Below are 121,896 nucleotides of genomic sequence, written 5' to 3' on the forward strand. Positions count from 1 at the left end.
CATCCCCCAAGCCTCCTCGATCACTGCCCCCCCCCCAGTTTAAAAAAACAAACAGAAAAAACCCCGGCACTTACCTGCAGTCTGGCTGCTGTCTGGGGCCCCACCCTCACAGTGCAGGGCAGGGTGACAGCCCCAGTGGCCCCGGCCCAGGCCCTGCTGCCCCCCCACTGTCCTGTGCTGCCCGGGGCGGGGCTCTGTGAGGAGGCCCTGGAGCCCCCCACCCGTTTCTAAGGCAAGCAGAGGCTTTTTTTTTTCCATTTTTTCTGGTTTTTTTTCTGGTTTGTTTTTTTTTTAATGATGGTGCCTGGGTTTATGGGGGTAGCCTTGGGGGCCTGGGGGTGCAAGTTGGGGGGTGAGGCTGGGTGGGGAAGCCATTGGAGGTCGGGGGGGTGGGGCTGGATGGGGCACCCATTGGGGGGGCTGCAGCAGCTGGCGGAGGATGGGGCCAGGTGGAACATCAATCGTGGGGCTGGTGAGGCATGCGGGCCTTGCAGGGTGGGGTGATAGCCACTGCAGGGGCCATTTGTCCCCTGTTGGGGGGCCAAATCCCCTGTTGGGGGCCGAACCCATTGTGTGGGGGCTGAATCGCCTATTGCGGGGCCATAACCTCTGTGTGAGGGCCATCGCCACTATGGGAGGGCAGTAAAATATGTAATCATGAATTCATGAAACATGTATTTAGAGTTCACTTTATTATTATGATAAGAGACTTGCTTTAACACTGTAAGATATATCAATAAAACATTGTCCAACTGATCACTGTCTCTGTCTTGCTCTCTCTCTCTCTTTATAGTGGTCTTTTGTTTTACTTGTGGAGGAACTTGTGGAGGAACGTCGTTTACTTAGACTTCAGGAAGGACTTCGATACGGTATCCCACACCATACTAGTGAACAAGTTAAGAGGCTGTGACTGGGTGACTACATGGTCCGGTGGCTGGCGAACTGGCTAGAGGGTCGTACCCAGAGAGTCGTAGTGGATGGGTTGGTATCAACCCGGAAGGGTGTGGGCAGTGGGGTCCCGCAGGGCTCGGTCCTTGGACCGATACTCTTAATATCTTCATCAGCGACTTGGACAAGGGAGTGAAGTGTACTCTGTCCAAGTTTGCGGATGACACAAAACTGTGGGGAGAAGTGGACACACTGCAGGGCAGGGAACAGCTACAAGCAGACCTGGACAGGTTGTACATAAGGGCAGAAAAAAACAGAATGCAGTTCAACAAGGAGAAATGCAAAGTGCTGTGCCTAGGGAGGAAAAATGTCCAGCATACCTACTGCCTAGGAAATGACCTGCTGGGTGGAACGGAAGTGGAAAGTGGACTCCAAGATGAACATGAGTTGTCAGTGTGATGAAGTCATCAGGAAAGCTAATGGCACTTTATCGTGCATCAGCAGATGCATGATGAACAGATCCAAGGAGGTGATACTTCCCCTCTATCGGGCGCTGGTCAGACCGCAGTTGGAATACTGCGTTCAATTTTGGGCGCCGCACTTCAAGAGGGATGTGGATAACCTGGAGAGGGTCCAGAGAAGGGCCACACATATGATTAAGGGCTTGAGGCCAAGCCCTATGAGGAGAGACTAGGGCACCTGGACCTCTTCAGCTTCCTCAAGAGAAGGTTGAGAGGAGACCTTGTGGCTGCCTATAAGTTCATCATGGGGGCACAGAAAGGAATTGGGGAGGCTTTATTCGCCAAGGCGCCCCTGGGGGTTACAAGAAATAATGGCCATAAGCTAGCAGAGAGCAGCTTTAGACTAGACATTAGAGAGAACTTTTTCACAGTTCGAGTGGCCAAAGTCTGAAATGGGCTCCCAAGGGAGGTGGTGCTCTCCCCTACCCTGGGGATCTTCAAGAGGAGGTTAGGTAGGCATCTAGCTGGGGTCATCTAAACCCAGCACTCTTTCCTGCCTAGGCAGGGGGTCGGACTCGATGATCTATTGAGGTCCCTTCCAACGCTAACATCTATGAATCTATGAACATAGATTTGGGGGTATTCTACAGAGTGACCTTGGGATTTTTTTTTATCAGGGATTTTTCAGTTTTCCAATAGGGAACACCAGAATTCCTGCTAGGGAGGCCAGTGGCAGGACCCTGCTTGCTCAGAGCTGGCACCTTGGACCCAGCTGGCTGTGGCTGATCTCCTGGCCAAATGGAGCTAGGAGGACATGCTTTGACAGTTCAAAATAGGCCACCACACCCAGAACATCTTCTGGGGGATGGCCAGGCAGGGGCCACATGGCAGTAGTGCCGCACAGAGGCCAACACTGCAACCATAGCCCACTGGCCCTGGGGGGGGGGGGGGGGGGGGGCAGCTGCCTCTACTGGCTGTGCAGTCCCCATCCGGGTCTGGCAGATGCACAGCAGATCACAGCCAGGCAGCAGCCCCCACTGCCAGACTGCTGCAGTGAGTAGAGGGTGCAGGGAACTCTCAGGGCTGCTTTAGCAGTCCAACTGGCGCAAGGGGTAGTGTCCCCAGGTACCAATTGGCTGGGCCCCAGAAGCTCCTGAGAGCTAGTAGCCATGAGCTACTTCCCAAGGCAGCTTTTTATACTGCTGGGGCCAGCACAGCTGCTGGCCCTGGGCTCTAGCTCTCCCTGGATGCAGATCTGGGAGGAGCCAGGCAGGGTTATTTTGCCCCAAGTGCCACAATTTGCTCCACACCAAAGTGCATGTCCAAGCACACGCGCTGAAGCAAAAAGCCCTGACTCAAATTTGCACTGCTTCTATTTGAGCTGCTGCAAGCGGGAGTGCGTGCATGTGTGGATATGCCCAAGATATATTAAATACTGTACCACTTGTTCTGTAACACCAGCAGGTTAGGCTAGCTCTAACTAAACTTCTTTGGATTTCTAACATTCAATACTATCTCTGTCCCTGGAAGCTGCAAGGCAAGTGAAAGGTTAACGTTTATAAATGAGCAATTTCTGAATCACTGTGCTGTTAAACCATGCGAACTGCAGCTTATGCTTATGCTAACTGACAAACAGACTGAATACAAACAGCAAAAGACATTCCAGCTTAAGAGAAATGAGAAAGCATGACAAGGAGTAAGAATACACAGTTATGGCACAAGTACATCTTTATGGTTCATCATATTTTATCATCATACCCAAGGTTAAAGCTGCTTACAAGTAAATGTAGGAGAAGCCCCAGAAAAGGAACTGACCCTTTATTCCTGATTAAGGTACTAATTGAATGAAGTTCAATTTGCTTTTTGCCTGTAATGAATACAGTAATGAATATAGGATCCAGCTTCATGAAGGCATGCTGGCCTGTCTTGGAAATGGTCTATTTTTTCTGATCAACAGAATGTAACAGTCAGTGCAGTTTATCTGCACAGGGGATGTCACTGGGGAAAGAGTTACATCTATTATGTCCAAAAACCTGTGGTAAAACAACCCACCCCAGGAATCAGACAGTCCAGTATGTTTTTCTAAGGCCACAAAATAATATTGCAAATTTCTGGCATGACCTGTAAAAACTCGAAAAGGAGAAAGAAATGTGCATAAAGCAACTGCTCATGGCACCAAGATTATCTAGCAGGTTTCAGTCTTTTTTTCATAGGTTTAAAAGCATTTCTAATGAAGGTAGGCTTTTAATACATTACCTGCTAGGTGGTGTACTAACTCCTGTTTGTTGAGGCAGAAGCTCAATTACCTGTGAGGCTTCATAGAAGCCTTTGGTACTATAGGAAAAACAGCATGCATTAACTTCTTGCTGTGGAAATAATATACATTTCCCCAGCTGGAAGTTCCACATATGTATATTTCCATTTGTATTCATATCTATCTATCTTGGTTCTCACATATTCCCTGGACCACCAGTGCACCAATGCTACAATGCTTCAGCACTTTCCAAGAATTACTGACAGTTGAAATAGGTGGGGTTGTTGATTATGTTCTTCAGTCCTGGTTGGACAACACATTTACCTGATCTGTGCACTCCATTTATGTAATTGATTTAAAAAAAAACCCTCTCATTATACTTTGTTTAATTTGATTGGCTTGCATAGAGGGTGTAGGGAAGAATGCCAAGCTGGTGAAAATGTCTGTCATTTTATCCACTGGCTGATGCTGTGTTTTTATCACTTTAAAATTTGAAAGACTCAACTTTGTGTTATATTTGAACGCTTTCTTATACCACTCCAAAGGGACTTCTTATACTACTCCAAGTGGATCAAAAGCCCAAGGCAACAATGCTGCTTTGAATTAGTAGCATAACAGGATCCATAGACTACTTATTAAATGAATTCTATTTACAAGCATAGAAGTGTTTCCTTTTGCTAGCCCTGCAGCCTCAGGCTAGTCTCTAAGACTCAGCTGGTTTGGATCTAGTGAACAAATCATCATTGGGAATAAAGGTTCTGTGGGTCAGATTAGGCATTTCCTAGCAGTTGTGCCCTCCATTGTCTGCAGTGACACTATGGCGTTTCCACTGTCTTCAGTGAGTTTGCACAGATGTAATGGATTAGAACTAAATGAGTTGTCAAAGATGACAAGAAACAAATAAATAAAGTTCACTCTCTGTACAATTTTGGCTTCCTAGAGCTGGAAAAGTTTAAAAACAAACAAACAAACCACTAAACTGTATACGTTTTACAGTACAGAGCTAGGACTCTTAATAGGTACAGGAAGCATATCTATTAAGTGAGATAATACTATTTTTATACAGTCACTACTGTAATAAACCCTCATTTTAAAGCATACTTAGGGCAAGAAACAATGTTCTGTTAAATATATTATACATCTGCTCTCAATTGTTTTTCTAAATGATACCCACTAAGTGTAGTAGCAAACCATTTTTTTCTGTCATCAGTATTAGAGCCTTACCTCTATTAAGGCATATTCAACTAAGCCTCATACATCAGCCGAATTATCAGCTAAATTATGATTACAGAATCTTAATGGATGATGGTGATCAAAGGAAAAAGAAGAGCATAGCTTGTTTTCTCCATAGCAGATTGATCACGAAGTGCTGGCAGTTAGAAAAACCTTGTTTTGATTCGTAAACTGAGAAAAGTTAATATAAAAGTCACCGAGGAAAAATAATTATGGAGTGCAAAGATGTCTTTTTATTTTATAGTTATATATCCCAAATATAAGTCACTCTCAGGAATCTGAATTCATAATTGGAATATTGTATCTAAAATTATAAAGTAGTTACATGAAAAAAGAAAATAAACTTTGTCTTTACTTACACTACTTCTGCAGAAATATGGCTGAGAGGACAGATGAAAGACAAACAACTTCATGAGGATCCTTTCCTAAATATATCTTAAACAATTTCAAAGGCAAAGATTCCATCATGGTAGAATCTAAGCAGGGAGCAGGGAACTTCTGAAAAGGGAAAAACCTGCCTATAGACCACTGAAAGAAAATTAAGTAATGAACAGATATAATCTGAGATAAAAAATTAGCTTATGTTCAATAATATCCCAGCTTGTACATGAATAGCAGTAATAATTAGAACAAACATAGCTACATGTGAATGTATTAATGCTGCTTTTTTATTTTGTAATTCAGGTTTATTAATTAGTACTTCTAGATTTGCCATGTTTTAAAACTTAAAACATGTTTTCAAGAAACAAAAAGTCAGTGCTGAGCCTACTGGTTCATTGAGCTAACACAGTTAAAGCCCAGAAATTGCTGCAGTCAGCAGCAGGTCTGTGTAAAGCTTTGGTTACCAATTCAATTTGGAGGAGATTCAGTCCAATTCAGCGACCAAATCTCCGAATCTGAATCAAATCAGGAGACCCATTAAAAGGTCCAAATTGAATCGAAAGTCTCCATATCGATTCGGAGAGATTTGGAAGGCATGCAGCAAGGCCTCATACCTGCATGAGGGGCTACCATCCCTGCTGTTTTCATCCCGCTGTACCTTAACACACACAAGTGATATGAGTTTTGCTTTCAACAGTTTGAGGGGCACTTTCACAGAAACCTCTGCACCTATCTCCTTGAAACCTTGCAGGCTTCGTGCCCTGAGAAGATGTTACCATCCCTGCTGTTTTCATCCAAATCTACAAAAAATGGCAAAGTTATAGGTATTTCAGTGATTCCTCATTATAGCCTATGGCCAAATCTCTGAATCAGCGCCAAATCTCCAAATCCAAAATGGTTGAATCAAATCGGGACAGCGATTCAAATCACTGGCCAAATCTGAATCTAAATCTGAAGTGAATACTTGCTGCTTTGCACAGGCCTAGTCAACAGCACTTGGCTAGCATCATGTCCAGCCACCTTTGACTCTCGGCTCCAGTGACTAGGTATCCATTTATAACTGGGTTAACCAGGATGGCCTACAAAGTCTAGATCAAAGCTTTAATTTATACCTCTGAATATTTAGTACGAGGCCCTTCATCTCTGTCGCAACACGCCTTACATACAAGACTATAACAAATCCTGAAGTTCTAGTCAGCCAACACTCTCTAAGATAAATGTGAATTGGATTTTGCTTTAATTTGGACTGTTGGGACCTAATACCTGAACTGAATCTGCTTTGAATTCAAATCACTCTGAAATGCTTGGAGGAAGCATGGGGAGGGGGGTAGGAGAAATACATATAGAGGCAGTCACGTTCATATCACGTCTGCTATGATGCGAAAAAGAATAGTTCAAAACATGACTAATCATTCAGTGTTAAGTGTGAAGACTTTGGCCAATGGAACTAGGTGAATATCTAGTCCTTTGCTTTAAGGTAGCATGCATCAGAATACATGACAATAAGCAACATTAATTGGTCATTTTCTCAGTCAGTGAGTAGAATTAATCCAGCCAGAGCTAAGTGTAAATTTTGCAAAATGAAAACTTCATTTGGTACTGCTGTATCTTAATATTCCACCTGAACGCTGAAAAAACTCAGTTATTTCAGAGAGCTTTATGAAAATCCCCTCAAAGGATTAACAGAAAGCACCTTTATTCAAGATTTTTATGCAACTTCAAGCACCTAAGCCTCTCTGAGGACTGTGAAGTAGACACTTTCCACAATTTTTTTTTAATCAAAAATGTTTAAACAGAAAATTGTAGTCCACTTTAAAACAAAACGGCTACATCTGTTCCCTGGTGAAGTTCCTATGGCATTGCCTGGGTATTCTTAACCCCTGGCTGTTCCCAGCTGGGTGCATATCCCAATCATTGAACCAACAAAGAAGAGATGAAAAGGTGACATCTCTAGGTTCTTGTACTAAGCTCTCTTTGGCTGCAAAAATTAAGATGACCTCTTGTATCCATGCTGGCCATTTAGCTTCTTTACAGAATGTGTTAGCAGAGGGATCACAGTCTTCTGGCTAAGTACTAAATTACATTTTCCTCAGGGCTGCTTCATGATTTATACCCAGAGAAATCGGTTAGCTAACCTTGGCCCTTTGGTGCCCAGTAAGCATGAAAAGCCAACAGATGAGGAGTCAGGTTCATTAAATAAGCAAAATGTTGCTGTTAATCTTCAAGACTGCCAGAGTGGAAATGACATAAATACCTCAAGTGAATGTAATTTGAAAAATGTTTTATTTAACAATACAAATTGTGACAGAGTCAGATAGAATATTTCCTGTTTCACTCTGGTCCTACTTTAATCTCTTTGTTGCCAAAACATACGGTGACTAAATTTCAACACACTGGAATTCATTTAGCATTTATTGAACTAGACACACTTATTCTATAATATCTCCTTAGCTAAAAAACCCCAAAGTTGACATTATCCTTGCCATTTAAGTATTGCTTAAGTGTTAGGGGTATGACAAGCAGGATTAACATGTACTACTTTTTATTCCTCATAATAAATAATATATATATTGAATATGCTTTTTACAACTGTTAAATAATGTGTTTACCTTTGCAAAGACTCTTCCTTTGAAGGCGGTTTAATTCCAGATGCTTAGGTATTAATTTTCTCACCTGGAAGGACAACAACACATTGGTAATAGGAATTACAGAGGTTTTACTAAATGCATATGACCTCCCAAAAGTGATTTTACTTCTGTCCAGAAGAATGACCTGTAATTGAATTTTAAGTTACATGATTTAATGGGTGGACATTAACACTAAGTCACTGAAGAATCCTTCTAGAATTGCATTTTATATTTCTATCAGTTCCAAAGTTCATCATGACTAAATTATGATTAACCTTATTACTGCCACTAAAAATGGAAATATTCCTTTTTCATCAAATTTAATCTATTGAGCTACCTTCAACATATTTTTATATATATATTTTTGCAAGGAATGAGGACAGATTTTCTGAGCCCATCAACTCCCTACATCATCATTTATAAGCCTGATCCATGAGATTTCAGAGATAAAATTTTAAGTTTAGAAATTATTACTGTAATAAGACTTTGCTCACTGAAGGCCTCATCCTGAGATTTTTTTACCAGGAACCTTAATGGAAAGTGTAAGCACTCATCCATACTCAGGATCATATGCTGGAGAAGGGGAGGGGAAAATTAAATAAAAGAAATATAGTGGATTAGTATATAGATAAAGGTAACTATATAAAAGGTATCTTCATTATAAATCCACCACTGGTCCTTTCACACCATATTTTGGCAGCAAGGAGGCTGTAGACGAATAGGGGCATGGCCTAGGCTAATCGACCTAAATGTTTTTTTTTTTACTTTCTCCCTTACCACCTCTGCTAAGGCAGTGAAATAGCACCTACTACAAACAACTTTCTGGATTTCAGTGTTATGTTCACAGACGTGCAAAAATGTTGTAAGTCCCAGTAGTGTAAACATGTCATCTATTGTAGACCTGCCACACATTTCCCATATGATTTTGGACAAAGGCATCTACATTTCTAACTACCTTTTTAAATCTAAGCCTTAGTTTCTCTCCACATTTTCTTACCTGTAAATAAAGATAATAGCACTTCCCGCAGCTCAGTGTACAGGTTGTGAGGATATAGTGTGTTAAAGACTAGGAGGACAGATCAACCCCCCAAAACCCCCAAAAACATCAGATTGGACACCTCACAGTGGATGAAATCCTAACCTTGACTGCTACATTGACTGCTTCAGGGAAAGAATGAACAATGAAATAATCAACAACACCATAACAACCTCTCTCTACCAGAGAAAAAGGCCATAGAATCTGTAAGATCTAATCACAAAATGGTAATAAAACCAGCAGATAAAGGAGGAGCCATAGTCATCCTAAACCATGAAGACTACATAAAGGAAGCCAACAGACAACTCTCTGACATCACCTACTACAAAAACTACAAGAAGATCCTACTCCCCTTTTCACCAAGAAACTCAACAATACCATCAAATCGTTTCCATCAGGACTACAAGAAAAAACTAGAGACCTTGATTTCCCCCCCCCCCCCCCCACCCCCGACTACCTAATCTGGGGACTTTTTACATGCTCCCTAAAATCCACAAAAAAGGGAACCCTGGCAAACCTATCATATCCAACCATGGGACCCTAACTGAGGAAATATCAGGTTTCATTGAATCAATCCTAAAACTGCTCGTCACCCACAGAGCAAGTTTTGTCCAAGATACTACAGACTTTCTATAGAAACTTAAAAACATAGACCACCTTCCCAGCAACACCCTCCTAGCCACCATGGACGTTACCAGCCTATATACCAACATCCCACACCAGGATGGCATTCAAACCTGCCTCATATATCTACAGGAACAAGATTACAACTCAGAATACAGACCCAAAGATATTACTGACCTTATACACTTCATCCTCACACACAACAATTTCACCTTTAATAACCAACACTTCCTCCAGACAATGGAAACAGCTATGGGCACTAAAATAGTCCCACAGTATGCCAACCTTTTTATGAGCCACCTAGAAGAAGACTTCCTCAAGAATTGCACCATCAAACCCCACAAATCACACACCGCTGGTTATGATATATCACCCCTCCCTCAAACCCGTATGGAAAATCCTCAAACAATTGCAACCCATACTAGAAAGAGACCCTATTCTTAAAGAGATCTTCCCAGAAACACCCATCCTAGCCCTCAAACAAGGACCGAGCCTCGCTAACCTCATCACCAAAGCAAACTTCCTCAGACCCAGAACACACCAAAAGGATCCAGGCTGTGCCATGACAAGAAATGCAAAACCTGCCAACACATCTCCACCACCCTCACTATTACTACACCCCACAACAGAGCCATCAGCATTCCTGGACCTTACATCTGCACCTCCAGAAATGTAATATATCTCATCCAATGCACCAAATGCCCTGATGGAAAATATGTAGGAGAGACCAAACAACAACTGCGCACCAGAATGAACGCACACCGGAAATCTATCAAAGACAGGAATACCCAATTACCTGTGGGGGCACACTTCTCACAAGAAAACCACTCTCTCTCCAATCTCTCAGTCCTGATCCTCAAAGGAAACTTACACAACACTTCCAGGACACGAGCCTATGAACTCCACTTCATCAACCTCCTGGATACAAAAAATCATGGACTAGATATAGACATTGGATTTATGACACATTATAACCTGCCTGACATCTGACTCCCCAGGTACTTCTCCACTATTCATCCCCCTTCTCTCCCCCCCACCCAGCCTCTCTCTCACCCATTGACTCCTCAGCTACATCTCCACTGACTGTCTGTCCTGCATGCATACCAGCCCAGCCTCTGGCTTCTTTACTTTTCATTCCATCCAGGAAGAGCACACACCAACTGCTGAAACTTCCTTAGCCTGATGAAGGGTTTTTGAACCCGAAAGCTTGCTTAAAAATTGTTTTCCAACTATTTAAGTTGGTCTTATAAAAGATATCAGTTTCACCCAAAGAACCTTGTCTGCCTTTGTCCTTAGACCAACATGGCTACAACCTGCACCCCTTAAAGACTAGGAAGCAAACAGAAACAACTGTACCAGGGGCAGTATTAATGTCACTGCTAAATACCAAATTCAGCTCCTTTCAAAGTATGTAAGTCTAACCTCATGTGGTCACTCATTGCAAAACAAAAGCCTACTGATCATTTCGGCCTCAGCTCCACTTACACCTCACATGAGCAGCCAGACAGGGATGCTTGTCTGTGAATTGCAGAAGGTCTCTCTGTGCTATAGAGAGCCAGCAAAAAGAAGACAGGGGATGTAGAAGCCATAGATTTCCACCTATACCGAGACTGTGATGCCTCAATTTTAAATAACTGGCACAGAGGCACAGCAACTTTGCACCTGAAGCCTAGGTTATTGTGGATATGCCTTTCATATTCATCACCACATTGTACTAGAACTGCAGAGTTTAAGCTGGTCTATGGGCTAGCAGAATCAATTCTGTCTGACTGCCATGATTAGTTTAATCAATTATTGCCTGGATTCTGCTGTCAGCTCCACTGGTGTGAATCCTGAATATTCACATTAAAGATTACAAGATTAGACCCAATAAGGAAAAGCTCTCACCTTAAGTTAATGGTAATTCTGTCTGAAGAATCAGCCCTGTTTCTACAAAGGAAGGCACTACAGAGTGAGTTAGGCACACTTTTCAGGCATGTGTACATTTGAGTTCCTTGCTTAACTAAGTATATCACTTCCTGTGTGGAAAAATGAGTTGTAAAATACTGGAACTAATAATAGACTGCAAAATACTCTAAAATGACACCAAAAATTCTGAAATGCTTAAATAATGGCAAACAATCAAAATACAGTTTTGAATAAAAGGGATGTTTTAATTTCATTTAAAACTTTAATTTAGTCTCACTGGGCGCGTGTACACATGCCCCTGATTGTGTAGTTGGTACTGTACAGTCCCAGCTGTGAAACTGTTATTGTGCAGTCCCAGCAGCTCATGGGTTGTTTCCGACCCTACTGCACAGTAGTAGTAGCATCACAGTTAGTACTTGCCAACGCTACATCGTCAGAGTGAAGAGCTACGTCACCATAGTGTCTTGCGTAGACATGCCCAGTGAGCATTAACAGATTAAAGCACTGGGCATTTCCTTTGCAATATAAAACAATAATAAAATCAATGCAAAACTTGGTTAATAAAACCTACCAATTAATTAACCATACTTAACAACAATGATCACCATTCAGGCTGACCCAAACCCCAACTGTAAGGTCAAAGCAGGACGTGAGCCAGCAAGCCATAATGTCAAGGGCTGTAAGAGTGTCAAAGACAGTTAAGTGTAGGACATGTATGCACTATTCCCCTCTTACCCTGTCCTTTGAGACATTCAGCACTTGATTGTAGGTTTGTCTTGTTATTAAAAAAGCACATTCAAGTCATCTTTAGCAAATTTGCTTTCATACACATTAAGCTCATCAATACTGCAATGGTGGTATGTTCCAGGAATCTGCCACCAAGAATACCTAATCCACCCAAATCTGCTAACATGCTCCTGACTTGAAGTTGAGGCTGTTGTCCTGCTCCCATTTTCAGGCCTAGCACAAGCTCATTGGCTAGATAAACTGGGCTAGGTAAATCTGGAGTAGCCTCACTGGTAAAAGTTTGTCTATGGGGTGCACCAATAGACTTAGATTCATGCTTAGTCCCATACTCCCTGGAATATGTTGCTCTCACAGCACGGAGAAGGCACTAGGGGGAAAAGGGAAATAGATGGCGTAGTCCTTGTCAGTGACTAACCTCATCTTGCAAAAATGAATCAGATATAATCATCTTTTCATTTTTTTGAGTGATAAAATGGACTTAACAGTTTGATGTGACACAACAAAGCCATCTTTTTCCACCCCAATGTATATTCCAATATATGGATTGTTCTAAATTAAAGTAATTTTCTGAGACACTGGCATGTATACTGGATATATTCTGTAGAGGTTAGGTTCCCCATATTTGCTATTCTTTTATGTGAATTTTATCAATATAAGGTCAAGACAAAAATATTAAATGAAAGCTACAGGTGTGGATTATGGAAATTGTCAAAAAAAACATATTATTTATTCAAGAGATTTTTGCACACACTGTTTTGAAAATGCATGTAATAGCTAATTAGATTTTGCACTGAATTATCTTTTCTGAAGTATTTTCAAGGGGAAGACATAAAAATATATATGAAGTTTTGAAGTAATATTTTTTTAAAAGCTAGTGAATAATAAAAACTGGGGATGAAATACTATCTCACTGAAGTTGATAGGGTTTGAGGGAGAGGAGGGAAGGGGACCAGGATGTAAATGTAAATTTTTCTGTGAAATAAAAAACATTGATCTAGGTAGGCAGTAGCATCATGATCTCAATTAACAGTTTCACAGAAAGCAAAATTCATCCTTGAGCAAAAGCCTGGCTTGAATTCTATGAATGACTTAAATCTCATTTACAACATATTTTCAGACTGTTTTCACAGTTTAAGACTTCTGCCGGTCTTTTGCATAGATAAGATTTTGACACAGAGATTACAAGATGCTTTTATCAATAGGAAAGAACGACAGCATGAAGACACATGCACCAGATTGAAAGATCTCCCAAAGCTCACTGGGAAGGGAATTATTACACTTGTTTAACCTGAAATCCAGAGGCAGCAAAGTTTTGGGTTTTCCTCTTTTTTCTTTTCACTTATGAAATATATACGATAACCTCTTTCACTGTAGATTTTATAGATTTCATAGACATTAGGGCTGGAAGGGACCTCGGAAGATCATCGAGTCCAGCCCCCTGCCCAAAGGGCAGGAAGTCAGCTGGGGTCATAGTTATCCCAGCAAGATAAGCATCCAGTTTGCTCTTGAAGGTGTTCAATGTAGGCGCTTGAACCACCTCCGGTGGCAGGCTGTTCCAGACCTTGGGGGCTCGGACAGTAAAGAAATTCTTCCTTATGTGCAGCCTGAAACGGTCTTGTAGTAGTTTATGATCATTCGACCTAGTCATCATCCTTTGGGGCGCTCTGGTGAACAAACGTTCCCCCAGATACTGGTGATCACCCCTGATAAACTTGTAGGTGGCCATCAGATCACCCCTGAGCCTGCGCTTTTCCAGGCTAAAGAGCCCCAGGGCTCTCAGCCTGTCATCGTAGGGTCTGCTTCCCTGACCTCTGATCATGTGCGTGGCTCTTCTCTGGACTCTCTCAAGCTTCTCCACATCCTTTTTGAATTGTGGAGCCCAAAACTGGACGCAGTACTCCAGCTGCGGCCTCACTAAGGCCGAGTACAAGGGAAGAATGACGTCCCGGGATTTGCTTGAGAAGCATCTATGGATGCAAGCCAGCGTTTTGGTCGCTTTACTAGCCGCAGCATCACATTGCAGGTTCATGTTCATCTTGTGGTCAATGATGACCCCCAAGTCTCTTTCTTCCGTAGTGCTAGCCAGCGTAGCACTGCCAAGCCTATAAGGATGCTACGGGTTTTTCTTCCCAAGGTGGAGAACCTTGCATTTATCAGCGTTGAACACCATCAGATTCTCGTCCACTCACTTGCTGAGCCTGTCCAGGTCAGCCTGGATCACCCGCCTGTCTTCTGGTGTGGATGCTTTGCCTCAAAGTTTGGTGTTCGGCGAACTTGGCCAGCCCGCTTCTGACTCCAGTGTCCACATCATTAATGAAGATGTTGAACAATATGGGTCCAAGGACAGAGCCTTGGGGGACCCCATTGGTCACAGGACACCATGATGAGTGACTTCCATCAATTACTACCCTCTGGGTCTGACCACGGAGCCAATTTTCCAGCCAGTGGAATGTGGTGGACCCAAGGCGACAATAGGCCAGTTTCTCCAAGAGGTGATCATGGGAAACCAGATTGAAGGCATTTTTGAAGTCAAGATATATGACATCAATCTCTTCTCCCTTGTCCAGTTGATAGGTCACCTGGTCGTAGAAGGAAATGAGATTGGTCAAGAAAGACCTACCCGCGACAAACCCGTGCTGGCTATCCCTTAAGATGTTGGCATCGGCCAGTCCATTAAGGATGGCCTCCTTAATAAACTTTTCTAAGATCTTCCCTGGGATAGAAGTCAGGCTGATGGGCCTATAGTTAGCCAGATCCACTTTCCTCCCTTTCTTGAAGATAGGCACCACATTGGCCCTCTTCCAGTCTTCAGGCACTACACCAGAGCGCCAAGAGTTTTCAAAGATCCAAACTGTAAAGACAGATCTTGAAGTCAAGTTACAGCAGGCATAGGGCAGGGGTGGTGGTAGAGAAACAGAGGATATAAACAGACATCACCTTTGTGCCACCATAAAAAAATTTATGGCAGCATGAAGACCAAACAACCAGATGTCCATGCCCCTTGTTGCACCACAAATACGTAAAATGTGCAGCTCTGACATAGGTGGTATGAATTTGTGCTGCTGTTTTGCCTCAAATGTCTGTTTACATTATGGTGGGAGACAGTAGGCAACTCAGAGCTGTCCATACTCTTCGCTGCCCTCAGTTAGAGCTCCCAGGGCTTCAAGGGCTTGATCCTGCACCCCCTGGAAATTCCCATTCCCATTTCTGGGGTGTACATGATCAGGCCTTGAGGTCCCGGGAATGTCTGTTGGGGTCTCACATTTGCAGAAGAGCTCCTAGGCACATGTTTGCTCCCAGGCAAACAGGGAAAATAGGTTTCAACATTTACACAGAATTGCACCCAGGGAATTTGTTTTAGGGCACACCTCTATAAATGGGGGGGGACTCTAAGGTTTGTCTCCTGCCCCAGGGATTGGCCCCAAGATTCTCCCATTTGAGGAAGTGCACTCCAAGTGTTGTCCACAGCATCAGGGCCCAGCTGCTCCCCAGAGGGTAGGGCCCAAACCATACAGGATAGTGGGTGATGTGTTTCACCCAATAAAGTGGTTTAGCTCTGCTAAGGCACATGCCGGTACAGCTGATCCGCTTCGTTTGGCTATGCCTGTTCATACCCAGAGAAATGGAAGAGTGATAGTCTCCAGCACCATCCAGAAATGCTTCAGTGCATTTGGTGATGCAATAAATGAAGAATAAATGTAAAAAGTAGCAGTACAAATTATTAGGCAGCACTGTCCACAATGAGGACTAAGAATCAAGCTAAAAAGGCTCCATCTGTAATAACTATGCCAAAGCTATGCCTATGAATGCTTCTCGGAGTACTCCTGCTAAGCAACATGTAATGCCAACTGAATTAATGTGGAGCATTTAAACATATGAGAAAAGCAACAAAAAGCCTGATGATGGAAGACTGCTGTTCTATACACTGTCTCACTATAAACTCCCAAAAAAACCTCTCTTGTACCCCTAGATAAAGTACTGTATTTACTTGAATCTAAGATACCCCTGAATTTAAGATGATCCCCCCCATTAGATTCTATACATGGAAAATTGATAAATTTGTTATAGTTTCCATGTTATAATTTCCTTTTAGAGGGTCGCCTTTAATTCATCCCTCCCATCACTGCAGGGGGGCAGTCAGTGGGCAGGCAGGTAGTGTGGAGAGGTCAAGGAGCTTCTCCCCTGCTTGTGCCTGCGCCCATAGATTCATAGATTCATAGATGTTAGGGTCAGAAGGGACCTCAATAGATCATCGAGTCCGAACCCCTGCATAGGCAGGAAAGAGTGCTGGGTCTAGATGACCCCAGTTAGATGCATATCCAACCTCCTCTTGAAGACCCCCAGGGTAGGGGAGAGCACCACCTCCCTTGGGAGCCCGTTCCCGACCTTGGCCACTCGAACTGTGAAGAAGTTCTTCCTAATGTCCAATCTAAATCTGCTCTCTGCTAGCTTGTGGCCATTATTTCTTGTAACCCCCGGGGGTGCCTTGGTGAATAAAACCTCACCAATTCCTTTCTGTGCCCCCGTGATGAACTTATAGGCAGCCACAAGGTCGCCTCTCAACCTTCTCTTGCAGAGGCTGAAAAGGTCCAGGTTCTCTAGTCTCTCCTTGTAGGGCTTGCTCTGCAAGCCCTTAACCATACGAGTGGCCCTTCTCTGGACCCTCTCCAGGTTATTCGCATCCCTCTTGAAGTGTGGTGCCCAGAATTGCACGCAGTACTCCAACTGCGGTCTGACCAGAGCCCGATAGAGGGGAAGTATCACCTCCTTGGATCTATTCGTCATGCATCTGCTGATGCACAATAAAGTGCCATTGGCTTTTCTGATGGCTTCGTCACACTGCTGACTCATGTTCATCTTGGAGTCCACTAGGACTCCAAGATCCCTTTCCACTTCTGTGCCACCCAGCAGGTCATTTCCTAGGCTGTAGGTGTGCTGGACATTTTTCCTCCCTAGGTGCAGCACTTTGCATTTCTCCTTGTTGAACTGCATTCTGTTGTTTTCTGCCCACTTGTCCAACCTATACAGGTCTGCTTGAAGCTGTTCCCTGCCCTCCGGTGTGTCCACTTCTCCCCATAGCTTTGTGTCATCCGCAAACTTGGACAGAGTACACTTCACTCCATTGTCCAAGTCGCTGATGAATACATTAAAGAGTATCGGTCCAAGGACAGAGCCCTGCGGGACCCCACTGCCCACACCCTTCCAGGTCAAAACTGACCCATCCACCGCGACTCTCTGGGTGCGACCCTCTAGCCAATTTGCCACCCACCGGACTGTGTAGTCATCCAAGTCACACCCTCTTAACTTGTTCACCAGTATGGCGTGGGATACCATATCAAAGGCCTTCCTGAAGTCTAAGTATACGACATCCATCCCTCCTCCTGTGTCCAGGCATTTCATAACCTGGTCATAAAAAGAGACTAGATTAGTCAGGCACGATCTCCCTGCTATGAACCCGTGCTGGTTTCCCCTCAGCATAATTTGTCCTGCCAGGCTCTCGCAAAAGTGAGCCTTGATAATTTTTTCAAAGATTTTGCCAAGGATGGAGATGAGACTGACTGGCCTATAGTTGCCTGGGTCCTCCTATCTCCCTTCTTGAAAATGGGGACCACATTGGCCCTTTTCCAGTCCTCCGGGACCTGGCCCGCGCGCCACGAGTGTTCAAATATTCCCACCAGTGGCTGTGCAATGATGTCGGCCAGTGCCTACAGCACCCTCAGATGGAGCTCATTCGGGCCTCCTGACTTAAAGGCATCCAGTTCTTCCAAGTGACTCTGCACCATCTCAGGGTCTACACATGGTAGTCTGGCGCCTTGCTGCTGCCTCTCTACAACCCCAGTGAGAGCCTTGTCCTGCCCCTCTCTTAGGAACACTGAGGCAAAGAACTCATTGAGTTCAGCCTTGTCCCCCCTGTCTGTCACCAATTGTTTCTGCCCATTTAGCAGGGGTCCTATTCCTTCCTGGGCCTTCCTTTTACTCCCTATATATCTAAAAAACAATTTCTTGTTGTCCTTTACTTGGGATGCCATCCTCAGCTCCATGGTAGCTTTAGCCCGTCTAACTGCCTCCCTACAAGCGCGAGCAGAGGAGGTATGTTCGTCTTTGGTGATCTCTCCCCGTTTCCACTTTTTATGTGCTCCCCTTTTGGCCCTTAGGCTGCCCTGGATTTCTCTGGTCAGCCAGGGAAGCCTCCTGGCCCCTTTCCCTCTTTTTCCTCACATCGGGATTGTCTCGCTTTGTGCCCGAAGGACCGTTTCCTTAAGGCACAGCCACCCTTCTTGGGCTCCCATCACTTCAAAACTCCTACTCTGCAGTGCGTCCTTGACTAATCGCCTGAGTTCATTGAAATCAACTTTCCTAAAGTCTAGCACTTTCACCCTACTAGTTACCTTACCCACTCGACGTTTTATAAAGAATTCTATTATTAGGTGATCACTGTCCCCAAGATGGCTACCAATCTGTAGGTCCCCTACCATGTCATCCCCCATTTCTAATACCAGATCCAGTAAGGCATTCCCCCTAGTGGGACCGTGTACCTTCTGTGTCAGGTGGAGGTCCTGTATACAGGTTAGAAACCTGCGTGAATGGTGGGACTTTGCCGTCTGCGTCTCCCAGCAGATGTCTGGGTAGTTTAGGTCCCCCATGACTACCGCCTCTTTAGCTTTTATGGTCTCCGAGAGCTGCCTCAGGAGCCCCAAATCTATTTCTTCCCCTTAGCGTGGGGGTCTGTAGCAGACCCCTACCACCAAATCCCTTTCTCCTTGCCCCCCATGTAGCCTAACCCACAATCCTTCTACTTCCTCATCCTTTGATTCCGTCTTGATGAGGGTTGATGTATATTGCTCATTAACATAGAGCACAACCCCTCCCCCTTTCTTCCCCACTCTGTCCCTTCTGTACAGTTTATAACCCTCAATATGTACCGCCCAGTTGTGGGACAAATCCCAACAGGTTTCCGTTAGCCCTACTATGTCATAGGTGTTTTCTGCAAGCAGGAGCGTAGTTCATCCTGCTTGTTCCCCATGCTCCTAGCATTAGTATATAGGCACTTGACCCCTGCGACTGGTGCCTTTGCTGCCCCCGCGCTCCGAATCCCAAGGGGCCCCTTATTTCTTACCTTCTCGTTGCTTACCTGTGCTGTAGTGCTGGCCGCCCCATGGCTTGCAGGTTCCCAATGTTCTCCTTCTTCAGGCTGGGCTGTCCTTGTGGGTGCCACATGGTTTGGTGGTCCACAGTTTCCCCCGCCCTCATCTTCCCCTCCCCCCGACAAGCCTAATTTAAAGCCCGCCGGAGGAGATGTCGCCTCTGCCCCCCACAGCCTCTGGTCTATCTTTTCCCCCAGCCTCTGCTCCCTGCCTTCACCAGCCTCTGCACCCTGTCCCACCTCAGCCTCTGTTCCCCCTTCCTCCCCTATGCTTGCTCCATGCCAGCAGGCTTTGTCCCCATTCTAGCCTCGAGCACTGAGCACAGCCCCATCACACCCCTGTATCATAGAATCACAGAAAATTTGGGTTGAAAGGGACTTCAGAAGGTAATCTATTCCAAGCCTCTGCTCAAAGCAGGATCATCCCTAACTAGATCATCCCAGCCAAGGCTTTGTCTAGCCAGGTCTTAAAAATGTCCATGGATAAAGATTCCACCACCTCCCTGGGTAACCTGCTCTCGTGTTTTACTACCCTCCCAATGAGAAAATTCTTCCTAATATCTAACCTAAACTTCCCTTGCTGCAACTTGAGACCATTGCTCCTTGTTCTGTCATCTGCCACCACCAAGAACAGTCTATCTCCATCCTCTTTTGAATCCTGCTCCAGGTAGTTGAAGGCTGCTATTAAATCCTCTCAGTCTTCTTTTCTTTAGACAAAATGAGTCCAATTCCCTTACCACTCCTCATAAGTCATGTCCCCCAGCCCCTCACCATTTTTGTTGCCCTCCACTGGAATCTCTCCAATTTGTCCACACACTTTCTTAGTGGGGGAGGGCGGGGGGGTGGGGGCAAAACTGAACACAGTACTCCTAATGTAGCCTCACCAGCGCTAAATAGAGGGGAATAATCACTTCCCTTGACCTGCTGACAACATTCCTACCAATGCAGACGAGTATGCCATTAACCTTCTGGGCAACAAGGGCACACTGTTGGCTCATATTCAGCTTCTTGTCCACTATAACCCCCAGGTCCTATTCTGCAGAGCTGCTGCCCAGCTAGTCAGCCCTCAGCCTATATTGGTACATGAGATTGCTCCTTCCTAAGTGCAGGATTTTGTATCTGTCCTTGTTGAACCTCATGAGATTCCTTTTGGGCCAATCCTCCAATTTGTCTAGATCACTGTGAATCCTAGCCCTACCTTCCAGCATATCTCCTACTCCTCCAGCTTGGTGTCATCTGCAAACTAGCTGAGGGTGCACTCTATGTCATCTTCCAATTCACTGATGAAGATACTGAACAAAACCGGGCCCAGGACCGATCCCTGGGGTACTCCACTTGATACCGGCTGCCAACTAGACATCGGGCCATTGATCACTAAGTCATCAGTGAACTTAGCTGATCCACTTCTGACACCAGAGTCCAGATCATTTATAAATATGTTAAAAAGTACAGGTCTGAGAACAGAGCCTTGGGGGGACACCACTGGTCACTATGGGCCATGTTGATTCGGTTCCGTCAACTACCACTGTCTGGGTTCCACCTCAGAGCCAGTTCCCCAGCCATCAGATTTTAGTGTTGTTGAGGCCACAGTTCCCCGATTTTGCAACAAGGACATCATGGGACACCAGGTCAAAGGCTTTTTTAAAGTCCAAATATATGATATCAACTTCTTCTCCTTTGCCCAAGTGATGTGTCGCCTGGTCATAGAAGGAACTGAGATTGATCAGGCAATACCTACCCACAACAAAGCCATGTGGCTATCCCTCAGAATGCTGCCTTCTGTTGTTAATGGTTGCTTTGATGATTTTTCCCAAGATCTTTCCAGGGATTGAGGTCAAACTGTTTGGCCTGTAGTTTCCCGGATCTTCCTTCTTCCCTTTCTTGAAGATAGGCACCACATTGGGCCTCTGCTGATCTTCAGGTACCTTGCCCAAGTGCCATAAGTTCTCGAATCTCCTTGCCAGTGGCTGTGCTATGATATCAGCCAGTTCCTTTAGCACTCTTGGGTGCAATCTATCCAGACCACCTGATTTGTGGGTGTCCAGCCTCTTGAGGTGTTCCCTCACAAGATCTATGCCAATAGTTGCCATATATTCACCCTTACCCTCGTGATCTTGCATCTTGTCAGGCAGGGTGGTCCCTTTGGGCTAGTGAAAGACTGATGCAAAGTAATCATTAAGCAGATTGGCTTTTTCCTGGGTGCCAGTTATCAGCTGCCCCATTTGGTTTAGCAGGGGTCCAATGTTACCCTTGTTTTTTTTCCAACTTCCCACATATCTAAAGAAGGACTTTTTATTGTCCTTGATTTGTGTAGTCAGTTGGAGTTCAGTTATAGCATTGGCTTTCCTAGTTCACTCCCTATAGGTGTGGGCTAGAGCCCCCCTGCTCGCACACCTGTGCAAACTCCTGTGCTATCTTGCACTCTGGGCCAGAGTGCCCCTGTTTCCTTGGGGATCTGCTCCATGATTTTTTCAGGGATTGAGGTAGAGCTGTCCGTATTTCCCTCAAGCCTCCTTTTTCCCTTTCTTAAATATTGGCATTATGTTTGCCCTTTTCCAATCATCCAGGACCTCTCCTGATCATCATGTGTTTTCAAAGATGAAGGCCAGCGGCTCTGCAATTACATCAGCTAACTCCCTCAGCACCCTCGGGTGCATCCCATCTAGCCCCACAGACTTGTATATCTCTAACTTTTCTGAATAGTCCCTAACCTGTCCTTTCACCACTGTTGGCTGATTACCTCCTCCCCAAACTGTGCTGCCAGGAGCAGTAGTCTGGGAGCTGACCTCGCCTGTGAAGACTGAGGTGAAAAAGGCATCAAGTACTTCAGCCTTTTCCATATCATCTGTCACTAGGTTGCCTCCCGCATTCAGTAAGGGACCCACTCTTTCCCTGATCTTCCTTTTGTTACTGAAATACTTGTAGAAACCCTTCTTGTTCCCCTTCACATCCCTTGCTAACTGAAACTCCAAATGTGCCTTGGCCTGCTTGACTTCATCCCTGCATGCCTGACCAAAGCTTTTATAGTCCTCCCTAGAGGTTTGTCCAAGTTTCCACTTCTTATAAGTTTCCTTTTTGTGATTTAGTTTACTGAAGATTTCCCTGCTAAGCTATGCTGGTCTTGTGCCTCACTTGCTAGTCTTCCTGCACATCGGGATGGTTTGTTCGTGAACTCTCAGTAAAGCTTCTTTAAAGTACAGCCAGCTATCTTGGACTCCTCTCCCCCTCAGCCTGGCTTACCAGGGCATGAACAACTAGTGCCTCCCACAACTGGGGGGGGCACCATGGTGATGAGTGGCAAGTGGGAACTGCCTGCAGCCACCAGCAGTGGTGTTGGCGGCAGGGAGGGAGGGTGAGGTGGCGAGCAGTGAGTGGGGACTGCCCGCAGCCACCGCTAGCAGCGTTGGTGGGGTGGGGGTGGCGAGCGGGGACCACCCGAAAATGCTGCTGGCCATTTCAGTGGTGGGGGGGGGGTGTGAGCAGCCACCACCCGCAGAAGCCGGCAGCAGCTTCAGCATCAGCCAATCTCAGGGGGGCACATGTCCCCCTGTGCTCTCCCTACATGCTACCTATGTCCCAGGGGATCCTGCCCATAAGTTTCCTGAATGAGTTGAAGTCTTCTTTTTTGAAGTCCAGAGTCCTTACTCCGCTGCTCTCCATCCTTCCTTTCCTTAGGATCCTGAACTCAATCATCTTGTGGTCACTGCTGCCCAAGTTGCCATATACGTACATTCCCCACCAATTTATCCCTGTTTGTGAGCAGCACGTCAAGAAGAGCAGAGCCCCTAGTTGACCGCTTTAGCACTTGCACAAGGAAGTTGTCCCCAACACTTTCCAAAAACTTCCTGGATTGGCTGCGTACTGCTGTATTGCCCTCCCAGCAGATGTCAGGGTGATTGAAGTCCCCCATGAGAACCAGGACCTGTGATCAGGAAATTTCTGCTAGCTGTTTGAAGAAATCCTCATCCATCACTTCCTCCTGGTCTGCTGGTCTCTAGCAGACCCCCACCACGACCTCCCTCTTGTTGCTTTCTCTTCTGACCCTAATCCAGAGACTCTCAACAAGCCTATCTCCAGTTTCATACTGGAGCTCTGAGCAATCATACAGCTCTTTTACATACAGCACAACTCCTGCTCTTCTCCCCTGCCTGTCCTTCCTAAACATTTTATACCCATCCAGTATCAGTCATGCGGGTTGTGTGCCACTGCTATGGGGCTGGGCTTGGGCCATGCTCAGTGCCCCAGGCTGCAGTGTGGACACAGCCTGCCAGTGTGGAGCAAAGGTAAGTGGGGGCAGGGTAAGAGGGGCAGGAGGGGAGCAGAGGTTGCATGGGGTGGAGATGGTGAAGAAGAGGCTACAGCAGGGAGATGGTGGGGTGCAGAGACAGCAGGACAGATGGGACAGGCAGTAGCTGTGGCTATAGCCCCAACACTAGGTAGGGGCTGAAGCCTGAGTCACAGCATCCCTCCTCCCACTCCCCATGACCTCAATTTTAAGATTAGGGGCTTTCTTCTTCATATTAAATGTGGGAAAACTTGCCTTAAAATTGAGTTAATATAGTAATACTTTGACTACAATGCTCTCCATTAACTTGGACTTTTATTTCTTTCCCCTTAGCATAATTCTACACAATTACAACTAAATCTCCCTTTACCTGATGTTTTAAGACATTCAATTTTCTTATAGCACATGAAGTCCATTAGAATTTAAAACAGAACAAGAAACCTTGCTTCTTTTAAAAGTACATGTTAAATCCCTGACACACTCTTGACTCAAAATAACTACTGGATGAGGTGCTAGCTGTGCTCTCATTTTTGAGGAGTCAGTTCACTTACTCTAAATGCACAACAGGATAACTGAGAACCTAGCTGCCTGAAACACTTTTTAAGAGCCACTTTGAACTGAAAATTAGCCAACCTACATTGCATTGCTAGAGAATAAAAATTAAACCTTTTTGTTTTTACTGTGGCACCAGACAGAGACCATTTCTTTCTCCATAAGTTACCAGACTGATCATCTCAAGGATTTCCACTAAAACATCATTAATTCACACATTTCTTTGCTGGTACTGAGCAGCAGCTGGTTGATTTAGCCAATGTCAGCATGACTTACGAAGAAGCTGTGTTCCCTTGGTACTGAAGTGAGCAATGGACCCACACAAAGGTGGGGGTGGGAAGAGGACAGAAGTTTATGAATCCAGAATAACACTGACATCTATAAATCTGAAAGAGTCCTTGCTATGTGTATCTTCAGAGGAGGTTAGAAGACATTACTGCCTTCTAACAGCATGAATTCCTGAATTTCCTTCCACATGGGAATACTTCAAGGTGACACACTGATTTTTCTACCCCACGTTGCTCACATCTCCCATGAGTTTTTTCTATAGGAGGAGTAATTTGACACAAAGAACAAGAGCCCTAGATGAAATACCCTCAGCCTTTCTCAGACTACAAAGCTCTGCTTAATGGCTTAATATTCTTTCATTCATAGATTCATAGATTGTTAGGAGCTGGAAGGGATCTTGCAGATCATCGGGTCCAGCCCCCCCTGCTCTAGGCAGGAAGACAACTGGGGTTAGGTGACTCCAGCGAGGTGACTGTCTAGTCTCCTTTTGAAAACCTCCAGGGTAGATGACTGCACCACCTCTGAAGGGAGTTTATTCCACAGTCCAGACACCCTGACTATGAAGGAGTTTTTCCTGGTATTAAGCCTGAAGCAGCCTTCCAGGAGTTTGTATCCATTGGTCCTGGTCTTCCCTGGGGGTGCCCTAGTGAACAGTTGTTCACTGAGCTCCTGATGCACTCCTCTGACACAGTGGTAAGCCGCTATCAAGTCCCCTCTCAACCTTCTCTTCTTTAAGCTAAAGAGGCCCAGGTCCCTCAGCCTTTCCTCATATGGCTTGCCTTACAAGTCCCTGATCATACAGGTGGCTCTTTTCTGGACCCTCTCAAGCTTTTCCACGTCCTTGTTGAAGTATGGCACCCAGAACTGGACACAGTACTCCAACTGCAGTCTCACCAGTGCTGAGTACAGCGGGAGTATCACTTCCTTAGTTTTACATGAGATGCATCGGTTGATGCATGCCAGCATGGTATTTGCCCTGCTGACCACTGCCTCACACTAATGGCTCATATTCATGAGATGGTCAATCCTTAGCCTTAGGTCCCTTTCAGCTGTGGTGCAAGTCAAACTGTCACAACCGAACTTGTATGTATGTTGAGGGATGTTTTCCTCCAAATGGAGCACCTTACACCTGGAAGTGTTAAGCTTCACCTGGTTCCAGTCTGCCCAACTCTTGAGCCTGTCCAGGTCCACCTGTATCTGTAACCTGTCTTCTGACATGATCACACTGCCCCATAACTTGGTGTCATCCACGAATTTGGCAAGAGAACTTTACACTCCCCCATCCAAATCATTGATAAAAATGTTGAAAAACACCAGTCCAAGCACAGACCCCTGAGGGACACCACTAGCCACTTCATGCCAGGATAACACAGATTCTTGTTCTGTGCACAGGACATTGTCTGCACATATGTCTATAGGGTAAAAATATATATGATTTTCAATACCTCACACTGTTAACATTTGCGGTGAAGATTTGAATACTTAAAACTTACTTAAAATTTAGCTGTGAAACTGTCATATTCAGGTTGTATAATCCAGTTTATCCAATGCACTACAAACGAATTAAACAGCAACCACCTCAAGATGGATATTTCCTTTCAATTGTGATGTTCACTCAGTAAGCTGATGAATCAGCCACAGTACAGAGGTTTTGTTTAGTAAAAATTAAATCTGGGATGTCATTACTGTCATACTGAGCTCCTTTGATTGTTGTAGCATAATCATGTTTGAACAAACTTTTGGATTAAAAAAAAAGAAATATAACATGAAATAAGAAAAGGACTAATTATTAAAGAAGTCTAATGTAGGGAAGGCTGTTAAAATTCTTTGTGACATATACTACAAAAGTCAGAATTTAATAGAACCAATTTTTAAAAGTCAGATCTTCAATTTTAGAAAGTTGAAAATCCAGGCAATAATCTGGAAATTCCTTTCCTGTCTTTCTAGGTAGCTGGGGTAATTCATATTAACCTTTTATCTATAGGTTAACATTTATTCTTTAACTGGTCTGCAGGCTGTGTATTGCTACCTAATTGGTGACTTGCACATGTAAGGATTCACCTTAAATATCAGTTCTCCTTTATTGGGGTTAGGTATTCACACAGCTCCCATTAGCAACAAAACACTAGATAGACCACATCCACACATGGCATGGACATTTGGTTCCCTGGGGACAACTAGCAGTAGTGCACCTTGCACCATCATTAGTTGTCCCTGGGGAATGTCTATACCACATGTGCTCTGATGCACAGCAAGTTACCCCATGTGGGGTAGAGGAGGCTGAAGCCAGCACTGGGCTGGTCCCAGCAGCTTTACCTGGGGTCCGGGGGGTCTCCTGGGGCTGCAGCAGCAGCGATTCTGCCACGCAGAGACTGGCCAGCAGCCACAGTGCAGCTCCAGGCATCCCGGCTCCACTTTTTAGTGGCACATGCTGCCCATACATGAGTTGCTTCGCTTTCTTTCATTGCGGTTATTTTGACCCCTGGATATTCTACGCTGTGCAGTATGTACCACTGCAGATGTGTTTGTGCACCACATACTGCACAGTTGTGCTTGTCTGGATGCAGCCACAGAGTGTTTACACCCTTGTGAGTTAAGAGGTACTATTATCTTCATTTTACAAAGTAGGACCAGGGACACACAAGCTCAGATCCTCAAAGGTATTCAGTGCCTAACTTGGTTTTCTGAATACCTTGGAAGAGCTGGGCTAGGAACACATAAGAGCACAAATCAAACTGCAAACTCTGAAAGAGGAATATAACCTGGTTGAAACATCTCAGTGTTGGAAGTTCAATCTATTGAAAAGTGATGTTGGGCAGTAAAACAGTACAAACTATTTCCTCATCAGTTTTGTATTGGAGTTGGTATTATTCTCAGAGTAGTGATGTTAATGAGGCTCTGAAAATGACTTTTCTTGTACAGATAAACATTTGAAGTGCAAAACTTTTTAGTATAATTTTAAATGTAAATTCAAATTCCTTTAGTAATTAGGAAGCTAAAGAAACAAGCACAGATATTCACTTTAGCAGTTTAAGCCTATAAAATGGAAAAAAGTAAAGAACTAGTCACCTGTAAACAAAAAGAACAATTAAATTTCACACACAGTTTTAAACGAAGAAAATTATCATTTACATTTAAAAACAATTAATTTTTTTATATCTTTTAAAAAGATTTCTTTCTGTCTTGCTGGACAGGGATTGATTTTTAATTAATTAATTCAGTTCGACTATCGGGCTTAAAACTATAACTATGTTATCTCTCAGTTCCTTATTTAATCAGTGTTCAGAAAACTAAGAATATTTACCTTTCAGAATCTTGCCTTGTCTCTAGATCCTCAGTTGTTTTGTTGTCCTTCATGCAGTTTCCTTTGAACACATTGATTTTGGAGTATTTTCACACACTGTCCTAAATTCTACATTTTCAAACCCAAGACCTTTTTGTTTTAATGGTCCGGGTTACTTTTTTATATTGTGTTCCTAAGTTTTGTCCAGTAGCTGCAAGATGTCCAATTTGAGGAATCACTGTGAATATTATTAATAATATAATTTCATTAACATATCATTTTTGACCTCTTCCAGTTAAAGCAGTCAGTTATGGCATTTATAACACCAGCACCCCGCTAAGCACTTCTCCCCAGTTTGATTCAGTGCTATTATTTTTTTATGGTCCATCAACCAGTGTTTAATCTACATGACAGCACGTGTTAGGGTGCCTGAACTAATGATCACTGCAGTCAATGGGAGTCCACCTCAGTGTGCTTTGGAACAAGCCCCAGATGTCTTATTCTGTACATGTTTGGCTGCCTCCCCATTTTTCCATTTCCAAATGTTTTTACTTAAATTATTGCAATTAAAAATATCTTGCGTGTTTATTTCTATATAAAGACAAGCACATGTATCCTGATTTACTGGGCAGCACAAAAACATTACAGAAAAGTACAAACAACAGTGTCTTTGGAAATCAAAACACTTCTATTTTCCCTTTTGCCCAAGGCATAACTATTCTTATTTAGGCAGGAAATTTGTTCTTTTTTATTCCAACCACTGTATAAAAGTGCAGTTAAGCCAAATGCTTGTAAGATTTACAGGGGGGGGGGGGAAATCACTCCTGCTTTCTTTTCTTTCCTCATTATTTTGTTTTAAACCAGCATAATCATAAATACGGTTAGTAGCTAATTCACTGGTATTGATTAGACATGATCCATAAATGTGGTTACTGGAATAAACATGTAACTATTTTTTCATGTCACATTCTAGCATCTTTGCATAAAGTACTTCAGTAGTCAATAAAGAAGGGACTGAAACTTAAGTCTCCTGGATGACACTAACCAAGAGGTTATAGAAATGCAAATATTTTATCCAAAGTTGAACAGTTTCAAAAAGAAAGACCACCTGAGAATATCTTGTACCTGAGTAGGATACTGTCTGAGGCACTGTACTGGTTGGTGACACCAAGATTATGAGTGCACAGGAATGCGTGTCTAGCAGCAAAAAGGGGGATTTGCTCAGAAAGAGGGGATTAGCTGGTGGAAATTTAGATGCCTCTGTGCGGGCCGGGCCCCGAGCCCGCCCTCGTTGCCATGCACGGCAGTGATTCCAATCCCATTCTGGCCGCCATGGGCAAGCCGGGGGCGAAACGGGGTCGTACCGGACCCGTCTCCGGTGCACGCGGGCTGTGGCTGTCAGCCCGGACATGCGGGGTGGGAGAAACCGCGGGATGGTTTTGTGCACGCAAGTTAGAATTAGTTACGGAGGCGTAACGGTTGATTGAAAAGATTGTTTACTTACACCCAAAGATGATATCGGTGTAGGCTGGATAAGTTTCCAGGCACAGCTCCCGCTTGAACCCTTGTTGGAGGACTCTGACAAAACGATTGCTCCCACGGAGTTTGCTAGGCTCCGCGGGTCCGGTTAAGTTGTGTTCGAAAAGTTTGCCAGGAGTTATTCAGGCTCCGCGGGTCTGATACGTTTTCCCCGGGGTTTGCTAGGCTCCGCGGGGTCCGAAATTATAGGAAAGGGATACGTCTAGGATTGCGCTCGGCAACGGGGAGAGGCGAGAAGCGAAAGCTCCGTAGGATCGGTTCTATTGCCTCTCTCTGCCTGCTTAGGGGAGGAACGTCGGGTCTGCGAGGGTCCGCAGCGCTTGGAGATCTTCACACAAAACATCTCTCTCTCCTCCCTTCTCCAGCTTGGGCAGAAACTACCCAAGCCTTATGTACGGCTAGCAAGCCAATCGCTAACCGCCACGTGTGCCTAAATTAAGAGTCAGCCAATAACATGGCATGGACCCTAATACAAATGGCAGGAACTTCTTTACAGCGTGTATCACTACAATGCAAAAGAGATGCACACTCCAAAGAAGCTGTAATTTGGCGGGAAATCTCCCATTGCACCAGAGCTCTCTCTAGCAGCAGAGAGCTCTACCGTGCAAAGAAAGCGACAAAAATGGCGGGAAATAATTTAGCAGTGCCGAAGCACACACACAAACAAAAAATCACAACTTTGGGTTGTGACAGCCTCCAGAGTTGGACAAAAGCTAAGCAGACGTTAGGATATCCAAATGCTGAATATTGGCACCTAATATAACATTAGTTACATAAGGTTTTTTGTGGATCTAAGCTCTGTTAAGGCATTCACTTTTGAAAGTTCTACCTTATATGTCTATTTTAGTACCTATCATATAGACTCATTTGGACATAAGCCTCCTGAACACATCATATATTCTTACATGCACCTAACTTATGAGATTCAGTGTTAGGGTTGCCAAACCAAGAAATATCTTTTTACCGAAGGTCTGCAAACTTTTTACTGAGAAAACACAACCAAACATGTTTGTACAGACAGATGCTTTACATTATGCAACTATAACCCTTCTGCCAGGCCCTGATGGAGTAACAAGGGCTGGTTTCCAATTTAGGAGTTTAACACCAACTTCCTAAATCTGGGTCAAGCCACCATCAAGAAAAAAGCTTACCAGACTGCAGCGTCCTGTCACCACTCCAGGGATCCCACCACTCACTCCCATATCCTGGTGCCCCAGACCAAATCCCACACTGTGTTGTCCCCACCCCAGTCCATCCCCCACAGTCTTACCGTCATTGGTCCCACTCCCCCCATCCTGGTACAGACCTTCACCTATCATCTCTCATCTCCTTTAGCCCTGCAGTCTAGCCTCCTCTAGCCTGTCTAGCCTCTGGTTGCACTGTCCCTCTCTGTCTCACCTAGTGCCTCAGACTGCCTGGGATGCGTGTCCTGCCTGCCTTCTGAGTGAGCAGGCTTTACAGGAGGTGATGGAATGCAGCAGCAGCAAGTGGCTGGGGGAGTGGAGTGGTCCCTGACACAACAGCTCCCTGCAGGACCCCAAGCTGCACTCCCTCTCAGGCACAAGATGGCACTGCTGTGCTCTATCAACACTTGCATCCAGTCTCAACCAATCTCGCTCAGTTTTTTTACGGATAGCAATTTTTTTTTACAGACTTTATAAATGAACAAGTTTAGCTGTGTTTTTTAAGGACTGTCTGTAAATTAATGGACAGTTGGCAATCCTGTATCAGTGTTTCTGCTATTAACAAGGTGTATCAGCCTACTTCAGTTTGTTTATCAAGTCTATTTAGTTTGAAATGTGATTTTTTTCTCTAACTCCTTCAGTATAGTAAGCAATATTTGTGAAGTCGTTAATGAATGAGATTTTCCTTCTTGAAATTGTTCAACAAAAACACTCACCATAATCCAGGCTACTACACAGGTTTGAGATAACTTCTTGAGCTCAACTGTCCAGATTTTCAACTGGCAATAAGTCAGTATAGCTCCAGTGAAACTAACAGAAACATTGATATGAGGAGCCATACTGGTATAACTTATATCAGAACTTATGCCATAGTTCTTCTTTCAGATGACAAAAACAGGGTCCATATCTTTATCTTTGTGCACTTTGGTGTTTTTGTTGATTCGGGAGCTCTTGGCCTTCAGAGACATTACCAAGGATCACTATGTGTAAGTGGCTTTCATTCATCCCCTTAGCAAAGTTTACCAGGAAGGATAATTTACTAAGATCATTGTAGCAGGGTGGAGTTCCACTCTTAATATGTCATAGGAGTCATCCTGTCTCATTTTCCCCTCATCTTTGACACTTCTCCCAACCCTCAGCATAGTTCAATTACTGAGATGAGACTGAGCCTTCCTGACAGTCACATAAAAGTCTATGCCTTACAGATTCATCAAAGTAGCACATCAACATTGATCTTCTGCCACAGATAAAGACTTTTTCCTAAAGATCTGTTCTGCTGCAGACAATAGTCCTCAACCCTTTTCTTGATCTCCATTACCAGTATTCTTGGGCTACAGTGAGTTTCTTCTTCCTTTCTTTGACAGCACCTAGTCAGTATAGCACTTTGAGAATATAGCACAGAAAGAATACATATCCATCCTCTACTTTTTGGCCCTAAAAATCCTAAACAATTGGGTCCTCTACCCAGAACTCTAACCCACTTTCTTTTCTTTCCAAGGCCTCTTCCTATACAGCATCCCGTATCTCTGGAGATACCTTTGCCTGGAGTCTTTCAAACTCCAATCCTTGGCTCAAACTTCTTCCTTAGAGCAGTGCCTACATGGCTCTCCTTCCTGGGGCTGTGGTTTACTCTTAACAAGCTTCCTCAGCCTACCATGCCTCAGACTTTAGAAATCTTATAAGCTTCTCTTAAATGACCCAGGAGCTGCCTTTTATAAGGTACAGAAGAAAGCTCCCTGATTCACACCTGGTCATCATTCCTAATTTAATCTTCTCATTTTTGCTAAAATGTATATCCTTAAAGAGGTTGTACCTTGGAACAGGGCTGTCTGGTATGGTTCTTGCTGCCTTTAAAGGGAATAGACTGTCCTGTTATAGTCCTCATGAGAGAAGTTAAAAAGGTAGCCAGAGACAGCCACAGATGTGACTGTACTAGGCAGCTACTCAACCATCTATTCCTCCTTCCACAGTATCCATCTTTCATGTCATCACAAGTTAGGCTACTCAAAAGCTGTATTAGTGGACTGGGATGACACTTAGTCAGCAATGTAGGGGATGCAATGTGACCTTTGTACAACCACCCTCTGAGCTCCACTGAATATTCTCTGGATGCAGCAGAGTATCCGTAAGGACTACTCATCATATCTTGTACACACAAGATAGGTCTTATTTGAATTAATATCAGACACTAAGGAAACTTAACTTACCTTGGCATTCACTGCCTACTTCATCATCAGGACTATAGCACAGCCATGTCACCATTACTCTCTGTTTTATATTGCATTTTTTTAACGGGACTGAAAAATATTCAAGTATTCAGTAAAAGATTTTTATTTTTATTTTATTTTATTTTAATAGGACAGTTCCCTTTTCCCCATTATTTTTTAAAGTATTGATATGATAGGGTACTATTCTATGCCCTACATAGTTTTTTTTCTTTTTTTTTAAATAAAGAGCTGGAGGAAACCAGGAGGCTGAGTTTGGACAGATGTTCATTTTCTGCAGGGAGAAACTGTTCTCTCAGGAGAAACCACAAGTGTACAGAAGTTCATAATTTTTCTCGCCAAGTATAAGTGGCCACTTGGGGAGAAAAATAATTCGGGAACAACCTGAGTGAATACAGGCAGCAAGTGTACTTTGCTGCTTCTCCCTCCCTCTCCCACAGGGGGATGGAGAGCATGTGTCACTCCCAGCCAAGCAGGGAACAGAACATGTCCCCTGGGCACATCCAGACAAGCGTGCATGTGTAGTATGCCATAATACACACCCATGTGCGGCACTGCACACATTGTGTATGCAGCTTACCCCCATGCTGCTAATTAGCAGCGTGGGGGGTGGGTTTGACACAGGAAGATCCCAGCATCAAAAAAACCACACTAGAAAAAAGTGGGGCAGTGCAAATGGCAGCAGTGTGCGCCATCTAAAACCAGAGCCTGGCCAGGTGAAGCCACACCCTGGCTGCTAGCCAGGCTCCCTGCTGCCAGATCACTCCCAGTGGAGCCCTGGGAGGCCCCCAGGTAAGGTTGCTGAGGCCAGCCCAGGTGCTGGCCCCAGTCTCCTCTACCCCACCCAGGACAACTTGCCAAGTGCCAAAATGCGTGTGCACGGGCATTCCCCAAGGACAAGTAGCAGTGGCACAAGTATATGCTGCTGCTATTTGTTCCCAGGGAAATTCACATGCACGCTCATTTAGATGCACCCCCTGCAAGCTTTGGTGCCAGGGGGAATATAAGCATACTCAGCCCAGCGTTAGCTGGGATCCAACACAGTAGGGGGGCGGGTAGAAGGCTGGAGAACTGTGCACAGCACAACCTTCCCCTCTTCCCCTCCCTCCCCCCCCACACACACACATTTCCCAACCCTGATTATTCCTGCCTACATTCACTTTTAAAAAGGCCTGCAAAGCTCTCTGGGCTGTGTGCTCTAGTGATTTCTGGTAGCCCAGCCTCCACACTACAGGCTCTTTGCTTCTCTGTGGCTGCATCTACATGAGACATTGACTGTGCAGTAGCCAACTAATACTGTGCAGGAGCACGTCACAGCACCAACAGTGGTAATATGTTACTGGGCAGTATTTTTAGGCTGCTGCACAGTAGCATCACTTAAAAGACGTTCGCTGGTGCTACTGCACAGTAACTCCGGTTACTGCACATTTATTTAGTACTTGCTACTACAAGTACTAAATAAATGTGCATTAACCACTGTGCAGAAGCATCTCGTGTAGATACACCTGATCTGAACTTCTGTACAGGTCAGTTTTTCTCTCAGGAAAACAAACCTGAATGAGTTGTTTTGGACAATTTGAATGTGTGTACACAACCCAGGTTTCTGCCTGGTAAAGTGACAATGGAAATATATTCATTGGAAAATTAATTTCCTGTCATAGCTATGCAACAAGAAATAATTCAAGATCATTTCAAGTGCATTTATATAATTTCAGACTGGCACAGTGCCTCTTCTTTATAACAAATCCATATCTTTCCTGAATCTTTTACACACAAGATTTCTCAGATCTAGGTCTTTTAAATAGTCACTTACCACTATAGTATGTAAGCTAATAGACAACTGCAGAATTTTCTGTACAAGCATTTCATTCTGGGATTTTTCTCTCAAGCTCTGAAATGGTAGATCCATATATCCTCATTTTTAGAAAGCCTGGATAATAAGTGACTTTTGCAACCTGTCCATTATATCATCACATCTGGACTTTGATACAGTGAGATTGGAAGTGGAATCCAAAGCCTAAGATTCCTCACTCAGAATGCTTAGCTGCCATTATTGTTGCAAAGAGGGAACTGTTCAAATTATTTCAGCTGCTATAGATGGTGAATAATCTTGCAAAGATGGTAGGAAAGAGAGTCTCTAAGGTAAGTATCAAAACATACTTTAATGTTTTTAAGTTAAAGATAATACACGAAACTTCAGCCAGAACCCGCTGATAACCAATGCAGATTATAAAGCACCAGTATAATGTTCTCCCAGCTCGAATTACTGCTCAAGAAATAGCCTGTCTTGTCCTGTACTTCAGTTTCAAAATTGTTTAAAACTATAGCCCTGGAAACTGAAAATTGTAGATCTAAGGGCAAAAAATAGACTCAATTTTTCCCTCGAACAAGGATTTAACAATTGCTCCTGTAAAAAATTACTTAACACTTTTCTGTCTAAGACTGGGACTAATGGCTAACTCCAACAATTGGCTCAGTTAACTTAGACTTTCTCCCTGAATTCACAATGCAGCAGAGGAATGGATGTCACTTCTAAATGTCACTATTAGCACTGTTGGTGCTGTGATGCACTCCTTCACAGTTTTATTCGGCTACTCTAGAAGTGACATCCATTCCTCTGCTGCATTGTGAATTCAGGGAGAAGGTCTGACTCAACTGGGCTGATTGTTGGAGTTATCCATTAGTCCCAGTCTTAGATAGAGACGTGTTAAGTAATTTCTTACAGGAGCAACTGTTAGATCCTTGCACAAGGAAAATTTGAGGCAATAGTTTTAAACAATTCTGAAACTGAAGTACAGGACAAGACAAACTATTCCTTAAGAAGTAATTTAAGTTGGGAGAACATTATATTGGTTATTTATAATCTGCATTGGTTATTAATGGATTCTGGCTGAAGTTTCAAGTATTGCCTTTAACTTATAAAAATTAAAATGTATTTTGATACTTACCTTAGAGATTCTCTTTCCTACCATCTTTGTGACACTATCCACCACTCTGTAGCAGCTGAAATCATTTGAACAGTTCCCTATTTGCAACAGCAATGGCAGCTAAGCATTCTGAGTGAAGCATCCTAGGCTTTGGACTTCACTTCCAATCTCACTGTATCAAAGTCCGGATGTGATGCCATTTTGGACAAGTTGCAAAACTCACTTATTAACCAGGCTTTAAAAAAATGAGGATAGTGAGGAATGAATGGGAGATTATAACTGAAGCTATGATAGATACCTTGTGAGTGGGTAAGAAGTGTTTCTGGGGCTAGGGACAGACATTCAAAAAGCCTGAGCCTAAACTGATTCAATCTTTGCTGGTTAGTCTAACCTGGCTAGGCTAAACCAGTTTGTAACTGTAAAAACATCTCCTCTGGACTGAAAAAAATGCAGGCACATTCATTTCACGCTCAGGGGGCACTAGAGTAGCCCTCCTTTTCCTTCTACAGTGCTGAGCTGAGGGGGTCATGGCCAGGCCCCAGCAGAATGCTCTGATTAGGGAGGGGTTCCCTCCCTTCTGACCAGCCCAGCAGGGAATTGATAACACAGTGTTTATCACCCCTAACTCAGTGTTTATTATCCCATTAAGAAAACAACAGAGGGACATTACCAGCTACCTGTTTATTCTGCCTTTGTCCCATCTGCCACACCACAGACTGTAGCCAGCATTTGGTCTACTAGCTAACACTAAGAGGTGTCTGTGCAAGGCAGAGGGGAGGGGACGATTCCTGCTTAGCAGGGAGTGGTGAGGAAGGGACCAGGGGGAAGTCAGGCAGATGCCCGCAGTCTCTGCCAGAGCTGCAGCCAGGGAGCAAAGGGGAGGGGCAAGCCCTGTTGTCGAGCACAGAGCCACATCCAGACCAGAGAGCATGCCAGGATGCTGGGGGAGTCTGATTTAACTTAAACCACCAAGGAACTTGGGGGACACATTGCATAAACTAGTTTGGCCCAAATCAGTTAAGTCTGATAGTACATTCAACCAGATTTATCTCAAGCCAGTTTCAACCATTTTCAAACTGGTTTATGTGCACTGAACATCTGTTCTGTTATAGGTTTAAATGAGTTTCTGATCACTTACACCAGTTTAATGTCTGTCTCTAGCCTGGGAGTTCTTTCTTTTTTAAGCAGTATTTTTGTTGCTACATTTGGTCAAGTGATGTTGTTTTTACATGCTGCTCCTAAAGCTGTAGATGGGGAATTTGAAATCTAAATTAAATATCCTGCTGCCAATTTTAACCCGCACTTTAATAAAAGTATATTTCTTTGCCCTTTAGTTAACCCATGCTAAATTAAGTCATCAAATTTAACAGTATAGGAAAGGAAGAGACAATTCATTATAAAAAATGAACCCCAATATCTTCTCATTAGAATAAGCAATTCAAATTATATTGTGGATATTGCATGACACAGTGTAAAACCTTCTAGCTATTATATATGATGTAGACATGTTAACCATTCTCCCATAAATAATGTCAGACAAACTAAATGTGCAGTTTGTCACTGTCACAGAGCACTCAAGGGCTCTGTGCCTGAAGAGGGGAAAAACTGCCAGGGAAGAGTCCTAGCAGTGACTCAGGAGTGCAGCTGGGGGTTACCAGGGCAACCAGGGAAGGTCAGCTGACCAGAGGGGGCAGGGCTTGGCCCTTATAAAGCCCAGGGCTGAAGCCAGGCTGGCAGTTCCCTGCCAGCAGCCAGAGGGGCAGGAGCTCCTGGAGTTAGGATGCGAGCACTGCAGGAACTGCTCTAGCTGAGTGAAGGATGGTAGCTCTGGAGGCTTGAGCAATGATGCTAAGTTATAGCCAGGCAGCTTACAGTTATGTTGTAGCCTAGGGGCTTGTGGTTTTGTTTTGTCATTGTATTAGACCGGTGGTTTGGGTGAGGCTATGAGAGGTTGGAGGAGGCCTCATAGGAGACCCACAGTAGCGTGGGGATCCAGGCACCAGTAAGGGCACAGTTTACGGGGTGCGTAGACCCCAGCCCCAGAGAGGGGCGTTTGACGAGCCCAAGTGTGGGCGCAGCGAGCCCCACAAAGGGGGCCATCTTATTGAGAGGCCCAAATTGGGCGCAGCAAGCCCCAGAAAGGGGGCAGCACTAAGAAGAAGCCCAAGTGTGGGCACAGAGAGCCTCAGACAGGGGGCAGCATTTTAAGATGCCCAAGTCGGGCACGGCGAGCCCCAAGAGGGGGGTCGCAGGACTGAGAAGCCCAAGTTGGGCATGGCAAACCCCAGGAAGGGTGCCATCTTAGTGAGAAGCTCAAGTGTGGGAGTGGAGAGCCCCAGATAGGGGGCAGTATTATTGCGAGGCCCAAGTTTGGGCGCTGGGAGCCCCAGATAGGGGGCCGCATTGTAGGGAGGCCCAAGTTGAGCCTCAGAAAGCCCCAGGAGGGGGCAGCAAAGGATAGCGACAACGGTGATTACATCTACGAGGCTTGGGCTGCGGTATTGGGAAGGAAAGGAGCCACAGACAGCACCCCCTAGTAGCAAGGCAGGACAAGGGCAGCCTCCTGCTAATTAATTAATCAAATTAATTAATTAATTAAGATCAAGACGTGGCAGGCAAGACAAGGCAGGTGGTTGCCCAGAGATGGGTATAGGGGCCACATTGAGGGCGGCCCAGCGAGACGACCTGTCACAGTCACCCATTTTGAATTCAAGGTGACCATCACTCTCTCCTTCAAATATATTTGCTATTGTATAAGTGAAATGATAGGGAAATATTATGTTACAGGCCTGAAATTCACCAGGTTAAATGTGAAGGATGTATTTAAGATAGCATTATGTCTGGAATTTAGGCCCAGATTATACAACAGACTTTGGATCATGGGGCTATGTTGGTCAGGGGTGTAAAAAGGAGCCATCTCTGACTGACATAAGTGGTCCAAACAGAAGCCCTTATGCCAGGAGAGCTGTGTCCACACTAAGAAGGCTTTGCAAATATAATATTTCTATCAAAAACAGTGTTGCAAGTGCTTGTTTGGAATATTCTAGTATCACTAACAAGGGACAAATTAGAATAATATTTGAACAGAGAACAATTTAATGAAGGAAAATTGACATGGATTTACAATGAGGAACTCATGTGTAACTAATCAGATTAATGTATTTAAAGAAGAGACAATGAGAACTGGCATGGAAGAAACAACAGACAAAATCCACACAGATTTCAATACAACTTTTTATAGTGTAGCTAACTGAAGGTTATTGTATAAGATTTATATTTGACACTGAAAACAAAATTAAATTTGATAAAGTCAATTTAGCAAGTAAAATCATAGAACAGGGATTGGGGCTAGCAACAGAAGTTACACACAAACCGGTTTAAGTGATAAGAAACTGATTTAAACCTGTAACAGAACAGAAGTTCAATGAACTTAAACCACTTTCAAAATGGGTGAAACTGGCTTAAAATAAGCCTGGATGGATGCAGTATCAGACTTAACTGATTTAAGTCAAACCAGCTTATGGAACTTTTGTCCCAGATCCTCTCTCAGCTCAAGTTAATTCACAGTCCCCCAGCATCCCAGGATGCTTTGCAGCCCTGGACTATGCTGTCTGCTCCAGCAAGCAGGGTCTGCCCTGTCCATCTGCTCCTTAACCAGAGCACTATCACTCCTCTGAGTGGCTGAGGGGTTGCTGGGGGGAACCCACCCTTTGGCCAGGCACCAGACCCCCAGCCAGGTGCTGCTGGTAGGGGAAAAGAGGGAGGAGGGAACCAGCCCCACCAGCCCAGGGAAGGGAGGGAGAACCTGCAGTGTGGGCATGACTCTGCCCCCCCAGAGCCAGGAGCTGGGAGCTACACTCCCTTCTCAGTCCCCTGGCTAGCTGAAGGGGGGCAGAAAGCTTGCACCAGGGCTTGGCTCCACCCCCAGAGTTGGGAGCCAGCATCTATGCCCCCTTCTCAGCCTCTAGGCCTCTTGGGGGGGAGGGGGAGGGGACAAGAGGAAGCCTGCACCAGACCTTTCCTCCACCACCAGAATCAGAAGCTAGGAGCCATACCCCATCTTCAGCCTCCTGCGGACTGGAAGAAGCCTCCCAGCCAGCTCCTCCAGGGCTTGGCTTCTCCAGGGGCTGAGGCGGTCATAGTTCTTGGGGGTGGAGCCAAGCCCTCTCCGTGGGCTTCTCCATTCCCCTCCCTTCAGCGTGCCCAGAGGCTGAGAAGGGGCATAGCTCTCGATTCTGGAGGCACAGCCAAGCCCTGGTGCAGGCTTCTCCCTCCCCTGTCCTCAGCCAACCCAAAGGCTGAGAAGGATGCATGGCTCCTGGCTGCAGGGGGGGCAAGCCAAGGCCCCCCTTCTACACCCCTCTCCCATCAACCAGGCAGGAGGCTGAGAAGGGGGCATAGCTAGGGGAGCTCTGCTCCCAGGCAGCCCTGTTCCCAGCTATGGGGTGTGGAGCCAAGCCTCATTGCAGGCTTTCCCCCATCCAGCCTGGAGGCTGAGTGGGCATGTCTCCTGGCTCCATGGTTTAGAGGCGGAGCCAAGCCCTGCTGGGGGCTTCCTTCCCTCTCCTCAACTGGCTGAAGGCTGGGAAGGGGGCATGGCTTAAGGAATCAGAGGCCTCCCCACTCTGCAGTGGCCAGCAGGCTGAGAAGCATGCTCTAGTGCCCCCCGTCTATTGTTATTGGCCACTGCAGGGGTCTGGCTGCCTTTCCTGTCTGAAAAGTGAACATCAGTTCACTTGCTTATTGGTTCAATCTATGCAGTTTAGAGAAACCTGCAAAGATTGAACTGATTCTGTAGCAAAACCCCGTTTTTCTTTCTGTTTTTTGTTTTGATTATTTTTAATTGCATTCCCTCCCCTTTCCCCAACCATTTCTGACTTTTTCTCTCCCTCTCTATTCCCTATAAATAAGTATAAGTGAGCTCAGACTTAGGATAAGCTTTAAACATTTTTATTTAGCAAGTTTTTTGTTTTGAATATCCACCATTTTATATTGTATTATTATTATCTTTGTATTGATTTTTACTGTTGTACATTGTATTATTATCATTTTTGTATCAACTTTTATTGTTTCATATGGATCTTGTATGGTTTAAGTGAACCAAAGTCATGTCAAGTTTCCATTTTATATGTCAAGCCCCCATCTTCTGTCTTCTGCCTGGGCAACCCATGTTGCAACTGTATGAGTCATGTACCCCATCCCATGTAAATTGGTTCCCTGATGAATGAGTGTGATTGGGAATGACTGAAATACAATGGTAGCAGGCCCCTACTAAATGGCCTGTAATGACTGGGCCATCACCTCACATTGATTCACCCAGGAACCACGGAACTCACCCAGGAACAGAGACAAGACCAGCATTTGAAAGACAAAGGACCCTGCAAAACCAGTAACTCTCACCATTACAGACACCTGAAACTGCACATCCTTGCATGGAGCACACATGCTCAGTATGCCAGGGGCTGACCCTTGCCTAGGCATGCCTCCTGTCACTAGGGTCACACAAGGTCTGCCCCTATAAAAAAGGGGCAGTGAAGACAGACCCAGTGGGAACACCATTTCTATCTGGACCAGCATCATGCCACATCACCTATCCCCACCCAGAGGCCCTGCTGGCGACCCCCCCCTCTGGACAACACCTACTGGACAAGGACCTCTTCCAGTCTGGATAGGTAAATATTACCTGCACACCTCCTCCTACAATTTGGACTCTCTGTCTCTCCTCCTGGACTTCAGTGGACTTCAGCCCCTGCACCAAGCCTCTTTAACCCCTGCTGCCTCTGTGTGTGGGTGTGGGTGCAAGGGAACCAATTTGGCATTGTGTCACCATCTCCCTGTTCAATAAAACCACTGTCATTTGCAACCCTGAGTTGGCTCATGTTCTACTGAATCCCAGGCCCTTCCCTATCTTAAATTCCAGCCTCATTCTCTCTCTCTCTCTCTCTCAGCTCCAGTTCCCACCGTCTCTGCTAGTTTCCCCAATGTCCTCCCAATTCCATCTCCCCTTTTCTGCCACCTCTCAGCCTCTCCTTGCTTTCCTGCTGTCCCTGATCGTTTTCCTGTCATTTTCTACAGTCCGTCTCTCTGTTTTCAGGCTTCCCCCGCACCTTCTGCCCTGCAACTTCTCTAGCTGCTCCGGAGCCATCCTCTGGCTCCCCACACCCAGAGCCCCTCTTTAACATGCACATTTTCCCTTAGTCCCATTTTCCCTGTCCCCATCTACCTTTTCAGCTCCCCCATAACTCTGGCTTCAGTCCCAGACTCTGTGCCAGCATGCTTCCCTGTTCTGCAGGCTTTGGGCATTGTGAACATAGAACTCACCTGTGTTTATGTGTAGGTGGGTGGTATGTGTGTAAATTAGTGAATACACATATATTTATATATATATATACATATATAGATATCATTGTGTGTGTGTGGTATATGAATTAATAATCTACGTATGTGTATTGAATGTGCAGGTGTTGGTAACTGGTAACTTATTCTGTCTAAATGTGGTGAATGTAGCATGTATGGGCTTAAACTGGTGATAAGTGTGCATAAACCTAAACTAGTTATTTGGAACGTGTGTGTATCTGAGTTGCTAGTGTCGGGGGGGTGTATATATATGGCATTGTGTGCATGATATACGAATTAGTGATCTGTGTCTACTTTTGGGGTGTATAGTATATGTGCTTGAATTGGTAATAGGTATGCATGTGCCTAAGCTGGTTTGAATGTGTATGTGCCTGAGCTGGTAGTATGTGTGTGTATGCACCTAATTGATTTGTGTTTTTGTATATGTGCAATTGTGTTACATCCTCCTGTCTAATAGCGCAATATTGAGATCCTGAGGGTTGGTCTGACCCCACAGGGCAACAATTCAGCCTTGGGCTTTCTGATTGCTTATACTGATCAGAAAGAAAAATCAGTATGTTCTAGGCATCTTGGTCATTCTGTATGGCAGTATTGCATGTGGAGGTATCTATTGCAGAAGACATAGGCATAATAAAGTACAAGAGGTTGAAATTGAGAAAGATGTCTGTAATGAAGAGAGATGAGATATAAGGGACCTGCCAAAAAAGGTAATGCAGTCTGAGGAATGTTTTATTCAATTTAATATATATATAAAAAAAAAAGGAAAGAAAAGTACAGTATTAGGCATAAAAGTGGCAAAGAGTTTGCTTTACATAGCTGTAACCTGGGACACAACCCCGAGTAATACTGCATCTTTTTCAGGAGAGTAAATACATGCATGTCAGCCAGCAGAGCCGGCCTTATGGAAAATGGTGCCCTGGGCGAACTTGCATTTTGGCACACTCTCTCTCTGGCCCACCCCCCCATATCAGAAATAAAGCTGTAATCTCAAAATGTTTTTATAATTTACTAAAAAAATTCAAAAGAAGAAATGGCATAAAATTCAATTTTATTCACAAATAAATGATGCCATAAAAATAATATTATAACTGTGATGAATAAACTAAACATTAAATTAAACACGAAACTAATAAATAACAACAACCAATAAAAAAACTTTGTTCACCAAGATTCCAAGACTCAGAAGACAATTCTGTGCGACGTTGCTCCCGCAAACTCTGATATTGTTTGTGATAGGTCTATATTTTGAGCCACAGCCTTCTCAATAGACAGGATGGCCAGCAAACGTAGTCTGTCGTCTCCTATGGTTGATCACAAACATGCCTTTGTGAGTTCCTCTTTGAAAAGCCCCATTCGTTGCTCGCCACTGATATGGGCCTGGTTAGCAGGATCCTGAATGCTATCCGTGTGTTTGGAAAATTGTCATGAAGTTCATTTTTGTAAATGAATTGTAGAATTTCTTGGGGAGCACTACAGTCCATTGGAAGTAGACTTTGGAGATAGCCACATGGAGCTGGTTTAAACACTAGAACATCAAGATTATGCAATTATCCTGATTTATCCTTTGCTCTGTTTTGACCGACGTTCAGTGGGAATTGAAACAACTATGCAACTTTTCATAATGTATGAGACTGAGATGTACTTCCAATGAGATTTGACCCCTCCAATGCTAGGGATGATTTTGGATTCAAGTTGAAGAGCTTTCAGCAGAAACAAAAAACTTGTTAGTGAACTCCGAGTAAAGCAGCCAGAGGCGTTTCAGAACTTCACCATTTTCAAAATTTCTGTATAAAAATGTCATAGAAAAATGGCGATTCTGCTCGTGCAGAGGAAAATCCATGTTCTTTACTTTAGGTAGACTGTTGGTCACTTAGCAGATCTCAAATTCTGGGCATTAGACTGGGCCATAAAGCAGGATCAGAAATGGCATCGTCATGCAATAAAATATATTAAAAGGACCGGAGTGAATTAGAATCAAATACAATTAATTAGAACTGACCTAAATAATACTTTAGCAGGTCTGTTTCCTTATTACTTAAGTTCCTTTATTCTCAGTCTCATCAGTGTAGTCTAGTACCTAGTGTACCTACTTTGCCTTTAATAAAGGTATTCTCAGTTTATACTTCTAATTATAGGCTCCATGGCCTATATATTAATTAAAATACAATTTGCATCTGCAAATCCATAAATCTCTTTCTTTCACTGTTTTCAGCTTTTTCAAGCATCAAAGACACAGAACATCATTATTGGGCCCCACACTTCAAGAAGAACATGGACAGTTTGGAAAGAAACCAGTAAAGAGAAACAAAAATGATTAGGGGCTTAGGAGCATTGGTGATGCATAGCAGGTGCACGTGGGTGCATGTGCCCCCTGAGAGAAGTGCCAGCAGCACTTCCAGGTTTGCTGCTGGGCAACCCGGCCGCAGGCTGCTGCAGTAGGGAGAGGGATGCACCAGGCTTACAGCCAGCCCAGAAGGCAGGTAAGTAAGGTTTCTTCTTGGGGGGTGGGGGAGCAGGAGGGAGATCACGAGCCCCACAGTACAGGAGGGAGCGGGGTAGGGGCAGGGGCGAATGAATCACCCCTCCCCCATCCCCCCCCCCCCCGCCTTGCTCCCTGCTGCACTGTAGGGATTGTCCCACAACCCAGCCTGGCCAGGTCCCCATTCATGGTGAATGGGGCCCCAGCTGGGCTGGGTTGCAGGGCAATTGGAGCCTGGTGACTCCTGTCACTGCGTGCACTGCAGAGGAGCTAGGGGAGGGGCGGCACATTCCCCCAACCTCTTGGCTCCAACATGCCATGACCCTGGATGAGCCACTGGGCTCTGAATGCCCAACCTGGCCTGGTCAGGGTCCCAGTAACAGTGAATGGAGCCCCAGCCAGGCCAGGTCATGGGACAAGCGGAGCCCAGTGGCTCCTGGAGAATTGCAGTGCCAGGGAGCCTAGTGGGGGGACACGTGCCCCCCCAATCTTTGCACAGGGCAAGGGCAGGCCACAGCTGCAAGGCACGCTGGGCTCTGCCTGCTCTGTGCCTTGCTGCTGCCTTTGAAAGCAGTGCGGCACACCACCATGTGCCTCGCTGCCCGGCCTGCCCAGGAGCAGGACACATAGTGCTGTGCCACACTGCTTTCAAAGACTGCAGCGAGGCACGGAGCAGGCAAAACCCAGCTCACCTTGCAGCTGCAGCCTGCCCTTGCCCCATGCAAAGATCGGGGGGGGCCATGTGCCCCCCTTGGATCCCTGGCACCGACTCTGCAGGAGCTGCCAGGAATGACTTAGACAGGGTGGGGATCCTGGGGGCTCCATTTCCTCCAGCCTGGCGGTGCAGCCGAGGCTAGCCCTGGCTCCAATTTTGGGCCTCCCCGGGCAGTGCAGGGCTGGGGCTGGACCGGGGCCGGTGCGGGGGCCAGGGCTGGACCAGGGCCGGGGCCAGTGCGGCCAGGGCCAGTGCAGGGCTCGGGGGCGGAGGACACCAGCACCAGGCAATGACCCCTGATGCGGGGAAAAGGGCAGCTGCATGGGTGCAGTGGGTTCCAGCCCCGATCCTGATCCCTGCCCAGTGTCAGCCCATCTCACTCCCTTCCCCTGCAGACTTTCTCATGGGGTGAGGGTGCACATGTGCTTAGCCCTCCCCCCCGCAATTTTTTTCTCCTTCTGCCCCCAGCCGGCAATCAGCTGCTGGGGGACCCCCCAGTATTAGAAGGCACCAGTCATCCATGCTTAGGAGACAAAACCTATGAGGAAAAGATGAAAGTACTAGGGATATTTAGTCTGGATAAGAGTAGACTGAGTGGGGATTCCAGCCTTCAAATATCTTAAGGGCAATTACAGAGAGAATAGAGATGAGCTTTTCTCTGCAGCTATAGGGGACAGGACTAGTAGCAATGGCCTCAAACTGCTTTAGGGAAAGTGTATGTTGGAAATTAGGAGGAATTTTCTGACTGTGAGGGTGATCAGGATACCTAGAGAAATTGTGGAATCTCCATTCTTGGAAGTTTTCAAGAGCAGGTTAGACAGATACTTGGTTGGAATGGTTTATTCATCCATGATCCTGTCTTAAGCAGGGGGCTGGACTGGATGATCTTGTAAGGTCCCTTTCACTCCTACTTTCCCATAATGGTAAGTGTCTTTGTTAGAGAATGTATTGAACTAAAAACTAAATTGTCATCTGAAGGTAAATAAGTCTCTAGATAAGAAGTCTCTCTTCCCAGTATTATTTGTAAAAAGAAAAAAAATGTCCATGGCATCTTATAATGCATCTGTCCTCAAAATCTCCCCTCTACCTCAACAGACAACAATGCTTCCAAATGTTAATGTTTACAGACTCATACAGCATCCACCATGAGGAAGTGTTGTTACAACTTATTCAGCAATAGGATATAAATGGGAATATAATTTCTTGCTTCAGTATATTTATTACCTATAATTAGTGGAGAACACTTTTAATAGTGCCTTATATAAAGAAAAATTCTATTTCTGAAGTACATTTAGAGAATATGATTATCTTACCTAGTTGTAAAAAGAACTGTAAAACATCTTATTTTATTTATACTAAGGTTGTTTGGAGAGAACATTTTCATTTTTGTAGGACATCTGCTTATGCTGGCATCATCATTAATTACTATATTGATATTTAAAAGCTTGCCTGATTTTATGAACCAGATGTCTGTTTAGATTGTATTTTAATCTGTCCACCAGTTTTTAGTATTGTTACAGAAATCTTACCAAAAAAATCAGAGAAACATGTTGCTTATCTATTGCACAAATTGTGAATTTAGCGATTGTTCAATTAATTGATGTGATTCTTAAAGTACAATATCCTAACAATACCTTAAAGTACAATAAAAAACCTGAGAAAACCCTAAAATGTGATTTCATTGGTTCAATAATGTATTAAGCTTGATCTGAAATGGAATTGCCTCAGGTAATCCAAATGCAGGGAAATGAAAAACTATTTAGTTGGTATCCATTTTCATAACTCCCTGCAGGCTTGCATTGGTTTCTGATTGATAATTATTGCATGGTTCTTCCTGAATAATTGTACAAGACATGAATCTCTAAACTTAGATTGGCTGATAGCAATTTTGGAAGATTTAATTTTTAAAAAGTCACAAAACAAGTAATGGGTTAGTAACTGTGTCAAACAGCAAACAACTTTACTCTGATTGGTCTATACTTGATATAGTGTCCCTGCCCCCCACGTCCTTTCATTTTGCTCCTTTTTTCCACTATATAAGAGCATGGAGGGCTGTGGAGAAACAAATCTGCTTCCAGCAGTTACTACTTAATTTTTCTACTGGAAGCAAGAATTAATGGGCTAGGGAACAATTGTTCTTATGTAAACCACTTTTAAAAAGTCAAAGCTATTGATATATTTAACTTAAATTTTTGTCAACAATTGAACAATTTTCTAAAAACTTATGTCTTCCCCCCCCATTCTTTATGAGTACCACTCATTTTACCATCTCTACTAATCTGAGGATATGGCCATTTCGCCCAGCCATACTATGGGTTCTGGAAAGTGATGAACCTTCAGAATGAGCACTTACGTATGGAGGATTTTAGAATCTAGGCCTAGAGGATTGTGGAAAAGGGAGAGGGAGAATTTATAAGAATCATTTTTGAATTATGAGATTTATAGAATACATATAAAACAATTTCATGAAATCAAACTGTTTGAAGCAAGCACAAATATTGTATGGGAAAGCTGCCTATATCACAGCAGATCATTACAGATGTCTCTTTGCCACAGAGAAATGCGCATAGACTTTACCACTGCAGCACCCCCATGACATTTTTTTCTCTAAGCCTAAAAAGAAGTTATGAACATTTGTTTTGTTTTTAAAGAATGTTGAAATCCTAAAGGACAGAATGGGCCAAAGCAGTCCACTACACAAAAAAATTGCTTTGCTTAGTACAGAGAGTTAAAAAAAAAGCTACCCTTTGGTTCTCCTCTAGTCATCCTTTGGGGTCAGCATATGTATTGTCTTCAAAGATTACAATAGTACTTGTGTTATTTATACTCCCTCCCCCCCGCTCCACCCCATCTGCTATAAAGTTTAGTAATTTGCTCTTTTAAAAAGCAGCATGGATGGGGAAAAGCATGAAATATTTTCTTATATGCCTTGTGCCTGATGTATTATTATCTACTGCTGACAAGGGCTTTTTGTAAACTTTAGAAATATTTGGACAGCAACCTTGCCATGCGTGTCATATATTTTTATTATACACAGGACAAACATTTCAAAACTATAGTGCATTAGAGGCAGTGAAAATATTGTCAGTGTTATTTTATTGAGAAAAAAAATTAATATACATGACATTAATTTATTTTCCTTAGTTTGACATAAAAGGCAAACTCCTAGTCATTCAGGGACAGGTATTCAACTGTTACATACTATAGTTGATAAGCATTATAAAAATTAAAATTTCATTTATCCTATCAGCACCCATGTCAGTATCTGTATTTTAGTTGTTACTGTAGATGCACTGTATTTTTTTTTGCATTTTAGGACTCATATTCCCAACTAGATGAGTGCTCTGACCTCTGGGAATTTATATAAAATGCCCAACATGTGTTTTGAATTAAAATGGCCATAACAACTGTGTTTTATACTGAATACACTGCTATCGGTAGGTATATTAGGTATGCTGTCAACATCCCTGTTTGGATCTGCCCCCTCAGGGTATTAGCTGCTGTTCTGCCAAACGTTTAGATCCAAGGAAGGATTGCCACAGTTAGATGCTTAGAGAAGACCTGAGTTTAAGTAAAAAAAACAAAGACACCTAACCAGGTTTGGGTACCTCCTTGATTACATAGCTCTGAAGCCAGGATCTTATCAAAATGTTGGGTTTTAGATGCCCATTTTCCAGGTGCCTAAGTCATCTTTTTTTTTTAATCTGGCCTTTTGGTCACTTATAAGACACCTTCTGAGACAGACTTAGTCCACCTCAATCAATCTAACCTTAGGCTTAGATGATGGCTCCTGAGCTACAAGTGAATCTTCAACTTATCACCGCAGAACACTTTTTTTCCCCCCAAACAGAATGTATTTGGTATACAGTTCCTGTTATCATAAATGATGCAACACATGCTCTTTAACAATAGATATTTTTCTTTTTTTTTTTTTTTTTTTAACTATTATGTGCTATACACTTTTAGACATCTACAGGTGCATAGGTTGAATATTTTGCTTACCACCACTCTTACAGCTCCTGGGCTAGTCAGTATGCAAGCAGTGTATCACTGTGCTAGCCAGGTACCATGCCCAACAAGGTTGTTGGGATTTTGCTGCAATGAACATACATAGCTTATTTGAAAAGTACCATATTTTCTCATATGCAATGAACCCTATAATATGTACCTTGTTGTCTGAAAGGAAGAAGGAAGATAAAAATATCTTTCTTTGTAGTAAGTAACTGAGAAGCAACAACAAGGGAACCATGCCTGGTCATTATTCTGCTCCCTGTACATCAGAGACTTTGTTTTTGCTCAGAAAGTGACAGGAACTGTTCTTACCATATTTCACACACACAATGCTCACTCCAATTTTCAGCAGCTTTTTTTTTCTTTTTTTACAAAAAGGATGTGTGCTGTAGGCAAGAAAATACAACATTTTTTCAAGGATGGGGACTGAAAATTAGGCAACTAGGCAACTATAGGCCAGTCAGTCTCACCTCCATCCTAGGCAAAGTCTTTGAAAAAATTATCAAGGCTCACATTTGAGAGAGCCCGGAAGGACAAATTATGCTGAGGGGAAACCAGCACGGGTTTGTAGCAGGTAGATCATGCCTGACTAATCTAGTCTCTTTTTAGGACCGGGTTACAAAATGCCTGGACGCAGGAGTAGGGGTTGATGTCGTATACTTAGATTTCAGGAAGGCCTTTGATACGGTATCCCACACCATACTGGTAAACAAGTTAAGAGGCTGTGACTTGGATGACTACACAGTCCGGTGGGTGGTGAATTAGCTAGAGGGTCGCACCCAGAGAGTCGTGGTAGATGGGTCGGTATCGACCTAGAAGGCAGTGGGGTCCTGCAGGGCTCGGTTCTTGGACCGATACTCTTCAATATCTTCATCAGCGACTTGGACGAGGGAGTGAAGTGTACTCTGTCCAACTTTGCGGATGACACAAAACTGTGGGGAGAAGTGGACACGCCGGAGGGCAGGGAACAACTACAAGCAGACCTGGACAGGTTGGACATAAGGGCAGAAAACAACAGAATGCAATTCAACAAGGAGAAATGCAAAGTGCTGCACCTAGGGAGGAAAAATGTCCAGCATACCTACTGCCTAGGAAATGACCTGCTTGGTGGAACGGAAGCGGAAAGGGATCTTGGAGTCCTAGTGGACTCCAAGATGAACATGAGTCGGCAGTGTGACGAAGTCATCAGGAAAGCTAATGGCACTTTATCGTGCATCAGCAGATGCATGACGAACAGATTCAAGGAGGTGATGCTTCCCCTCTATCGGGCACTGGTCAGACCGCAGTTGGAATACTGCATGCAGTTTTGGGCGCCACACTTCAAGAGGGATGGGGATAACCTGGAGAGGGTCCAGAGAAGGGCCACTCGTATGGTTAAGGGCTTGCAGGCCAAGCCCTATGAAGAGAGACTGGGGCACCTGGACCTCTTCAGCCTCCGCAAGAGAAGGTCGAGAGGCGACCTTGTGGCTGCCTATAAGTTCATCACGGGGGCACAGAAGGGAATTGGTGAGTATTTATCCACCAAGGCACCCCTGCGGGTTAGAAGAAATAATGGCCACAAGCTAGCAGAGAGCAGTTTTAGACTGGACATTAGGAAGAACTTCTTCACAGTTAGAGTGGTCAGGGTCTGGAATGGGCTCCCAAGGGAGGTGGTGCTCTCCCCTACCCTGGGGGTCTTCAAGAGGAGGATAAGCATCTAGCTGGGGTCATCTGAACCCAGCACTCTTTCCTGCCTATGCAGGGGGTCGGACTCGATGATCTATTGAGGTCCCTTCCGACCCTAGCATCTATGAATCTATGAAAAAACTGTAAAACCTTTAGGTGCTTAGCAGTTGATAAAAGACCCCCTGAAGCCAGCCCTGGTAGGGCTTCACAATGGACAAGGGCTTTTGGTTTTTAGACCATGGCCCCTCTTTGTCCCTGCTCTCCTAGTGATCTGTAGCACCCCCACTTCAAAGAGCTCTTTTTGTTTGGTCAGATCCTGAAAAGAGGGTTGTTTTCTTCTTCAAAATGAGGGGAGGGAGGGTGCTGTCAGGGTGCCAGTGTTCCAATAGCACAACACACTACTCATCTTCAAGAAGCCTGTGCTGTGCCACTGCAGTTCCCTCTGTCCTTCCTTGGACTCCACTCCATCCTCCCTAGGACTACTCTTTCTCTACTCTTCCCCCCAGTACTCTCAGAGCCTCACTCTTTCTCCTCCAGTACAGTCAGCCATCCACCCTTGCAATAAAGCTGCTATAAAACTGTAATAGTTAACACAGGGAGTAACACACACCCAATAAAATGAAACATATTGTTAGGCCCAGATCCCCACCTTCCTCTGGGGTTAAAAAGACATCTAAATGTCCTACTTATGAAACTATTTACATTAACTACTTACAGCAAAACATGCTCACATTGAACGCCACAAATTTGTTTCCCACAAGAACTTCAGGCTAGACCTCAGCCTGCTAACTTTTTTCAGAATACATAGGATAAATCCCTCAAACCTAAGATGCCACATGGCTGCAATGTAATCCCCATATCTTATTCTATCCTATAGGCTACACATAAGAGTAATTCATAACCCAACCCTCCTAGAGTAGGTAGAGCAGTCATGAATCCCATTACTCCTCAGCTGACCATTCTATTTATATGAAAACCAAACATATCCTTTTTGCTTCTGATCTGCCTTCACAGCCAATAATTCTTAATACATGATAGGGCCCTTCTACTATACAGAGGCAAATTTCCCTTTATGTTAAGGTAATACAAAGTATTCTATACCTTTGTACACAATGCTGTAAATAGGTAAAAATCTAGTACTATAGAATACTTTTCTTAAAGGGAAGGATTTGTAAAAGGTAGTAATAAAGATATTATCAACTTCTAAGAAAAATATGGGTTTCCTACATACGTACAAAATTTAGTATTTTTATATGCCAAGTTGATTGCTTAAATACTGTTTGTGTGCTAACAAGATTATCATAAAAATGATTCAAATACTGAGAGGCTAATCTAAGACACCTGAAAGATTACAAATTGTAGATAAAATTAAGAAATCTGGACTCCAGAATCTGAAAACCCCTGTGCAAAGATATCCATCTCATTCTTTGAAAAATACTGAAAAAATATATTTTAAGGCAAAGTACTTTTTCTTTGGATTTGTGCCAAAACTCTTTTTTTACTTAAACTCTTAATTTGTTTACGAGCCATCACTGCTTCTCCCGAAATGAAAAAAAAAATAAATGTTAATCATTATAATTACCTCCATGAAATATTTTATGCTTTACTGACCAAAGAAACAAGAGTACTGAGGTTGGGCTACACTTAACCTTTCATCAGTGACACACAATAACCTGTCGAGTTAAAGAAATAGTCCAGTCATAGTCAACCTCCAGACCACAAGACAGATCTAGCTCACAACGCCTTGTCATCCAGTCCATGGGGCTCTCTATCAGTTTGGAAATTTGGTGGCAGGTGAGCAGTGACAGCTTAACTGCCATGATTCTGGTGGCAATTAACATTGCCTCTGCACTGCCAAATTTCCCAATGTGCAAGAAGCTCCAGTAATGTAAAGAGGAGGTGGTGGGGAAGGTAGTAGGAAAAGGTCAGATTCCCCAGGCACTACCTTTGGCTGGGGGGGAAGGGAGGGGCAAGGAGTGGGAGGCAGAGCAAAAGTAGCCACCACTGCAGTACCTGTTGATCAAGCCACTGATATCCACATAGTGGCAAGTGGCACCTGCCCCATGCACTGAGGCAGTGTGGCAGATTTGTGCCAAGGGCAATGTCCCTGGGGAGCTGCATGGACTGGCACTGTGCCTCCCATACAGCACACAGAGCCAGATCGAGCTAGTCTATTTATCTCTTTCTGTAAAAAACATAATTTGTCTCAATTGAGCAAAGCACTGAAGTATTTGCTTAAGCCCATTCTTACTCAGAAAAGCATGCTGTTTTGTTGAACTGGGGCTTCAGGATCATATCTTCCCTTCCCTGAAATCAATACAGGTTTTGCTACCACCTCAACTAGAACAAAAATGAGGCTCAAAAAACAATCTCCAGTCTGAAACTAAAATTATCAATAATGTTGCATATTCTAAAAATAACATATGAACACCAAACAAATACTTTCATAAACAGCATAAATTTAATGTCAAAATGTTTGAGTTCAAGCACAGAAATTAAACAACCCATGATTTTAACATTAAGAAACATCACAACATGTATTTCAAACAGAATTATACTATACAGCTAATATAAAACAAGTAGAGTTTAACAATTTTAACTGTAACTAAATTAACATCACAAATTAAAGATAATTTACTCTATTCCTAAAACCAGCATTCAACTAAAATATGCAAAGGACCACAATAGTAAACTGTAATTTTTTTGGAGTTAAATAAAATAAGTTTCTTAAAATCTTCCCTTTACATCATTTTCTAGCTACATAATGTTTCTTCACAGTTAAATAATATTTCTAGTCTCCAATACAAAAAGTGATCCTTGGTAGCAAGATTCCAATCAATGTTGGCACAGATTAAAATATAAAGCAAAGTAATTAAGATATAAAGCAAAGTAACTGGCCCATACTTTGACCAGGAAATGTGAACAGATTAGATGTGCCATATTGAAAAAGAGATCAATCTATTTTCATGGCAAGAAAAAACACAAACTTTTATTGAACTTTATCTTTTGACAAATTCAGCAAATGTAAGCACTTTACCACACTACATGAAAAAGTTCACTATATAGGAAGAAATACAATTTTTCTCATCAAAATAAATTGTGTAGATCCAATTAAATACTAAAACTGCATTTTTAAAATTAAACTTTTAATATTAAAAGTTATTTCTTCAGAAGAATGAGGCCTGATTAGAGATATATAGTTCTTGATATATAGTTCATAGCTGCCATAAGCAAGCAGGACTGTTGGTGATGGGATAGTTTAGATAAGAATAAGGCCTTGATGTGTATGGATGAACACTGACTGTCCTGGAAGACTGTGTGACACTAACAGGGGAAATGTTATTTACTGAGCTGTGAGGAAAATTGTAGTCAGTTAATAAAAATATGAACAGTTACAGTGTATGTATGTTTACCAAAGGAGATTTAATTCAGTGAGACACAATGGACTGAAACACAAGAACCACTTTCTAATTTATTTAAGTCCACACATTATGATACCAGCAATTCAGCCAGCACTGTGCTGATCATTAATCATCTTTAAAAAAAACTGTTTTAGTGGCATGTGACATAAAACTATTAAAATGCCTGCCTCCCATTAATGTAGCATTGCACCAGCATAAGATCTTTTACTGGAAATACTTTTAAGTGAAAAATTCGATTTGTACTTTACTAACTTTTCAAAAACAAAACTGTGGTTTATCTTGCTACCATACTAATTTTTTCAAATTATATTTGGCATAGAAATGTAATCATTTTATCTCTTGAATAAAGAGTAGTAGAAGTGCATTTTCATTTTGTCTAACAATTATCGTTTGCAAGGGAAACAATTCTCTCCTCAGTATTTTAGAAATGTGGGAGGTAGGTGTTGTAAGTGTATAGTTTTACTAATGTTTTATCTGAATACTACTGAAAATCTTATCTTTTATTGACTCTGAGTTCACTTACCAGTTTAAAGTATTACCTGTAATATATTTTCAACAAATACCTCTTCAAAACAAAAACCATTTTAAACAGTAACTATAATATATACATTTAAACAATGTATTTTACTAATCTTTAAAGACAACTGTTTAAAATACATATACTGTGCTAAATCATTAACCAACAAACACTGATATTTTATTGTTTAATAATTCCCCTGTACGACACAGTGTTATTCTTTTCCTTTTATGGTCATAAATTCTGAGTTTTCCAAACACTCAACTATGCTCTTCAAAATGGCTCAAAACGAGACAGGGCGCACCACTGGCTGTAGGAAAAATAAAAATAAAGACAACCTTCTGGCTTCCAACAAGCATGGGATATTTTCCATCCCCTTAAGGAACCGCAAATAATAAGGCAGTTTAAGGTGAAACTAATGTTTGCACTGCTGTAGCTTCTTAATACTGTAAATGATGTACCTCTGGTTTTTTGCAAGTATTAATGTAATGAAGTCAATGAGAATAAATGTTTAGCCAACAGGAACAAGAACAGCAGTAGAGTAAGCTCAAGGAACATCAGAAAGGACCTAGTTAAGAAAAAAAATAGAAGAAATTTAAAAATGGTAATTATTAGAACATTTAATTTTCCAGCAATGATCCTAAAAGATCTTCACAAATGTATTTTTTCCACAAGTAATAATATTTATGACTGAAAGTAGAAAAAGCATATACATCAATAAATTATGAGTTTAGAAAGGTCTAGATCCTTCACTGGGCCCTATTCAGACAACCTTTGGGCCTACAAAGTTCTCAGCTCAAAACCTGATTCAAAATCATTAAGATCTTTTGCACAGACTAACTAAAAAAGTCTGACATCTGGTTGCCAGCCTTTTCTAACCATCAATATTTTCATTACCTTATTTGTACATATATATTGCCTTGCTCTGAACCTTTAAATGGACTTTAATATAACACTTCCTAATAAAAAAATAATTTATTATTTATACTGTATAGCAGCCCAAAGGTTTACATTAATTTCAATTAATTATATATTTCATTGGACATCGTACAATTTGATATTAACAACTTTTCCCGCACTATTAGTACTACATATATTAAAAACACATCCTTAACACGTTCTTTTGGTGTGTCAAATTCTGCCAATATTGTCAGTAGCCACAATGAAATCAGTGGGACTGTTCCTGAAGTTCTGGAGTGAAGTGTCTGGATGACAAATTGGCCTTATATCAGTGAAAGAAACTGTGCCAGTTTACTTATTAGTACAACCTCACTGAAGTCAAATTATGACAGGGATGGATCTGGCCCTTTATCACTAAGTCTGGATTTCTTACCTGTTTATTTCCTCCAAATTGTCCTACACGGGTCCAGATGGAGGTTATGTTCCCTGTCTGTAAGCGGTGGTGACAGAGAATAACTGAATCTTCAAGTTGATGTTACCCCTACTTGAAGTTTGTGAAACCCTGGGAATCTCTATTAAAAGCCTCAAAAGAAAATAAATACGTGATATTTCGAATTTCAAGCTGCCCTGACTATGCAGTTGGTCCAATAAAAGATATCACCAAAAAACAATCCTTGCTTCTCGCATATTTCTTATATAGGAAGCAGGAGGAAGACCAAGGGAAATGTGGGACACTTGCAAAATGGGACAGGAGAGCTGATAACAGACAGTCAGGAGAAAGCTGAACTCTTTAATGAATACAATATTTTTGCGCATATATCCCGCGGGGTATACGCGTTTTACAAAAAAAATGGATGGGATGGGTGCAGGCTATACAGGGGTGCGGGCTATCCATGGACTTTTTTCCCCCGTGGGGGGCCAGGGCTGGGGCTGGCTGTGCCACCTATCCCGCTGGGCATGGGCAGGCTGGGCTGCACTGCCACTGCTGCGGGGGCTGGCTGCACTGCCGCAGGGGGCCGAGGCAGGCTGCCTCCCGGCTGGGCCCAGGCAGGCCGGGCTGCGCCGCTGCCATGGGGGCCAGGGTGGGCTGCGCCGCCTCCCTGCTGGGCCCAGGCAGGCCAGGCTGCACCCCCGCCGCCGTGGGGGCCACTGCCGCGGGGGCTGGGGTGGGCTGTGCTTCCGCTGCCGCGGGGGCTGCAGTGGGCTGCACTGCCTCCCCACTGGGCCTGGGCAGGCCGGGCTGTGCTGCCGCTGCCGCGGGGGCCGGCAGTGCCGCCCCCCCGGGGGGCCCGGCAGCACCACCTCCCCGCGGGGCCCAGGCAGGCCAGGCTGCACCACCTCCCCGCTGGGCCCAGGCAGGCCGGGCTGTGCCACCGCTGCCACGGGGGCCAGGGCCAGGGCCAGGGTGGGCTGGGCTGCGCCGCACCGCCTCCCCGCTGGGCCCGGGCAGGCCGGGCTGTGCCGCTGCTGTCGGGGCAGGCCGGGCTGCACCGCCTCCCCGTGTATACACCGCTGCGGGGAATATACATGTGCGGCATATACACAGACTTATTTACAAAAATACAATTTTCCGTGGGTTATACGTGGGTGCGACTTATACCCGTGGGCAGGGTATATGCGCGAACATACGGTACTTTGCGTTGGTTTTCCTGCATGCAAATAGTGGTCACCCACCTGGTCAGATACTGGATGGATGCGGAGGGTGCAACTGCCAACCAATGGTCAGTGTTGAACTGGTGAGGGAGCTCTTAGCGTGACTGAATGTCTTCAGGTCAGAAGGACCAGATGGACTACACCCAAGAGTGCTGATGCAATTTGTTGGGACTGCTGGTCAAGGTATTTGAAGAATCATAGTGCTCAGGAGAGGTCCTAGAAGACTTGTTATGCCAATCTTGATGAAGGGGAGAAGAGAGGATCCAGGAAACTATAGGCTGTTCAGTTTAACCTTGATACTGGATAACATTTTGGAAAAAATTATCAAAAAGTCCATTTGTGAGAGACTGGCAGAAGGCATGGTGCTGAAGGATAACTAATAAGGTTTCGTTATGGGCAGGTCATGTCTGAACAACCTTGTCTCCTCCTATAATCAAGTAACAAACCGCTTAGATGTGGGAGACACGGTTGATGTCATATACTTGGATTTTTAAAAGGCCTTTGATATGGTCTCCCATGATGCTCTTATAAAAACAAACGGGGATTGTGGGCTGGCAGAGTCCACGGTCAGGTGGGTTGGGAACTGGCTAAGGGGTCATACGCAGAGAGTGTTAGTGGAATGGTTCTGTATTATCCTGGTGGGAGGTGGCCAGTGGTGTCCCACAGGGTTCAGTTCTGGGCCCTGTGCTGTTCAACATCTTTATCAGTGATTTAGATGAGGATTTGGAAAGCACACTGGCCAAGTTTACAGATGGTACTAAGTTATAGGGAAAAGCAGTCACACTAGGGGATAAGATGCAGATCCAAGTGGACCTGGACAAGCTGGATAGGTGGGCAGAGTGGAAATGAATTGTTTGATGGTGGGAGATGGGGAGAAGGTGGTCAGGGAGAAACAAAGGGCACTGACACGTGACATTTTGTCGCGCGATTGGCGCCCTGAAGCACTCTACAGCCGTGACCAAACACAAATGTATGGCTGCACAGCACTTTAAAAGGGCCAGATCCCGCAATCTGAACCCTCGTTACATGAGGATTCAGATTAAGATGCTCCAAAGCAGAATGCCTTTACTAACTTGTGTTGGCCTGCGCTGGGAGCAGGGCTCAGCTGATGCAGCCCAGCCCAGCTCCCAACACTGTCATCAGAATGGGAGAGGGAGACGGGAGGGGAGGGAGTTCCCTATGGGGTTTTCCCAGCTTCCCCACCTCCAGTTCTGAAGACAGCACCGGAGATGGGAAGGGGGAGGGGAGGAGAGGAGAGGGGGAGGGCTAGGGGGCAGCAGCTACAGACTTGCAGACACTCTAAACTGTGTCTCAATCCCCCAAACCCTGAGACCTAACAGCGAATGTCTGTTGGGTTCGGGAGATTGCTGTAACTCATGGTACTCCCTGCAAAGTGACATGAGTTATAGCGGGGAGCTGTGTGTCTATCAGCACCCAGTGTTCTTCCCTCATGGAACAGCCATCTACAAACCTGGAAGATTCCCCAGGATTCTTAAGAAAACCATGAATCGTCATATTTACCCATTGTGCCTCCTCTCTATTCTCAGAAAGTAAGGTCCCATTGCTACAATGTCATGGATTCCACCCTCAGCTGTAGAGGCTTCTGAGATCTATAAAAAGTTTCTACAGGTTTTTTCATACTGCTTGTTTTGGTAAAATGTGGATCCAGAAGACCATGACATGTCTTCTTTCTTCAAGACCCTTACATTATGACTTCTGGCATGAGCACTGCCAGAAAAACAGTCCCCTCCTTTTCTGAATGTAGAAAGGAGATCCATATATGGAGGGCCTTATAATGGGTGGATCACAGGGTGGATTACTGGCCTATGGGTATTGTTCTGCATTCTCAGTTTTTATTTAAAAAAAAAAAAATCTGGGAATTTTTCGGGGTTTATCATCTAAACATAAAAAGCGGGATGAAATCAGGATAGAAGGAAGAAAAGGAAAAAAAATCAGTTGAAATCAGGGAAAAATCGGCAGTGAGGGAGGGAAGAAGGCTGGGACTAGAGAAGGGCAGGGAAAGAGGTGCAGCACAGACCGTCAGCTGCTCCCAGAGCTGCAGCAGGAGCATAGCGGAGAGAGCTGTCAGTGAATGTGGTGCGGAGGGGGGAGCGGCTCTCGCTGCTATGCGCCCCCTGGGAGGGCTGCGTGCTGTGGGGCCTGGGCCTAGGCCAGGCTTTTTCTGGGGACACATGCCCACAAATCAGTGGCAGGAAGCACATGGCTCTGCCTTTCTTCCCTGGCTACGTTTGTGCTCCTCGCCCTGCTGCAGCAGCCTGGGGTATAGTTCAGACCCACCTGCCCCAGGAGCAATTCCTGTGGCCTGCCTGGGGCACAGCCAGGAGTCCTGTGCCCCCAGGCAGAAGCTTCAGCCGCCCTTCCCCAGCCCCCGCCAACCCTTGCCCCCAACTCTGCATGCAGCCACCACCCACCCTCCCCCCACCACATCCGTCCGGAAAACTGTGACTCAGGTAACCAGCACAGCAGCACTTTTAGCTTACCAGCACCACCTGTTTTTCAGTTCAAATCCCTGTTAACTGCATGAGTGGGAAATGGGCCATTCCCCACTTGTGCCAGTTACCAGGGATTTGAACTGAAAAACGGGTGTAAATCAGTAAAAACGGAACCACTTCACAAATAATCAGGGAATTGATCAATGTAAAGTGGTAAAAATTGAAAATGCGGAACACTACCCATAGGGAAATCAAAATCTCACTTCTACAATATTGCCAATGACAACAAAATTTGTTCTCAATGCTCATTAAGCAGTCAAAACAATAAATGGATTTCTAGTTCCCTACAATGGCTACAAGGTTCATTTTTGGGGTAGCTCATTTAGAGTAATCTGATTATACAAAAATTAATAAAATCAACTCCTGGTATAGCTGGAGGAAAATAAGCCCTGCTGGAGGACACTAGCAAGCAAGATGGACAATACTTTTCTTGAAACAAAAAGAAATGGCAAAATTGTAATATCACTGTCTCCTGTGAAGACAGAAAATAACTGAATATATGAGATTTCCAGTGCATTCTACGCAGGGAAGTTTCCTGAAGTTTCAGTTTCTTTCTGTCTCCACTACTTTCACAAAAGATGTATCATCCTCTCAGTACAGACAGAAGAGAACGAAAGAGAAATATGTTTTAAGAATTCTAAATATATATTCTGACATAAAGTGGACAGGATTTTGATTTGATAGATGTGGTGTAAACTTTCACACTTGCCATGAAAAATACATCACAGGCCTGATTTGACATCCTTATTCATGAGTAGGTAACGGTTCCACTGAAATCAAATGGGTTATTTGTGAAGCCAAACACTACTCCAAGTGTAAAAAAGTATTAATATTTGGCCCTTAGGTATTATTACTAAATATGATCCACAATTCTGTAAGAAAAATAGGGTTAACAGAGAGATTAATTAAAAAAAAAAGAGTTCCAATTTTCAGAAGAATCGCACAGGTAGAGGTCTGCTAGCCACATTATTGTTGCAACATAAAAAAGGAAAAAACACAATAACCTTCGAAAAAGTAAGCTGTGCAATAATATCTACATTTCTTGTACAGTACTTTGCTCTTCACTTCACTTCTTAGACCATATTTGAACAGAAATGTCCTGTTATGACTAAACAATGTGTTACTGCTTCTACAAGATTTTCAATTTATTTAAACTACTGGGAAAATCCTTAGTTTGAACTATGAATGGTTTAAATACTTGCCTAATGACTCTAATTTCAGTTGGTTATCAGAATAAGATTTTGGGAACACTGGGAGAAAAAATTCAAATAAGTCTCCACTATACAAAATAACAACATACATTTTATAAGTACTCTATAAAATATTGAAAGGAGGCAAACTCACCTTGCTTATATCATTCAGGAATCCTTCACCAAAATATCAATGATGTAGGATTATTAAGTTTGTGATAACCAATGAAAGACACAGATTGTTGGGCACATAAAGATCTTTCAATGATGAGATTATCAAATCCTCATATAGTAAAAAAAAAATACTACCTGGAAATGACAGTGTTAGAGTGATGATGTAGCCATGATGGTCCAGGAATTATGTAAGAGGTAAGGATTTTTTAAGTGATGATTTATCTTTTATTGGACCACCTGTATAGCTGGGATGAAACTAGACAACGTTGCAAATGCAAAGCCTTCTTCCTGGAGAAACATGATGGTTACCACTTACTAACAATGAGTATATCCCTAAGGGGACTCTTCTGCATTTTTAAAGATTCAAATTGTGGCAAAATTCTAGAAGGAGGCAAGTAAAGAGGTACAAAAAATATCAGAGCTTGTGTCCTCACACAGTGGCTGCACCAGAAAAACTAGAAGGGATGAAACCATATCAAACTAATGAAAATTAAGAAGCTTAATCCTACTAGTGAACATAAAGTCAACCTCATTAAAAATAACTTATTTTCCACCAGAATTTTCTCCAAGTATGGTATTTCATATTTCAAATGCAAAGAAAAGTATGAAACAAACATGTGTACCAACTAATTACTTGGATTTACTCCTTGATTACTAGAGGTGTAATGATATATAGATAAAAGAATAAATACAGTCTGTGATGCTACCTGTAGCAATTCAAAACTACTGAAGGTAAATATTTCTAGAAAGAGATGAGACATGCATATAAAAGTATACACATAAAAGTGTGACCACAGTGTATAAAAAACTGGTAAATGTTTAGTTATACAGAATCATCTAGGACTTGTTAATGATTCAGTTTTAAAGGTTAAGAATATTAATTATTAGGAGTGCACCGATAAAGACTCTTTGGGCCGAAACCGATGGCCGATTATTAACCAGCCATATTGGATGATACTGATCTAATTGCCAATATGCAGCCTGGCAGCTTGGAGAGCACCATCCAGCTGGTAAGTCTGTGGGGGGAAGGGGCATGGGGTGGAGGCAATTTGAGGCCTCTATGGTAAGGAAGGAAGTAGGGCTGGGGCAGAGGCAGGCACTGCCCAGCTGGGACAGGGGGCAGGGCATCGGATGGAGCCACAGGCGGCTCATCTGGGAGGCACAGGAGGGTGGGAAGGTGGGTGGCTCTCCCCAAGATGCACACCTCTGGGGAAGGCATAGGAAGCCCTGGATCTATGCATGAGGCAAGGGTGGGCTGCCTGCTGTGGGTTTGAGGACAGGGATGGTGGCAGCCTCTTACTGGTGGGGGGGCTGGACCGGGGCTGTGCTTGGGGTGGGCAGGGTGGGGCAGGAGGTGACAGTGCTGGGGGGAGCTAAAGGAGAGGCTATAGCCACCCCAAAATTCACCGTAGTCCCCCTCCCAGGACTGCTGTTGCCCACCCCACCAGAAAGTGGCCAGCACAGCCCTCGGCCCCAAGCCTGCAGCAGGCAGGCCACCCGCGCCCCACACACAAACCCAGGGAGCACATGCCCCCCCATGCCTTCCCTGGGGGTGTGTGCAGCGACAGGAGCTGCTCTCGTTCTCCACCCCCTCCCCGGACAAGCTGCCCACAGCTCTGTCCTGCCACACCCCAGCTGGGCAGTGCCTGCCCCTGCCCCAGCCCCAGCCCCAACCCCATTCCCTCCCTCACCACAGAGGTCTTGATTTTCCTGCCAAGCCCCTTCCCTCCCCCACACCTTACTCCCCAGACTTACCAGTCGGACGCTGCTCTCCAAGCTGCTGGGCTGGATTCTTGACCACATGCACGCAGTATTTATTGGCAACATTATCAGCCACATCAGCCAAAATAAGCCAATAGCCAATAACATCAATTTTCCTTTTATCGGTGCCAATACAATATGGACGGATGTATTGGTACACCCCTACTTATTATACAAAACATTACATTTTTTATTTTAGTAAAATGACAACAATCAGGAAAATCATGGCTAAAGTCGAAAATCTGAGGCCCAGATTCTGCTTGAAAAAGTAAGGCAATTATTATTTTTTAGAAAAACTGTATTACAGTTGTGGCAATAGTATGTACCCACTTCAAAGCTTCATCATGCTATTATAGAGATAGTAAAAGACATTTCTGCCCAAAACAGATCAGTACTGTCACTTAAAATTATATAACACGTCCTATGCAAAATCTGTGGATAGGCTTCTTTTGTTAATGAAGACAAAGCTCACCAGCTATCTAACTAACTACATGCCCAAATTTGAATGCACAAATGCTGCAATTGAAAAATTACTACAAAATTGAAGCAAGGAAAGCATAGATTCATTTTTAATATATCAGCACATAGACAATAGCTTCCTGTGTGCATGCAAATAACCAAATGCATTATAATGATATTTATTTAGGGAAAAAAATCATACAATTTGTACAGTATAAAGAATATTAAACGCTACAGATATGTATCTAAGGTTGCAGGAACATGGGGTTCCCCCCACTGCTTGTAAAATGGGTTACTTCAAACCCAATACATTGGTCCAATTAGTTTACTTCCGATACTATTTTTCACAGAAATATGAATTAATTACCAAATCTGTAGGATCTGCTATCATCAGAGCCTTTCTTTGTGAATGACACTTGCAAAGAACCATAAATGTAATGATCCTTTCAAAATCTGTCTTTCTTCAACCACCTCAAAGAGAGACAAAGCTGGGGTTGTTTTACACAACCAAACTCTCCAGAAAGGCATGACTTTTGAGGGCATCAGATAATTTTTTACTAGCACATTTCCTGTGTTTTCCACAGAACCCAATGAGATTGGCTTCTTAAAGTCTCTTAAAGTCATACTCAACTGACTTTAAGGATATGATGAATTGCATTATATATATCTGTCCTTTTCTAAGGTTCTTCAATATCATATTGTATCATATCATAAAAATGAGGTGAACAGATTAATCTATCAAAAAATCAGTCTTGGCAACATTCAAAACATGTCTGTCTAGATATGATGAATTGCCTGTGATAGAAAAACAAACAGTCTGCCACCCTTACTGGACAAGGTCAACTGAGTTTCGTGCACCTTGCTCTTACAATAGATCCCTTAAAAAGAAAAATGGAGGGGCCCTACCCATGCTCAAAGAAAAGGCAACTCAGGCAGCATCTGAATTTGGAAAGCAAAATACTCAGTGAAGGCTGAAAGCAGGATTCTATGCCAGTTTCCACTCTTACATTTCTAACTCAATAGCAACAATGATTCCTCTCTCCACTGTCCCCAAGATTAGATTATAGTTGAGATACGGGACTAAAACCAATACAAATAAAAACGTAAGAAGTCAGACCAATGATCCATCTAGCTAAGTATCCAACAGCAGCAACAGCCATAATCCTGAGTGAACCAGCCTGCATTTTACCCTAATCACACAAGACACCAGTGTATCTGGTGTGCTTCAGCGATACTCCCCAACATCTGCCCCTTTTGTCAATGGAGGGAGATCCTGATGCACATTTACCTTGAGTGAGCCAAACTGTAGTCCCTACAGCTGTCTCCTCTGGAGGTTCTAGCTGCACTTCTCTCCACACCTTTCTTTAACAAGCTCCTAATCTGTGGCCCCACCCAATCTCAGGATCTCCAGGTTAACCTCTTCCTGGCTCTGGCCAATCTCACCATCTACCAAACCAGAAAGGAAGCCCTGGCTTGGGGGAACCCAGGTGACTATGAAGCTATTTTCAGCACTCCTCTATGAAAGTATCCAGAGTTTCAATGGGCAGCATTCACAGGCTCCCTGAATATGTTCAAGGTGGAATGGACACTAGCCAGTGCTCTCTGCTCAGTGTTCCCCTTCAGAATCCTTATTATTAACCCATGACCTTCACTCCAGTCCATTTTCTCTTTTGTATCCCAAGAATGTTGTTGTTACACACTTAGAGATCTACCTCTAACAAAAGAAGAGGGCTTATAGTTTACTGGTGTGTATAGGCCCACTAAGTTACTATGTAACAAATAGGCTTGTGTCCTACAGTGACAGGAATGGATGCTTTAGAGCAGAACTGTCCAACTGGTGGTCCACAAGGGGTTAACATGCAGCCCATGGACTCCCACACAGCTGCTGCTGCCACTGCCCTTCTGACTGCAGTGGCAGCCATGGACTTAGGGCATTCCCTCACCTCCCCCTGTTTTTGCCGCCTGACAGTCACAAAGGTAGGTGTGGCACAACCTGTGGTGCCAGGGAGGCCCGAAGACCAGAGCCCCTGGGTGATGCAGTGTCCCAGGGGAGCCAGCAGGGAGCTGAAGGTAAGGTGGGGCACTGTGTCACAATGCCTGCCCCCTTATACATGACGTGCAGGGGGGGAAGAGGGGCACAAGCCCACATGCGCAGTGCAGTGGGGTGGAAGAGCACCCACCTGTGCAATGTGCAGCCTGCAGGGCCTGTGCCATACACTAGTGCAGTCCCTGACTGTTTAGAGAGAGCAAGCATACAAATTGGGTCTATCTAGCGTAATCTATCCCCTGTTCATTAGCCTCCATGGCATCCACCATCGATGGTTTAGAGACAACAAAGGATATAGCCCTGACCATTCTGTTTAATAGCTCATAATAGATCTGTCATCCATTAATTTGTTTAGTCCCTTTTTGGACCTGCCTATACTATCTGCCTCTACAATCTCCTGAGGCAATGAGTTCCACAAGGTAACTCAACAGTGGTGGCAGCCCTTTGATACAAGGATGATGAAACAAGTTAACTGCATGCTTCATTAAAAAGTACTTTCTATTGTTAGTTGTAAACCTGTCTCCTGCTAATTTCTAATATTCTGGCACTTGGCAAGTAACCATTCCTTACTCATTTTGTCCATACCCTGCATGATTTTAAAGACCTCCTCATATCCCTCCTCAGCCTTCTCCACTCCAAACTGAAGAGGCCTAGCCTTTTTAAGTCTCTGCTGTTATAGCAATTGCTCCATACCCTGATCAACTTGGTTGCTGTTCTCTGTACCTTACCTAATTCTACCACACCTTTTCTGAGATGAGGAGACCAGACATGTATACAGCAGCAGTTCCCAAACTATGGGTTGCGACCTCAAATGAGATTGCAACGTCAGTAGATGGGGTTGCGATAAACAGGGATCTGGGTTTTCCGTTCACTATGGAAAACATTGGATTTTCTCTTTTAAAGGAGAAAAAAGAAGGAAACTGTGGGTTTCCCCTTGCAGGTTGGCAGAGTTCCCGCCTGCAAGGGACTGGGTGGAATAGGGAAGGGCAGTCGGAGGTGGGGGGGGCACATGCATGTGTGCCTGCACATGCATATGGCAACCAAGCAGTGGTGGAGAGCAGCTCCCTCTAGGTAAGTCTACGAGGGCAAAGGGCAAGAAAGGATTGGGGGTGGGGGAGCACAGGCAAGGTGGTGGAGGGGGCCAGGGGTCCAAGATAATGTGGTGGGGGGGGACACATGCACCCCCAAGATTTTTGCACACTCAGCAGGGTGGGGACTGTAGCAGCGCCAGACCAGCTCAGGGCAGGAGCTGTCTCCATGGAACTCAGCAGGTGGGACCCAGCGCGGGAGGGAGCACTGTGCTGCCATGTCTGCCAAAATAAGGCGCAGCAGCAGCACAGAGTTGTGCCCCCGCTGCTGCCGGGCAGGGGGCACATCCTAAGCTTGGCGGCCATGGCAGCATGGCACTCCCTCCCATACTGGGTCCCACCTAATGGGCTGCAAAGGCCCCTGGGGGAAGGGTAGCAGGGAGGGGAGCCCTGAGCCAGCAGCAGGCAGGCCACATCCTCCCCTCAGCATAGGCTCCACTTCAGTTGTGCTGCCTGCAGAGAAGGGGACAGGGTTGGGAGCAGGACTCTGTGCTCCGACCGCAGCAGCTTCTGCCTCCCATGGGAGCCAGCCAGGGATCAGGTGCTGCTGGGGGTGGCGGGCAGGGCAGGAGACTGCGGGTTGGGAGTGAGGGGCACCAGCAGGGCCAAGAGGCTGCGTCTGGAATGAAGGGTAGGTGTGGGGTGGGGGGTAGGGAGCTGTGGTTTGACACGTCATGCTGAGGAAATGGGGTCACAAATGAGGTCATGCTGAGGGCAAGTTTTGGATCACTGGCATATAGTATACAAGATGTGAGCACATCATGGATTTGTAAAATGGAATGATGCTTTCTGTTGTATTTTCAATTCCCTTCTTAATTATGCCAACCATTTTAATCAGCAGTTTTGGTTGCCAGTGCCAAATGAGCTGATGTTTTTCAAGAATATCTGCAATGACTCCAAAGTCTCTTTCCCGAGTCATAACAGCTAGTTCAGAAACCAGCATTGTGTATGTATAATTGAAGTTATTCTTCCCCCCACCCCATGGGTTACCTTGCACTTGTCAACACTGAAGTTAGTCTGCCATTTTTTGCCCACTAACTTAGCTGTGTAAAACCTTTCTGCAGCTCCTCTCCATAAGGTTAGGATTTAACTACTCAGAATAACTGAATTTCAAATGAACTTCTCATGCATCTTTTTGGGACAGCTCAAGGATCTAAGTAATCCTTTTTTATTTTGGTTTATCTTGATTCCACATCCCCTTCAGATGCAGTGGAAAAGCACTACTGGACAGAGTTTTATGCACACCTATAATTGCTGGAGAAACTATTTCAGAGGCATCCTTCAGAGAAATTAGGCTTGCACTTTTAAGACGTGTTCATTATTCAACAAAGGACTCTTTAATGCCCTCTAGTGGCACTCTGAGGAGGGAGTCATCGTTTAATATTGGAAAGCTCATGTATTGCTCTCATTCATGTTAACAAATCCTGGAAATCTACGAAGTGATATTATGACTCAAGAACTCCTGGAAGTATTACATGTCAACCACATATTGACTCTTCTTGGGACTGCTGGACTAGGAATACTGAATCACTAGCCCTTAATGTAACATGGATCTGCTGAACCAGACAGCAGCTAGGCTCAAAAATCCTTTATCGTTTCCATGGGATCACTTGCCTCTGACCTCAGAGTAGAGATCTGTTGCCTCAGATTAGTTAATACAATACTGCAGAGTAGCATCTTGGCTGTCAACACCTAGTACCTGTAGATACAAATGGCTTAACACAGAAGCTGGCAAACTATAGCCTGTAGGCCTGAACTGGCCCACAGACATGGGGCTTCAGTGGTGTCTGGCTGTGAGCACTCTCCCTGTGCCACAACAGGGAGAAGTGTTGGCTGTGGGTAGGTCCTAGTGCCCACTTACCTCTGCCCAAAGTGTGTCATTCCAGGCCACAGACAAATGTTCCCTACAGGTGGCTTAACATACTTATAGTTTGAGGATAGGAAAGCACAGATACTTGCCTCCTGGTTGTGGCCATAAGATCTGCTAACAAAACCAGTTGTGGAGCCTGAGGACAAGTACCTTCTACTGGTCTGCAGATCTCCCTCATTTAGACTTGTGTGGAGGTAATCAGTAGGAGTTTAGACCTCGTTTAACACCAAGTGATTGTAACAAACCATGCATATACATGCCTTTGGCCAGTCCATCACTATAATGCATATCTTTCCTTTTATTCTTAATGAATCTGAGCAAGCAAAATCTCCAAGCAGTGGAACTCTTACTAACAATATCTGAATGAAAACATAGTACAAAAATTGCTCTTTGAGAAAAATGCTCTCTTTTTTATATCCATATTATGGTTAAAGATCTACAAAGGTGACAGCTGGGAGTATTTCAGGTTTTCCTAGCCAGGTGAAACATGTAACACCTAATAATGATCCCACCAACAGAACTGAAGGCAAATGCTGAGAGAGAGAGAGAGAGAGAGAGACACACACATTCTAATTCTTGTTGAAGATGGATTCAAACTAAAGAAATAGGTGGTCCTTTCCTTTGCTGTGCATTTACTTTCTTTCCTGCTTTATTTGTTCCCCTTTTTTAATTTGCACTTTCCTATACTGTACCCTGAATCCTTGGCATTTGGACCGATTTAGATCGTCTTTCGCACACTTACACTCATAGATGTACAACTTACACAACACCTCTAGATGTCCTCCACCATATTTTGCATAATTCCTATATCAACTTTAAAAAATACTTTATGCTACCCTCCAGCAAAATCACATTTACTATATCTGTTCTTAGCTAGTTTTCAAAATATTTAGGTGACACCATGTGGTGAAACATTGTACTGCCTCTTATTAAGCAGGATTGTACATATCATCATATCACTGTTAATTGAAATAAAGGAAGTAAGAAAATTGATAGCACTTAAAATATGCAATACCTTATACTAAAGGACAATAGTAGTCATCTTACATAATATATTGCATGGATGAACTTTGTGGATTTTTAGCAGGTCTGTATCAGTTTTTCCTTATATACTGACAAAATAATTATTTTGCACATCAATGTGATAAAAAGCTAAGGGTGTCAGAGCCTTTGATGAAAACTTAATTTGCTTTCCCTCAAACACAAAAAAGGAACTCTAGTCTCAGCATAGTATCTTTCAAATGTAAACCTGTTTATTACCCTGACATCAGGAATAGGCTGATTAAAACGATACTATTAAATTACACAAGGACTATATTCACCGTGCTTCCTAGTATGTCTACTATTTCCTATTATTGTTACAATTAATATCTATAATTACCATATTGGAAAATGATTGGAGGAAATAATTACTTTCCTTTACTTTTCTCCACTTCCTTACATTTTGCTATTGATTAACCTTTGTAAACAAAGAGTTTCATGGTAGTGTTGCACATAAAGACAAATAACATGCTCTCCCAATGTAAAGAAAGACTAGGATATATTGTATAGTAAGACTCACTTTGATAAACATAGGCTCTGAAATCACTTGTAAAATAAAATACAATCTTACAAAAAAAAAAAAAAGATTTGGCCATAATATTAAGGATGAGTAAGAATATAGTAAAAGCATGAAGGGCAGGGGGGAATAGTTTCATAGTTGGTAGGGTTGGAAGGGACCTATGCAGATCATCTAGTCCGACCCCCTGCCATGGGCAGGAAAGGATGCCGGGGTGAAACGACCCCAGCTAGGTGGCTGTCTAGCCTCCTTTTGAAGACCCCCAGGGTAGGGGTGAGCACCACTTTCCTTGGAAGTTGGTTCCAGCTCTTAGCTGCCCTGACAGTGAAGTAGTGCCTCCTGATATCTAGCCTAAAACTACTCTCAGTCAACTTATGGCTGTTGTTCCTTGTTACCCCCAGTAGCGCTCGGGGGAAAAGGAACTCTCCCATTGCCTGCTGGTCCCCCTTGGCAAGTTTACAGGCGACCACTATATCCCCTCTCAGCCTTCTTTTGTGGAGGCTGAACAGGTTCAGGTCTCGTAGCCTCTCCTCGTAGGGCCTGCCCTGCTGCCCCCTAATCATGTGAGTGGCCCTCCTCTGGACCCTCTCAATGCTGTCCACATCCCTCCTGAAGTGTGGTGTCCAGAACTGGACACAGTACTCCAACTGCGGCCTGACCAATGTCGCATAGAGAGGGAGGATCACCTCCTTGGACCTGCTCGTGATGCATCTATGGATGCATGACAAAGTGCAGTTAGCCTTCCTGACTGCGTCCCCACATTGGTGGCCCATGTTCATCTTGGAATCAACAGTGATTCCAAGATCCTTCTCTGACTCTGGGCTGACGGGAAGGGAGTTCCCCAGCCTGTAGGTATGCTGTTGGTTCTTCCTCCCCAGGTGCAACACCTTGAACTTGTCCGTATTGAAACCCATCCTATTCTCATCCGCCCACCTCTGTAACCTGTCGAGATCTAGTTGTAGCCTGTCCCTCTCTTTTAGCACGCTCACTTCTCCCCACATCTTAGTGTCATCTGCGAACTTGAACAAGGTGCTTCTAACCCCCTTGTCCAAATCGCCAGTGAAGATATTGAACAGTGTGGGCCCAAAGACCGAGCTCTGGGGAACCCCACTGCCCACATCTCTCCACGTCGAAAATGACCCATCCACCACCACTCTCTGGGTGTGGCCTTCCAGCTAATTTGCAACCCATCTGACTGTGTAGGCGCTGACGCCTAATTTTTTAGTGAGGATGGGGTGAGAGACAGTGTCAAAGACCTTCCTAAAGTTCAGGAAGACTACGTCCACTGTGACACCTGCATCCAAGGCTTTTGTGACCTGGTCACAGAAGGCCACCAGGCTGGTCTGACAGGACCTGCCTCTAATGAACCCATGTTGATTGCCCCTAAGCATAAACTCCCCTGCTGGCCCCTAGCAGATATGCTCCTGGATAATTTTCTCGAAGAGCTTCCCCAGGACTGAGGTAAGACTAACGGGCCTATAGTTTCCTGGGTCCTTTTTCCTCCCTTTTTTGAAAATGGGGACATTGGCCCTTTTCCAATTGTCAGACACCTCACCAGAGCACCATGAGTGCTCATAAAGTTGTGCCAGGGGTCCTGCAAAGACTTCTGCCAATTCCCTAAGCACTCTGGGGTGAAGATCGTCAGGACCTGCTGATTTGAACACATCTAGTCCCTCCAGAAGTTCCCTGACTAGGTCCTCACTGACCCTGGGCCTGGCTGCACCTCCCCTGGGTCCGTCAGGAATCCCAGTGGAGGAGGATGTCCCTGTCCCTGCTCAGAAAAATAGAAGCAAAGGAATAGGAAAGCTCAGACAAGCTTAGACACAGCTAGCAAGAGACATAAAATGCAACAGAAAATTATATAAAACATGTTAGAAGCAAAAGGAAGACCAAAGAAAGGGGAGGGCAAGCTACCAATGGACAATGTGGGGAAAGCTGAATTTATTAAATGCTTTATTACTTCAATCTTCAAAAAAAGGTTAACTGCCTGATAATAGGCAGTAAGCATCAAGGTTAGGAGTTAAGTAAATCAGACTAAAGTAGGGAAAAAACAGGCTGGAGATTACTCTAATATACTGGTATTTTCAAACCAGCCTGACCTATGTAGATTCACCTCCCTGGGTGAGGGAGGTTCCAGAGCACGAGAAAAAGGAAACTACACTATCTTTAAAAGAGGAGAAAAGGAGCACCCTCAGAATTAGACCAGTCATCCAAATTTTGATGTCCCAATATATCAAACCATATCAAAGAATCAATTTCTAAGCACTTAGAACAGGGCTTTCCAACTGGCAGCCTGCAGGGATTAAGCTGTGGCCTCCTGCCTAGCCACTGCTGCCCCCATCATTTTGTTGTAGACAGAGACTCTGGGCTCCCCCTCCCTCCTCCAGCTGCTGCTTCCTGCCCTTTCCCCACAAGGCCAGGAAGTATGGTAAATGGTGTGAGGAGCTGAAGGGGAGTATGGAGCTTTGCTTGGAGGGGTAGGGGACAGTTTGAAAAGGAAGCCATGTGTGGGGGATTGTGCCTACATGGTACAACAACAGGGGACACCCTGTGCAGCAGGGGTTTGGGTGGAGATGGAAAACACACTTGTGTGCCTGTATGTTGCAGTGTGTGGATGCAGTGCAGCATTTGGGTTGGGGGAGGGGGGAGAGGATGCCCGCATGGTGCAGGTGGGAGTGGGAAGCAATGTCTTTGGGCATGTAGCCACCACTGGTTAAGCCCCTGAAGGTTTAGAGTTGGACAGCCCTGACCTAGAAGATAAGGTAACCACTGATAAGGAACAGCCAACATAGATTTGTCAAGAACAAGGCTTGTTTAACCAACCTGATTTACTTCTTGGACAAACTGACAGGTATTATGGGCAAGTGGAAAGAAGTGGAATGTAGAATAATTCAACTTTAGCAAGACTTTTGACACCATCTTCCACAAGATTTTTACCAGCAAACTAAGGAAATATGGTCTAAATGAAAATACTATAATGTGAATGCATAGCTTTTGGATAATTGTGTTCAACGAGTAGTGATCAATGGTTCAATGTCAAACTCTGAGGAAGTATCAACAGTATTGTTGGGTCCAGTATTGTTGAATACCTTCAGAAATTAACTGGAAGATGGGACTGACTGAACATATGGCTAGTAAATTTCCAAATAACACCAACCCGTGCAAAGGAACAGACACAAAAATGACTGGATTAAGATTTAAAGTAACCTTGATAAATTGGAAAAGTGATCCAGAATAAATCAGATAAAATTCAATAAGGACAAACCTAAAGTACTATGCTTAATATAATCAAACAAATGCAAAACAGGGAACAAATGTCTAGTACTGCAAATAAGGGTCTGGATCACAAGCTGAATCTAAGTTAAAATTACCTTTTAAAAATTATTAATTAATTAACAGCACATTGGAATTATTTAACAGGTGCATGTTATGCAAGTAAAAGGAAGTGATTCGACTATTCTATTCAGGACTGGTGAGGCCTCAAGTACTACATCCAGCTTCGGGCACAGTACTTCAAGAATGATGTGAACAAACTGAAGGGAGGTCCAGGGGAGAGCAACAACAATTATTATAAATCTTAAAAAACATGCCATATGAAGAAAGATGGAAGGAATTAAGATTATTTAGTCTGGAGAAGAGAAATTGAATGGGGGGATTAATAACCATTTCTACAAAAGCAAGAAAGAACAGTAATGGGCTTAAACTGAAACAAGGGAGAATTCAGTTGGATATTAAGAAGAACTTTTAACCATGAAGTTGGTTATGCACTGGAACAGATTACCATAGAGAGAATGTAGACGTTCTATCATTGGAAGTTTTTAAAAACCAGTTTAAACAAATATTTGTTTAGAATAGTTTAGACAGGTACAATCCTGCCCTAACGAGAATGCTTGATCTCCGAATATGGGGAAAAAAACCCAAAATGGTGCTTTACTTGGATCCCCATGCTGAGCACTGCACATGTCCAGAAGAGGAGCTGCATCCGCTTGACCCAGCTCACCCAACTTTCATATAGATTGTGCACTTCAGCGGGGCCTTTTGGCACTTTTATCTAATAGCTGATTGAATCAGCTATTAAAACGCCAGAAAGCTCGCTCAAGCGCATGCTCTATACAGATGTTGGGTGAGCTGGGTCAAACTGACACTACTCTTCCAGTAAAGCGCTGTTTTTCTTTTTTTTTTCCAAGTCTGTCAGCAGCCCTGGGTCCTTCAAAGCAGTTGTGGGATAAAACAATTTATTTTTAAATTTAGAAACTGTAACAGTAAGCCAAAAAACTGATAGAGGGACTTAGGATCAAGTTCAATGTCTAAAATTACTGGCTTTCAGAGGCTTTTTGGTCTGCTGCGCATATTACAACTCCTTGCTCTTGTCTCCTTTATTGAGGTTTCAGACACACTTTGATTAGTTTTAAGTTTTTAACTGCTTCATTCTGAAAAAGCTGCTGGGAGATTGTGGCATCCAACATTCTAATATTACAAAAACCTAAGTCTATCTGTCTGTCTGGAACGTTTTAGTCACGCTCTAACTGGCTTATGGAAACAGCCAATCAGAGTGCTCCAAGCATGGGGGAGTGCCACCATGATTCCAAAGCCACACCAAGGACCGGACAGAGGGTGGGGGAGCTGGGCCCAGCAGCACTGGCCTCGGCTCCCCCACCCTGCTCCCTGCAAGCGGCGCCAAGGACCAGACAGGACAGAGAGCAAGAGGCAGAACAGCGGCAGTACGGGGCATTAAGTGGTGCCACTCCATCTCAGTCCCTGCCTCCCCACCCTCCTGTCATTCTTGATAGTCAATTGGCTAGTAAGTATAAAAGGTGGGGGGAAAAGTAGCAGTCTCATCTTCCCAAGAATATATGCTTCCGAGGAGGCATCAGACCTATGGGCTGTCTCATTTTAGCAGCACTTTGTACTGCTGTCAGTTTTCAAATCTAAGTCAGAATGTCTTACTTCAGCTACTAGTGTTTTTGAAAACTTGATTTTTCCCCTTGCTTATGCACGAAAAGGTTATTGCTTGAAGTTAGAGAAATCATAACTCCTTTGGAATTCACATAACTGAAAACAAATGAGCAGGACTAATTCTGTATCTAGTCAGGCACTGGAAAAATTACTGCAAGTTTGAAATTTGGATCACAGAAGGAAAGAAGCAAATGACCCTGCATGGCAACCTAGAAAAGCCACAATGCCTGACCCTTAAGGGTTCTGCACAGCATAATCTGTTCCATTACGGAGAGAACAGGACAGTGGGCTCACTGCTTAATAGTGGAATAAATGCAGACCGACCACACATGCAAATTAGCCACAAGTGTAATTATCACATAATTAACTAGTTATTCATGCAATAAATTTAGACCTGCCACACATGCAAAGTAATTATCACACGATAAAATTATCCAGCTATAAAACAGCCAACTAGCTATAAAGTTAGTGCGTGAAAATATGTAACAACTTTATAGCTGGTTTCTATCGAGCTTTAATTTGAACGTGTAGTCGGGCCCTAAGGCACACAAGGCACTGACAGACATGGGAAAGAAACAAAAGAAACCAAAACAAAAAAACCCCAAATAGTGCTTTACTGGAAAAGGAATTGCATTAGTTTGACCTGGCTCTCCAGCGTCTGTATAGATCAGGCATTTCAGTACGGCTTTTTGGCACTTTCATCTAAAGCTGATTCAACCAACTATTAGATAAAAGCATCAAAAAGTCCTGCTGAAGCACAGGATCTATACAGACATTGGGCAAGCTGGTTCAAATTACTGCGATGCTTCTTCTGGACATGTGCTACGTTCGACGCAGGGGTGCACCAAACTCAAAGTATAGCATTTTTTTCCTTCCACATCTGTGGAAGGAAGCAGCTAGAGTAGCTGAATTCTACCCTATAGGCCTAAATACTAAGGGAAAGTGTCTTTTCTTCAAAGCTGACCAGCATTATGCATACAGAACATATTAATCCCAGAGTGGTAGGTTTTACATTTTAAGCATTTCCTGTCTAGCTAATAATAATAATAAAAGTGAATGAAAAAGAAAAATCAAAAGTTTGAAAGAAAAGGAAAAAGAGAAACTAAACTCTACCAACAGGACGCGTCTCACGCAATAAAAAGCAAAAGCATCCGCACAGTCATTTTGAAGCTAACGTTCAAGGAATAACACTGTGGACTTGTGGATGCTACACCACCACTTGGAATCAAAAAAGTACAGGAAAAACGTAAATGATTTATTCATCAATTTACTAAGTACCCCAAACATAAAAGCGATATTAGAAGAACTCCGATTAACTCAGTGGGTTGGACTGGCAGACACAGGAACGAAAAGAAACTTTAATGTAAAAAATTCCCCTTTCTCTGGCAGTCATGCAGTCTTACCTTAAAATGGAACTAGGATACTAAAATAATTATGAATAAATATATACTTTATGCCTTCTCATTTTAAAAAGCGTATAAAAAAGAAAAATCACTAAATAAGTAAATTGCAGCACTCTTAACCCAAAGGCTGCATCAGCAAAAGCTTTCTAGTCATTCTTTTCAAGAGCTGAGACTCTCTGAACAGAGGGATCAGATGGATGGATTCCTTCCAGATCTTCTATTTCAACTGAACACAGATGAACTTTTTTGTTGTTGTCCTATACATCTTAATACAGGAGTCAGCCTGTGGCATGCATGCCACTAGTAGTGACACAGGCAGCTTCTGTATGCGGCAGGTAAGGCAGCTTCTGTATGCGGCATGCGGCAGGTAAGGGAGAGGGCAGGCAGGGCAGCAGCAGATAAGGTAGGAAACAGCGCAGCAGACTGGGCAGGGAGCACAGGGCAAAAAGCAGAACAGCAAGATTGGGCAAGGCAAAGGGATCAGGACTAATATTTGGGAAGGGTGCAGGGCCTATTTGTGGCATACCTGCTAAAAATGTTGCCCCCTAGTGCCTAAGTGGTCATCATTTCAATAAACCTATGATTCTCAACATGCCCTATATGGCATTCCATGTACAGGCATAGCCTTTTGGTCTCACCAATGCATGTACAGAATGAAGTACTCACGATACAAGACATGACCTTATAATCTACCTTTTTGCTATCTCCATCCTCAGTTTAGCCTTCAGCATAATTTACAGCAGTACCCTGGGAAATTTTGGCTATAAATCCTTCCAATTTTATACTGGAAAGTACCAGTGTCCAGCTATGCCAGTTTTGTGTCATTTAAATACCCTTCAGCTAGGAAATTCCCAGCTGCCTCAAAGACAGTTCTCTTTTCTTCAAGCTGCTGAAACACAAGAAGATAACTTATAAATTGAGACTAATTAAGGGTCCCAGGAGCCAGATATATGTCTAGACTCTTCTGAACAGTTGTAGCTCCTCCTGATATGTGACTAGTCTTCTTTTTCTTAGTCATTTTCTAGAAACCCGAGCCTTTAAGTATCATCTTTTAGAAACAAGATGTGTTGTGCAATAAAACAAAAATTACTGTAATTCACTGGGATTCTAAAGTACAAGAGAAAAATGGAGAAAAACAGCAATACTGAAAGAAAAGGAGGAAAAAAAGATCAACAGAAACATGCATTAAGAAACAACCTGCATTAGAGAAACTAGAGCAGAAAAATCCCCTGCAAGTGCAGAATTCAAAGTTTTTTTTCATTCTACTTCTTATCTAACATGAACAACAGTAATACCCAGGCAGAACTCCAGGATGGTGAAGTGAGGATGGCAAGAAAGATGTCCTTAGTTTAGATCAGAGGTTCCCAACCTCAGGTCGCAACCCAAATGAGGGTCGTGGGGGCAATGCCGGCAGTGCCACACATAAAGGATAAGCCGTGCCACGTGCCAGGGGTTCCCTCACCACCGGGCTGCTGCTGCTGCTCCACTTTGCTCCCAGCAGCGGGCCGCAGAAAAAAAAGGTTGGGAACCACTGGTTTAAATCAATGGGTCTCAACCATTTCAGACCTGAGAAACCCCTTGTTAGACTCAAGACACACTTCAAAAAATTCCAGCTTAGTTTTTACTTTTTTGACTACAGAAAAATAATAGAACAAATTTTTGTTGCAAGGAACTCAGAAAGACCACAAAAGTTGGGTTTCTTAACACTATGATTTCCTATTTGAAATCTCCTGGTTTAGTTTGTTTATTATGTTTGAACACCTAACAGTGAATGGCACCCTTGAAAGATCTCAAGGGACCCCAAAGTGCCACAGTACCCTGGCTGAACCCCAAGATGCTGTAGCACCATTTACAGAGGCTACTTATACACAGAACAAGTAAATGTTCTATTTAATTTTATAAAAGCTAATTAAAACGCCTTTTTTTTTTTTTTCAAACTTACCTAAATGTAGCAGTGTAAACTGTGCTGCCAATTCTTTTGCATCTTCTAGTGTTGTGCAAAGTTTGTCTGGCATGAAATAACTCTGGGAACCATTTGCAATGCTAGGCATCACTATCTTGTAAACCAAGAGTATTTTTCCATCCTGACTTGTTGTTGAATACAAGTAGTATTCTGGAGGCACCCAGTTATTCTTGTTGCAGTAATAATCTAAATGCATTACTGCAGAATTGAAGTGGTTGGCTTTTAAAGAATACATGCTAATTGGAGTAAGCTTTGTTCCAGGGAAAAATGGATAAGTACACCTTTCAAGTTCAGGGGTGGTTGGACTGTGCTGACCATTAAGGCGAATGGTAAGACTTGCTGGTTTTCCTAAAGATTTTTGATGTCCATCTTCTTTGTTAGCAAACACTAGGAGAGTCTCAGAGTTTGGACTAATCTGACCATTAAGATGTTGTCTCCAAGTGCCTTCCTTGTTGACTGGTTTTGCCAGTGTTACTTCAATACTAGCTCCATCAATACATTTTCCATTCATTACAGACATAGCAGCAACTGCATCCTCTCGGTTGAAGAAGTGAACAAAAGCATAGTCTCTCAGTTTCTTTACACGTTCAACTGCTCCTGGCTTGAATTTGTTAAATTCTGCTTTAATTGTATCCTCCGTAGTAGAGATCATTAAGTTTCTTACATACAACACTTTAACTTTCTGCATCGTTTCTTCATCAACTTCTTTCTCTGGGTCTGCCCAGTCTACTTGAATAGTATGGCCCCATAGCTGAAATGTCCCTATGGTAAAAAAAGATTACACTTAAAAGAAAGACAATACAATTTACATTAACAATTCCTCAAAAAAGCTAAATACTAAATAATGCAGTGTTATTTATTATAAATGTGAACGTTAAATGTTTATATGCAATCATTTACCTGACTAAATAAATTGGGTATTACTTAAAATTATTTAAAAGGTCAATAAAAATAAAACCTTTGCAAAAAAAACAAGTAATCTGAACTCGGTTTGCTTTTATTAATCACGACAACATGTGCCAGTTTTGTTAAAGATGACTGATTTAATGAAATGTGTGTGGTTCTATTGCAAAGAATCATAAAATTTGATAGTGGTTATATAATGTATTTCACACCACGCTGATACCTGAAAAAAACAGTAATGAATGTGTCAATTAGGATTAGTGTGAATTCTATTTAATTCAATGAAATGGGTAACACTATGTTAAGGAAATAAACATCTTGAGTATCAGACTTTTTTGTATATTTGAAATGTGGCTGCTTTATTTCTTTTAAAAAAAGATTATTCAGATTTTTTTAAAAATGTTACTTCTTGTCTGTGCCTGACAGAAGGCTTTGGGTGAAATCCTAGTTCCTATGAATTTGAGTTTTGTTACTGATTGCAATGGAGGCATGATTTCACACCCTGCTTTTGTGGTGTTATCTTTCTTTTGCTTGTTTTGCTTCTGCAGCTGTGCCATCTTCCTCTTCCTTCTTATTGCCTTTTACTTCTACTCACTCCTTTCCTCTCTCCCTAACCCCAGCTTCTGCTAATTCCTTTCTTATCTACGTTCATCCTTTTCTTCCCTTCCTTTTTCTCAGCCTTATTAACAGCTTCAAATCAAGAAAAAAAATCCCTATTCAGATCACACATCTACCTCTGACTTGCATCAAATAAAGAAGGTAATGGATTAAAAAAAATCCTTATTAAAAACCACTCCAGTGAACTTAAGCTAAAATTAGCTAATGCTTTCTCTTTTATTTTTTTTCTAAATATAGGTCCATATCTTTTGAACCATTATTCTACTCAAAGAAACAAAGAGAGCATTATTATTTGCTCTTTGAAAATATTAATATGCAGGAAACTGGTACGCAAGGGAAAGCTGGGTGCTTGCATGTACAAATATGCATTTGGATGCAAATTGAACTGTTACATGCCCAGTTAATTGTCTTTGTACAAGCATATATACAGTCACACATTTTCAGCACAGCTTAGAATACGTTTTGAAAATATATTTTAAAATTTCTTGAAACATACTCATTCCTCATACAGCAAAAATTCATTGTCCTCTTTGGATCCATGACAAAAGTGGGACAATTTAATATTTCTCACAATACTATGAAGCACAAAATCTTTTCTGTAAAAATCACAGATCTAAGATTGGAGACATGAATGCATATTTGATTTTAAAGTTTCACATATAATAATAAAATTGGAGTTTTACCTGGGATTAATCTCCTTCTAGCCATAGCAGCAGCTCTGTGAGACTCGTATTCTACAAAGGCAAAGCCACGGTTTTTAGTTTTGTCAGTGGCACTTGGATAAACAATAACATCCACCACACCTTCTGTAACTTTCTTCATTTCATCCAAGATTTCTTCTTTCTTTTTTTCTTTCGGAATGCCTCCAATAAATAATCTGCAGTTGTCCAAGCTTACGCAGACACCAATAAATTTCCCTGGACGAATTTCATAATTATTAAGAATCCTGATGGCTAGTTGTGCTTCTTCTTTAGTCGTATACATCACAAAAGCATATCCTCGATTCTCACCACTAAACTCCATCATCAGTCTGAATTCATAAATCTTTCCAGCTCTCTCAAAAACAGGGACTAATTCATCTTCATACATATCACGAGGAATCTTTCCCACAAAAACTTCACAACCCCGGGGTGGGGGAGGACCTTCCCAACCTTAAAATAAATTTTCCATCAATGCATTAATGAACTTTCATGCAATCTTTTTTCAGAATTTGTAAAAAAAAAAAAAAAAAAAAAAAAAAAAAAAATCAAACAAGAATTCTCATATAATAATAATGTACAGGATGCATCGACTTACCTATTAAGTCTTCTTATTTTCAAACTTTGAAAATAAGAGAAGACTCTTATTATCCCAATTTTATCTTAAAAAAGACAAATATGAACTCACCTATGCCCATAATTGCCATAAATTAAACTTAAAAGCAATTTTACTACAATTCAGAGGATAATTCTAAAAAGAAGTATTTCAAAGCTAAATTACAGTCATTATGCTTTGTGTAAAAGAAGTTCATTTTTAAGCTATGATCTACTGTAACTATACATCTCAGAACACAAAAAAAGAGACAGCAGAAAGCAATCCAAACCTTTGTCAGATGACAGCTTAGATAAAGCTGTCAAATACTTCCAGATATATCCTACCAGAAGATACAGAAATTAACCGTCTCTTTTGCTATGTTTACTTTGTTTGTTTAGTGTCTATTTCAGAAATAAAACATTTTCAGTTTCTCTTGCATTAGTTATGTATACATTCAGATATTTAAAACTTACAGAATCACTAGGAAATTCTTTTTTCTTCTTTTTTTGCCTAACGAAGCCATAGTAAACTCAAAGATCTAGGTCAGGAACCTGAAGAAATTGAAACATTGCATGCAAAGAGCCTGACAGAAACATGTCTGAGATGCTACTTCTGCATAACAATGCTCACCCATACACCAGCTTGCACACCCACAGAGTCAATAGAGTCAATCTCCTTGTTTGAATGGACTATGCTGCCCATGTGTTGGTTCCTTCACATGGCCTAGAAGATGAAGGATGGATTATGAGGGCAATATTTTCAGGATAACAGCAAAGGGCTGGACACTGTGCGACAAGGATGCACAAAAACAAGGACTTCTGCTTTGTTGCGCTACGTGTCCTTGTTCACAGACGGAATAAGGCCACTGATGGAGAAAGATATGCCACTGAAAAATAGCTGTGTATTCAGCAATGATGTACAAATTTTCCATGCAAGTTTAATTTTTTTTCAGTAATATATGGCTGAGGAAAAAAATGGGAGTCATTACTTTTTGATTGATCCTTGTAGATAACAAGGCACATATGTACTTACACTCCCTATTAAAACTACCAAGGAGCAGATTTCCCATTTCTTGAAGCCTTCACTTTTCTGAAGACAAACAGTACCAAAACAATTTGTCTGGCTTAATACAGCAGTAATTTAGTGGAATGGACATACCAAGGAGTATATTAGATGACCTAGTGGTCTAGCTTTGAACCCCATGAATCTATGAGGTATTCTATTATCTTAAAACACAATTATCCAAAACCAATTATTATTTGGGTTCTCTGGTACATGATGCACCAAAATACTTATGTTCTGAAAACAGAACTTAGAGACATTTCCAAAAATATTTATCTGTACTGAAAGGAGATAAAAGGAATCAAGATAAAATAGAACCTCTTCCACAGAATCGTGTCGAATTAACTACTCCTCCTGCATCTCCATCTCAGTTCACACTTGATTATTCAAACTGAATTAACATATGCAGCCATTCGTTTCATTTTTATCCCTTTATTACTTCTAAATTCTCAATCTTACACAAGACCATTATTCATACTTTTTACTTGGCTGCTTAACTACAATTATTCGTTAGACAGTTCTGTCCACAATTGCATAGAAACTAAAAGAATCTGCATGGTTCTCTTTCTGAATATACTCTAAAAAAAAATGGCTGATACTGGATATGTTTAGCTAGTTTACCCTTCTTCAGAGATAGTAGAAAATGCTGCTGCTCCATTTGTTTGTTTTCAAAAAAATAAAGCTACAAAATCTACCAAAATGTATTGCTCGTTTTGCTTTTTCAAAACGAGTAAAACAACCTAATGGCATATTTCAAAACATTCCATACTGTACAGAAAATTCAGGTTATCCCACATCTCCCACAGAATTATTTGTGCATCCTAAAATTCCTTGACATTGACACCTGAGATTACCAGATACTCAGTGTTAATGCATTTTACATTTGACTCTTTTAATGGCTGCAATTTTAGAGCTGTTGTTGGTGCCAAAGGGCTAAAGCTGCATTTAAAAAGGTTTCATGTGAGCAAAGCCAAAACTACACTGCTAGCAGCATCTATGGGCACTTTCACTGGTCAGCCTAGTATTACACAACAACTAGGAACTATAGTAAAATATATACTATATTCAGAGTCTGAAAGAATAGATCACTGTGTCAAATGCAATTCAGTTACGTTGTTCCCTTCTGTTTGTATATCATGGTACTGACATTGTTTTGATGAATGTATTTCCACTATGGCTGAACATACAAACTCTTTTCTTTTTTTAAAGCCAAATTTGCATTACATCCATTTTTGTAAGTATATTTTTCAACACATGCAAGTTATGTCCTATTTCTTTGACCGGGTGAATTATACTTACTCTACTTAAGAATATAATTTAAGTTTGTTTCTAAAATGAGTCGCTGAGGGCTGAACAAAGACTTTAACTGCTCTTTGTCCTATCTGTATGTTTGTTATTCTAAATGTGTATGAACTAATTTTGCAACAGTATTTATTTTGGTTTGTAGGTATTACAAAGTGAGAAATTCAGTTTTGCTACGCTTTAAAAACAAGGCCAGATACAAAACAAAAAAAAGAAAAAATCCAACCAAGAAAATGTTCACGAAAGAGCTCAGGAAATTAAATACTACTGCCACTACATCCTACATTAAAATGCATATAATTGATGCATGACTCGATCTTATGCCATTCAAAAAAATGTAATTCTCTGCTATCAAATAAAATGAAAACCATTATCAGGCACAAAAAATAAGCTGTTTTGACAGTTTGTCTTCATTGCCATATTAGCTAACCCAAATCCAGAATACCTACAAAAAGCTTCTAGCCTATGCTGTGAAGATAAGCCAAAGCCAAGCCTTCTATGCATAAATGCGTTTCCATTACTCCCTTAATTTTATTAATAGCATTTAGATTTTAGTCTTTCGATTTTTATTATTCTAGAAATTCTATTTGTCCCAATGAGAAATTCTGCATTCTTCTTAGGTGATAGGGAAATATAACACACAACTTTCATTGTGACTTAAAAATAATCAAATTTGAGGCAAATCAGTAAAAAAACTAGTTATACTGGTTTAAAAAAATGAAATGTTATAATGCCTACCAGAATTCCTTGTTTTTTTGCAATAGCTCTATGCAAAAAAACCCAAAACAAAACAAAAAAACAACAGCCAAATTATACAATATTAGTAAAGTAATTATTGGATCCAAAAAAGCAGCTGTGAAGTTAGGAAGTTAATAAGGAACTTAGGAAAACATGCACAAGTTAAGGTCGTTTTCCTTAATGTTCTCTCAGTCACATTGCAAATATGGAGTATTTTCAAACTGCCATTTTGTCTGTTATATGTCAACTTTAAAAACTTTAACAAATTTAACTCACAGCAGAATTTGTCCTGACATTCATATACTCACCTGGTGGAGGACCACCAAATTTTCTTTGTCCATTTTCCTGAACCATGCTGTAGCCAGTCTTTTCCATTAAAGCCAGCAAAGCAGCTTCATTCTGAGTACCAATACGGATTTTACCACATCCATTAACTGTATCTGTATTTTCTTCATGCATATCTGCAGTGTCTTCAACCAAACATTAAAATATCATTCCACATTCACAGAATTTCAAAATTATGCATCCAAAATAGCAACCAAAATTTTGCTAGGAATAATTCTATATTAGTTTAGTTTCTATCTCATGGAAGAGCCCAGGCCTGTAGTTATTGCTGTCCGTGTATTAACTCCCAATCTTAGTCCCACATTTATCAAATCAGAACTATGCATCAAAATTAAAATACACTCAGCAGCTATTAATTATAGCTTTTCAAGCTCAGAATTTGTCTTATTATGGATTAATGTTCAACGAACATTAGCCCAATTTCCATGCAAAATTTCCATTTGAGTGTAAGAGTAGCTCCAGTCATAAATCCTTAGACATCTAAGGAACAAGGACTATTGTCTGAGATTTTAACCTGTCCAATTTATCCTATCAAGTGTTGCTTTGAAAGCAATTTTAAAACAAAAATATGTAATTAGACCATTCAGAAATTCCTACTGTAACCACTTAAGAAGTGTGATAGCAAAATCAGTGTTATGATGTGCTAAAACTGATGTGCTAAAATTAAGCAGTATTGAGAGACAAAATAATAGGGGCTTCTTAATTTCACATGGATGCCAGGAGAATTGGAAGACATAAAGGAACAAGCCTCATTATCATGCCTGCTACACCCTCACCCAAGATTATCTACTAAGTAATAATCCTCCTGGTGCTGATGATGACCTAAGGGCAGTTCAAAATAAAAAAACAAATCCTGTTTCACCTATTAGGCAGCTAAGTGGACTTTGACATCTAGGATCATCCTATTCTATCCTGTTCACATCCCTGAAAAAACCCTACTTTTATAACACACTATCACCCTAGCCTTAAAACTAAGTTACAGAAAACTTAAAGAAGGAAAAGTCATCCACCGTTTGCATTAACTGTTTTTCAAGGACTCAAGAGAAGAGAAAATAAGTTAGCTAACAGGCGGAATAGGATCCGACCAAAAGTCTTAAGTAGAAACCGGGGTTCAAGTTTGCCAGGTCTTAGAATAAGTCTGGGTAACAATACACGTGGTGCTTCTCTTCCTCCAGCAGCAATGTTGCAAACAGGAGCCAGCAACAGAAACAAAAATTGCATTTTCTATTTTTGCAGATTTTTTCTCCTTTTTTACATGTCCGTCTTCAAGGAAGCAGGATGTAACTCTAGCTGTAATCAACACTAGCCCATCTAAACTAATGTTTTCTCCTTTCTCCAAAGAGAAAAGTATCACTTAAAACATTGTGGACACAGAAAGACTTCCTTTTACCACTAAAGTAAAAGGGAAACTGGGTATCATTAAAAATGAATTTTTAATCAATACTTAGTATTTCAAACGTTACCTGTTCCTTTCTTGCTTTTTTTTTTCTAGTTTTATTAGAAATCAAATATAACAATGATTCTTTACTATGGGGCTAAACAGGCCTGAGTTTTATTGCTTGAAACCCCAACTCCTGCTTAACCGTGTAATGTTGTGTAATGAGTATTGTAAATACTCTGATTCTCTAAGCCCATTGATTCCCTTAACACAATTTAGCAAATCAGGCAGGAGCAAGATTTTTGGAGCAAGGCTATAGAACAAGTGGTCATGGTTCATCTGCCAGCCAAAAGACTGACAAACTAGATATCTTGTATTCTGAGAATATCAACAGAAACTGAATTTTCCCCTTTCTACTACATCATAATTCCTCCCCTTTCTTCTACTGCGTAATTCCTCCCCCTTCTTACATGTTTTCTCAGAAATGGAAAAGTAACCACCACTCTTAACCTAGTCAATTTAAAATTTAAAGGACTGTTTGACAGAATAAGCATCTAATATCTCCTCATGGCAGAGACCTGATAAGTTTTTATAATGCTTGTTTTGAATAACCACTCTATTTCAAAATGGTTTACACTTTGTTTTGCTTCTTCCTTTCATGTATCCTAATTAACAGATTTCCAAGCCTTGGTATGGATTATCTACTGTGTTTTCCATGGGACTAGTAGGCCAACTATACTCAAACAACAAGCCTTGTTTAATAGTGTACAGTGACAGGATTTTGTTAATATCTCTGCCTTTCTGGGACCTCTTATTCCACCGAAATTGCCACAACAGGACCATTATCTCTTATAACAGTATGATGGAATACAATCAACCTTGTATATTTCCTTAATCAAAAGTTTATGATACTGTAGTTACCTATAATAGCAGGAGACTGGATATGAACAAGGGGGATCCTTTCACTTGTACAAAATCCTTTTTTTTTTTTTTTAAATGGAGAACTCAAAATAAGAGCATTATTTCTGTTGGAATGAGTACACCTTTTTACCCAAAACCCAACACACAGTTTATTAATTGCTTGACCAAAAAGCATGGGCAGAAAGTTTAAGAAAATATGAATAATATACATAACATACTCCATGTTACATAGATCACAACCAAAATAGCTTAACACAAACCATAGGTAACATTTTTTATTACTGTTCATCCATCCCTCCCCATTCCATTGCAGTATGATCATCAAGAGGACAGGAAACGAAACCATTCAGGGTCAGACTGATCGCTATATTTGGGATTAGGATGGATTTTTATGGCATGATCAGATTGGTATAGTCTGTCGAGGTTTTTACTTTCCTCTGTAACAAGGGGTATGCATGGCCCTCTACCTAGGACCATCTCAGTGTATATTAACTACCTTTTGTAGAACCATGGCTGCTGCAGTCATAGAAAATTAATGATGGAAGGGACCTCAAGAGGTCATCTAGTCCAATCCCCTGCTCAAGGTCCCCCTGCTTTACCTGTGGCAGATTAAGGTGTTACAGCCTGTGTTGTGTCAGAGTTGCCAGTGGTTTTCCAAAAAGTTTAGATTGTGGAGTCACATGGGATGGTTTGGGTAGAGATGATCCTGTCTCAGGCAGGGGGTTGGACTCGATGACCTCTGGAGGTCCCCTCCAGCCCGACTTCTCTACCACTCTATGACTATGAAAGCAGATCAGTGTTGGCAATTACGGGCCAGCAACGACGGTCATGATGGCAGCAGGACCTCCACGCAGCACCAGTGACCATTTCTTCTCTAGGAATGAGTTATATTCAATGTTGCCAGGTCTATGATAATTAATCATATTTGTATGATAAGTTTCAACCCTTGTAAGTTGTATGATCAATAACAGTAAGTATTCAAAATGTACAATAATCTGAGGCAGCCTACTTGCCTCCAAAAAAAGAAATGGTTTCAACTTTGATGACCTACAGCTTTTATAAACATACATTTTTATCCAGGGATGAGCCGGAGAAGACTCGATTAATTGAATGTGCCCTGCCTGCAAGCTGACGCGCACTGTGCCACAGCGCATGCAGTTGTATAATGGCGAAATCCGTATCAGCGTGCAGAAAATGGCAGCAGTCCACATCTGAAATAAAATGCCTCCAATGTATTTTAGTTCAAAAGCGCACCACCACCATTTCCTCAGCGCCGATGCACATTTTGACACTTTATTTTTTTTTTAAAGAAAAATTTCATGTTCCAAGCCAAATCAAGTCCAAATCTGAGTCAGTCCAGAACCATAAGTGGCCCAACAACCGGCAAACATCTGAAGCCCCTGGTGGGGTTGGAGGATACTTTCAGTCTTTTAGCAGGCATCCTATGTGCAGGCCCAAGCCCAGAGGCTTGGGTTTGGATGCCCCCAACTTTCACCTGCCCTCAGTCATACCGCTGCAGAAGCAAACTCAGGAGCCTCTCATTTCCATAAAGTAGGCTTTAAGCCCAAACACCTCAGCAGGTACTAAACCAGGCCAGAAGAGCAGTTATACCCACGAACGTTTAAGAAAAACTGCTTCATGGACCCAGACACATGGCGTTTCCCGTCACTGCATGCACTGCCGTGCTGGGTGCTTTTCAAAGCCCCTGCTGCTGCAGCATGTGCGTGTGTACAGATGTCCCCAGCTTTCACTCACCCTCTTGACTTACAGTGAGCAATATCAAATAAATAATCAGACGACTTATCTGTGTATGCATTTGCACATTTTTCTTAGTGTATGATAACTTTTCAGCAAATATGAACGTTGAGCTCCCAATACCATCATTTCATCTTTAAGACCTGGCACCACTAGTTACATTTACCGTGCTTCCCAGCCACCAAATTAGGGCTGCGGAGAAGAAACAGCGGCCTGACTCCCCAGCAAATGCGTGCGTCTCAAGGCCCACGGGGCAGGTAAGAGACACACTAATGGGCCCACGGCTGGCTCCAGGCAGGAGAGGAGTCGACTGGGACCTGCGGGGAAGAGAGAGAGAAAGGAGGGGAGGTCACTTCAGTGCGGCGCAGAGGGAAGGGCCAGCTGGGCCACGGGCAGCGGCGCCCGCCGGCTTCAAACGGCCCGGCGGTTGCCCTGGGACCGTTGCACGAGCCGTTTAACGGCTGCTCTCCCCGCGCTCCAGGGGCAGCGGTCGGGGGCCGAGGGGCAGGCAAGGACGCTCGGGCGGGACACGCCGCCGCACCACGCCGCGCCGCGCCTCACCCGCCGCCGTCCCCGGGCCCCGCACGTGGCACTGGCGCTGCTGGCGGGCCGCCGCCACTGGCTCTGTAGCCCGCCAGGGAGAGGGAGGGCACTGATAACGTCGACGACCAATCAGAGCGCGGACGTTGGCGGAGGGGGCGGGGCCAACTGGCGGTCAGGGGCGGGACGAGGCAATTGGGGGAGGCGCTGCCACGTGCGGGCGCGACTTGTTGACGCCTCCCGCTTCGCCTTGGAAAAGCGGCTCCTGTTGCACGACCTGGGCGCTGCGGGGCACTCTCGCGGCTCACGTCAGCAACGAGCAATGGGCCGGGGCTGCCCGGAAGGGGCCGCAGCACCCTGAGTGCCTGTGGGCGGCGCCACACAGGGTTAGCGGGGCTAGGGGCGCGCACGAAGCTGGGAGTAGCGCAGAGGTTTCAAACAGGAATCGAGAGTTAAAGCCCGCGGCCCTGTGAGAGGCTTTTTGGAGGTCTTGGCCACCGAAGAACTGGCCCTAGCAGGCCGGAAAACAAATGCAGATGAAGAGACAGGGAGCTCTGGTCTCACGAGCGCTGCCTTCAGACATGCCTTGAGTCTCAAAATGTTGAGAATAGCTGCCATAGGTGCTGGGGTTGAGGAGCTGGCGTGGGGAATCCACCCCCGTGGCTTTTCTTCCTGGTTTTAAATTCATGCCAGGCAGCCCAGCGTTTATTTTACAGCACCTCCGCCATTCCAATGAGTTCACCCCTCTCCCCCAACCGTACACGCATTGCCCAGTTATTCATGAAATGTGGTCTGCACCGCACATCTTACATCCGCTTTGATTGAAACTGATGTGGTCGATGATCATCACTTCTTAGGCTGAATTTCTCAGTTCAGGTGCCCAGGCGTGAGACCTCCAGAAGAGGGAACTGGTGTATATAACGTCCAGACATAAAACATAGGCCATGTTAGCTCAGTCTCAATTGCTAACTGATAGGAAGTTCTGTATGCCATGGTTGCCCTTGCTATTTTATGGTATGCTAGGTTTATTGCTTTCTAATTAGAAAAAAAAAAAGCTTCCTTTGGGTTTTGTAGATGTGATGTCTTGTTGACAGGTGTTGGGTTGTACCACACATTTCTGGAATATTCCTGTCTGCTGCTTGTAGCATACAGGACTTGGATTGCTTTTCTTTAAACAGTAAAGCAATGCCACACATATCTTGAAATCTACAGCTACAAGATAGAGTCAACGAATCATACAAATCTGTTGTGAGATTTTGTTTTAAAGACAGCTTGAGTTAAAGGATCAAACAGGTCACAACAGTGTTCTAAAAATGTATAACTATTTCATGGTGAATATCTGCATCAGAACTAAACAGAATCCTCAACCAAACAGCTTACTCAGCCATATTTTTATTAATCAGTTTTAAAGTTCATTAGTTCAAATTCTTGATACAGTTGTGTACTTTTATGAAATAAACCCAATTCTCATCATCTGCCATTCCTTCCCCACCCGCTCCTCTTTAACATTCTCACTTTCTCCTTCCTTTGTTTCTATTCCTTCTTTTTCCTACTTGTTAGGCCTTTCAGAGAGATGCTGCAGTTCTCCCTCCTCTCACTGGTCAGTGGCCAACCTTCAAACAACAAACTGTAGTAGCAGAAAGGTAGTTGAACTTCTGTGTCCATCTCTAGGGGAGTCTACCAGGTAGGACAGCTGTTTGTACATACATACCTGTGCACTAGAAACAAGAACAAAATCACACTAAAGCCATTTTTTAACTCCACTAGTTTTGATGGAGGATTACTTGGTGGATGAATAAAGAAAGCTCCAGTTAAGAAAAACAGCCTTATTTGGTAAAGTGCATAACCCTTTGGCTTTAAGTGCTTTGCCCAATAAGGACTTTAGTGCAGTTGTTTGAATGCTTAGGCTTGATGAGCTTAGACATGTGCAAAGAGGCCATTTTATGAAGGAGTCATTTGCTCTCTGCAAAATGTATTTAGTACAGAGATTAGCTAGAAATGTTATTGAAATAATCTGTAAATGAATGGCATATCTGCAGGTCAGTAACTCTCACTGATACTAGCAGGCCCTAAATTAGTTACCAACAGATCTGTCACGTTTGTTTAATTACTTTCACTGATCTAAGGTGTGTGCAATATAGGTAGACTATTGCAGGTACTTGAGATCTTACCCCATGTATTTTACTTCATTGTATCAATAAGACAGTGGCTTTTCTTTTCCTTGCAGTAGAGTCCAGGGCATATGATTCTCCAGTGAATATGTAAGAAGCAAGGTAAAAGATACTGGGTCACCTACATGTAAAATCAGCCACTGCACATGAAAGCATACATATAGTCATTCCCAGTATCTTTTACCTTGCTTCTCACATATCCGCATCACACAAAAAAGTGCAATTAGGCTAATGCAAAGTAAAATAGACTACTGTGCATTAAGCATCACTTTAAAACTGTGCGCATTAGGCAGCCTAATGCGTGTTTCTTTAGTACCTCACATTGGAAGTACTAAAGATGTGTACATGTGCCCACTGCCAAACAAACTTTGCTTCTTTTTTTCTTTGTCAGTTATTTTTACTAACTATAACAAAGGTCCTCAGCATTTTTTAACATCCATTCTGTACTATTGGAATGTCAGCAAGTCTCAACATATATTTTCCTAGAGTAGACTGTTAGTACAATTGTAATGCACTTTAATAAAAACATACATATTTTCCAGTAAATTTTAATATGGCCTGAAGCTAAAAGAGAGGGTAAGGTAGCCTTTCTTCTCCCTGACACATCTGATATGAAGGTAGTGCAAATAGTTTAAAAGGAAGCAGACAGCCTTTGAAGTTTAGACAAAAGTCTACAGAAAACAGACATAATGTGATGGTGAATCTAATTATAGTAAGCTGTCTAAAAAGAAACTTAATTTCAGTCAATCAATACGTTTGATTTAGGTTCCATTTAACAAGTAGGTACAAATGTCTTGTTAGTGGAATCCTCTTAAGGAAGGCAGTAATACTGCCTCTAGGGTCTTTCTTACAGCATGCCTTTACTTTTGTTCAGTTTTCTTCTTTAAAAGAGTAGTTTTTAATGATCAAGTATGGAAATCAGATATTATTAAAAGAGAAATTAGAAAAAAATATTTAAGGATTTATCTTTTAGTGTGATTGAGTACCTATTCACCAAGTTAGGGACATATATGCTAAGAATGGGAATGGGCTATTAATTGTAACCTATATATGTGAAGGAAATATGTAAATAGATCCTGGGGTAAATTCTGCACTCACTTATATGAGTGGAATTCAGAGTAACTTCACTAAGGGAAATGGAGTTACTTCAGATTTATGCTGATATAACTGAGTGCAGAATTTGATCCTGTAGCTTTACTTCAGGAAGAAGTGGGACTTTTAAAAAATCCATCTATAAGTTGTCAAAGATGTTATAAGTCTGACCGTGTTATTTTTCAACTGCAATATTCAGCTTCATCACTCTGATGTTCAGCCTCTTATCAGCATGCTGGACACTGCTGGCTTCTGTATTTATCTGGGATTTATGACACCTGTTAGATATTGCCACCTTGTCTACCTGCCTTAAACACCTCTTATCCCTATAGTCAAGCAATACCTTTGATCTATCAATAAAAGCAGTCACTGTTTTCTGAAAATGCAACTGACAGAAGCAAAGCAGCAGATTTAAACAACTGGAAAAAGTAAAAAAGAAAAGGGATGATGAAGAGAAAAGAAAATGAAAGCCAGAAAATAAGAGGGAAGAAGGACAGAAAGGAGGAAAATGAGCTAAAGAAATAAGGAAATAGGAATGCCTTTATTTAGCTACTTTCTGTGCATTTTTTGCTTCTTTATGGTTATAGAATGATTTTACTTCTTCTATTTATTTTTTAATATTAGACATTTTAAATGAAGTTCTAAATGGTTGATGTATGACATTTTCTCCATTTCTGTACAGTGGCTATTACACCTATTTGCCTACTTTTTAGTGCTTTGTGTGAGATTCCAAACTTAAAAGCCCTTGAAGTAAAAGTCTTTCCCCCACTACATATGTACAGCATAAACAACTTCAAAATACTCTTTCTTCTAATGTCCCACCAATGTATCTCAGAATTTGCTGTAGAGGTCACAGCTAAATAATATAAGGTAGTTAGGTCTCATTTACTATTTAGCTTTACCTTTCTGAGATTGTCAAAAAGGATTTCACTTAATGCTGTTGTGAACGTTTTGTAATGTGCTTACCAAAAACTATACAGAGGCCACCAACTCATTCAAATAAAAACAAACAGACTATAGTTTGGAATGACCAGGATCAGATCCTAGCTGACCTTGATTTAGCTAGAAGCTTGCTTCAGAGGCTAAATATCTGATATTGCATTGCCCACTGAGCATTCAGTCATTATGCAATAGAACATATTCAATTAGTTACTGGAAAATGGGATTTAACATTCCCTCCTCTTACACTGGAGTTTATTGCTGAAATACTTAAAATGTCTCAACAGGGAGTTGGAGAATAGTAAGCAGTGATACTGTTATCTTTTGGGGAAGTAAATAGAAAATCATCCTTAGGGTCCTAGTACTTGACTTAAATTTCAGGTAATTTAAATAGCTGTTAAATAGGTGTCGAGTCTGAAAGTCTTGAAAACCTTAAGGTTGATGATGTCAGCTATGGTTAGTTATAAAACTGGTGCCTCCTTGCCCAAGGCTTTTTATATCTCTGTGGTAGTTTGGAAGGCATAGTCCTAAATTCATGGATGGAAGTAAGAGTCTAAATCAGTGTAACTTGCACATTTTTCTTGTTCCTTAACTTGTCATACATAGTAATTGCTGTTCATAAAAAGCCTAATTATTCAATTAAAACTGGTGGTAAAGAGAATTATGAAGATGCACAACTGTAGGCAGCAGCAAAGAAGACAGAGTAAAGTAAAAGTAAGTTGTCCATATACCATAATGTCTGCTTTAGGTCTTCAAGAAGATATTACAGAAAATAGAGATCAAAGAAATCTAGAGAAACTTCAAAAAGTCCTGGACATTTCCCCTTCAAATTTTAATCATGTTAAATTTGCTGTTTCTAGAATCAAAAATTATTTCTTAATTAAATCAATTGCAATCATGGGCTTTTCTGTATAGGCAGGGGTAGACCATCAGGATGGGATTTTAATTATAAATGTTTTGCTGTGACACTAAAACTGTAATAGATATAATTTCCAAGATAGCCACTAGGTGGGGATATGCTATTTAAAAAGGAGACGTTTATAACATTTCGGAATTTTGATTTTAAGGAAACTGCAATATTTTTCTGTAGCCTTTGGAAAAACAATTCAAATAGCCAGTGCAAAATGTAGTCATAACCAATGATTTACGCAATGGTCTCTAAGGTTGACAGCCACAAGACACATTTTGAGAAGCTCCCTGATAAACTACAATGATTGCTGCTTTTAGTGTCAACAACAAGACTTTTCATGTGGACCAAAATACTGGTAACTTCAGCCAACATTAGTATGTGCAGGCAGATGCTTGTAACTTTGTGGTGTGGATTAATGTAAAAAAAGTTTACTTGATCAATCTTCGCATAGTTTCAGCTGGGGATGGATGAACTTAGTTTCTTCAGACCATTTTATTATTTGTTCAACAAGGATGGTTTTGTCATTCATGCGGTGCTTCACACAATGGGATGTAGATCCATAACTGATGCTCCCAGACAACAAGCACCATTCAAATTTATTATTTTTAGAAGTGGTAGTAGTAGTGGTAATATTATTATTATAGATTTGAATGTTTAAGTTGAATTGGAACAATACTGGGTTCAGATTCCATCTGAGAGAAAGTATTTAAAAAGGGGAGTAGAGGGGTGCATGCTGAAAGGGAGGTGAGAAGAGAGAGTAAGGACCAAAAATAAAAAACAGAAACAACAGAAAATACTGATGTTAAAAATTAGAACAGTCAGAGTTGGGAAAATACATTAGAACTACAAGTTAGGAAATAGAAAGGAGTTGGTGTGGGGAAGAAATTTAATTAAATGGAATTTCATTTTACAAGCATTATAAAATCACCAATATGAACCAGGCCACCTTTTCTGGGGCTCTTTGCTTCTAGTGAATGCTTCTTTTATAAAACACACTTTTTTTTTTCTTTTTGTACTTACATTTAATCAACCTTGACAAGAGGGAGAGAAAAAAAGAACATGGATTTAAATTACAGGAGAAAAGTGTCTACAAACTTAAACTCATTGACTTTTTAAAGAATCTAGAAATTGGGAATCTGCCCTGGATTTCTGGAATTTCACATTTAATACAGCATCTGTCCAGAATGCTTTGGTAATATTAAGAGTATTTTAGATGCCAGATGTGATTATTCTGGCAAAATACATGTTTTTGTAATTTGTCAGAACTTTTTCACAGCTTATTTTTATTACATGTATACAGAAAGCCAAATTTGTCAGTGGTGATATCCAGCTGTGTGCAACTCCACTGAAGTTGCGGCTTTAGCATAAGGGTGGCCAAACCAGGACTTTTGAGCCATTTGTAACTCCCAGAAAATTGAAATGCAGCTTCTGAAGAAAGAGAAGCTATGGGTAATATGCACTGACTGTTGACTTTGAGGCACACATATATCAAAAGTTGTGTGTTCTGCAACTCTTGGTCACCTCAAGATCTTGGTTTGTAGCAAGAAGAATTGGGAAGTTTGGCAACCTTTCTTTAGTCAATGTTGAATTGGCTTCAGAGGGTACATCCCCATAAGCAGGAACCCACTCTGGCACATGACAAGTTACCCTGGGGGGTAGGGGGTGCTAGCCAGTTTCACCTTGGGGAGAAGTTGGATAAGCGTTAGTCTGCTTTCCCACCTATACTTAGGTACCTATTGTGGGTACCTACGTTTGAAGAGTTGCTAATATGTCTACTCCTTATTAAAGGATAAAATCACGTTATATTGCTCCACAATAATTGTGTTTTAAAGATAAAATAAAAATCATCATTTACAGCTCCTTATCCAAGGAGCTTGGTAAACCAACATGCATTTCAGTACGACCAAAAGAATAGCCATGCATTTAAGAACAAAGATTGTAGCCAGATATGGCAGATGGAAGATGCTTTTCTGCAAAGAACTCTGAAAGACATTTGGGGTCATGGTGAGTAATCAGTTGAACAGGGTTTTTTGGCTGAACAGACTAACAAAAATATTAATGTATAAAAATGACTCAGTAAGAATGGAGAGGGCTACCACCTTTCTGTTTAGTGCTGGTTTAACTGCTACTGGAATACAATGTCCAGTTCTGATCTACACAATTCCAGAAGGCTGTTGAAGAATTGGAGAGGGGTTTCAGAGAAGAGTGGTGAGGGTAGTTAGAAGATAGGAAAACATGATTTATAGTGAAAAATTCAGAAAGTTCAGTTTGTTTAGTTGAACAAGAAGGTTGAGGGATGACTTGGTCACAGTCTATGAAGGCCAGACCCTCAAGGGCAAAGGGGAACAATAAAGGCACTTATGTGGCCAACTGATTAGAAATATGCACCTCTCTCTGGTCAGGAAGGCTCCTCCTGCCACTTGGGGTCAAGGGCTGTGAAATCTCCACTGGGTTTAGGTACCAGTGCCCTATCCATGAGAACAGAGGGAGAATCTGCCATGCTACAGAATAACCAAGATTAGAGCATGTGCTTGGGATGTTACAGACTGAGGTTTAAATCTACCGTGTACAAGACGCGTCTACACTTTCATCAATGCACTTTTGCTAGTGCGCATTAAGTTTATTGCCTCTTATAGGAGATACTATATTTTAACAGGTTGCCCTCCCCAGCAGCATTCTAGTGGCTTATGAGGGGCATCCTTGAAGTCCCTTAATACTTCACTTCTGTCTTTTGTCTTGTATCCTGCCTTTATTCTCCTGCTATGACTTGGTGTAAATATTGTTTAGATGTTCTTACAAGGGGAGATTGCCTATTGTACATTTATGTTGAGGTTCACAGCCTCCATGGGCTTTGCCCCCTGTCTTTCTCTAACTAGGCCTACCAGCCTAAACCCACCAGGTAGGGTTTGACTCTAAGGCTCTGGCTCCTTAATAATCTCTGGGCCTGTGGCCGTCCTTTTGCGCTCACTATGGCACCAGGCCTTCTGTCCCCCTGTCACACTGCGCCAAATTGTTGGGTCTTCTGCCTCTTCAGGCTTGACCCTTTCTTATAGTTCAGGCTACTAGCCAAGATCCACCCACTGGGACCCAGCTTCAAAGTCCTGCAGCCAGCTCTGGGCTATTGTCCCTATATGGCTACGCTTACTAGTGCACTGGGCCCTTTGGCCTTTTATGACTGCGCCCCAATGCACTAATGAGGCCTCCTCTTCCCCTTCAGCCTCAACCACAAACCACTGGTTTACCAGTCAGACAGAAACAGTAAGTCCATGGGCTATAACCACAAAAATAAAATTAAGTAAGGCAGTATGCCAGCTCATGTTTTTCCATGGCTCTGTGCTTCTGCTTCCTACCGTCTGCTACGCTCCTTCTTGTGGGGCTGCCGCAGCTTCTCTGGGAGTTGTCAGGAGTTCACCCCTTCTGCCGCCAAGCCCCTTTCCCAGTTCAGCCCAGGGTTTTTATAGTTCTGACCTGCCCCCTTCCGGTCACCTGACTAGCCAACAGACCTCATCTTTTAACCCCTACCCTGCCAGCAGGATGTGCCCGGAAATTTCTGGTCTTAAAGGGACTGGCCTGCTTTCTGGTAACAGGGCTAGGGTTCCGTGTTACATACATAAAGATGAATCAGGCTGCCCTAATGTGCAGTAGCAAAAGCGAATTAGACTAAGTGTACTGTGCATTAGTGTATTAGCATTGTTTTTGACATGATGCTGTAACACAGTAGAATAGGCTACTGCACGTTAAAGTACACAAGTAGACAGGCCCCCAGAGGAGTCCCTGGAACCTGCCTCTCCCAGACCTCAAGTGAATCCTCTAACAACCAAGCTACTGTTTTTTTGATGTGGTGAACTGCTTTCTCTCTCCCATCAGAGCTGCTTCACTTTGTATTAAAAAAATCAAATATTTATTGGAGTAGGGATTTTAACCACTGTCTCCCATAAAACAGGTAATTTATTTACACTCATGTAGAGAGTCAGTCTCCGTCTCTGTCTGGGAGGAAACAGACATTCCCTGATGTCTCATTTGTGCTGCCATAACATTTTTATGGCCACACAAATAGTGAGAAATAGACATCCCTACCCATTATTATGCCACAGCAGAGGAAAATCAGTGGTGCAACAAAAGGTAGTAATAGACTCTACTGTTTTATTGTGGCAGACATCTCTTAGCTCTGTAGTGGAAGAGTATGGACAGCCCGAGCTTATCACACTTTCCAGCCAACCTGGGCAGGTGCTCTGAGGGTTTGAACGCCCCTCGAGCCTTCAGAGCACCTGCCTGGCTTTCTCTGCTTAAAGAGAGGCACCCCAGGAAATCTTAGGGCAATTCTCCATAAGCAGGGAAGTTGGGGTTTAGACAAGGGTTTGAATGCAAGGCAGTCTTCATTAAGTCTCAATGGTCTGCTATAGGTCTATCATGATGACCTGATGAAGAATGCCTTACTTTTGAAACCTTATTTGACATTATCCCAACTGTGCAGTTGGTCCAATAAAGGATAGAACCCAAAAAATACTTGCCTCTTGCATGATTCCTGGACAAACATGGCTACATTTCATCACTCCAGATGTACCTAGAAGAGAAACTTAAGTGACTATAGCATTAAGCAGCAGCTGAGGGCTAGCACTGGGGATCTGATTAGTGCCTAAATGATGAATTAGGCACCTAGACAAGCAGTTTAAATACCAAAGTACCTAAACAATAGAGATTTAATTACAGAGACCCATGCACAATCTCCAAGGGCAGTCTTCTTAAGTGGGGAAAGCCCACACAGATCCTAGCATGGAAACATAGGAAACGGAGAATCCCCGGTCCCCCATGTTTCCCTGTGAAGAGATTCCTCCCCTGGAATCTCTGGTATCCATCTGGGTAAGTAAGAAAAGTGAGGTTTTCTCCAATCACCTACCCCCACCCCCAGAGATCTCAGGAGTGAGCCTGGGTGAGCAGAGAAAGACCTGCTTTCAACTGCTTACCCAAAACCACCCCTTGTTCTTGCACCGTCAACACGCAGGACAATGGGCAATGTGTGTTTCATCCAAAGAAGTGGGTCAGCTGGGCCACAACACATCGTGGCATAGCTGATCCACTTCATTCGTCAATGTCCATGTTAGTCTCTCTTATCAAACAAAGTGGAACAGCTCCAACAGGAAAGAGACTGTATGTAGGCCTGAACTTTTGACCGACTGCCATGCTGGAATACCAGATTTTTGTCACCCTCTCTCACTTGCCCACCATACCTTGATGGTTTGATTCTCTTGGAGAGGTTGGATGACTCTTCAGGCAAAGATCCGTCTGTCAGGGTCACAGTTCTTCTGGAGGGCTCCACCTCCCCTACACCATGCCCCTTTCTGCTCAGGTCTGTGATGGAAAATCCCTGTTAGTCTGGAATGTGGATGCCTATCAGGGTCTGCACTCTGGACTCCTCTGGGTTCTTTAGTCTGTTGCTCACCGGTTGTTATTTCTTCTCTTGCTGAATGCCTTCCCTCATGAAACTTAGAAATTCATTTAACTAGTCCTTAAATTAACATATTTATTATTCCCCCAACCTTCCTTCCACCTTACTTCAGGCTTTACAAAATTAATTCCCTCTGAGGTGCTGAAGTAAAGGCTGCAAGGTCATTCCTAATGACAAATCAATCCCCTCTGTGCTTCTTCTTTCCAGCTGTAATTCATTCACACTGCTAAAGTAAATTACAGCAGATTTCTTAATCACAGACTCAAATTCATTCAAAATTCATAAAATAATCACTCTTTCTTCTGGTACTGTATCATAATTCAGTTAGGCTGCATAAATAAATTCTGCACTCTTCTTCCTCTTCTCCTTGGGCTTACTGGGCAAATTCCTCCTTTGCCGCCTCCTGCCTCAGTTTGGTACTAAATCCCATCACTCTCATCAGGGTCTATCCTTCCTACACTCTACCAGTCTCCTCCAGCTGTCCTGGGGAATGTCTCCCACCTTGCCCATTTCTAGAGTGGCTGGAGCAACCCACACTGCCCCACCATCCGCTTTACTTACCTTTCCCAGAGGTGGCTCTGATCCTTGTTTGGGGCTTGCCTGGGCCTCAGTGACTCCTACCGGTTTGGCTACCTGGATCTTCCTCCTCACTGATCTGCACACCTTCTGGCTCTGCTGTGTTCCTCCCACTCCAGGGGATGCCAAATGCTGACCCCCATCTGGCATCTTCGTTCAACAGCTTGGTCTCCTTCTGGGCCAATCAGAGCAGGCATGTGTTTCTGTGCCCCTGGGGCCTGCCCATCTCCCAGGTTCCACCCCGGGCCCTCTTTCTTGGTGCACCAGGGACATCCCACTCTCTTGGACCTGCCCCAGTAAGTCCCTTGCCAGCTTGGCCAGTACTGCAGGTCCATAACAGGGGCTTGACTCCAGCCCCTGCTACAGAGACCCAGCTTAAAATACTGTAGAGTAATAGTTCCCAAACTGACAGATTGTGCACCACCAATTTAAAACGATGCAACTTTAAGTACCACCAGCAATTTTTCAGTTCAACCTTAAGCATCAGCACCAAGTTTTTGTCATATAAAGTAAATAAATCTGTTAACACGTGTCACTAACAGGTTGTCTGAGTACTGTCGGTGGTACCTGTACCATAGATTGGGAACCGCTGCTGTAGAATATGGTGATCAGGACACTCACCTAGCCTGCGAGGAAATCCAGTTTCAAATCATTGTTGTGCATCAGCAGCAGTTTGTACCTCAGTTTTCTGCATCTCAACTGAATGCCTTAATCACTGGACTTTCCAGGCAGTCTGTCTTTGCTCTAATTAATAATTATTCATACAGTATGTCATGAATAAAAATGTGCTTAATCTGTACCAGATCGAAGCTTTTTTAAAGTCAAGATATATGACATCAATCTCCTCTCCCTTGTCCAGGTGATAGGTCACCTGGTCATAAAAGGAAATAAGATTGGTTAAGAAAGACCTACCCACAACAAACCTGTGCTGGCTATCCCTCAGGATGTTGCCATCGGCCAGTCCGTTAAGAATGGTCTCTTTGATAATCTTTTTTAAGACCTTCCCCGGGATAGAGGTCAAGCTGATGGGCCTGTAGTTTGCCGGATCCACTTTCCTCCCTTTCTTGAAGATAGGCACCACACATTGGCCTTCTTCCAATCTTTGGGCACTTCACCAGAGCGCTAGGAGTTCTTGAAGATCCGTGCCAGGGGCTGAGCTATGATGCTTGCCAGCTCCTTGAGTACCCTGGGGTGTAAACTGTCAGGGCCAGCTGACTTGAAGGTATCCAGCCTCTCAAGATGTTCCTTCACAAGGTCAGCATTGATGGAGGGTAAGGGATCTCCCTCACCCAGACCTTCCCATCCCGTAATGGGCAGGGGCGTCCCTTGGGACTGGTGAAAGACCAACGCAAAGTACCCATTTAGCAAGTTGGCATTTTCCTGGGTGTCGGTTGTCAGTTGTCCTATCTGATTTAGCAGGGGTCCAATGTTACCCTTGCTTTTCCTCTGGCTCCCCACATATCTAAAAAAGGACTTTTTATTGTCCTTGACACTTTTAGCTAGTTGGACTTCTGTCGCAGCCTTGGCTTTCCTGGTTCGCTCCTTGCAGGTCTGGACCACTGCAGAATATTCCTCCTTGGAGGTGGATCCAGTCCTCCATCCTTTGTAGGCCTTTCTTTTTAGACGCAGGGGGTCCACTACTTCCCTGCAGAGCCAAGGGGGCTGCTGTGCCCTTTTGCTGCCTTTCCTCCAAGACAGAATAGATTTAGCTTGTGCATCCAGGATCGCTCCCTTGAGGAGCAACCACTCATCCTGAATTCCCCTCCCCTTTAGGTCATGGTCCCTTAGGGCCTCACTGACAAACCTCCTGAGCTTGTCAAAGTCAGCTTTCCTGAAGTCGAGGACTTCTGTATTGCTGACTGACTTGCTAGCCTTATGGCGGATGGTGAAGGTGATCAGCTCGTGGTCACTGTCACCCAGCTTCCCATCGATCATTAGGTTGCTGATTAGGTCGTCCCCCATTGCCAGTACCAGGTTGAGCAGTGCTTTACCTGTCGTCAGCCCCTAGACGAGTCAGATAGAGCTCTTGATTCATAGATTCATAGATGCTAGGGTCGGAAGGGACCTCAATAGATCATCGAGTCCGAACCCCTGCAAAGGCAGGAAAGAGTGCTGGGTCTAGATGACCCCAGCTAGATGCATATCCAACCTCCTCTTGAAGACCCCCAGGGTAGGGGAGGGCACCACCTCCCTTGGGAGCCCGTTCCAGATCTTGGCCACTTTAACTGTGAAGTTCTTCCTAACGTCCAGTCTAAATCTGCTCTCTGCTAGCTTGTGGCCATTATTTCTTGTAACCCCCAGGGGTGCCTTGGTGAATAAAACCTCACCAATTCCCTTCTGTGCCCCCGTGATGAACTTATAGGCAGCCACAAGGTCGCCTCTCAACCTTCTCTTGCGGAGGCTGAAGAGGTCCAGGTGCCCCAGTCTCTCCTCATAGGGCTTGAGTCAGATAGAGCTCATCCACACACGAGAGAAAGCTTTGGGACCGTTTGGATTTGGCCGAGCACTCTTCCCACGAGATGTCTGGGTAGTTGAAGTCTCTCAGGACAACCATGCACTGGGAGCGTGCAACCTCAGCCAATTCCCTGGCAAACTCCTGTTCAAGCTCTTGATCCTGTTTAGGAGGCCTGTAGTAGACTCCCACCATTGTGCCCCCTGTGCTGTGTTCCCCACAGATTTTAACCCAGAGGGTCCCATGTTGTCCTCCCTGGGCACCAATGTTGGCTTGCAGGGACACGCAGCTCTCCTTGACATAGAGAGCTACACCCCTGCCCCTTTTGACCACTCAATCTCTCCTGTACAGGGTATAGCTGTCTATACCCATGGCCCAGTCATGGGTGGAGTCCCACCAGGTCTCCGTTATCCCTATGACATCATAACTATTTGTGTTAAGCAGGAGGACAAGTTCCTCCTGTTTATTCCCCAAGCTCCTGGCATTTGTGTACAGGCAGACAAGTGTCCCCTTGGGGGCCCTTGCCTTGCCTACAGATTGTTCCAGGGCTGGGGCAGGGGTGGGCTCCCTTAAGTGCCTTGGCCTGCTGGCTTTGCAAAGGTTCCTCAGCAGGCCAGCAGTGGCAGTAGTCTCCCCATCCCCTGGTGGGCTTAGTTTAAAGCCCAGTGGAGCATGTCAGCCAGTTTGGCTGAGAAGAGCCTCCTCCCCAAACAAGAGAAGTGGAGGCCATCCCTTCCCAGCAGATCACTGCCCCTCTCATCAAAAAGCGAACTGTGGTCATGGAAGCCAAAGCTTTCACGATAACACCAGCACTGCAGTCTTTGGTTCACTGCCTTGATCCTCCTCTCCCTCCTCAGCCCGTAGCCCGAAACTAGGAGGATCAAGGAAAAAACCACCTCGCCTACAACCCCTTAAGCCCCACTTTCAAGTCTCTGTAGCGCTTCATGACCCAGCTGGGATTGCTCTGAGCTGTGTCATTTGTGCCAACATGGATAAGGAGCATAGGGTAGTGGTCAGTAGGACAGAGGAGCTCAGGGATCCTCTCCACAATGTCTCAGTTATGGGCTCCCGGGAAGCAGCAGACTTCCTGGGCTAAGGGGTTGGGGCGGCAGATTGTCACCTCAGTCCCCCTCAGGATGGAGTCTCCCATGATAAACACTTTGTGTTTTGTCTTAGGGAGAGCAGGGACGGTAGCTACAGTTGAGCCTGTGTTGCCTACAGGAGCTGGCAGCTTAGCAGGCTCAGCTTGGGCTGTGGGAGGTTCATACCTGTTGCAAAGCTTCAGTGGGGTGGGGACCTTGGTGCAGCGGGCCTTGGGGCCCTTGATCACCTTGGTCCAACCCCTTGGCTGGACAGAATGGGAGGTCCCTGAGTCCCCCCTTGTGCTGGAAGGTGACCTTGGTCTACCCTACACCTCCTGTGGGTGAAGGGCTTGACAGTAGGAGTCTATCTCCTGCTCACCATCCCTGATGGCACGCAGTCTCTGCGGCCTGGAACTCCTCTAGCTAGCGCACCAGAGACCCCAAAATGGAGCAGACCTCACAAGGGGAGGTGGCCATGCTCCCGGACCCCAGAGCCTGAAAAAGTGTCAGGCATCCCCCGCAGCCGAGAGCCAGAAGCTCCATCTGTGTGGAGGCTAGAACCAGGGGCCCCGTCTGTTTGCATGGCGTGTTTGTGAGGCTCCAGTTGCGTGGCTCCCTGCAGGGGCTGGGTGAAGTAGGAGCCGGGACAGAGCGAGACCCTCCTTGGCTCCACTCAGCCACCTCCTCACAGCTGTCTGAGGTTAACTCCATCTCACCATGGGCCTCACTTACCTCCAGCTGTGCTGGGGGTCAGCAGGGTGCTCCACGGCTGCTGGGGGTTACTGGGGAAGCTTCAGGAAGCAGGGTCACAGTGGGCTTGCACCCGCGTGTCTCTCACCATTCCCGGAGCCTGACTAGGTTTTTTTCCTTTGGCGGGCCCTTTTAAATTGTGCGCATGCGCAGTAGGCCTGCCACCAGAGCCGCACTGCTCCCGGGCTAGGGGGGACCCTACTTGGGATTTAGAGGACCCTGCCCCACCAGAGAGAGACTGGTAGGTACCTTCTCCCCATCACCTACTCTCTCTTTGGGGCGTTGGGCCAAGTAGGAGCTGGGGCGGGAAGAGACCCTCCTCAGCTCCACTCAGCCACCTCCTTGCAGCTGTCTGGGGTTAACTCCCTCCCACCAGGGGCCCTGCTTACCTCCAGCTGTGTTGGAGGTCAGCGGGGTGCTCTGTGGCTGCTGGGGGTCGCTGGGGGAGCATCGGAGAGCGGGGGCACAGTGAGCTTGCAGCTGCGCATCTCTCGCCACTCCTGCAGCCTGATGAAGCAGTGGGGTCTGACGCACCTCTCTCCACCGGAGCAGTGCGGTCCCTCAAGGCTCTGTCTTTGGGCCTATACTATTCAACACCTTCATTAATGATGTGGACATTGGAGTCAGAAATGGACAGGCCAAGTACGCTGACAACACCAAACTTTGGGGTAAAGCGTCCACGCCTGAGGACAGGAGGGCAATCCAGGCTGACTTTGACAGGCTCAGGAAATGGGTTTAACACTGAAAAATGCAAGGTTCTCCACCTTGGGAAGAAAAACCCACAGCATGCTTATAGGCTTGGCAGTGCTATGCTGCCTAGCACTACAGATGAAAGGGACTTGGAGGTCATGATTGACCACAAGATGAACATGAGCCATCAATGTGATGCTGTAGCTAGTAAAGCAAGCAAAATGCTGGCTTGCATCCATAGATGCTTCTCAAGCAAATCCCAGAACATCATTCTCCCATTGTACTCAGCCTTGGTGAGGCCACAGCTGGAGTACTGCGTCCAGTTTTGGGGTCCACAATTCAAAAAGGATGTAGAGAAGCTTGAGAGAGTGCAGAGGAGAGCCATGCGCATGATCAGAGGTCAGGAAAATAGACCTTATGATGAGAGGCTGAGTGAGAGCTATGGGACTCTTCAGCCTGGAAAAGCACAAGCTCAGGAGTGATCTGATGGCTGCTTATAAGTTTATAAGGGGTGTTCACCAGGATCCGAGGGAACATCTGTTCACCAGGACACCCCAAGCGATGACAAGGTCAAACGGGCACAAATTCCTCCAGGACTGTTTCTGGCTGGACGTAATAAAGAACTTCTTTACTGTCCGAACCCCCCAAGGTCTGGAATAGACTCCCGCCAGAGGTGGTTCAAGCACCTACTTTGACCGCCTTCAAGAGAAATTTGGATATTTATCTTGCTGGGATACTATGACCCCTGCTGACTTCCTGCCCCTGGGGCAGGGGACTGGACTCAAAGTTCTTCTGAGGTCCCTTCCAGCCCTAATGTCTATGAAATACAATACAAAATCATTATACAAAGGATATTAAATTATACAAAGTGTCTGCTGTTTGGATTGTTCTCTTTAGCTAGGTAGCCTAAACTTTGAGGTCCTTCAGGTTCTGCTTCCTGACAAAAGACAGAGAAAGACCTACCTTAGAATAAGTAATCACCAGCTGGGTTTCAGTCCCCTGGTACACGGGAGATTAACAGATCTTCCACATTGCAAGTAAATGCTCTAACCACTAGGATGTTTTTGGGTAGGCTCTTTGCACCTTCTCTAGACATCCTAGGACAGTGCCTAAAGGAGCAGGCACCATTGGTAAAATGGGGAATGATTATTTTGGGAATTACAGTGCCATGACTCTGAAACTTGATCTAAGGTCCTGAGTTGTAGGTCAGAATTAAAGCTTATCTGGCTTTATACATATTAAAACAGTGGTAACTTAGGTGCCTAGTAAAAGGGCAAGGATTCTTGCAGGTGATATATTTTATTGGATCAGCTTCATGGCTGAGATAAAGTTAGACAAGGGTTTGAATGCAATGCATTCCTCATCAGGTCACAGTGACCTGTTGTAGGGCCAGCATGATGACCTGATGAAGAATGCCTTACTTTTGAAACCTTGTTTAACATTATCCCAACTATACAGTTGGTCCAATAAAAGATATCACTCACAAAACACTTGCCTCTTGCATGATTCCTGGACCATCATGGTTACATCATCAGTCCAGCTGTGCCTAGAAAAGAAACTTAAGTGATTATAGCATTAAGCAGCAGCTGAGGGCTAGCCCTGAGGATCTGAGTAGTGCCTAAATGGTGAACTAGGCACCTAGACAAGCATTTTAAATACCAAAGTACTTAAACAATAGACCAAGATTTAATAATAGAGGCTCAGGTGATAAAGGTATAGCAGATAAAGGTATAGCAAGTTCTGGTGGCTAGAAGTTAAAGACAAACAATTTAAGATTAGAAATGGGGCCCAAAATAGAATGATTATCCATTGCAAGAACAATTTGACAAAGACTGTAGTGGATTTGCCATCACTGAAAATATTTAAATAAAATATTTAAATCAAAATTGGGTGCTTTTCTAAAAGGAAGGCTCTATTTCAAGCAAGAGTTAATTATGGAACTCCAATAGAGGTCTGACAAGATGATTATCTTTTCTGCCTTGATAACATATGATGGCATACTTATGGGTTCAGCTTACCAGTTAGTCAAGGAAGCATAGCTGCTTTCCTGCCCTCCAGGCTTGTCTGGGTGAAAGGAAAGAAGCTACATGTCTGCCCCCATCAACAGAAGCAGAAGACAGGGCAGGGTAGCACCTTAGCAACTCACTGGTTCAGAGGCATGAGCTTTTGTAGATGACAGTCCACTGTAGCTAATGTTTTCTTTTTTCCTTGTGGAGCTATAAAATACCAGTTGATTTTTGGCCTCTCAGGATGGAGCTTCAAATTATATAAAAAGAATACTTTTACCTTTTGTCACCTTTTTAATCACTCAGCAAACAGCTTTCATTTCTTCAGCAGAACTCTTTCTGCCTTTTATATTAAGGTCAGCAGCAAAATGCTACCAGCATTGTCAAAACTGAACAAAAAAAGAATGAGTGCCCATAGACCTTTCAAAATCTTCCCATCCTGTGTGAAATCTCCACTTCCCTGCTAAACTCATTCGACCTTTGCTTTTGACATAAATGGAACAGGATTTCCCACCTAAATGCCAACTGGCTATTAAAGGAAGCTATCCTGATTTGTTTTAATTGTATTGATGTCCAAAGACCAAAGGTCGCATAGGAGCCCCATTGCACTTGGCATTGCACCAATATATAGAAAGAAACAACCAGTGCCCCAAATAGTTTACAACTAGAATAATCAGGATGATAGGCACATGCGATGTATCAGTTCCATGTTGTTGTTTGTATATTTTCATTTCTCTATTTGATTTGGTTTATTTACCACACAAACCTTGGGTTTATGGAGTAAATTAAGGGATAGAGGTGGAAAAGAGGATGGAAGTGAATTAAGAAAAGGGGAGTATATAAAGCAGAGTGAAGTTGAAGAAGAGTTAGAAAAAGTTTATTTCATGTAGAGAAGATGTTCATTTCCTAGCCATGTCAGTCAGGTAGGTACCTCAGTGCTCTCCCCTTCCCATTTTCTCATTCTTTTCACTACAATGAGTTATTATTTTCTTGCTGCATAGGAAAATATTCTGCTCCATGTTACTTCACAGAGCTGAATGAGGAACACCTATATTGTTGTGAGAAATTTAGTCCAGATTTGAATTGCAGTTTTGCTGTAACTGATAAACTGATGTTTTACTAGAACTGATTTTATTCTGATAAAATATAAATGCAGTTTAGCCTTTTATTTCCCCAATTGTGCATCGATAAAAAGGCTAAAACATGTTGAGACACGATGAAAATGCTGAAGCAGAAGCTAGGAAAAGAATATATTTGTGGAAGGCGTATGTTGATATATGAGAAACAAGGATTTTTGTGAGTGATTCTTGTAGGGTTGCAGCCAGGTGCTCTAGGTACAGGGGCAGCATTGATTTCTGGTTGTTGTTGCAACTGTGATTGTGATTGTGATCATATGGCTGCCAGCAGCAGGTGTTGTTTTTTTTTTGTCTGCTCCCCAAATCAGAGCCTGCGTCAGTTGCCCCATTCACCCTTCCCTAGGTACGCCACTGACTACAACTGAAGGCTGATATTTCAATCTTCCTAACAAAGAACTCTAATAGGCATTTGTTCTTCTGGAAGAACATCTAATTTTTGTTTTAAAGAAAAGAAAAAAATGTAAGAGCTATTTATTGATGGAGCTTTCCACAATAACCTAAAACCTTGACTATTCTTTCTAGGATAACCAAGCAGATGGTCCAGATTGCGTGAATTCCCTCCACTGATCCCAAGGTGGGAGGAAACTATTTCTGCTGTGTCATCAAACAGGAGCTGAAACTGGACAGACACTAAAGTAGACATGAGATCGAGACACCATAACTAGTCTACTACCTGACGAGGACCTGACATGTATTATGTGCCAGAAATAAACCTTTATTGTCTGGTCCAATGTTTAAGTGGGTACACTTTAACGCACATTAAAGCATCACTAAAAAAATGTGCTATTTAGTTAATGTGTATTAAAATAGACCACCATCATTTTCAAATGCAGGGACACTGATATAGGAGATGCAGCAGTGCTTTAATTAGAGCAGCTCTTGGAGCTGCTCTAATTAAAGCGCACACACCCCTACTCCCACTTGCTCTTTAGCCACATGCTAAAAGTGCCACATGCTCTTTAGTTAATGTGCATTAAGACAAGCTAATGTGCATTTTCTTTGTCACAATGGAGGTACTAGATTTAATATACATTAACTGAAGTGTGTTAATACACATGTAGATGAGTTAAATATTCCAAGAAAAAAGCAGTTCAAAGTTCAAAAAAAATGTTATTTCTGTTTTAATCAAGACATGTCTTTATATATTCTTTTCCTTATTTTTTATTAGTATATATTTCTGGGAACAGCACCTTCCATGGATCCATGAATATAAGTCAGTATTTTCTTCTAATTTAGAAAGTAATATAATTTGAAATCTGCTATTATGTATCATGTGTAACTATAACCTCTGTGCTGTCTTTTCTGATTTACTGTGGAAAAGCAGAGCAAATAAAGGGTAGCCACAACAGTAGGCAATAAGAGATTTAAGAAGGAAATAAAGTGAAGTCACTACAAGCACTTGCATATATATACATTAAGCCTGCACTGCCTGCATTGGGCAACTTCCCATGGCAAGGTTCTAAGACCTAAATGGACCCCTAGGATCCATGGATCCTTGAGGCTTCCTGGGCATCTTTATGCATGCTCTGGGGCAGGGGGGGAGGGCATGTTTTAATTAGAGTGGTTCTCGGGAGCTGCTCTAATTGAATCGCTCACAGCATCTTGTGTATTTAGTGTCCCATGCTTCAAAATGGCAGCAGGGGTGCTTTAATTAAAGTTAGTTCAATGAGTTTTAGTTAGAGCATCCCTGCAACCATTTTGAAGCATAGCAATGCTGAATACACAAGACACTGAGGCTGCTGGAGTATGCTAATAAGCACACTCCAGAAAACTGAATCAAGTCATCAATTGAGTATGCAATTAGCAACACATGCTAATTAGCATGTGTTGGAGCAGGCATCAGGCATGTGTATAGATGCCCCTTGATACCCATGTTTGATGAGCTAGTAAACCCATGGAAGACCACTGGCTGAGGTTCTAGACTGAACAGAAGCTGCCTTTTCCTTATATTTTCTTAATACAAGCTTAATGCAAAGTAATTCTTTCTAGTTTCAGCCTCAGATTTGTCTTGATTACCTCCTATATTAATTTGGAAATTTGATCATTTGATCAATCCATCAAACTATTGTTTCAGATCATAACTGTACTTTGATTATTGAATCATTCCATCTTCAGTGAAATTGTAATACCTTACTTCACTACATACTTACTTAAGTGTCTGGTTGCCTATTTACTCTTATTAAAATCCAGAACTAGTTTTTTCTGTCAAGTTGCAATGAATCACAAACATAAGGTTACCTCAGAGTAAGAAGTTTGCAAGCTTGGCTGTAGTTCCAAATGTATACCAGAGGGTTACATCCAGCAAAGAAGGTAAACACCTGCAAGTTAGGCACTGCAACACCTAACCTTTAGGTACCTGATATCCAAGTTCCATAAACAGCAAGGGTGTCAAACTCATCTGGCCCTGCCAGCTGGATGAGGAGCATGGGGCTGGTCTGTGGGCCAGACTGGGCCCAGAAACTGGCCTACATAGCAGGTCCAATCCACAGGGCTGATCCAGTGCAGGCACCACATGCAGCCTGTGCTTTGGACCATCTACATACATCGCTCGGAGCATGCATACTGGCTATAGGCCAGGGGTGGGCCACATACAACCCACAGGCTAGATCCAGCCTGCCAGGGGATTTTATCCAGCCCATGGCAGGTCCCTTGACCCCACCCAGCCAAGGCATCAGGAGCAGCCTGAACCATGGCATGTGCAGGCGTTCCTCCCACCCCAGGTGCAGAGTCCTCCCACCCCAGATGCAGTTGGACTCCACTTCCTTGCAGCCCTGGAGGTGACAGCACCTTCTTCTAGTGGCTGCTGCTAGTGTCAGAACTGCTGCTGGACCTGCTCCCACAATCAGGGGTGCTGCATGGAGTAGGCAGGCAGGGTCTCCTGGGACCCACATGGGCAGGGTGTTGGGATGGGGCTACAGGAAGGCAGGGAATGATATCTGGGAGCAGGACAGGTGGGCAGTGCCAGAGTCAGGGTCTTGGGGCAATGACAGCACAGGGCCAGGGTCCAGAGCAGAGCCATAATCTGCTGCCCACATACCCCTATGATGGGTGCCAGTTCCATGGGCAGGGGCTTGCCAGGAGTGGACCATGGCATGCCTTGGGCCCTGGCCCTATACTGTCATTGAGCCAGGATCCCAGCCCTGGCCTTGGTCCTGGCCTCCTGTCCCACTCCCAGACATCTCTCCTTGCCTACCTGTGGCCCCATCCTCTCTGCCCAGCCAAGTGCACTGTGCCCACAGGGGTCACAGGCTGGTGTTCATAGAGACCCTGAGGCCAGGATCACTAGATGGTGATAATACAGGTCAGAGGCACTTAAGGAGTTTTGGTGAGCTGTTGCAGGCAAAGGGTGGGGGGGTGCTGACCTGGCCTGTAGCAGCTCACCAAAACTCCCTAAGTGGCCTTCCAGCCCAAATGATTACCTAACCTTGTTCTAGCCCCATGGGTTGCATGTAGCACATCCCAGCACCACACACAGCACATAGCATGTAGGGCCAGTCCAGAGCACACCCTACATACAGCATGCAGGGCCAGTCTGGGATATGTGCTGCACATGGTGCTGCACCAAACTGACCCTGCATGCTGGATCTAGCATAAGCAGGTAGTCATTGAGCCCGATCCAGACCATCCCCAGATAGCATTCAGGGCCACAGATCCCTTCCCTGTGGGTGGTGACAGACATAGATTTAAGTCCATTCTTCAGGCTGCAAGAAGAATGCTGTATCCAGTTTCCCACTTTTAAATGAGTGCTGTGACCACAAGACTGGTATCAAAGGTGAATGTCCATCAGGTCAGGCACCTAATTTCTGCATCCAAGTCGTACATCACACCAGTACTGAAGTATTCCAGTTTAGACTGTGATGGGAATGTGAAGACCCCTAAAAGCCAAAGGACCTGTAGTCAAGCAGGGTTCCACAGCAGCTTTGCTTCTCTAATGTTGGGGGCAACTGAGCAGGGTTTTCTTAAAATCAAAATTTTAAAGATAGGCATCTCAATTTTATTTAGGGCCTGTTTTAGATTTATCAGTCTTTTAGCAGAACAAGCCATAAGTCATCCAGAGCATAGCATATCTGCAGTATCATACATAGGGTATTAAGTATATTCTCTATAGTGCTGCACAGATATATCTGACATGCCAACTTCATCCATCACTATTCTGTTAAGGCAGCAACAGAGCATCAGGTTGTTAATGGAAAAGTTGCCTGGGGTAGTTATTCTAATGGTTTAGAACAGGGGTGCTCAACTTCTAGCCCTCAGAGATATGTCATCTACCTTGCAGGGCACCACCCAGGTCCCAAAATTCACCCCTGTGGGCTGGATAGTGTGGCTCTGCATGCTAAATCAGGCATCCAAGGGGGCCTGGAGACCAAGGGCCTGGCTCTGGTGTTAAGGACACCAGGGCCTGATCCCTGTGTGTGGAGCCTGATCCTAACATAAGAGAAGCAGTGTGGGACATAAGAGCCCGATCCTGGCATTTGTGGGTGGTGCAGGACCCAATTGCAGTGCACAGGGCAAATCTACGTTGTAGGCCCAGCCACACACGGCCAAAAGGTTGAGCACCAGTGGTTAATGGCAATGTAGGACTTACAGGTCTTTTGGGAAACAGTTCACCCCAACTCCATTGAGATGATCAGCCCTGCTATTTTTTTTTTTTCCAAACTTCAATCCAAGAGAGCAGTTGTTAAAGACTCTGCAGTCTACAGATGATGACTCAAGGCAGTGGAAAGGAAGAGCAAGTGTGAAGGATGGGATAAGAAAAAAAAAAAAAAACACAATTAAAGATTCAAGTCTGCATGCAGCTGTTCTGCACTGTTTTGTGCATACTTTATGCACATTAAAAATAAGCTACTTTTCAATGAAAGTTGTGCAATTTCATTCAAGCAAGTAGTTAGTCTAAAATAACTGATACACGTGTTCTGAAAAGAGTATTTTTAGACTGAGCATCTTGGGCCATATTCTCACTATCACCTAGAACTATGAGGTTGTATTTTTAAAAAGTGCTACATTTTTCATGCAAAGTTCCCCTCCCTCCCTCCCCTTCCAGTACCCATACAGAAAACAGGAGTTAACATTATCTTAACCAAGAACCTGTCTTTGTCTTGTAGTTCTCTTTCCAAAGCCAGCAGTATTACATCAGTTCACATGTAATCAAGTTTAATGTAATGCTTCTCCTGCCACACTCCACTCCTCCCCCCGCCCCATGGTAAATAATGCAATATTCCCCCTCCCCCCCCCCCCCCGCATTAGAATCCTAATGGAATTTATGCAGCGCACACTAAAATTCACTGCTGTGCATAAGGATCTGAGAGTAAAATATGCTAGAAACTCAGGGCCATATCTAGAAAAGGATTTAGACATCTAAAGATATTTTCTTCAATGATGTTTTAGGTAATTAAGAAAGACAGGTGCCTGAATTCATTCATTTTTGGCTGAGGTCATACCGGCACATGAATGTAAATGTGAAACTTGTTAATTTATTTTCATATTTCAAGCTAAAATACACAGCAGTGGCAAGTTAAAATCTTGACTTTTAACAATCTAGTTTTGCTTTTAAATAGAGTTTAAAAATGAAATAACCTAATAAAGTGTTTGTATTACTCTTATAAAGAGAAATGAAGTGTGTCCTTTTGAATCCATACCTACATTACCAATATTTCCCAGCAACAACAGACCACTGTCACCTTGAGATGCCTCCTCAAGAACAGACATGCAAAGACCCCTGTAAAATGAAGTATTACTTCTGTATTTCAATTTCTTTTCTACCCCAACTATCATATCTATGAATATTAGATGCAAAGCCTTTTCTTCATAATATGCAAAGCTCCCAGCAACTTTTCTCCTTTGTTTGTCAAGGTCTTTCCTTTTAGCTAACCATCCCTGGTTAAGCTTGAGCCTCTTGCAGAGCTCTGCCCAAAACTGCTTATTTTTTGTTTAGCTATTTTGTAAGGTTGCTGGCTCATGCCAGATTTCAAGCCCTGAGCCAAAACAACCTGGCTGTAGTCTGATACAGGCTGGGTAGCTTATGCAATACATTAGTGGCAGGGGGCTTTTCCTGTGCCTATGCTGAGGCCAGGTACCTGGGAGCTGCGCCTGCACTGCTTCTCCCAGCTCCCTGCTCTCTGGCTGGGTGCAAGCAAGTTCTAGCCAGTGGCTGCCCACACCAGGGCCAGTCAGCTATAAGCTGCGTTCACACTTTCACCGCTTCTCCCTGCATCTGTCCCAACCTCCCCCACTACTAACTAGCAGCTGGAAGCCAGCTGCTATGTCCACACCACAACCTTGGGGATGGAAAAGTGGCTCCATGGATCAGGTCCAGCTCACAGGTTATGTTGCAGACCTGTGATTTAAAATGACAAGGACACCACTCCCTGCACTGAACAGGGATTTGTATAGTAGACCTATACTTTCTGTGCATGGCCTTGGTAAAACTATACAAGCAGATACTTAAATTTAAGAACAAAGTTAAGACTCGAGTGAAAAACCTAAGTGCAAAGAAGCTGAAATCCCCTTTTGTTACTCACATTTGTTGGCCATCTCCAATGACAGCATAGGGCAAGTGTTCGAGATCATTTCATGGAAGTGTTATAAACTTTGAAGTGTTGAATACTTTTAGAGAGAGTTTATGGAACAGGTCAATAGATTTAATTGGACAGGTAACATATGCTCTGGCACCCTACTTGATCTCCCTTGCACAATACAAACTACAAGCCACATACACCCAAGGTACATTTAGCTAATGATTGCTGATTTGCCTAAGGGCGTTTTCAGTTATTTGATAGTAGAATGACTGCAAGACTACTCACCTCCTGATAGAATCCTGTTTATAACAAGATTGTTAATGAGCTAAAGTGACTCATAAAAATTTCCATCTTTACAAAATTCCATGTGGGAGGGTGGGAGTCAAATCAGGAATTACATACTATAAAACAGAGCCATGACAGATCATACTACCCCAGTGGGGAGCTAGCTTTTTTGGCAGGTGAACTACACAGTATGCCTTGCACCCTCTCAGAGGTCTACTCCAATTCCCTTCCCAATCAGCCACGTCACACGCATAGGCTGCCCATGCCACTTGTGCTGCAGTTAGCCACCCCACTCTATCCTATTTTGATAAACTTTGTATTAGGTAGTACCAGTAATGTTCCATTATGTTACACTTCAAGAGAAACAAAAATGAGAAATCCTCTTCATATACATGGTTTACAATACTAGTAAAACAAAAGTATTAGTTTAGAAAGGCAAACTACAGGTTGCATTTTTTGTTATGGAATACTACCTGTAATTCATCATAATATATTGAATGGCTCCTGACAAAAGAAAATTGTCTCAAATTCAGAGACTAGTAAGACAGAGTTAAGTTTGCCTTAGAATAAGAAAAAAAAAAAAAAAAAAAAAAAGACAATACTTAAATACTTAGTGACATACAGGCATTCAGAAGCTCTACAAGCTTTTAAAACTGCAATAAACTTTGTAGATGTCAAAATATAGCAATATAATGAAACAAGCGATTAGACAAGCTTAGATTTAAAATAAGGTTTTACAGTTACAGAAGAAAGTCCTTAGAGCTAAAAAAAGTGAACATAAGCAGCCATATTATACTCACAGAGTTGTGAGCTTGTAACTGAATGTATATTTAAACTTCTGAAGAGGTAATACAGCTTTAAGGTATGTGGTAACCAAAGCTACTAGAAGTACAAAGTTGCCTGGAAAGCACCCAGTGGTCCCATTACAGTTGAAATAAAGAGCTAGATGGCTTCTTTCCACATTCTCTAGAAAACTGGGAATATGTTCAAACCAAATTGCTTTTTCCTGCATCTTCTGAACTGTTGCCACCCCTCACCCAATGATTTATAATGACTGTATTGACACATGTTAGCAAGAAAAAAAGTGAGGCACTGCAAGCTCTTCTTGCAACTAAACACAATTAAAAAAAACCCAAACAAACCCAACTGTTTGGGATAGTACAAAGTGTTTGTGCAATTAAAGTGGATGAGTGGTTTGAAAACAGTTTCCCAAAGGAAATGAATGACAGTGATTCAGCCAGATGAGCTAGTACAAGAAGCACAATACATGGCTAGGTATTTACTATCACAGAATAAAATTTAGTTTATTACGAAGACAAATTTAAAAAAAAGCAACATTGCTAAAAATTAGTACAATTTAAGTTTGTAATAACAATTTCCCCAAATACAGATTTACTTAAAGAAGTGAAATTAAAATAGCTTATTTTCAGCTATCTTCACTTCTAGTGATTCCATCCAGTTTCAGAATGAAACTCTGATCTTTACTATCATGATAAAACTTGAGTAAATAGTTTAAAATGTATATACAATACATTCACAAGAACCTTTACAACTGAAAGCAGAGAGCAAAACTATCATGTCCCTGCTCTTTCATGGCTTTAAAAGGGGTTTTAAGTTTACCTTCCAGTGAGATTTTCAGGAAATCTGCTTATTTGGCTTACACAGTAAGCTATTCTTGTGCATTGTGTTCTGGATAAGGATGAATTTTAAAACATTACGCAAGGTTATGTTACATTTTTCTCTTTACACAACGCTGATAAGTAATGTGTGCTTTTATAAATACAAATTAATACTATATGTTCCATGTACAGGTGCTGGTTGGTTCTGTTAGCCAGCCATCCACAAGATAAATGGAATAAAGATAGTGGGCAGGGTGGTAGATGGTGCCAGACCTAGGCACATGATAGATGCCAGTCCCAAGAGCACCGAAACAAGAATGCTCCTCTGGTCCCGAATGATCATCTTCAGTGTTTCGCAGAGCTGCAGAAGTCAAAGAGTTCAATAGGATTAAAGTAAGGAAAAGCACTAGGGAAGAAATCAGTCTACTGGATTCTCTGTACAGGGACTCAGTTTCAGGGGTGGGGAGGCAAGGGGTACAGGATTATAGAAAATAAGGATTGGAAGGGACCTCAGGAGGTCATCTAGTCCAGCTCCCTGCTCAAAGCAGAATCATCCCAGCCAAGGCTTTGTCTACCTGGATTATAAAAAACCTTCAAGGATGGAGATTCTACCACCTTGCTGGGCAGCCTGTCCCAGCAGCCTGTCCCAAACAGTTGACAGAGTGAAAAAACAGATACAACCATGCAGGTCTACCTGATGAAAGCCCTTAGGAGCTTGACTACCACCTTGCCAGGGCTGCAGCATCAGGATCCCAAAAGGACAAGTTTAGCTTCCCTGCCAATGGGGGCTCTACCTGCCTCCTCAACCCCTGGGCACCTGCTTTACTTACCAACAGAGGACACATTCACCTGGAGCCTACTGGCAGGACCCCCCCCCCAAAAAAACAACAAAAACCTGGAGTCCTGTAGGCCCTTCTTCAGCCCACAGCTTTCAGCCTCCAGACTATGCTTTCAGGGCCCATGTCTGTGTAGAGCTGGTGACTAGAGAGGTGACCAGAGTAGGGCTGCCAACTCTTTGAATCTAATCTGGGAGGTTTCATCATATGATGTAATGAGTCCAGAGATTCTGATTTTCTCTGGTTAAAAAAAAAGTCCCCAATTTTTGGTTAAAAAAGTAACCCCAAATTCACATTTTTTGTGAATAGATAGAAGTTCATATCTATCTCTCCATCTAATTTGGGGTTACCTTTCAGGTGAAAGTAGGGGATTTGTTTAAAGTCAGAGAATGCCAGGATCCCTGGAATGACATTAAAGACTTTACATCAGAAAGGCAAATGCACATGACTATTACATTTTAAAAACCCACTGGCCTACTATACACGCCAGATTCAACATTTAATATTTATTTTAATGAAAGCCCTAAGCATTCCCCCCCCGGTGACTCTCAGCTGTCTCCTGGAGATGGATTTCCAATTCCTGGAGGCTCCAGGGCCATCCTGGAGGGATGGCAAACCTCTTAGAGAGGTGCGTGTAGCCAGGCTGGGACCTGAAAGAGTTTGGAAAGGCAGAGGCACGGGGCAGAGCTTGGTGCTGCCAGCCCTGGCTGGTCCGCCCGAGGGGAGGGGAAGAAAAGCAGCCGTCCTTCCTTCCCTTGCGGGCGGCCGAGGGCACCCCCCTGCTACTACCTTGTCGGTCTGCAGGCTGGCGGCCGCGCCGTAGCGGCAGTGGGTGACGAAGTGCTCGCAGTTGTTCCAGAGCAGGCTGTAGGGCCAGGCGCCCAGCAGCCGCTCCGCCCGGCCCGCCACCTCCTCGGCGCCCAGCGCCGGGCTCTTGAGCAGCGCGTCCAGGCTGTTGACGTGGATGCTGGCGCCGTAGGCGAAGTCCCGCACCGTGTCCACGCGGATGCTGGCCACCTTGGCCAGGACGCCCAGCAGCAGGCGCGCGTTGGTGACGGCCCGGCCCAGGTGCCGTGGGTCGGCGGTGAGGGCGGGCAGGATGTCCGGCATCAGGTGCGCCACGCGGTTGTCGCCCAGGTAGATACCGTAGTGCGTGAAGAGAGTGCGGGGCACCTCCAGCAGGTCGCCCCGCCGCAGGGCCTCGGGCCGCGCCTCGCTGCCCTCCGCGCCCGCCTGCCACAGCTTGAGGTTGGCCAGGAGCAGCAGCTTGTCGAGCAGCAGCGAGGCGAGAGACCCGTCCATGCTGCGCTTGCCGCAGCCACCACTGCGAGCGACCACGCCGCCCTCCCGCCTTTTATGCCCCCCGGCGGGGGCGGGGCCGCGCCCGGCAGCCCCATTGGGCGAGGCGCGGCGGGGCGGGGCTGCGTCACAAAGAAGTGGGGTGCTCGGCGCTGGGGGGCGGGGGAGCTTCGAGCTCCGCGCCCCGGGGGACGCGCTGGGCACCTGCGGGATGCGACGGGCCTTGGGATGCGCTTGGTGGCATTTCGGAAAAGAAACAGCGCCGCGTCCAGGCTGGGCACCGGGCCTGCCCCCGGCCTGGGGAAAAGGCTGCTCCGAAGCAGAGCTGAGCGCCCCCGGGGCCTTCCCCTAGCTGGCAGGGGAGGGAGGGGGCAAGGGGAAGCCGGGCAGCCGCGTGGGCACTGGAAGGCTTTGGGTGGCCCCTCGCAGCCGCCTGAAGCCTTTGGAGTCACAGAAAGCGAGGGGTGGAAGGGACCTCGGGGATCATCCAGCGCAGCCCCTTGATCCAAGCAGGAGCATCCCCAGCTTAGATCCTCCCAGCCAATGGGCCTTACACACTTCCAAGGATGGAGATCCCACCTTCTCCGGGTAGCCTGTTCCAGTGCTTCACCACCCTCCTGGTGAGAGAGTTTTTCCTAAGATCCAACCTAAACTCCCCTTGTTGCGGCTTGAGCCCGTTGCTTCTTGTTCCGTCGTCTGCCCCGCGGAGAACAGCCCAGCCCCATTCTCTCTGCCTGCAGGGGCTTGGAAGCAAGTAGTAAAGCCCCTTTTCGCGGGGGCACGGCTTTCAAGTGCAAGTCCCGGCCCGGGTCGAGACAAGCGGAGGGCAGGGCCCTGGGGCGCCTGGCTCTGGCTCCGCTCCGCCTCCCTTCGCACTTGCTCCTGGTTGCCCGAGAGGCGGTGGCGCCGCTGCCAGCCCTGCTTGCTCTGCAACGGAGACGCCTCTCGGGCGCCGGGCCCCGGCCGGGGGTGGCCTCCTCGGGGGTGATCGGAGCAAGCCCGGGAGCCTGGAACTGCTTCTGCCCCGGCAGCCCGTGCCCACTCCTTTGCCTCGGGCCCGGGGGGAAGCTGCTGCGCTCCGCAGCGGGCGCGGCGGTGACAAGTGGGCGCGCACTTGCCCCTCCGCCAGAGCTGCCGGGGGCGCGGGGCGCCGCGGCTGGTCCCGGGGGGCGGGCCGGCCCATTCATCACTGCCCCGCGCCGCCCTCCTCTCCCGGCTCCGCCATGCAAATACGGCGCTGCCGGCACAAAGCCGCGCGCAGCGGCCCTGGCACGCCGACAAAGGGCCCCCGCGGCTAGTGGGGCTGGCGGCGCGGGGTGATGGATGGCGGCCCATTCATCTCACCTGGCCCGGCCCGCCTCGCTTTGTCCCCGGCCCCCATTGTTGGCCGGCCACACGCCCCGGGAGCCCGCGCTTCCCATGGGCGGCAGCCGCAGCTCCTGGCTCCCCCCCCCCCCCCTCCGGCCCGGTCCCCTCCGCCTGGGGCAGCCGTGGGGCCGCGAGGCGCAGCCCGGGGGGCGGCGGGAAGAGGACGAGGGCAGCGGGGCGGAGGGGGACAGGGCAGTCCCTCCGCTCCTGGCGTCCTCTTGGAGGGTGGAAGGTGCCTGGGCCGGGTGGGCACACAGGTGCCCTGTCTCATTCCCTCTGGTCTGGGGACACACACACTCTTCTCTCTCTCGCTAGTCTGGACACACACACACTCTGGTCTAGGGATGCCCACACGCACTCTGGCCACCTCCCCCCCCCCCCAAAAAAAGCTCCCTACACCCCCACCACTCAAAGGCTGGCCAAGGAGGCAGCCTCTTTGTGGCTGCCTGGCTTCTCCTTGCTACCTCGCTCCAGGCATTTGCAAAGCCAGGACAGCGGTTTTCAACCTTTTTTCATCTGCAGACCCCTAAAAAAAATTTCAAATGGAGGTGTGGACTTCTATGAATTGCAAGGGTGGGTATTCATATACCTTTGATCATAATTATCTTTTATACACCCCTTAGATATGGCCAGGACCCCAGGGGTCCACGGACCACAGGTTGAAAATCACTGAACTAGGGGGAAGGCTCCCGGGGCTCTCAACTTCCCTTAAAAGCAGCCTTCTCTTCAGGCCAGACACAGGCACCATCCAGATGAGCTGTGCGGCGGTTGGATTGCAGCCTGGACATGGCCCTGTTTAGTTGAAGCAGTGTTTGTTTGCTTTTGAAATGCCACAAAGTTTAATCCCCCAGTTGTCAGGGTCCCTTACAAGTAAATCCAGGAAGGAAACCAAAGGTGAAACTGAAGAGAAATGGGGTCCCCCCAGGGGAAGAGGAGACTTAAGATTTTTCTGAATTTCAAAAGAGCAACACATGAAGGCAGTGGTTTTACCGCCCTCTGTAACCCAATACTACAAATCAAAGAAACACCTAAAACATGAAAAAGCTTCACCTCTGCTACCAACTTGCTTACACAGAGGGCTGTGGAAACCCACTGGCCTGAGCAGGAAAGACATCACCCAAGAGGCAATTGAGAACAACACTGCTTTCAGCCCAGACACAGATCACCAGTGCAGCAACGAAGATTAGATATAAATAATAGATCAGTATCTTGAGGGTACTGGGAGATTTAATTCGTTCGTGTTTATAAAGTGCCTCTGCATCTTTGGGGGGAAAACATTCAAACAAGTGTTTGTTGATACAGACTATGCACTTGAGAGTTTTAAAGTACATTTTTATCTGTGTGCAGGTTAAAGAAACTGTTAATTACATCAGTTTTGAACAGGTAATAACAAATTTGAGGTTCTGCCTTGAACAAATATATTAGAGAGCAAGAAAGTCTTGGTTTCTGCTCTCCTATTCCATTCAACTGACATGAGAGCAAAACAAGACCGCCCCTCATCTATAAGTCTTTCCTTCATTCAATTTTTATTAAGATAAAATAAAGGATGTTTGCTTTCCTTATTTTGGAAATTCTAGCTGAC

At 43.8% G+C, this 121,896-nt stretch overlaps 2 protein-coding genes across 3 annotated transcripts; both read right to left on the reverse strand.

Moving 5' to 3' along the window:
- Positions 1-54,102: 54,102 nt before the first annotated feature.
- On the reverse strand, positions 54,103-89,289 carry RBM46 (RNA binding motif protein 46). 2 transcript variants are annotated; one of them, XM_019481469.2, is made up of 7 exons: positions 89,164-89,289; positions 88,769-88,919; positions 87,447-87,753; positions 84,512-84,673; positions 80,492-80,959; positions 78,267-79,049; positions 54,103-55,320 (listed from the first exon to the last, which is right to left on the reverse strand). In XM_019481469.2, the coding sequence occupies exons 4-7, from the start codon at positions 84,660-84,662 to the stop codon at positions 55,310-55,312; spliced, it is 1,413 nt and encodes a 470-aa protein (XP_019337014.1). In that variant the 5' UTR covers positions 84,663-84,673; positions 87,447-87,753; positions 88,769-88,919; positions 89,164-89,289; the 3' UTR covers positions 54,103-55,309. The 2 variants fall into 2 exon arrangements, with proteins under 2 accessions (XP_019337014.1, XP_006264130.1); XM_006264068.4 differs by lacking the exon at positions 87,447-87,753.
- Positions 89,290-116,470: 27,181 nt separating this feature from the next.
- LRAT (lecithin retinol acyltransferase) lies at positions 116,471-120,078 on the reverse strand. Its single transcript, XM_006264069.4, has 2 exons — positions 118,437-120,078; positions 116,471-117,172 (listed from the first exon to the last, which is right to left on the reverse strand). Exons 1-2 carry the CDS (start codon positions 118,947-118,949, stop codon positions 117,020-117,022), a joined length of 666 nt encoding a protein of 221 aa, XP_006264131.1. The 5' UTR covers positions 118,950-120,078; the 3' UTR covers positions 116,471-117,019.
- Between the last annotated feature and the right edge of the window lie 1,818 nt (positions 120,079-121,896).

Source organism: Alligator mississippiensis, chromosome 2 (assembly GCF_030867095.1).
Source record: "Alligator mississippiensis isolate rAllMis1 chromosome 2, rAllMis1, whole genome shotgun sequence".
Lineage (NCBI taxonomy): Eukaryota > Metazoa > Chordata > Crocodylia > Alligatoridae > Alligator > Alligator mississippiensis.

Coding starts and splice junctions, on each gene's coding strand:
- RBM46 (XM_006264068.4), bottom strand. CDS start 84,662: ATGCATGAAGAAAATACAGATACAGTTAATGGATGTGGTAAAATCCGT. Junction 80,960..84,511: donor ATTTGGTGGTCCTCCACCAG/GTGAGTATATGA, acceptor ATTTATTTTAAG/GTTGGGAAGGTCCTCCCCCA. Junction 79,050..80,491: donor TAGAAGGAGATTAATCCCAG/GTAAAACTCCAA, acceptor TTTTTACCATAG/GGACATTTCAGCTATGGGGC.
- LRAT (XM_006264069.4), bottom strand. CDS start 118,949: ATGGACGGGTCTCTCGCCTCGCTGCTGCTCGACAAGCTGCTGCTCCTG. Junction 117,173..118,436: donor CCAGCCTGCAGACCGACAAG/GTAGTAGCAGGG, acceptor TGACTTCTGCAG/CTCTGCGAAACACTGAAGAT.